Raw genomic sequence first — 136,851 nt, forward strand, 5'->3', positions numbered from 1 at the left:
GAAGGGGGCCTGGCAGCTGCAGTCAGCATGGGCCCCTCCCACTGTGGCTGAATGGGAGGGTCCCCCCCGGGCCTCAGTCTCCCTGCCTGTCAAATGGTGGCAATCCCACTGTAAGACTTAGTGGGTGCGAGGTCCGGGTCAAGGGTGGGAGTCGGGCGGGGGCCAGGCCTTCAGAGAGCCCACACAGTCTGATGAAATGTGATGGACAGGCACAGGCAGGTTGCTATGGAAACTCGCCAGGCTATTGGGGATGGGGGATGGGTCCCAGAGGGTCTCCAGGAGGGCGCTGGAAGATGAATGAGTTTTCCTGAGCAGAGCAGGGCGGGGTGAGGGCCTGGGGAAGCCTCCCATGAGGTCAGCTGTCCACGTCCACACAGAACTGCCAGTTTGCTGGGAACATCTGAGCAAAACCAACTGTCTGCACAAACCTTGCTGTCTCGGGGCTGCTCCCGGCGGTGGAGACAGCCAGGGCGACAGCTGCTGACTGAAGTGTGATCTGTGAATGCGGCTCCTGCTCCCAAGCCTGGGCCCCAGCCGAGGCCCAGGAGAAAGACCTGAGCCTTCCAGGGTTCCCAGGAATGAGCTGAAGGGAGGGGCCCCTCTGTCCCACCCTCCCCGGGGGGACCGTGTCCTGGCCTCCTGGGGATCCCCAGGCCCTAGTCCTGGCAGCCACCAGGGGGGCTCTCAGAGTTCCCCTGCTCTGCACTGCAGTCCAAGTGCCCTGGCTGGCTCACCCCAGGTAGAGGGAGGTCAGTGAGCCCTCCCTTGTGTGCCCTTGGCCCGAGGGCCAGGGCCACCAGGCATCCTGCTGGGCTGGGGATGCTGGGTGACCTGCAGGACAAGGCAACAACAGCTGGGCGGGGAGGAGGTCCTTCGAGAGGAGGCTCTCAGGGCACAGCCTCGGCCCCTGGCATCCCTGCAGAGACCTGGTGCCTGGGTCTTCCCCAGGCTGCTGGAGCCCTCGGCCTGCTACACCCTCTTCTCTCCCTTAGGCACCTGTGAGGTGGAGCCCTGATTTCAGGAGAGGGGCTCAGGACAGAGGCTCTGTGGGCACCTGCAGAGACCCCAGGGGGTGTACACAGCAGGGCGGGCCTCCTTGTCAGGACTCCAGTTTCTCCACCCCTCCTTTTCCTGGGGAAGCCCTCCTCCCTCCAGCTGGTCTCCAGCCACTGGGCAGAGCAGGCTCTCCTGAGGCAGGTCTGTCCTGAGCACAGCTCACCTCTGCTCCCTGGGACCCTGCAGTCCAGGGTGGAGCCGGGAGCCTGGCCAGGGTGGGGAGGGCTTGCTATCCTGCCTTCCCACTAGTCCCCCAGCCTTCTTGCATATTCTCACCTCTTCTGCCTGGAACCCTCTTTTAAATCTCAACAGTGTGGGCTGCAGGTGCACAGACCTTCAGAGGAGGCCAGAGCAGGCAAGGTCACCCAAGGTCACCTCCTTTGTAGTTCAGGGTAGTTGTAACAAGACCCTCCCAGTCCTGGCCTCTGTCCTTGGACTTCTGTCCATGGGCCTCTGCCCTGTGCCAGCAGCAGGTACTGGCTGTGGCTTGCACAGGTGTGGGCCCCTGAAGTTACCCTCAGTCCTGCATGCTGGGATGCTTGGGGTGATTACTGCGTGTTCTCTTGGCAAGGCATGGACAGGCCTGCTGCAAAAGTTGGCTGAGACAGACCTGGCACAGATCCCTCCAGGTGCCACCACCCTGACCACTCTGCCTGCTTCTCACTCCTGGCTGACCTTCTGGAGCACACAAGGAAGTTGGCTTGGGGTAACAGTTTCATGCTCTGAGGGAGGCCTTTAAGAGGGAAAAGGAGGGCACAGGAGTGGGTGGCCTGAGAGCCAAGTGGGGGAGCTGGATGGCTGGCCCATCAACCTTGCCTCCCTGTGGAAGGGTGGGAGTCCCACTACGGACTGAAAACCCTCGCTCTCTCCTGGGCTCCCGACCTCAGGGTATCCTGCAGCCCAGTCAGTGTGTGCAGGGCACCCTGCCCCCAGGGCACCCCCAGCACAACCTGCCCTTTAGAGCAGCTGATAGATCTCACTTTATCTACATTTGACCGTAGGCCACTTGTCCAGCGTGGCCCATGGACTGCCCAAGCATCCCTGGAACATGCTGTCCTGCACAGAAGCCGCGGTCTGAGCACCACGCTGGTCTGACTAGGGTGAACCAGCTCTGGGTGGGCTCCAAAGCTGCTCTGGACACTGGTGACGGGGAGAACTGTCTTGGAGACCCAGAGGTGCACAGTCCCCAGGTGGCAGAGGCTTATCTGCACTCTGTTGTAGTGCTGGGGTGTCACCTGGCGCAGTTGCAGGCCTTCAGTGTCATGCTGTTGCGTGGTGTTTGTGCTCAGTGCTACCGTGTCGTGCAGCTTGACAGTGTTACAGCACTGCAGAGTCACTCAGGTTTGCAGAGAGGCTGCACCCAGGACTGCATTGCAGGCACCAGCTCCAGGCTGGGCTGCAATCTGCTGGCGAAGAGAGGGGGGCTGGGCAGTGCCCTCTGCCCCCTGAGGGCTTCACTGTCCTCCAAGAAGCTTACTCCAGGCATTTGCTGGTATGAACGTCAAGGCAGCTGAACAGCCTCCCTGGGAGTCCTTGGGTATTTCCGTCTGTATTCTCAGGGCTCAGCCTCACTCCTGAATGGGGCCCTGCGGGGTAGGGCACAGCCTTTTCCTTCCTGAAGCTAGAGATTGGGTCATTGCTAGTTCATGGGCAGGGTCACCTAAGAGCTGCCACAGACTGCCACCTCCCACTGTAGCCATTCAGGGCAGGCCTGAGGTCACCAACAGAGGACAGCAACCAGAGGTCAGCAGCCATGGGGGAGGGGAGGGAGGCAGGGAGCTGGCAGGGATACAGATGTCCCAGTGCTGAGTCAATGGTGGCCAGTCCCCCTCCACAGGGCGACTGGGATGGCCTCACTCTGGTGGGGGGGTCCAGGAAGTTGGGGTGGGAGTGGCCTTGAGCTCAGGTGATCCTGCTCACTGGCTCCCCTCTGCAAGATGCTGTGGGGCCACTCCAGATGGTGAAGCGAGAGGTTTGACTGGTCAGTGTGGTGACCTGTACGTTGTCCTGGTCAGGACACTGAGGGCGTGTCTTCAGGTGTAGGTGTCACCCCTGGGATGAGCCACACTCACCTCTTCCTTTATAATCCCACCCCCTTGCCCTGTTTGGGATAGAATGTTCCATGGAAACACTCTTTGTGTGTCCCCTTCTCTTGCTCTGCCCTTGGGTGTGGCCTTCCTGGATGTCAGTCAACCTGCTGACAGCAGGCATCACGAAGCCGACCCAGCCCCCTGAAACCTGACCCCTAGCCTCATTTGAATGGCTTCTCCTCAATAAAAGGGGTCAGCACGTGCTCTCTCTCGCTCTCTCTCTTTCTGTGGACCCTTGAGGTCAGAGGAGCCGTCACAGCACCCCAAAGAAAAAGGTAGCTCTGTCTCTTGTGTGGTTATTTTGTGCAGCCCAGCTCCCCTGGAGTGACCCCAAGTGTTTTCGTCGTGAGGAACGGGACCAGATGCCCACTCTCCCTCACTCCTGCCCCGTGGGGAACGTGTTTCCTTGCCACTAGGGCAACGTGCTTCCCCTCAGCAATCTCAGGCAGGGACCTGGGGCCAGCCAGTCCCCTCCTCTCCACTTCAGACCCACTGGCCCTGCTCTGCCTTAGGGGGACACAGACCAGCTTCCTGGGAATGAGCTGGTTTCAGGGACACATGGTGCCCCTTTGGTAAGGGATGTCACAGCTGGTGGCAGTGGCCCCTCAGTGAACCTCCTCCTCTCCACCTCTTGGGCCAAGGCCATGCTACTCAGAGCCAAAGTCCTCCTGGGCACTCTGTGCCATGTGCCTGCAGGACACAGCTCCACTGGCCAGCACAGGACCTGAATTCTGAGACAGAATGTCCAGGGGAAGCCAGGTCTGCCACCCAAGCCCAGCTCTCAGCCACTCCCACCCCACATTGTCCCCCCCCCCACCAGAGACTGCAGTGCCACCTCTCCAGCACCATAGGGGGACAGGTCACCATCCAGTAAGCCCTTCCCAGATTCAGCCCTGGGACATCTGTATCCCTGCCAGCTCCCTGCCTCTCTTCTGTGTCCCTGAGTTGCAAGGGAGGTGACACAGGAAAGATCAGCGTGGGGACCTTGGCCATTTGTACTGCACTTGATCTTCCCTCCTCCTAGGCTCCTGCTTCAAAGAACATGACCAATCTCCGACACGGAGCGCGGGTCTGGAGGAGTTCTGGTTACAAGGAGAGGCTCCTGGAGAGGCTGGAATTGAAGTACACAGCAGCCTCACAGAGGGAAATGGGCATCGTGGGGCCTTGGCTGGGCCCAGAAGCTGGTCCTCCCCATGTCATCTCTGGTCTCCAACAACCCCTCTCTGCAGATCCCTTCTGATCACCCTCTACCAAGTCTCCCTGTTACTCAGCTCAAGTGTGGCTTGGGCTGCTCTGATGCCAGTTCTGCTCCACACTGAGTGGCCTTCCGTGGGTCGGCAGCCCGCAGCTGGGGGGACTTCTGGGCCTGGGACTTTGGCAGATCTGTAGCTGTGCAGCTCACCCGCTGCTTCCCCTCTGCCTGGCAGGCGGTCTTCCCTGATGCCTCAGCTAGGGCCTGGGTGTCCTCTGGGCGCCCTGAGGGCCTGGCACTGAGGGGCTTGCAGGTGTGCGTGCTGTGTCCTGGGGCAGGCTGTTTCTGGAGCTCTGCTTAGAATCCAGGGGCTCTGTGGGAGCTTTCGCCACAGCGTTTCCCCTCAGAGGTGAGAGATGGGGCCTGCTTGGTGCACTTCAGTCCTGGGGACCTCCTGGTAGGCCTTCGACATGGACCAGTGGGGCGTTTGCTGCCTGGTACCCAGTATAAGCACTGCCAGTGTAATCGTGTCAGCCAGCATCTGCCCAGTGCTTACTAAACACTAGGCGAGGTGCTGAGCACTTTAAGCCCGCTTATCCCTCCCGACACCATGAAGGGATATCCTACAAGAAGGAAGAGGAGGAGTGGGAGAGGGGGAAGAAGAGCTGTCCTTAACACTGGGAAGCAGTCACACAGCCTGGTAAGCAGTGGGTAGGACTCTGACTTAGAACCTGGATGGGGCACGCTTTGTCTCTGGTTCATTTGGGGTGCTGTAACAAAGGCCCTGAGACAGGGTAAGTTATAAACGCCACTTATTGCTCCAGTTCCAGGGGCTGGAAGTCCAAGATCAAGGCTTCCGTGGACTCCAAGACTGATGACGGCCTGTTCCTCAGGGTGCCTTCTGTGCACCCTCATGTGGCATGGGGGGACAAGCTCCTCAGGCCCCTTCCTAGGGCACGATTCCCAGGCGTGAAGCTGGCCTGTGCTGGCTCTAGTTGGGGGGTGGGGCATGCCCACCCCACCTCCCTGTTGACAAGCAAAACCCGGGAAAGACCAGAAGCAGCCATTGAGAACACTGAAGGTGAACAGAGGAGGTGAGCTGGGGACGAGGCTAAGAACCAGAAACAGCTCAGACGCAGCCGCGTCTTTCCTATCGTCTTTCCTCCTGCGTCCCACGGCTCTGCCTCAGGAACCTGGGCCTGGAGCCACTGGCCTGGACAGAAGAAGCTCTGGGACCATCTAGGCTCATTCAGGGTGGCTTGAAGGTAGTTTTTCCAGAAAAGCTCATGAAGGAGTTTGGTCCCCAGAGAACAGCATCAAGAGATGGTAGGGACTAGGGAAGGGGACAGGATTGCAGCCACTCAAAGGGTCAGGTGGCTCTTGTCACTGTGTGGTCCTAGCCAGTGGGGGTCTCCCACGAGCACAGCCCTGCACCTGGCTCTGCCCTTCTGCTTCTCCATGCTACAATGCAGGAGGAACGTTGCAGAGGACTTCCCAGCACTGAGTGGTGAGACAAATAGACCTTTTTCTGTAGACATCAGGCGGGCAAAGCCTGCTTTTCCTCTCCCAGGTGTGCCCCAAGGCAAGGCTCAGTCCCAAAGGGACATTTCTGTGGCAGTGGTGATGGGAGCAGCAGAGCTACATGGGACCTGACTGAGAAAGGGGCCTGCATGGCCAGAGGGCCTGGAAATCCCCAAGTGGACCCAACTGTGGAAAAGGTGAGACACTGGAAGGAGCCTAAAGCCCTGCATTTCCAGCCAGAAGATCAGGAAAAGGGACTCCAGGAACCAGGGCGCCTGGAGAAGACAGGAGATGGGGCCAAGGGAACCAGGCCCCATGCTGGGGACGAGCCCGGGACGCTGGAGCTGCACTGCTGTGCATGGACTGAACTGGGGCAGGTGCCGTACGGCCTGGGAAGCCCGCTGACCCTGGGACATGGGACATGCAGCCTGAACTACCTAAGCCAAATGTCTACTTAAAAAATCCTCCAGGAGATTTAAGAAAGACCCATGTTCATCACATGATTTCTGAAATGTCCAGAGCACCATCTGTAATAGTCACACAGAAAGAATCAGGAACTTCTCGGTAACCTGTGAGGAAAAGACCATCAAGACCACACCTGGAGGGAACTGGGTATTGGATCACCGAGGGCTTAGCAGCCTTCCCAGGCACAGGAGGCGAGCTCAGCACTCTGAAAATGAGTGGAAGCAGAGAACAGAAGCCCCAAACTGGAAAATACAGTGATCGAAATAAAAATCCAAAGGATGGACTCAAAGAAAGTGGATCACCGGAGAAAGAGTGGGCAGAACTGAGGGTGGACAACCAGAAATTACCCATCAAGAGTAAGGAAAAGACAAAGGAACAAAAAGAAGAGCCTCAGAGAGTGTGGGGAAATGTCAGAGGCCTGATGTCCCATCACTGGAGTCTCAAGGAAAGGAGAGAAAAAATGAAAGCAATGGTACCTGCAAACATTCCATGTTTGAAAGACATAAGTTTACAGATCCAGGAAGCTCAGCAGAGCTCATACAAGATAAGTGAAAAAGAAGACCACATTGATACACATCATAATCAGATTGCTAAAAATCAAAGATGAAGCAGCCACAGAAAAAGAGTCCGTGCTGCACTGATAAGTGACTCAAAGGTCTTCATTCCCATAGCAAGCCCGAGAGGCCCAAAGTCAGATCTTTTTTTTTTGAGGGGGGTACTGGATATTGAACTTAGGAGCATTTGGCCACTGAGTCACATCCCCAGCCCTATTTTGTATTTTATTTAGAGAAAGGGTCTCACTGAGTTGCTATTTCTGAGGTTGGCTTTGAACTCATGATCCTCCTGTCTCAGCCTCCCAAGCTACTGGGATTACAGGTGTGCACCACTGCACCTGGCTCAGATTGTCATTCTTAAACCAGGAAAGAAAACAACTTTCCACCCAGAAGTCTACATCCCGTGAAAATCAAGGCAAAACAACGATGTTCTTACATGGAGAACCTAGAAAACCCGTGGCCAGCTGACCTGCTCTAGAAGCAATGCCAAGCGGTCCTCCTCAGGGTGGCATGAGGTCCTGGCAGTGAAGGAGGAACAGAAACATGACCCTCTGGGCAGTGCAGTGGGCGTTTTTTGTCTTCTGAGTTACTTAAAATGTGTCACAGCTGGATGCAGAAGTCCACACTACCTAGTGACGCCCTTGCTGTATGCAAAGGGACGACACGTGACATTTTCAGCATGGAGGGTCCTGTGTCACAGCCAGTCTTACCTTCCACTCCAAGGGGCAGGACATTAATTCCGAGTAGAGAGAAGAACTAGGTTTGTGTGCCGTAACCACAGAGCAGTCACTTAAAAACCACACAAGGACATTCAGACCAGACAGATGAGCCATTGAAATGGAATCTCAGAAAGTTCTCCAAGAGCCAAGCAGGAAGGAGAACAGAGGCCGAGAACCCAAACAGAGGAGAAAAACAGGCAGCAAAGGGCTCTTTGCTCCGGCCGCTCACACACATATTAAGTGGAGTGCTCTGTGGATCCCAGCTGAAGACAGGAGCATCCAGTTCTATAAAGAACAAGGCCCGCTGTGGAGGTGGTGGTGTGGACAGGTCATTAATAGGACAGGAGACGCTACCGTGGACACACCCAGAAGGAAACCTGGGTGGCTGCAGCAGCAGGGGCCACTGACTTCAGAGTGAGAATTGCCCGTGATGGGGACCTGCCACAGGCAGCCAGGGATCTCAACACAGGGACATGGCTACTCTAGACATGGACACGCTGGACCTGCTGTGAGGTTTCACTCAGTAGGAAGCAGCCCACAGTCATCTGGTTCCAAGGCTGGGGCCCCAGTAGAGGCAGAACATCATGGCAGAAGGGTGTGGCGGAGGAGAGCTGCTGACCTCGTGGTGACCAGGAAGAAGAGTGCTGGAGTCAGGGTCAAGACCCCGAGGCACACCCCACTTGCCTCTCCCTCAGCCACTTCCCACCTGCCTGCAGTCACCACCAAGTTAGTCCATCCCGGTTGCTAATCCATCAAACGGACTCACCCTCTGATGAGTAGTGGCCCTCATGATCCAGTCATTTCCCTTCAGAATGTTCCTGAGCGTTTGGAGGACACCTCACATCTAGACCACCAGTACCCACATACACATAGACGCAAAGTCCTGAACCAAACGTTAGCACATGCAATCTACACAGGAGAGGCAAGACGGTTTCATATCTGAAAATAAGTCAACGTAACTCAACAGACCAGCAATGGAATGAGGAAGGGCACCGGACTGTGTGGGCAAGTGCAGAAACAGTGTCCGGCAAATCCAGCACCCGCGTGGGGTAAAAACCTCAGCAAGGTCAGGTGCAACTCAGTCACACAGTACCCACCCAGGCTGCCCTAGGCCCTGGGACCAGTCCCCAGTACTCCCAGACAGACAGACAAACAAGACAACCTCTCAGCCAGTTAGGAAAAAAGGGGCCTTCTTGACCTGACAAATTGTGTCTCCGTAAACCCTGGAGCCGACACCATGCTCTGGGTGAAGACTGACACTCCTGCCTTAAGAGAGGAGCAGCAGGGCACCCTCCTTCTCTTCCCATCAGATACTGCGACCCTTCATGACCCCTGGCCAGCATAACAGAGCAGGAGGAGAAAGGAAAGGCGCGCTGATGAGAGGGAGAAGTGAACTCACGCCTACTCCCATGGGAAAATCCCGGGCAACCCACAGAAAGCTCTTAGAACTAACAAGGGGATAGGAAGGTCGCAGGTCTTCAGGCCACAGTACCAAGGCCCCTTGCATTTCTACGTGCTACCAACAGACAACTGGAAACCAAAATGGGAGTCTGAAAAGCACAGTCCCAAGCTGTAGACCTTGGCTGGTGAGAGCCTGAGCCAGCCACTGGCTCTGAGGTCCTGGCTGGCTGTTCACTGGCCTTGGGTCAGGGACTCAGGCCCTGCCTTCCTCAGATGCAAAGTGAGGCTGCCAGAAGATCAGAAACCTGCCTTGGCACCGGGTCCCCCAAACCAGCAAGCAACCAGTAAGTGGTCACTGTTCTTATTAATAACCAAGTGGCAAAGCATAGAGCACAGTGGCATGTGACCCATCAGTGGCACCTACAAGTATTCTTACCAAGGTGCCACTGATGGGTCACATGCCACTGTCACATGTGATGGATCACATGGTGAGAGCAGGAGTCTGAGGCTCCTGAGCCAATCTCTTCCAGAACAAGAATTTGCAGCGACTGCCGGGGTCCATGAGGTGCTGGCTCCTATGATACCATAATGATCTGGGATTGGAGATGTGCTCTGACGTACCTATGCAGGGAGACAAGAAGAGAGAACCTGAGGCAGCTGGAGGTGGGGTCAGAGAGGAACTGGGATCATACATCCTGACCATCATCACATCCTCACCATCTCCATCACCATCATCACCACCATCACCATCCTCACTGTCACCACCACCATCTGCATCACCATCTGCATCATCATCCCCATCTCCACCACCATCTCCACCACCATCTCCATCACCATCATCACCACCATCACCATCCTCACTGTCACCACCACCATCATCATCACCATCTGCATCATCATCCCCATCTTCACCACCATCTCCACCACCATCTCCACCACCATCTCCATCTCCATCATCATCACCATCTTCACCATCTCCACCACCATCTCCATCTCCATCATCATCACCATCATCATCACCATCTTCACCATCTCCACCACCATCTCCACCACCATCTCCACCACCATCTCCACCACCATCACCATCACCATCACCACCACCTCCACCATCACCACCACCATCACCATCACCATCTCCACCACCATCACCACCACCATCACCACCACCACCACCACCATCTCCACCACCATCACCACCACCATCACCACCACCACCATCACCATCACCATCACCACCATCACCACCATCACCACCACCATCACCACCACCACCATCTTCACCACCATCTCCACCACCATCTCCACCACCATCTCCATCTCCATCATCATCACCATCTTCACCATCTCCACCACCATCTCCACCACCATCACCATCACCATCACCACCACCTCCACCATCACCACCACCACCATCTCCACCATCACCATCACCACCACCACCACCATCACCATCACCATCTCCACCACCATCACCACCACCATCACCATCACCATCACCACCATCACCACCAACACCACCACCATCACCACCACCACCATCTCTACCACCATCTCCATCTCCATCATCATCACCATCTTCACCATCTCCACCACCATCACCATCACTACCACCACCACCTCCACCATCACCACCACCACCATCACCATCACCACCATCACCACCATCACCACCATCACCATCACCATCACCACCATCACCACCACCACCACCACCACCTCCACCATCACCACCACCAACACCACCACCACCATCACCATCACCACCACCATCACCATCACCACCTCCACCATCACCACCACCACCATCATCACCATCACCATCACCACCACCATCTCCATCTCCATCATCATCACCATCTTCACCATCTCCACCACCATCTCCACCACCATCTCCACCACCATCTCCACCACCATCACCATCACCACCACCACCACCACCATCACCATCACCATCTCCACCATCATCCCCATCTTCACCATCTTCACCACCATCTCCACCACCATCTCCATCTCCATCATCATCACCATCTTCACCATCTCCACCACCATCTCCACCACCATCTCCACCACCACCACCATCACCTCCACCATCACCATCATCAGCAGCAGCATTTTCTCAGAACCTTGTGCCACACCATCAAAAGAAGGTCTGTATCTCCCAGGACTTGTTTCCAGGGTGGTGGCACTGGGGAACCAGGGCGGGCAAAAGCTGGTTATCTTTGTCACACACCTGTGCTTCCCTGGCAGAGGTTCTAGGCTCTGGAAATCCACCAGAGCTTGGAGCTCTCTCCAGAGCCAAGTGTTTCCAGGCAACCCATAAGACCTAGAGAAGCCCCCAATCCTCTGACTTGGGCTTTGTCCAGAGAGAATGGGCTCTGGCACTGTGTCCATCCCAGCCCTGGATGCACAGGCCAGAAGCATTCTGCCACCTGTGTGTGTCTTGGCTGATTAACAGCCACACAGGGCACTTCCCTTCATCGCTGCCTGTGGCCCCGGAGCCTGCTGTGCCCCAGGTTGACCCCTGGTGCTCTCGAGGAAAGGAGATGTGGCAGTCCCAGGATCAGCCTGCCATCCAGCTGCAGGGCTGGAACAGGACTGTGTCCTTTCCTAAGTCACACCGTTGTGGATGGCTGCACCTTTCCCAGGGGCTTTGGTCAGTACGGGGGTCAGGCCCCTGGGAAAGAGAACTGGGAGTGAGTCTCAGAGTACCTCATTCACGAAAGTGGTTGAATTCCCGTCACTCAGAAAATTAGCCAAAATCCTGAGTCCCCAGAAGCAGAGCCGGCAGTGTCTGACCTGCTTTCTGGAGCCTGTCATCTGGGGAACTGTGGAGCCCGCACAGGGGCTGTGTGCTGGGGGTGGGGGGATGGGGGATGGGGGGCCTGGTGGTGGTGGTGCTGGTGCAGGGCTGGTCGGGTGTGTGTGGGGGATGCAGGTGGAGCGGGGTCGGGCTGGTTGGCCTACTCAGAGCCCCCAGCGTCCTGTCGAGGCAGCTTTGCCTTTTCTGTTTTATAAATAGAAGCCCATCACGCCAGCTCTCCTTTGAAGACCAGTCCTGTGAGCAGAATAAAGTTGCCACCTCCACCTGGAGCCTGCAGTGCCATCATCATCTGTCCCAGAGCCTGGTGAGGGGACAGCCCCTGGGCTGGGGCAAGTCGGTGGGCTCCAGAGTGGACACCAGGTATGTCCTAAGCCCTGGAGAGGGGAGTCCTGCCAACTCTGGATGTACCCTGGGCCAGGGAAGCCATGCATTGCTGAAAGGTCACTTTGGTGAAACCCTGGGCACCCCAGGAGGCAGGGGTGGGGAAGAAGGCACCCAGCCCTCCCCTGGGGTCTCTTCCCACCTGCACACTTCCTCCCTGGGGACCGCCCTGGGCATAGAAATCCTATTAAAATCTCACGTCTGAGTGAAGCATCTCTGCTGCAGAGCCACGTAGGCCTGGCTGGCGCGCATCAGAGCTTCAGGAAACAAGAGCAGCTCTTGCCTGGCTCGGCCTCGGGAAGAGCCCGCTGGGGCAGAGGGGGCGTTGCAGCTAATTAAGCCAGCAAGTGAGATGTGGGAGGCCTAATGAGGAGTCCCTCTCTGCACCTCCCTCTGGGCAGCTTGGTTTGAATGCAACTGGCTGCAGGCTGCAGCTGCCTGGGAAGAACCTGCAGGCTGGGACCCTGCTCCCCCCCACCCCCACCCCTCCCCTGAGCAGGACTGGGACCCTGCTCCCCCCCACCCCCACCCCTTCCCTGAGCAGGACTGGGACCCTGCTCCCCCTCCCCCACCCCTCCCCTGAGCAGGACTGGGACCCTGCTCCCCCCCACCCCCACCCCTCCCCTGAGCAGGACTGGGACCCTGCTCCCCCCTCCCCCACCCCTCCCCTGAGCAGGACTGGGACCCTGCTCCCCCTCCCCCACCCCTCCCCTGAGCAGGACTGGGACCCTGCTCCCCCCTCCCCCACCCCTCCCCTGAGCAGGACTGGGACCCTGCTCCCCCCTCCCCCACCCCTCCCCTGAGCAGGACTGGGACCCTGCTCCCCCTCCCCCACCCCTCCCCTGAGCAGGACTGGGACCCTGCTCCCCCTCCCCCACCCCTCCCCTGAGCAGGACTGGGACCCTGCTCCCCCTCCCCCACCCCTCCCCTGAGCAGGACTGGGACCCTGCTCCCCCCCACCCCCACCCCTCCCCTGAGCTGGGCTGGGACCCTCCTTCCCCTCCTCCTCCCTCCCTCCCCTGAGCGGGGGTGGGGGGGTGGGGAGTGGGGGGTGGGGGGCGAAACCCCCCCCCAGTCCACTTGCTGTAGCAGGTGTGGCCTGAGGTTTATCGGCCCCTGGTGTTCAGGGCGGCTGTGTGAACACCCAAGGAAGACCGCCCTCCTGGCCAGGGTCAGCAGCGCTCTGCTTCTGACGCTCTCCATGTCTGCATGTTGGGTCCCGGTTTTCCTCAAAATGCAGTCACCTCAGAGTGACTGGCCATCACCTGGGCTACACCCTACTTGGGAGCTAGGACTAGCTACAGGAGGGCAGAGAGTGGGGGGGTCCCCATCTGAGCCCGGGCCTCGGAGTGGCCTCCACTCCAGCCCCCGTGTGCCGTCTTCTCTGGATGTCCCTGGGGCCTCCCCTCTTGACCCCAGGATTGAGTGCTCCACTCTCAGTGAGGAGCTGAGCCTGACAGAGCAGGCCTCTTCCAGCACTGGGGAGGGGAGTGTCGGGGCTGGACTTGCCATAGGCTGGAGGAGTCCAGGCCCTGGCTGCTGCCCATCAACTTCCCACCCGCCAGGTGGAGACTCAGTTTTCCCTAGGCCACACACATGTTCTGCAGCAGCAGGGGACAGGTGGCACTTACTTCCAATGGGCACTTCCCAAATGCTTGACTGACCCCAGGGACTCTTTCCTCCCCTCTTTGCAAGTGTACAAGTGACAGCCAGGGGTGGGGATGGCCAGGCAGGGAGGAGGAGGAGGCTGCTGCCCGCCGGGCTGCACCATGGGTGTGGGAGAGCTGTCTCCAAGTCCCTGCCACTGGCACAGTCCAGACCAGGGCCAAAACCCAGGGCGCAGCCAGTACTGACTGCAGAGCCTCTTGGAGCCACTTAACTGAGGGAGAAGATTGAGGTCAAGCACCTGTGGACATCTGGCCCATGCCCAGCTCCAGGGCTCCCTTCTGGGGTGCAGGATTGATTTCCTGGGGCAGATTTTCTACCTAAAATGTCAATTATCTGTTTCTCCTATTACACCTTCTGGGTTGTAGCCGGCTCTCCTGTCAGGCTGCCGGAGTGCGCTGACACAGGGCTGCTGCCCAGCAGGTACACCAGGTCACATGAAGCCTGTGCCCGCCCCACCAGGGTGACCGAGGCAGACGCAGGTGCAGCCCAGGGAGGAGAGCAGGGCCCTGTCCACTAAGGGGCGAGAGAGAACCCCTGGGGAGGCAGCTGCTGCATGCAGAGGAGCACCCAGGTGTCCAGGGCTGGGAGCAGGGGCAGGCATGTATCTTCCAGAACCAGCCATGCACCTTGGAGAGCAGAGAGCAGGGGAGCACAGGACTGCGCAGGCCCCTGGCTCCTCTGGGGCTGAAGACAGTGAAATCATTGCTCTAGTTGTCTCTCCCTTGGCCCCAAAGATCACCCTGGACCGAGCTCTGGAAGGTGGGGAGGTGTCCGCTTTGGTTTAGCCCCCTGCGGGGACGTCCAGGTGTTCGAGAGGCAGCGACTCTCCCCACGGCCAGGCTCGGAGCTCCAGTGTGTGATGCCCATGGCTGACTTGGTGCAGACTACCTACTGGGAGGGAGCTCCTTGGCCCTCAGAGTAGACATGGCCACCTGATGGGGCCCGGCCAGAGGGAAGGGGTGCGTGCCAGCCCATCAAACACACCATGGCCAAATCTGTGTTTCCAATGCTGAGAGATTGTATTTAAACTCTGCAGACGGATGTCAGGGTAATTATCTCCACCAGTACTGGACAAAGTCCAGGGTTCCCTGAGAACGGGCAGGGACCTGGCGCGTGCCTCACAGAGAGAAGCTGGGAAGCAGTGGGCCCTGGGACGGCAGGAAGATCTGGGGCGGAACAGAGTGTGATGGACTCCGTTCAGGGTGTAGGGAGACTCCAGGAGGGCCTCCAGGCCGTGAGTGCCCCGGAGCTGGAGCCTTGCTGGGAGTGGCCCTGGCACACCTGCGCTGGCTCCTGGGCTCTCTGGGTTGGAGACAGAGCCAGCTGAGAGCCGCCCAGAGCTCCTGACACAGCTCAGGTGAACCAGCTTTTCTGGGGGAGGTCGGGCAGCACAGGCTCAGAAGCTGCTGGACGCAGGTGCCCAGGTCTGGGGAGAGGACGCATCCAGGAGCTGTATGAGGAGGTGGGGAGAACCCTGGCCTCAGAGGGCCAGGGTTCCTCTCTCTGGTCAAGTGGCCTTCATTTCCATGATATGGGAGTAACAGAATAATAATGTCACCCCAGATGCTGTGACAACCCATCTGGCATGACGCCAGAAAGTGAGGAAAGCGCTCACGCAGCAGAGCGTGGCCCAAACCCAGGCAGGGGAGTCTGAGCCACCCGCCCTGGCAGCCTGCACTGCCCGCCCCATGAGGGCTGTGGAAATCACAGGCCAAGCCCCACACTCTGTTCACAGAGACGAGACCAACTGGGCCCTCACCAGTGAGTGCCAAACCTCCTCCAAGGGCACCTTCGCCAGAGCTGGCTCGGCTCCCGAGCAGGAGCTGAGTGTCCAGGTGCCCATCCTGTGGGGGAGGAGGCAGAGACCCCAGCGGGGCCTCCCTGCATCATGGACCTGGGCCTGGTCTGGGGCACCTTGGCCACTCGGAGCCCCCCTGGCTCTCTGAGGCTGCCCACCATTGGCTGCTTCGCTACCCAGGCCTCTGGGGATGTCACACTGGCCCCAGTGCTCTCCCAGAGAGGTCAGGGCATGGGGGTCAGCTCCCTTGCCATGGAGAGGCCGGGGATGCCATCCAGCTTCACCCCTCCTGCCCACCGGAGATCTCCACCTTCAAGCCGTGAAAGGTGTGCCCTCCCGGCGTGTCCTACTGAGGATGGGTCAGCTGCCTCCGCGGTGTCGGAAGCCCTCTGGAACAGTAGGACCCCCAGCACAGGCTCCTCAGGCCTGGGCAGCCTGGAAATGAGTCTGCCGGAGGGACACAGGGGGACACTCCTCCTCCAGTGCCATCCACTGTGCTGCAGTCTGGCCAGCACTTGAGGGCACTGGGAAGGAGGGCACACCAGTGAGGGGACAGCCCCCACGTGGGAGGAGCCTGGGGACTGGGGTGGATGGAGCGTGGCCAGGGTGGGTGCTGGGGAGGGCAGTCCTGGGGAGGGCGCCACGTGCAGGAAGACCAGGTGGGGTCTGGTGGTCGGGCGGCCTCACGGGCAGCCCAGCTGAGCTCATCCCAGCAGCACCTGCTTTGCTGGCAGCGCAGGTGTCTGAGCCGCAGGCCGTGGGCTCACCAGGATCTCTGGATCTCAGCCCCCAGTGCTGGGAGGAGGAGAAGGCCAAGATGCCTGGGGACACCCAAGGACAGTGGGGTGGTGAGGACAGAGCACTGCCCTTCCTGAGGAATGTGCTGATTTGAAAATCCAGCTGCCTGACAAAGGAAGCGTCTTCTTTCTGAAATGAGCCCCTGGGCCTGGAGACCTAAGATCCACAGTGACAGGCTGGAAAGGGCAGCTTGTGGGCCCCCACCCCACCCCAAGGAAACCAGGTGTGGAGGCTGAGGCTGGGGAGGAGAGCCGCCCAGAAGAGCTGGGCGTGGGGTGGAAGTGGGGTGCAGGGCCATCAGGACACAGCTCACCCACGGCCTGGGCACATAGTCCACCACACACACCCTGAATACATGTCCACACGGGCACACGTTCCTGCCACAGTCTGGCTGGGCACAAATCACCGAGCCGCCACGAAGCACTTGTGGGTTCAAAACAGCAACTCTTTACTGCCGAACTCCAACAGCACTCCACGCACACTCCCCGGGAACTCTCCTGAAGGCCCCTCTCAGGCACCCCACACCCACCGGAACTCCCTCCACCGGACTTCACCAACCAACGCGAACTCCCCAGGAATCCTAGAGAGAACTCCAAAGTAGCGGGCGACCCAGGCGGACAGCAGGGGTCTATATACAATTGAACCAATCCAGCATCATCTTAATGGCTCGCCTCTCAACCATTACTTCTGGCAAACTGCCAGGAGCCATTCCGACTCAACAAGTTCCCCGTGCACAGCCACAGGAAAGGGATCTGGGCTCCTGCTACCCTGTCAGCCCCCAGCCCTCAACCACCGGCTGGCTTTGGTAGAGAGGCTGAGGCCTGCCCAGGGCTTTCTCCCCTGTCGACTGGCAGGCCTCATCTGGCCCGAGCCCCAGAGAGACCCCCATCCCTGACACCTGCTGGAGCTAGCTGGCTGCCCAGCCTGTGCCATCTCTGTAGGGCAACAGAGAGCAGGCACAGCACCAGCCTGGACCCTGGCCACTGCCTTCTCTAAGCTGTTCGTGGGACTCGGGTCGCCAGGCAGTGACCTAGAAGGTCCAGCAGGGTTGCCCAGTGCTCCCCTGTGACTTCCAGGAGCTGTTCTGGTCCCAGAAAAGCTGTGGCAAGTTTTGAGTGGTCTCAGCAGGACCAGGGTAGGGAAGTGGTCAGGGGCCCCCATGCTGGCACCCTCCCGTAGGCCAAGTCCACCTGTGCCCAGACCCTCAACAGTGCCGGCACCCCAATTTTGCTGTAGTAAGGCTGAGCTGGGGGGTGGGGACTGGTCCAGGGGCCTATGGCTGGAGGAGGCAGAGTCGGGCCTGGGTCTCCTGACTTGGGGTCCCGTGGCTTGCACGTATGCCAGAAAGTCGGGGGTGGAGATGCTGGGCCCGGGGGTAAAAGGGATGGCTGGGAGGCTCAGCGGTGCCCCCTCCAGCAAACAGACTCCCCCCATATCCTGCAGCCAACAGGGGGCCTGACTCTCTCAAGGCCCTGAGGCAGGTGGGCAGTCTCTGAGGTTCCACCTCCAGGAGGGACCTCCTGAGAGGACCCTAGCCTGGGGACTTCCAGGCAACGGCTAAGCCCTGGTCTGGGTAGGACATGCTTGTGAGAGCCCATCCCTCCTCCCAGATGTCCTGTAGCTGTCAGGTGACCTCTGCATGTGGACTGTGTGGGGAGGGCATGGGTTCTGTGGGGTGAGGGGTCCCCACAAACCAGTGATTCAGGTCCCTGTGGACTGGCACACCCAGCTCTTGCCAGTGCTCACAGGAGGGTGGCTTGGGGACACAACTGTGAGCTGACATGTGACCTGATGAACCCAAGTGGAAGCCAGGTCTGCCCCCAGCACCAGCCCCAGGCCCGGATGGCCCTCTCTGGGCAGGTGGGAGCTCTGGGCTAAGCCCAGACATGGTGCCTCCACTGCCCAGAAAGGCCCAGGGTGTCCAGGCATCAGTTCCAAGTGAGTTAGAGTCTCTTCTCCACCCGGTGGCAGGCCCGGGCACAAGAGGACAAGGTGGCCACAAGGGTGGCTCACAAGGTGACTCAGAGGGGAAGGAGGAGGAAGAGAATTTAGCAGGAAGACAGCGCTCTCTCTGGAGGGTCACTCAATCCCTGGCCGGCCCAGGGACTGTCACATGCCGAGAGACTGGAACAGGCCCCGCCCCCTGCAGGGAAGTGCCCTCAACCCTCCCCTCCCCCCTCTGCTGCAGGAGGTGGCTGCTGAAGCCTTGGGCTGGACATCACTCACAGGCAGCAGCAGTCAAGACAAAGGGCCTTCCCATGCTGGTGGCCTGTCAGGACACAGTTCCTCACAAGGAGCCAGACACCCCCTCCTAGCCTCAGCCTCAGTGCCAGCCATAGGGGCCAGACTGGGGAGCGGGCAGGTGTCGGGAGGCCTGGGCTGGGGTCCTGGGGTAAGCTTCCTGGGGCTGAGCCCTGAGTGGGGTCCGTGCCCCTGAGGTCATGGTGGGTGCTCGGCAGCCCAGGTGGGGAGGCACAGGCTGGCTGCACCATGCCTGGCCTGGCCCACAGGTCGTGCACCTGGACTCCTAGGGCTCCTGAGTGTGACCCTTACAGAGACCCCCGCTTACACAGCCCGCATAGGACCTCCCCTGAGAGCACAGGGCTGCCCCGTGGTGCCAGCAACAGCCCAGGTCCCAGCGCGCCAGCACCTGACCCTAGTCCCTTCCTTCCTCATCCTTGTGAGGGTTGGTGACCAGTGTCACCTCAGGGAGGTGAGGGATGTGCCTGAGGTCACCAGGTGGCAGGGCAGAGCCCCAGGTTTGAACAGCAGCTCTGGTGGCCACGGAGCACTCCCTGAGCCAACAGCAAGACTGGGGCCGACCCAGGCTCCCATTCATCACTGTGAGAGCTCCTTGGAGTGTTTATAGATAATTAACCACTTAGGAGAGGCGGCAGGGGGTGGGGGAGGGCAGGCAGCTGGCCGTGCTGGAGCCCAGCAGAGACAGGTCCATGCACAGGAAGCCCAGTGAGGTGAGGAGCCCTGGGAGCCCCTGGGCTGGGGGAGTGAGGCTGCAGAGACTCCAGCTGCAGCAGGAAGGACACCAGGGCCAGCAGCTGGCCCTGGTGTCCTTCCCCTCTGCCCCCAGGCCAAGGCTGCAGGGATGCCAGGGACACAGGCTGGGAGGAGCTTCACCATGGCTCTCTTCAGGGCCCCAACCAGAACTTGGGAGGAGCCTGGGGTCAGAGGACCTGGGCTGTGCACCCTCTGGAGCTGCCCACTGCTCCACATGGGGGCTGCAGGATGTGGTGCTGACCTTGCAGTCCCTGCCATCAGTCCAGCATCTTTGCAGCCTCTGCGGGCCTCCGAGGCTACCCTGCACAGGCCTGGGATGGAAGGAGCTGCTGTGGGGGCAGCAGGACGGCCTCAGGAGAAAGTATTGCTGCTTTGGAGGCATTGGCCCCAATTATCATATTTCTTTTGCATTTAACAGTTTCTGAAATTTTTCTGGAAAAATGCGTGAAAGCAGAGGCTCCGTGGCCCCCTCTCCCATTGGCTGAAGGGAGGCACTTCCTGCACAGGGCATCGGCTGGGGCTGAGAGCAAGGAGCCAGCCCTGGAGAGAGAGGGCCTCTTTGACCCAGGGGTGCCTGAGTGAACCAGTCATGGGGGGCCAGACTGGGCATAGCTCTGTCCACTTGTGAAGCCTCTGGGCTTGTCTGCACACTCATGCCCCCCACAAGGGGGCTAGCCCAAGGGTCTGAGCCCAAGACCAGGCCTGGGCGCCCAGAGAGAGATCCCCAGAGAATGCCCAGGAGCTGGCATGGGCTGAGAGCAGCACTGGGGTGGGGACAGCCAGGCAGCAGGACAGCCCGTCCAGGGGAAGGTGGGAGGCCCTGCCAAGCCAGAGCTGCTACACCACAGAACTCATCACGGGGACACTGACAAGGGGCCAGGTACGCGTCCCCATCCTGCTTGGCCAGACTTGGTTTCAGCTCCTCTCTCCTGGGCTCTGTGACTCTCCTCTTCTCGCCTGCCCATAAGCTGAAGACCAGCCCAAGCGTGGACCCTCTTAGCCCAAGTGCAGTTAGGGTGTGCACAGGACAGAGCCCACTCTGGACCCAGCCCTCAAAGCAGGGATTCCCTTGTGCCCACCCCTCCCTCCCTCACTCTTACCCAGCCTTGCACTGGACACACGTACCCTGCCTCACTAAGAGCCCCTCCTGTGTCCTTGTGGGGCCTGAGTCGATGGAGTCCAGAGCTTGGGTGTGAAGAGGGCCAGGAAGGAGATCAAAACCTGCTCCTAGGGCAGAGCAGGCAAGAGAACATACCTGGGGAGACTCACTGGGGGAGCACTGGGCAGGCTCTGCCTACTGCCCAGGGCTGCTGGGGCTGTCCAGGGAGACTAGGAAGTTCCCAGGTGCAGCGTCCCCTGAAGGGCAGAGGTTTCCACAGGAGAGGAAATAGACTGTCCCCTTCTGTGAGTGGGGCCTGGTGAAAGGTTGGAGGGCAGAAGCCCTTGAGCCAAGGAGAGCAGTCCCAGCAAGCCCCTGCACTCGTGGGTCAGCGCCCCTCACCGCTAAGGTGCAGCCTGGCCAGAATTGCACCGGCTGATGCTCCCCAGTGCAGCCACCTTGACGTGAGTCCCTGTTCACACCAGCAGATGGTTACCATGGAAATGTCCTTGCACAGGGTGGAGGGTAGAGGGCAGAGAGAAGGAGGGGCCCTCGGAGACCAGCCTGCAGAAACTACTGTCCACTGTCAGTGGCAGCCTGGAGGGGCAACAGCACAGGGGTGGGGTGGGGGGAGGCATGTAAGGGCCTGCCCCACACCCCTCCACCAAGGGGTGCATAGCTCTGGACGCAGCCTTTCCCCGGAGCAGTCTCAGGACCTTGTGAATCTGGACTTTTCCTTTCTGGGGCCTGAAGTAAGAACTGTGTTCATCTGCTATGATGACTAGGTTCCTGCCACAAGGCTTTCAGGCCAGCAGGTGGGGAGGGAAGGGCCTGCAAATTAATGAGTTAGACTCAATTAATCCTTCTGCATTAGCAAATCCACAGGGAGAGCCAACCAGGCCGGACAGATGTGTGTGAGCGGGGGCACGCAGCCTGAGGGCGGAGCTGACCCTAGCCTGGCCTTGGAGAGGCGGGCCTGCTGGCCTCAACATGGGTGCAGGCACCTATGACTTAGCCTGAGGGCCACTGTCTGGGCCTGCAGGGCCTGCAGATGGGCTCACACCGAGCCTGGAGCTCGACCAGCCCACTCCAAGTCAGTCTTTGCAACACATGGCCTAAGGCCCCTGCTTCAGAGTTGCTGGAGTGGGCTGTGAGAGACCACAGATGGGGGCTGTATCCCAGAGCAGGGGTCTCTAAAAGTGGGTGTCAGACTCCCCACGTGGGTCCCAGTGCCCCGCTGGGAGTGGCAGCCGCGTCCTCCAGGCTGTGTCCTTGTGTGCTCCTCCTGCAGTGAGCCACCCAGGGCTCCTAGCACTCCCCACCCATTCCCTGACTCCAGCAGGACACTGAAGGAGCCCCAAGGTCAGCAAGTCCTGAGAGCCGAGGGCCTCCTCACCTGGAGAGGCCTTGGTTGATTTCAGATGAGGAACAGAGCAGCCCTTCCTTGGCCTTAGCGGGCAGACCTCACCTTATTGACAGCAAGGGACTCTGCCCACGCCCACCTTCCCACTGCCAGAGCAGTTGGCAGCCCTCTCATGGGGTGGCTGGAAGGGACTCCAGGAAGGACCAGAGCACGCTGGCCTCTCTGGTTAACAGGAGGGTGTGGTGTTCCTCTGCACTGTGCCCAAAAAGGCACTGTGGATGTGACCCCGGCAGTGGGGCAGGGCCCCTTCATGCAGGAGGCCTGGGCATACCAGCCGTGGCTCTCTCCAGGAGGGTGTCACCAGCCTCGCCACCCTCCCACGTTCCCTGAGGAGGAGGTGAGGAGGTGCCGGCTGCTGTTGGTCCACATTTGCAGACCACGTGAACTTCCTGGTCCCTAGAATGGAGTCGGCTCTTGGAGGGGCTTGATCAGCCCCGAGGAGCCAGGCAGGCAGGGGTCTGAGGGTGATGAGCCCGGTGCATGTGTGCGGTCCAGCATCTCCTGGCTCAAGGAGAGACTATAGGAGTACGGCCAGAACACTGAGGACGTGCTCACCTGAGGCTAGGAGACCAGGGTGTTGACCCTGAAGCAGGGTGGTCTGCTTTGGAAACCCACAACTGGATGTGTGACCTTGGACAAGTTGCTTAACCTCTCTGTGCTTGTTTCTTCTTGGGCAAAGCAGGGATAAGGAAAGAGCCCATCCTCAGAGTGCTGTGGGAGTCCCGTGGGCCAGCATCCACATCACTTGGGCCAACACCTGGGAAGGCACAAAAGCCATGTTGAGGGAAGGTCACTGTTGAGCTGCCCCTGAGCGTCTGAAACCTCTGACAGCCGGTCTTTCTCCTACAGACACAACCCTCTGGTGAACAGGAAGAACACTGGCGTCCCAGAGAAGGTGTGTGGGTGTAAAGTTACCTCGTCCCCAGAGGACATAAGGGCTGGGGCACCAGAGCAGGGACGGGCAGACAGGGTGGAGAGCTGCAGAGGGAGCTTGAGTAGGGGTAGGAGCAGCCTAGGGAGGTCCTGAGGGACATTGTGCCACAAGTAGCTGTGGCCTTGGAGGGAAGAACAGGGATCTCTCTAGCCCCTTCACCCCAACCCCTGAACCTGAGGTCTAGTCTGCTGGCTGTGGCAGGTGGCTGTGCTGCAGAGCCGGGGTGGAGGGGGTAGGCACAGGGTCCAAGGGCCGGAGGTTCTGGAGAGCCAGCCCTCTCCCTCTCCCTGCAACCAGGCTGTCACACAAAGGGCTCCCCCTCCCCACCTGTGCATGTGGGTATCACCTGACACCCCGTGGTGAAGGTGGAGACCCTCCCTGGCAGCCAGCTGGATCATCTCCATACAAGCCAACCTGCCAAGATCTGTTCTCCAAGCTCCTGGGACCCTCCCCTGTGGCCCCTCACCCACTGCCCACAGAGTGCTGGAGGGAAGCTTGCAGGCTCTGCTGGGGTGGGCAAGGAAGGGCTTCAGACCCTGTTTCCAGGCTGGATCCCGAGTTTCAGAGGCAGAGTTAAGTCGGTCTTTGCCCAGAAAGGTTGAGGCAAGGCCTGGGCTTCTCGGTGTGGAGGGGGTGGGGGTGGGAAGGGGGCTCTTTCCCCAGAGTCTGCTGGGGAAGAAGGCGAAAGATCTGTGCTTTCTGAACTGCCAACACTCGCGCTAAGGCAGCGTGGGGTGATGGTGGAGTTACCAGAACCGTGTGGGGCGCCCTCTTAGCGCCCAGAGGCCCTGGACGTGCGCCCTCCACCTCCAGGCAGGCTCGGGGACCCAAAGCTGGAGACGAGGGTGGAAGACCGCGGTCCAGACTGCCTGGGATCCCGGGGGTGCCCGCAGTGACCAAGGGTTCCCCACCCCGGGCTCGAGCAGGTCCCGAGCCTCGGTGGGACGAGTAACTTTACCCCGGCGCAGGGCCAGCCGCAGCTTCCACGTCCCCTCCGGTGCGCGATCCGCCCCCTCCTCCTCCGCTCCCTCCTCTTCCCCTCCCTCTCCTTCCTCCCCTCCCTCCCCCTCCTCCCCTCTCCCCGCGGCTGGAGGCGGCAGGTCCGGGCGGGGCTGCGCCGCGGATCTTACAGCCTCGCGCACCCGCCCCGCAGCCGCCGCGCCCCGCGGGACGAGCAGTCGAGTCGGGCTGGGGGACACTCGCCCGCGGCGCGGGGCATGAAGTTGGGTGCGCGCGGGCCTTGGAGCCGGGGCGCGGCGGAACCCGGAGCCGCCGGCGTCTAGCGCCTGATCGGTGCGCCATGGAGCTCCGGGGCCCCAGGGCGCCGCTGTCGCTGCTGCTGCTCCTGCTGCTGGAGACCGGCCTCCTGCCTGGTAAGTTTCGGGGCGCTGAACTGGCCCCATTCGCCTCGGTCCGGCGCCCGGGACCCCGGAGCCAGAGGAGGGAAGGCTCCTGGGTGCTGTGCCAAGCCGCGGGCAAGCGCAACGGCGAGGCCACTGAGACCCCCCCTCCCATTACCAGGGAGAGGCATGGGCTGTCCTGCGGCGCAGGCTGAGCCCTGGCGCGGAAGGAGTCAACCTCCCGCAAATGCCGAGAGGGGCTTGGGGTGTGGGTATGTGGGGGTTCCCGCAGCATTTCCGGAGCTGGACCTAGAACCTCCAACTTGGACTGAGACGGAGCGCAGGGGTGCATCCATCCGGCCAAAATTCCCTGCAGACCCCGCACCCACGCATGTCTTCTTCTTGCTTAGTGGGTCAGCGGTGGCCTCTGCACTTGGGGCCCCCACACCACCTTTTCTGCTCCTGCAGGTTCTCTCCACCTCTCTCCCTTACCATCCTCTGGGCAGCCATGCACCCCACCCCATTCAGGAGGGAATATAGGGAATTTAACCCCCTGGCCTCTTGGTGAAAAGCGGTCTGCACTTTACTGGTCAAAGAGACCAGGAAGAACAAGATTAGGGAATGATGCTCTGAGCCAGAGGCAAGGGTCCCAAGGGGTCTAGAAGTGGGAGATCCCTAGGATCTAAGCCTCCTAGGAACCTGCTGCTGAGTCTCAGGTAAGCAAGATCCAACTGGAAGCAAGGGTCTCTCCTCCCTCTCCCCAACCCCCTCCAAAACGCAGCCACCCAGGGGAGGCAGGGAGGCCCCCAGACCACCTGGGGAGAGGAGAAGGGGAAAGGAGGACTGAATGAGGGACCCCTCCCCAGGATGCAGAGTTGGGACTCACCCAGGGCATCCCTGTGCGAGAACACCGGTTGCCTACAGCCCCCAGGGGCCAGGCTCGTTGTCAGGGTGGGCACCGACTCTACCCCCCCCAGACCTCAGAACACAGCTCCTTCTGAGCCAGAACTGTGTTCCCTGCAGCCTTTGGAAGCAAGCTCTGGGGGGTGGGGGGGCGCAGATCCTGGCCTTGCTTCCTGCCTCTCCCTGCCCCTTCTGGCCCCCATCTCCTATGCTGCTTTCTGCCCCTGCCCTTTGTCTCTGCTGGTCACTGGAGATACAGCCTTTCCCTCTGAAGTCACAGTCAGCTAGGGAGAATACCCAAATCAGTGAGATGCAGGGTCAGGAAGACCTGACCCAGACTGAGTGGCCTGGAAGAGGCTTCCTCGAGGAAGGAATATTTACATCCAGGGGCAGGGGCAGCCCAGGCCAGAGGGCAGCATGTGCAAGGGTGCTGAGGTGGGAGGTGACTGTGAGGGATGGAAGGCAGAGGACATGGGGGGAGGGGCTGGCCTGAGGATGGAGGACAGCCTGGATGGCTGCCGCCTGCTCCTGCCCCCGGCCACTCGCCTGCCTCTCCCTGCAGCCAGCAGGCCTGCAGAGACCCGGGCCCATGCGGAGGAGCGGCTCCTGAAGGCACTCTTCTCTGGCTACAACAAGTGGTCCCGCCCGGTGGCCAACATCTCAGATGTGGTCCTGGTCCGCTTTGGCCTATCCATTGCCCAGCTCATTGATGTGGTAGGTATGGGGGCCTGGCCATCACACATGGATGACCGTGTCTGGCCACGGCTGGTGGAACAGCTCCACATGGTCCAAAGCCCAAGGACTCTGTGTGGGAGGAGCAGTTGGAGAGAGTGTCCTAGCCAGACAGGTGTGCAGCAGGAGGCCCAGGGCCTCTGCCAGGCAGAGGTGCCCAGCTGCATGCCCAGTATTTCCCAGCCAGGCCTAGCTAGTTGGGGTGGGACCCATCTTGAGGCAAACTGGCCTGGTGGCTTTGAACAGCCTGGATGGAGCCTGAATCTGGGGAGGGGGAGACTCTGCGGCAGGGGTGCAGCATCCCACAAGCCTGGTCCAAGCCTGCCAGGATCGGCCTTGTGTCTGCTGGTGAGGGAGGGGCTGTCTTCTGCCACCCCGGTGTGCTGTCCTGACTCACTGAGGGCAGCTGTGGCATACCAGGCCGAGTGGGGAGCATGACAGGGTCTGGACGTGTGAGGGAGCCCAGGCTGCATGGGACATGCACAGTACCTGGAGACCCTTGTCCCTGTTCAGAGCCAGCACTGAGACCTCCACCCTCAAGTGTCCTGGCACTGGCCCTCAAATGGCTCCTGCAGTGTCCCTGGCTGGGGCTCAGCCAGGGCCGGGGCAGGATGCACAAGACTCCTGGTCTATAACCACTGCCTTATCTCCTGCCAGGCTTGTTGGGGTCATGCCATTGTCCCTTGCAGCCCAGTACCTCCAGTTTGCCCAGGAGACATTGAGGCCCAGAGTCCACCCAGGCCAAGTCTCCAGCAGGGGACATGGCCCAGCCCTGCTGTCTGCCCTGGAGCTGAGATGCTCATGAACTGCGCACACATGTGCTGACCCGAGGGTACTGGCTGAGGCCACGGCCCTCCATGGGTGGAGGGGTGCCTGTGTCTGCCTGCTGTGCATGCCCCCCAGGTGCTGGGGTATGGTGCCCCACCTGGCCCCAGCCCACCTGTGTCCCTTCATGCATGATTGCTGGGGGTGTCTTGTCTGGGGTCTTAGTCTGGGTAGGGTGGGCTTGTGTGTGAGCTTGCCTGACACAGTGCAGAGTAGGCTGCAGAGTCCCCAGAGGTTTGTGCTGAGTTCTCGTGAAATGTGCCAGCGAGTGCAGGGATACATCTCTGGGTCCCAGGGGAACCTGGGGACTGACACTGTGTGACAGGAGGGTCCTGCCCAGCCACTGGGGAGTTCTTCCCAGGACTGTGGAGGAGCACCCAGTGCCATGGGGCAAGCTGCCTGCCCACTCCCAGGCTCCTGGGACACTGCCAGGATGTGTGGGATGAGGTTGGCGGGCAACGCAGGGTGGCAGGTGCACTGAGGCCAGGCCTGGGGATATGCGCTCTGCTCCACATCCCACCCACTCCTCAGTGTCCTGCCAGGGAAGGGACTGGCTTGGGCAGCTGAGTGACCTGTCCAGTGAGTGACAGGGAGTGACATGGGTGGCAGGGCTCACCTACGAGCAGCCTGGAGCCCATCAAAACACTGGGGGGCCATGAGGTCAGACAAGCTTGTGCCCAGTTTCCTTCAGAAAAGCTTAGGGGCCTGTCCCCCATCCTAAGTCCCCTCCGGCCACCATCCTGAGGTCTAGCCCTGGCCAGTGTGTGCTGTGGCTGGGACTAGAGAAAGGTGTCCTGTCCCTGAGGGGCCTCAAACTCCTTCCTGCTTGTGCCTTAGGATGAGAAGAACCAGATGATGACCACGAACGTGTGGGTGAAGCAGGTAAGTGGGGAGGGCCGCCCACCCCACCCTGTCCTCGGAGCCCCCCTCACCCTGCTCCCTCTGTCCTTGCAGGAGTGGAATGACTACAAGCTGCGCTGGGACCCCAGGGACTACGAGAACGTCACCTCCATCCGCATCCCCTCCGAGCTCATCTGGAGGCCAGACATTGTCCTGTACAACAAGTGAGCCCAGGGCCTGGCAGGTCAGGTTGGGCTGGCAGCACAGGGAAGCTTAGAGCCAAGGGGTCAGGGCTGGGGCCTGGGGGCGGTGAGGGGAGCCAGCAGTGCCTGGGTGTGCCTGACTGAACCGGGGCCACCGTCCACCCACACGGCCCTGGGATTTGGTGGCCTCTTCCTGCTTCCAGTCAGTGTCTCCCGCAAGGGCAGGGAGGTTGGACTCCCTGCCTCAGCGATGGCCCCAGACTCCAGGGTGCTCGGCTTCAGGCTGCTGTGGCCCTGCCCTGCACCCGTCCCCCATGCACTCTGCCTCTGGAGGAAGGTGAGACGGCAGGGTGCTCCGGAAGGGGTGGGGAGGCTAGCACAGCCTCTACCCTTCCCCACCCCCAGCCCCTAGCCTGTGCTCAGGCCCAGGGAAGCTGAGCCAAAGTCTCACGTGGACAGTTTGCTGTGCTTGGAAGCCAGGGTGGCTTTCCAGGGACGGTCGTGGCAGGGAGTGGCCTCCAGAGCACTTCTGTGGGCCTCTCTGGGGACCCCGGTCCCTGAACTGGGGCAACCCTGCTGTGTTTGATCAATTTGATCTGAATCCACCCGGGGATGGTTCCCCAGCCTGGGGCTCTGGCCAGGCAGGGTGGCAGTTCCTGCAACACTTACAAATAAAGCCAATGGAAGCCCCTCCACCCCCTGGTCCCGACCATCTGCCCACAGCCCCATCCAGGCCCCAGGGTGTCTGTCTGACCTACAAACGTTCCTATTTGATTAAGAATGATTGGGCTCCTCTTCCTGCTAATGGAGTCCAGTAATGGCTGCAGTGTTGGTGTGTGAAGGGGCTCCGGGTGGTCTTCCAGATGCATCATGGGAGGCAGTGAGGGGAGGGTGGTGGTCATTACTCTTCCCTCGGGATGGACTCTCTGTCCTTAGCATTGCCCAGTTTGAACTTCGGGCCTGGAAGTCACCCCCGTCACTGGGCCTTTCTGGGGGCCACATCCAGCCTCAATTGGTGTCCTTGTCTACTTGGGGCTTCCTTAAGAAGGGTCCTGATGTGGTACTGGGCAGAAAGGCAGAGGGTCTTGCTTGGCCTCTCAAGTGCAGTCTCAAGGCATGGCCGCTACCCCTGGAGCTGACCCAGGACCCCCTTCTCCGGCCTCTGGCCTGTGGCAAGTCCAGAACAGGCCATGGTTGGATGGTCCAGCCCAAATACCGGTACCCCTCAGGCTTCCTGGGACATCTGAGGTGCCGGGTGGGGTGTGGGCCTGGGACCTGCAGGGTGCACAGCTGACCTAGGCAAGGCCTCTGAGGGTGCTGACAGCTTACTCTGAGAGCCTGCTCTGTCCTGCCCACAGCTGGCCTCTGCTCCTGAGGGGGTCTGCCCTCGGCCTCTGTGGCCAGTGCTCTGCACTTGTGGCTGGAAGGAAGCAGCTCACCCTCAGCTGAGGGCTTCAGGGGGGTTGTGTCCCAGAGCCAGGACTGGAGGAGACGGGCGCCCCTGCGCCCCTGCACACCCTCTCCTTCCTCAGGGAGCCACGCAGTAAAGGCCTGCGGATGCCATCGCGATAGCAAGGCCAGGGTGGCCACAGCAGGCTGTTTCTCCTCACAAGCTCCCCCGTGTGAGCTGGGCTGGGCAGGGTGGGCAGAGCAGCGGGGTGCAGCTGGGGGCGAATGAGCCAGGCTGTGGCTGCCAGTCCTGTCCTGCTGCAAGGCCAAGGGCAGCTGCCGTCCCCGAGTGTGGGAAAGCCCAGAGCTGGCGCCGCAGCCTTCTACTCACACCCTCCTGCAGAACGTCTGCTGAAAAGGATCATGGTGGGAGAATATTCTAATTTGTGCCTCAAAAGGGTGAGGCTCTGATTTGGGGTGAGATGGGGACAGAAGGAAGCAGACCCAAGCCTGATTCCACATGGGCTGGGATGTGCAGCAAGATCCACCCTGTGCCGCCGGGGGTGTGGGGGTGTTCACGCAGACGCCAGGCCATTCCTGGCTGGGAGGCCTCATTGGGATGCGAGTGGAGCTGCTGTGGTGTCTCCTCCTGCAGCACAGGAACGTGGTGAGAGGAGCCCAGGTGAGTCTGCGGGTTCAGAGGTGGGCTCTAGTCATGCCACTTTGAGGACCTTGCACCAGCAAGGGTGGCACACGAAGGGAAGGGGCCTACGGGTCCCAGGTGGCTTCCAGAGCCTCAAACTGGTCAGAACCTGATGGTGCTAGCTAGGGGTGCAGGGCCAGCTGCCAGATGAGGCTCAGAGAAGCAGAGCCCTTGCTGCCCGTGGACCTTGGGGAGCCCTGTCCTTCAAGCTGGGCCCTGGGGACAAAGCAGGTGAAAGAACCACACAGGGCCTGAGGCTCAGGGCTGTGCCTCCTTTCGCCTCCTTAGGTGCCCTCAGTGGGGGTTACTCAGGGCCAGAGGGCTCGCCAAGAGTAGAAGGAGGTCTCCATTAGCATTTCTGAGCCAAGGCTGGCAGGGACTGCCCAGAGGGGCTCAGGCATTGCTTTCCCTCTGCAGGAGACTGGGCCCTGGGGGAAATAGAGGTCTGGCAGACAGGTTACCCAAGACAAGAGACATGTGGGCTGGGGCCTTTGCTCCAGGACCACATCTGGCTTCAGGGAGAAACTTGGAGTCAAGTGGGGCCACCCCAGGAGCAGGGAGGGGCTTTGTGGGGGCTGCTTGCCTGGGTGCCCTGGTTGCCCAAACAGGCATCACTGCCCCTGAAGCCAGGGGCCAGGACTGGGAGCTCTGCCAGCCACAGAAAGGGGCTGGAGGGGAGGACAGCATCCCCTTCCTCCTCCACCAACCCCGGCCTATGGACAAGACACCAATGTCCCCCGAAGCATCAGAGGCAGAGGCTGGCTATCAGACACTGACCCCCAAGTCAGCAGCTTGAGTTTGTGTTCAGCTCCTGTGTTGTCCCCCGCAGTTTGAGGCACCATCCTTGCCTCTGGGGCCACAGTGTCATCCTCACCTTCAGGGAGGTGGCAGCTAAGTCCCTCGGCTGACAGGAGAAAGAGCAGCCCTGCTTGGCCATCTGTGGCAGAGGTGAAACCAGGCACCACCCTGAGCGTGGTGCCAGCCCAGAGCAGGGGCCAGCAGGGGGACAAGGCCTTGGCCCCAGGAGGTGCTTATACACTCTCCCAAGGGTGCTTCAGAAGCTGTTCCCGTGTCCATGGTCCTCAGCACAGACACAGTGGGCAGAGGCAAAACTGTCCATCCCCAGAGGGCCCTGTTGAGCAGCTGCGCGGCCACACGTCCTCACAGGCTCTTCAGCCAGGCAGCCAGTGTGCACTGGGTGGGACCAGCCTTCAGTCCAGTGGCTGCCTGTCCTCCTGGGACAGGCCCAGGGGACCGCTCGCTCTTTCCTGGAGACACGCAAGCTCCCATGCATAGTGGACAGCCGGGTCCTGCGGGGCCTTCAGGCTACCTGCTAGTGCACTGCAGGACTGTGCCTGCTCCAGGACCCAGGAGGTTAGGAGTCTGCTCCTCCTCTTGGTGCTCACGAGGCCTAGGGGAGGGGAGGGGAAGGCAGGGCAAGAAACTCCCCCCATGCTTTGAACAGTGAGGCCCTGGGGCATCCTGGCCCCCTCAGAGGTTCAGGAGCCCCCAGAGAGGAAGCTGAGGGATGGGCCCCAGCCCCCGGGACTGTAGTGATCACCAGCAGCAGCAATGCTCTGCCCCTGGGCCAGGCCCAGTTCATCCCTCTGAGTTCTCAGAACCCTGTGCTATCTCTGCTCAGGTGGTCAGCTGAGGCACACAGGTGGGTGAGGGCCCAGGGCCATGTGCTCGGCTGGCTGGCTCTGCAGGAGTGCCCCTGAGTGCAGCAGGTGTGACGGTGGGTGTGTACAGGCCTCATTCTTCTCTCTTCCTGCCCAGTGCGGATGGGGACTTTGCGGTCACCCACCTTACCAAGGCCCACCTGTTTCACGACGGACGGGTGCAGTGGACACCCCCCGCCATCTACAAGAGCTCCTGCAGCATCGACGTCACCTTCTTCCCCTTCGACCAGCAGAACTGCACCATGAAGTTCGGGTCCTGGACGTACGACAAGGCCAAGATCGACCTGGTGAGCATGCACAGCCGCGTGGACCAGCTGGACTTCTGGGAGAGCGGGGAGTGGGTCATCGTGGACGCCGTGGGCACCTACAACACCAGGAAGTACGAGTGCTGCGCCGAGGTGTACCCCGACATCACCTACGCCTTCGTCATCCGCCGGCTGCCGCTCTTCTACACCATCAACCTCATCATCCCCTGCCTGCTCATCTCCTGCCTGACCGTGCTGGTCTTCTACCTGCCCTCCGACTGCGGCGAGAAGGTCACGCTGTGCATCTCCGTGCTGCTCTCGCTGACCGTCTTCCTGCTGCTCATCACCGAGATCATCCCGTCCACCTCGCTGGTCATCCCGCTCATCGGCGAGTACCTGCTCTTCACCATGATCTTCGTCACACTGTCCATCGTCATCACCGTCTTCGTGCTCAACGTGCACCACCGCTCACCACGCACACACAGCATGCCCGCCTGGGTGCGCAGGGTCTTCCTGGACATGGTGCCCCGCCTTCTCTTCATGAAGCGGCCATCTGTGGTCAAGGATAACTGCCGGCGGCTCATTGAGTCCATGCACAAGATAGCCAATGCCCCACAATTCTGGCCGGAGCCCGAAGGGGAGCCCAGCATCCTAAGTGGTGTGCATAGCCAGGGACCGTCACCTGCCCTGTCCTTCTGTGTCCCCCTGGACACACCTGAACCCCAGCCTGCCTGCAAGGCACCCTCCAGCCAGGTTCCTGCTCCACAGCCCTTGGAGACCGAGAAGGCCAGCCCACGCCCCTCGCCAGGTCCCTGTCGCCCACTCAACAGCCCTGGAGCCCCAAGGCTCACCAAAGCCAGGTCCTTGAGTGTCCAGCACATGTCCAGCCCCCACGAAGCAGAAGAGGGTGGCATCCGGTGCCGGTCTCGGAGCATCCAATACTGTGTTCCCCGAGATGGTGTGGCCTCCCAGGCTGATGGCCAGATGGCTGGCTCCCTGTCCTCCTTGAAGGCCCACTCAGCCGAGCTCCCACCTCCAGACCAGCTCTCTCCATGCAAATGCACATGCAAGAAGGATCCCTCCGTGGTGTCCCCAGTCACTGTGCTCAAGGCCCGCAGCACTGCAGTGCCACCCCGGCACCTGCCTCTGTCACCAGCCCTGACTCGGGCAGTGGAGGGCGTCCAGTACATTGCTGACCACCTGAAGGCAGAAGACACAGATTTCTCGGTAAGCCTTTGCCCCAACCTGGCTGTTGTGAGGTCCCCTGGCCCTTGTGTGTGAGGTCCCCTGACCCATGTGTGTGAGGGTGTCTGAGGTCCCCTGGCCCATGTGGGATGGGTAGTCTCCCTCTGTTTCTGGCAGATGGTGCAGATTGTGGCTGCTCTGTTTGGGGCACACAGCATGGATTTTGTCCAGAGTCCTGGAGGACCCTGAGATGAGCCAGGGCCCACCAGGGCAGGTGGCCCAAAGCAGCTGGTGCACAGTGGCCCAGGCTGCACTTGGGTGCTGGGACTCATGAGCCTGGCGGGTGGATGAGGGCAGCCACCAGCAGGCCGCTCCAGCACACGCACGTTGGGATGTCTGAGGGCCTCCAGGGCATCCTCTCTTTCCCCATGGCATGGCCTGCCTGCCACCCAGGAGGGTCTCCAGGGCCTGGGTCAAGTCAGAGACGGGGTCGTGTGGGACCCAGCGGACTGCTCCTGCATCTCAAACTGCCTGCCAGCGGGGCTCAGGCAGTGGTGCAGGCAGAGCCCAGGTCAGGGGCAGGCCACAGGGAATTCTGGGGCCTCCACTGTCAGCACCTGTCCTTTGCATTGACCTGCACCCGGACAGGCACCTGCCACTGTCCCTGCCACTGCTGTCCCTCCTGGGGACTCTGATCTTGTCGGCCGCTCATCCTCCTTCCTCAGTGGAGGGCCTGCCTGGCCAGGCGTCATCTGAACTGTCTCCCTGGAGCCGAGTGGCCTGGAAGGACACATGTCCTGCTGCCCTCAGAGCCACCTCCTGGCCCTAAGGAGCCGTGACATCCTTCCAGGGTCTCTGACGAGTTCCAGGTCGCAAAGACTTGCCTGGGCAGAGGCCGGGACTGGGGCCATATTTGGCTGAAGCTATGGAAACAAGAGATTGGGGGGTGGGTTCTGAGGAGTGGCTAATGGGGGTGGGTTCTGAGGAGTGGCTAATGGGGGTGGGTTCTGAGGAGTGGCTAATGGGGGTGGGTTCTGAGGAGTGGCTAATGGGGGTGGGTTCTGAGGAGTGGCTAATTGGGTCGGTTCTGAGGAGTGGCTAATGGGGGTGGGTTCTGAGGAGTGGCTAATGGGGGTGGGTTCTGAGGAGTGGCTAATGGGGGGTCGGTTCTGAGGAGTGGCTAATGGGGGTGGGTTCTGAGGAGTGGCTAATGGGGGGTCGGTTCTGAGGAGTGGCTAATGGGGGGTCGGTTCTGAGGAGTGGCTAATGGGTGTGGGTTCTGAGGAGTGGCTAATGGGGGTGGGTTCTGAGGAGTGGCTAATGGGGGGTCGGTTCTGAGGAGTGGCTAATGGGGGTGGGTTCTGAGGAGTGGCTAATGGGGGGTCGGTTCTGAGGAGTGGCTAATGGGGGGTCGGTTCTGAGGAGTGGCTAATGGGTGTGGGTTCTGAGGAGTGGCTAATGGGGGTGGGTTCTGAGGAGTGGCTAATGGGGGGTCGGTTCTGAGGAGTGGCTAATGGGGGTGGGTTCTGAGGAGTGGCTAATGGGGGTGGGTTCTGAGGAGTGGCTAATGGGGGGTCGGTTCTGAGGAGTGGCTAATGGGGGTGGGTTCTGAGGAGTGGCTAATGGGGGTGGGTTCTGAGGAGTGGCTAATGGGGGTGGGTTCTGAGGAGTGGCTAATGGGGGGTGGGTTCTGAGGCGTGGCTAATGGGGGTGGGTTCTGAGGAGTGGCTAATGGGGGGTCGGTTCTGAGGAGTGGCTAATGGGGGTGAGTTCTGAGGAGTGGCTAATGGGGGTGGGTTCTGAGGAGTGGCTAATGGGGGTGGGTTCTGAGGAGTGGCTAATGGGGGTGGGTTCTGAGGAGTGGCTAATTGGGTCGGTTCTGAGGAGTGGCTAATGGGGGTGGGTTCTGAGGAGTGGCTAATGGGGGGTGGGTTCTGAGGAGTGGCTAATGGGGGTGGGTTCTGAGGAGTGGCTAATGGGGGGTGGGTTCTGAGGCGTGGCTAATGGGGGTGGGTTCTGAGGAGTGGCTAATGGGGGTGGGTTCTGAGGAGTGGCTAATGGGGGTGGGTTCTGAGGAGTGGCTAATGGGGGTGGGCTACTGAGGAGTGGCTAATGGGGGTGGGTTCTGAGGAGTGGCTAATGGGGGTGGGTTCTGAGGAGTGGCTAATGGGGGGTGGGTTCTGAGGAGTGGCTAATGGGGGGTGGGTTCTGAGGCGTGGCTAATGGGGGTGGGTTCTGAGGAGTGGCTAATGGGGGGTGGGTTCTGAGGAGTGGCTAATGGGGGTGGGCTCTGAGGAGTGGCTAATGGGGGTGGGTTCTGAGGCGTGGCTAATGGGGGTGGGTTCTGAGGAGTGGCTAATGGGGGGTGGGTTCTGAGGAGTGGCTAATGGGGGGTGGGTTCTGAGGCGTGGCTAATGGGGGTGGGTTCTGAGGAGTGGCTAATGGGGGGTGGGTTCTGAGGAGTGGCTAATGGGGGGTGGGTTCTGAGGAGTGGCTAATGGGGGTGGGTTCTGAGGAGTGGCTAATGGGGGTGGGTTCTGAGGAGTGGCTAATGGGGGTGGGTTCTGAGGAGTGGCTAATGGGGGTGGGTTCTGAGGAGTGGCTAATGGGGGTGGGTTCTGAGGAGTGGCTAATGGGGGTGGGTTCTGAGGAGTGGCTAATGGGGGTGGGTTCTGAGGAGTGGCTAATGGGGGTGGGTTCTGAGGAGTGGCTAATGGGGGGTCGGTTCTGAGGAGTGGCTAATGGGGGGTCGGTTCTGAGGAGTGGCTAATGGGGGTGGGTTCTGAGGAGTGGCTAATGGGGGTGGGTTCTGAGGAGTGGCTAATGGGGGTGGGTTCTGAGGAGTGGCTAATGGGGGTGGGTTCTGAGGAGTGGCTAATGGGGGTGGGTTCTGAGGAGTGGCTAATGGGGGGTCGGTTCTGAGGAGTGGCTAATGGGGGTGGGTTCTGAGGAGTGGCTAATGGGGGTGGGTTCTGAGGAGTGGCTAATGGGGGGTGGGCTACTGAGGAGTGGCTAATGGGGGTGGGCTACTGAGGAGTGGCTAATGGGGGTGGGTTCTGAGGAGTGGCTAATGGGGGTGGGTTCTGAGGAGTGGCTAATGGGGGTGGGTTCTGAGGAGTGGCTAATGGGGGGTGGGTTCTGAGGAGTGGCTAATGGGGGTGGGTTCTGAGGAGTGGCTAATGGGGGGTGGGTTCTGAGGCGTGGCTAATGGGGGTGGGTTCTGAGGAGTGGCTAATGGGGGTGGGTTCTGAGGAGTGGCTAATGGGGGTGGGTTCTGAGGAGTGGCTAATGGGGGTGGGTTCTGAGGAGTGGCTAATGGGGGGTGGGCTCTGAGGAGTGGCTAATGGGGGTGGGTTCTGAGGAGTGGCTAATGGGGGTGGGTTCTGAGGAGTGGCTAATGGGGGTGGGTTCTGAGGAGTGGCTAATGGGGGTGGGTTCTGAGGAGTGGCTAATGGGGGTGGGTTCTGAGGAGTGGCTAATGGGGGGTGGGTTCTGAGGCGTGGCTAATGGGGGTGGGTTCTGAGGAGTGGCTAATGGGGGTGGGTTCTGAGGAGTGGCTAATGGGGGTGGGTTCTGAGGAGTGGCTAATGGGGGTGGGCTCTGAGGAGTGGCTAATGGGGGTGGGTTCTGAGGAGTGGCTAATGGGGGTGGGTTCTGAGGAGTGGCTAATGGGGGTGGGTTCTGAGGAGTGGCTAATGGGGGTGGGTTCTGAGGAGTGGCTAATGGGGGGTGGGCTCTGAGGAGTGGCTAATGGGGGTGGGTTCTGAGGAGTGGCTAATGGGGGTGGGTTCTGAGGAGTGGCTAATGGGGGGTGGGTTCTGAGGCGTGGCTAATGGGGGTGGGTTCTGAGGAGTGGCTAATGGGGGGTCGGTTCTGAGGAGTGGCTAATGGGGGTGGGTTCTGAGGAGTGGCTAATGGGGGTGGGTTCTGAGGAGTGGCTAATGGGGGTGGGTTCTGAGGAGTGGCTAATGGGGGTGGGTTCTGAGGAGTGGCTAATGGGGGTGGGTTCTGAGGAGTGGCTAATGGGGGTGGGTTCTGAGGAGTGGCTAATGGGGGTGGGTTCTGAGGAGTGGCTAATGGGGGGTCGGTTCTGAGGAGTGGCTAATGGGGGTGGGTTCTGAGGAGTGGCTAATGGGGGTGAGTTCTGAGGAGTGGCTAATGGGGGGTGGGCTCTGAGGAGTGGCTAATGGGGGGTGGGTTCTGAGGAGTGGCTAATGGGGGTGGGTTCTGAGGAGTGGCTAATGGGGGTGGGTTCTGAGGAGTGGCTAATGGGGGTGGGTTCTGAGGAGTGGCTAATGGGGGTGGGTTCTGAGGAGTGGCTAATGGGGGTGGGTTCTGAGGAGTGGCTAATGGGGGTGGGTTCTGAGGAGTGGCTAATGGGGGTGGGTTCTGAGGAGTGGCTAATGGGGGTGGGTTCTGAGGAGTGGCTAATGGGGGTGGGTTCTGAGGAGTGGCTAATGGGGGTGGGTTCTGAGGAGTGGCTAATGGGGGTGGGTTCTGAGGAGTGGCTAATTGGGTCGGTTCTGAGGAGTGGCTAATGGGGGTGGGTTCTGAGGAGTGGCTAATGGGGGTGGGTTCTGAGGAGTGGCTAATGGGGGTGGGTTCTGAGGAGTGGCTAATGGGGGGTGGGCTACTGAGGAGTGGCTAATGGGGGTGGGTTCTGAGGAGTGGCTAATGGGGGTGGGTTCTGAGGAGTGGCTAATGGGGGTGGGTTCTGAGGAGTGGCTAATGGGGGTGGGTTCTGAGGAGTGGCTAATGGGGGTGGGTTCTGAGGAGTGGCTAATGGGGGGTGGGTTCTGAGGCGTGGCTAATGGGGGTGGGTTCTGAGGAGTGGCTAATGGGGGTGGGTTCTGAGGAGTGGCTAATGGGGGGTCGGTTCTGAGGAGTGGCTAATGGGGGTGGGTTCTGAGGAGTGGCTAATGGGGGTCGGTTCTGAGGAGTGGCTAATGGGGGGTCGGTTCTGAGGAGTGGCTAATGGGGGTGGGTTCTGAGGAGTGGCTAATGGGGGTGGGTTCTGAGGAGTGGCTAATGGGGGTGGGTTCTGAGGAGTGGCTAATGGGGGTCGGTTCTGAGGAGTGGCTAATGGGGGTGGGTTCTGAGGAGTGGCTAATGGGGGGTGGGTTCTGAGGAGTGGCTAATGGGGGTGGGTTCTGAGGAGTGGCTAATGGGGGTGGGTTCTGAGGAGTGGCTAATGGGGGTGGGTTCTGAGGAGTGGCTAATGGGGGTGGGTTCTGAGGAGTGGCTAATGGGGGTGGGTTCTGAGGAGTGGCTAATGGGGGTGGGTTCTGAGGAGTGGCTAATGGGGGTGGGTTCTGAGGAGTGGCTAATGGGGGTGGGTTCTGAGGAGTGGCTAATGGGGGGTCGGTTCTGAGGAGTGGCTAATGGGGGTGGGTTCTGAGGAGTGGCTAATGGGGGGTCGGTTCTGAGGAGTGGCTAATGCCAGCAGAACTTCAGAGGAGCGCTTTCCACAGTCCCAGGACTGGAGCGCCAGGCCTCCCCTCCGCCACTGCCCAGGTACCGGCTGTTCTGGCTGCCTGACCTGGTTCTGGGTCTGGGAGAGCACAGCTGACCTCACAGGATGGCCTGGCCAGCAGGGGAGCTGTGGTCTGCTTCGTCCTCAGGCTGGCTGGGCACAGGCACAGAGAGGGGCAGTTCAGGCCTGTTGGGAAGGCAGCGCTGCGGGGCTGCGGCCCAGCTTCCTGGAACAGGCGTCCTGTGGGGCTTATTTAACAGTGACTCTGCTCCTTCTGAGGTTTTCCACAAGCGAACATGGCTATCGGGCCTTTGAACCATGAGGATACCTGTAATTGCTTTGATAAATCAGGACAGATGCCCCAAAATGAGGAAACGAAACTCCACCCAGGCCCACTCATCCCTCAGCTGGCTGAGCCTGGACCAGGTCCTCTTCTGGCCACTCAGGCACAGACAGGCCTGCTGGCCCAGGTCACCTACTCATGGCCCAAAGGCAGCTCCTATCAAGCCTGGGGCTACCAGGAACTCCCAGGTACCTGACTGTCCACACAGGGAGACAGTGAAGCCAGGGACAGGGCAGCAGCATGGGCAGCAGCTGCCTGGGTGCCTCAGGGCTGCTTGAGGCTGTCTCAAGAGTGACCACTTAACTCCAGATCTGGCCAGGCCAGTGCAGCACTCTCCCCTGAGCTTTCGGTCCCAGTGGCCTGCTGGTGTGTGTGTGGGGGGTGTGCTGCATCAGTCCTGGCAGAGGCAGGGCCTGGGGTCCACTCTCACAAAGGTGTTAACGTGGCTCTCCCTTGGTTGCTCACATCTTAGTGTCCTTGTTATGGGGCAGTCTGGGTGAGGCCGAGTAGCTGCAGGTGGACATACCTGGTATGGTTTATGATGCTTGCTGTTTTCAGCCACCTTGCTTCAGATCCCTTCCACCACCTCCATGAACTGTCGCCCAGCAACACTGCCCAGCCCAGTTGTGCCAGGATGTGAGCACTGGCCTAGAGTAGGAGGGCAGGTGTGGATGGTCAGGCTTCGGTCCTTGTTTTTAGGCCCTCCTCCACCGTGCGGCTCAGTGTGGGGGTTCTTAGTGATCAGACCTATTGCCCAGCCTGCTCCTGGCCCTTGCCCTGCGCAGCCGGCCTTGTGGGTGGCCCCTCTCGGGCCCTGCTTTCACCGTCTGCACATGGGGATAGACTAAGCCTCCATGGCTCCCCCGGATGTAGGACAGAGTCCCTCAGGAAGCTGGACCCTGCTTTCCTCCACAGTGCTCTCCACTTGGTCTCCTGGGATCAGGTCAGGTCAGCCGGGGACTTCAGGTGGACCTGCCTCCTGTGCAGCACAGGACACCCTCTGCTTCCACATGAGCGCCTGTGATGCACTCTGCAGATATCCAGCCTGCCCTCGGGGCCTCTCCCCGCCTGACCCCTGCAGCAGCCACTGTGGGTGGAATGGAGTCCTGGAGTTCCCTGGCTATCAGGGGCGTGGCTAAGGTGTGCTCCTTCCCCGTGTCACCTCAGTGCGCGTGTGCACCTGAGGGGAGACAGGATTGCCACTTGGGGCACATGGTTCTGCAGCTTCTCTTGTTGCCTGTGAGGCCGAGGGCAGGGGCTAGAGTGACCCTGTGTCTGTGTTTGCAGGTGAGGGAGGACTGGAAGTACGTGGCCATGGTCATCGATCGCATCTTCCTTTGGATGTTCATCATCGTCTGTCTGCTGGGCACCGTGGGCCTCTTCCTGCCACCCTGGCTGGCTGGCATGATCTAGGGACAGAGCCAGCAAGACCCGGGCTCCTGCAGGACGTGTAGGGCTGGGCCTGCTCCTCCTTGGTCCTTCCACTCTATGGGGCTATGCTGATGGTCACTTGTCCCCCATCTCCTGTCCCTTCTGTCAGATGGCTTGGAGACATGGCCCCTGGGGAGTCAGAAGCCTGGGTGCTGGTTTTGGTCAGCTGGTCCTGGGGCAGGGGCTGGAAAGTGGTTGTTCCGTCCACAGAGTGGTGTCACGGGCAGAGCCCTATGAATGCATCCCCAGCACAGGTGACCTGGAAGCCTCCTGCTCTGCAGATGGCCAGGTGTGTCTGTGTCTCAGCAGTGGCAGCCATCCCACCTGTCCCACAGGGCCATGAGGCTTTGTCCCCTTTCAGCCCCAAGTGGCCCCAGGCCTGTGAGGCCTGGCATTCAGGCATCTCCCCCCTGCACCTTCCCTGGCCACTCCCTGTCCCCCAGGACCCAGGCCTGCTCACCTGCCAGTCCAGGCAGAGCAGATGCTCTGGTCTCGTGCCCACAGAGGCCCCAGCTGGCTGCACTGTGCTGGTCTGTGAGTTAGGGAGAACCCAGCACCCTGCTGAGAGGCCTCGCAGAGGCACCGTGTGCACAGTTCCACTGGAGGGGTATCAGGTGCGTCCCCCACAGTGAGGCCCCTGGCCAGGAATCCAGCCATCCCCCTGCCAGGTCATAGGGTCTAGTGAGTGTGCCAAGGACCCAGCAAGCCCCAACTCTAGAGGGCACTTGTGTCGGGGGATTTTCCAGAACCATGAGGAGACCTCACAGCGTCCAGGCCCCTGGTCCCGGCCCAGGGTTCTTCCCCAGCACCCTGAGGTTTCTGCCTCTGCACAGCCCAGGAGGCCCTCTGAGACCTACAGACTCCAGGAGGGGCTTCCTGTCATAGTTGCTGTGGCAAGGCTACACCAAGCACAGCTCACCCTGAAACTGGACCCTTGGCTGGTGGGTCCAGGAGAAAGGCCCTGAGCCATGCAGTGGGGATGGCCTCTCTGGGCTCCCTGACAGGCTGGGGCCTTCTAGCTGGTCCTCTGAGGTCATAGGCCAAGTAGGACCTAACCAGCTGTCCACCTTGCCCCAGAGGTGGTGGGGGAGCTGAGGCTTGCTCCCCTCAGATAGCACCAGGTGGCCCGGGGTTCACCTCTTGGTGAGAGGAAGAGGCACTCATGGCGACCACATGTATCCCCTACAGCTGAGCCATCCTGGTCCCCACTCCAAGGCATGGCCTTGCCAGTGGGCAGCCCTGTGCCCACTAGTGCCCTCAGCCATCTTGTCTCTGGGTCTCAGAGCTGTGTCCCTGGAGTGTCCTGGGGAAGGTGCCTGAGGACTGAGGGAGCAACTGGGGGCCCCTAGAGCCACACAGCAGGCCTAGCAGACACAGCTGCTGCCACATGGCGTTTTCTGGTCGTAGCTGAAAGCTGGGAGAGTGACATCAGGATGAGGGACGTGGCATCACCCACCCCCACCCACAGGCAAACCTGCAGGGCTGAGCACAGGGCTGCCAGTCACCCCTGCCAGTGCCTGTGGAGGGGACCTCAGAGGAAGATCCAAGGTTGTGGGCCCAGGAGTGGATGCAGAGGCCTGAGTGCCACCTTCAGCATCCCAGGCCACCCAGTGTCCCAGGCATGAGGACCCCACCTGGCAACCTGGGTCTGCACTGGTTCCGTGGGCTGTCTTATTCTCTTATGCCTTCACATCCTCAGCTGGAACCCCCGGATGTTGGGAGAGACCCAGGTCGCTGAGCTCGCACAGGGACTGGGGGCCCCGCCTTGGAGGAGGGTGGCGGGTGCAGAGCTCAGGGCCTCAGGACATAGTTACATAAGCAGATCCAGCTGCCAGATGTGAGGGCAGCTGCAGAGCTCCTGGGCAGGGCAGCTGTGGATGCTCTTTTCTGGGACAGGAGAGGGGAGCATCTGGGACACTCCTGCCAGGACAACCCTTCTGCCACCAAGGAATCTGGGAGAGAAAAGAGCAGTCCTGTCCCCACAGAGCCGACCGTGACACTGTGCGTGCATTTGACTGGTGACTGACGTGAAGTCTGCCCGTGGCAAGTGCATGGTCCCAGGCCTTCGAGTCACTCAGCTTTAAGGAACAGGACAGCGCCACCCCAGACCCTCGATGGGCACCACCACCAGGTCCTGCCCTCCCTGGGCAGCGGGCTCCTGCTGCCTGCCAGAGTCTGTGCTCCCAGATGCTGTGGCGGAGGTCACGCCCTGACTGGCTTCTCTGTGGGGCATGGGATGAGGGGGTCGTGGGGTGTCCTTGCCCACTGCTGTGGTGTGTGTGGGTTCTTAGTTGCGGAGCCTCTTCTGTCTGAATAAACGGAGCCTTTTCTGGCCTTTGTCTTCAGCTGCGGCTGCTGTGAGTGTGAGCTTGTCCAGGTGGTGTATTCACATGTCTCTGTGTCCATCCTCTTACCCTCTGGTGCCCTTGCATCCTGGGGGCCTTCCACACCCAGGCTGCCCCCTGGGGCCGGCTGACTCCAGGGTCCGCAGACGGCGCTGTGGAGCCTGCCCTGCCTCCTCATCAGATTCCACACCAGGCCCAGGCTCCCTGCCCTGCGTTGCTCAGAGCCCAAGTCCTGCCCGAAGCAGTCGGACTGGTCCACCACCCACTGTTCGTCTGCCCAGCCTGGTCTTCTTCGGAGACCCCAGAGCAGCCTCAGCCTTCCCTCGGCCTTCCCTCGGCTTTCCAGCCTCCTAACAGGCCTGGTGCTCCCCGTGTCCCTGCCAGACACGGGGACCCCTCCTCTCAGGGAAAGCAGCAGCTGATGTCCTTGAGTGACGCTGGCCTCCACGCTGGGCAGAGCAGTGGCCCACCCAGCCACAGCTCCTGGGTCTGGCCAGAGTGTGTCATTAGCATGGAGACACACAGCGACTGAGGACACTGCCTGGCTTTGGTGCCACCTCTGTTTTAATCTGTAGAGAACGGCTGGTTGCAACCAGTGACATCACCGTGGCGACATCTCGACCCACAGTGGGACACACACTGCCATGGCGTGCGCCTGGCAGCTGCGGTTTGACCTGGGTCTGTGCTTGTTTTGGAGATATGCAGAGCGCTCTCCACAGACGTGCCATTTACACTCCACCGTCCCCAGGTGGAAGCTTCAGACCCTAATCCTGGCTGGCATTTCTTGGCATTTGCCTGCCATTCAGACAGAGCGTGGCCCGTGGTTGCACGGCTGAAGGACCTGCATGCGTGACAGACAGCACCCGGGATCCCGCCCACCAGCCCTCCCCAGGCCAGCCTGCCTCGGCCAGCTTACCTGGGGTCCCGCGCAGTGTGCTCTTGAACCCGGCCTCCCTTCCTCGACCTCCTGGGCTTCTGTGGTCTGCGGGGGCTCCAGTGGGCGGCTCCGTGTTATCTGCCCACTCTGCCAACACACATGGAGGTGGTTCCTTTGGGCACCTGCACAGTGCGACTGTGAACAGGTTGGGGTGTGCACAGGGCAGATGGCTCAGCTGTAGGGGTGCATGTGGCCAGGGCAGCAGTGGCTACCCACTTCCAGGGTTTGTGCAAGAGCCTCCTTTGACCAGGATGCCAGGGGTCCCGTCTACACCAAGGCATCTTGACTTGGCCGGTGTGTTAGATGCTGCTCTCCTCTCTGTGGCCCAGACCACACTTCTCCAGCTGCTCATGAGGTCGGGCATCTCCCGTGAGGGTGTCAGGTGCTCATTCCCATCATCTGCAGTTTCCCACTTCTCCCTTGATTCCAGGTTGAAGGCCTTGAGTCGAGGGCAGCAGTTTGACTGACCCTTCTGCACTTGTCTCCCTTGCTTTCACTTCCTGCACGTGCATGCTCTGATGGTCAACAGGTCTTGTGTTGTGTGGGGAATGTTCTAGAAGTGCTGACCAGGTCAGCCAGCTGACAGTGTGCTCAGGTCCTCTCCGTCCTTGTGGATTTTATGTCTGCTTTCTCTATGGATCCTGGAGGGGAGGGTTGACGTCCCCAAGGTGACTGTGGAGCTGTGTGCCGGGATAGCCTTGAAACGCTACTTCTCTTTCCAGTGTGTCTGCTTCACACTTGGAAGCCCAGCAGTGTCCAGATAGGGCTCTCATGTCCATCTAGGGCCATAGTGTCCCCGCCATGTCATCATGTCACTGTAGGGCTCTTGTGTCCACTCAGGCCTGGTCCTCCCTTGGTGGCTTGCCCCTTGATGCCTCCCTTGCTGCCACAGTGTGCCATGTCTCGAGGCCTGGTGTATCTGACAAGAGTGGCCCTTCCCGCTCCCCTCTGGTCTGATGGTAAGATCTGTCTTCCCTGCTGTCCCCTCTTCCCCAGCTCTGCGTGGTGTGCAGGGAGGGCTGGGGACATAACTGCCGGCCTGCCAGGGTGTCCTTCCCCTGCGAGCGCCTCCTGCCTCTTCGCAGCCAGACCAGGTGTGTGCCCTGATCTCTGTCACACACTCTGCCTTAGAACTCCCCCCAACTAGCATGCTGCTCTGTGTGGCTCCTGCTGGCTGAGCCTTGGTTCATCCCCAGGTGCATTTGATCCACTCACCCTGGTGGCACTGGATCACATCCAGCTCTGTCGAGGACAGCCCTTATAGACGCTCATGCAAGAGTTTCTGGGTGGATGTCTGCGTTTGTCCTTTGGGTAAATGCCTCATGTTGCTGGGTCTCTGGGACAGCCATGCTTTTATCTTTATGAAATCCCACCAAAGCCGCACGCGGTGATGCACGGCTGTGGGCATCGTGACCTGGGAGCTGAGGCAGGAGGATCTCAGAATCCAGGCCGGCCTCAGCAACTCAGCAAGACCCTATCTCAAAACAAAAAGCAAAAGGGATTGGGGTGTGGCTAAGTGGTAGAGCGCCTGGGTTCAGTCCCCAGTGCAAACACAACAAGAATAAGTCGAACTTTCTTTTTTATTCTCCATGGGCTGCTAACTTAACACATGCTTGTTTTTCAGGAGCTCACTAAGTTGGCCTGCAGCATAACTGCCCCCACCCCCTCCAGACATGGCCCTGGTGCGCCAGGCAGCAGGACAGCCGAGCTCCTCTACCTGCGTGGTCCAGGGTGGCAGCTCGGTCACTCCACCACCTGGAACTTGGCGTGCCTTTGTTCTACCAGGGGATTCTGCCGCACATTTGATGGTTTCTCTTTTGACAGAATCCTTCCTCCAGAGGGCTTGCAAAGGGGACTTGGGGTGTCACAGCTGGCAGCTCCGGAGCCTCAGGGTGTCTCCTGCCCGTTCTCTGGGGTGTGATTTGGGTACAACTCTGTGTGCTCGGCACGTGAGGTTGTTGCCCTTTCTGCTCCCTGCCCTGCTTCTGCCCTGCTGGGGCTCCCCGTATGGTCCTCTGGGCTCTGCGCAAAAGAAATGAAGGGCACGTTGGAAGTCCATCCCCTGTGGCCCTTGGGGCCTGTGTTGGTCAGCTTTTCCTCAATGTGACCATAAGTCCCAACAAAAACCACTTAGGGGAGGAAAAGCTTATTTGGGGTTTCAGCTCATGGTTTCAGAGGCCTCAGTCCACAGATGGCCGAGTCCAGGGCTCTGGGCCCAGGGTGCACGCCAAGGGGGAGGGGCCCAGCAGAGGGGAGCTGCCCCCTCCATGCAGCCAGGAAGCAGAGAGAGGGGGAAGGGGCCGCAGGGAAGAGGCGCCTTCCAGGGAAGCCCCATGACCACCTCCCACCACGCCCACCTGCAGTCACCACCCATCAGTCCACTCCAGCCAGGTGGGCTGTGAGGTCGCACACATGGACACACACATACAGGTGCACACGTGAACACACACACAGTGTGTGCTTGCAGAGTCTGTGCCCCATGGTTCTTGCTGCTTCAAGGTGGTCTCCAGGCTGGGCTCTCTGGTGTGCCAGCCCTGCTCCGGCATCTCTGAGGCTGCTTGTGAGGGCCAGGACATCTTAAGTGGCCACTTGCTGTGGGGAGTCCGGAGTTTTTCTAGGGACTTGTGTATTTAACATCCGTGCAATCGAGGCCGGCAGGTTTGCTGGCAGACTGCTGCGGGCCCCTGGTTGTCCACATTCCCCTTCTGCTCCTAAGGCCAGGGCCCCTCTTCTGGGCCTTCCTCCTGGGGCCAGCACTGCTGGTGGACCCAGTGCCCCATTCCTCTCCTGCCTCAGGGAACAGCCCCTGGATCTCTCCCAGGAGGCCCTCTGTCCTGCAACCAGGAAAGACCCTATCCCAGTTCCCTTGAGCCGGGTCTAGCATGCGGTCCTTCTGGGGTCTGTCCTTCCAGGACCAAGGCCAGCCCCTCTCCACCCCTTCCTCCCTCTTGCCATCGGAATGTGACTAGGCAGCTGGAACTAGGGCAGGTGTCCCCAGTCAAGGAAGAGCTGGGCAGAGGGAGCAGAACGGCAGGACGGGAGTGGCACAGCTGCCCTAAGCACCTCCCTGTGCCTACGTCTGGCTGAAGCCATTGTGGTTCTGTGGTTACTGTATGTAAAGCCACGTCTAGTCCCAAACAATGCACTTGATTATTTTGTTGGTGATAACCTGTCTTCTGGGCAGGGAGAGTGGCAATCTTATTTCCCAGGTGGAACCCATGCTAACTCTATTATTTTTCTGAATATAGATCAGGCAGCTTGGCAGGCATGACCCCTGCCCCTTTCCCCAAGGGGGATATAACTTCTGGAGCAGCAGCAACCATTGTGTGATAAAGAAGAGCAGCTGAATGCTGAGGATGGCCAAATGCCTGGGTTCCTGAAATTTCCATTCTAGCTCTTAGGACAGGGCCAAGCCACTTAGATTTCATTAAAGGCAGCTAAACACAGTCCTAACAAATACATGCTTCTTGAGGGTTTATTTTCTACAATTAATAATGTTTGTATTGTTGGGCACAGTGGCACACATCTGTAATACCAGTGGCTCAGGAGACTGAGGCAGGAGGATCATGAGTTTAAAGCCAGCCTCAGCAATTTAGCGAGGTGCTAAGCAGCTCAGTGAGGTCCTGTCTCAAAATAAACAAATAAAAAGGGCTGGGATGTGGCTCAGTGGTTAAGTGCCCCTGGGTTCAATCCCCATTACCAAAAAAAAAAAAAAAAAAAGCAGACCGGGCAGCTGTGGCTTGTATGTCAGGGGTGCAGAGAGGGGCTGGCTGCTTGGGCTCACTGCTCACGAACAGCTATGCGGTCCAGCTGAAGAGGCAGGCCTCAGGGACTGACCCCAAGCTGCCTTTGCTATTTTAGTTGATTTCCTGGTTGTGGGGTGGCTGTGGCTCACATTTGAGACTGGGGCAGCAGGAACAGCAGTAAGAAGCAGGCAGAGGCTTGAGATCCCTGAGCTGACCCGGCCCTGAGGGGCTCTTCAGGGGCCCTGGGTGCCCTTGACCCTGGGCTTGATTCCTTATGACAAAGGTCTGTCCTTGCTCTGCCTTTCAAGAGCCTTCTTGGTCCTCTGGGGCTGTTTAATATTTGGTACTGAAGAAAAAGAGTGGCCTGGCCCAGCTGTGTCTCTGGCCCCCAAGCAGAAGCCCTGGACGTGTCAGCTCAGACAGTAGCCAGACAGCCTGGTGACCTTCCTGAGGGACAGGGACCCCACCCTTGCTCTTGGCGACTATCTCTGCTCCCTGGCCTACAGCTATGACTCCCCCAGGATGCCGCCTTCGCTGCTCCTCTACTCGGGACCAGATCCGTCCTCGTGCTGCCTCAGCGTCCTTGCCCTGTGACTGGTCTGTCCACAGATCTGAGAAATCTCCGTGTGGTGGGAGCTGGCACTTCTGGCGGGTAGCCACATGTCTCCCGTGGGGTGCAGGGTGCTCTCCTCCGTCTCACTGGGCCCTCTGTCGTTCCCAGTGTGTCCCCAGGGTTGGCCAGGTACTGGAGCAGCGGAGAGTCCTCCCTGTGATGGTGGACTGAGTGTCGGCCCCGGGGCTTGTCCTGCCTTCAGCTCTTTGGGCCCGTGTTGGTGGCTGCGTGCAGATCTATGCCTGGAGTCTTGGCAGATGATTCCTTTTATCAGGTCTCTATTTGCTCCTTTTAAAAATTTTTTATTCTGATTTCCCCCCAGTGAGGTAGATTCCCCCTGTGGTTTTGGTACCTTTCCCGTTTACCTACACAAATGGGAAGAGTAGATTTCACTATTGAATATTGGTTTGGAAAAGAGGGAGTCTCCTCTCTGGGCCACAGGATGGAGCACAGGGTGCTGTGAGCTCATCCCACACTTTCTCAGACCCCTGCCTGGGCACAGGTAGTGAAGCCAGGGCAGAATGCAATGCAGGGCCAGGCGCCCCTGCTGAAGGGTGGCCTTACTCAGAGATCCTGAGGCCAGGAACACAGTGCAGGGGCTGGTGAGTGAGGGTGGCCACTCACGCAAGGGTCTGGACTCCTTGAGCTGAGGACAGAAGGGGGACCAGGCAGACAGGGCCTTGGCATCATATCTGGATGCAACGGGGGCTGGGGTGGGGTGCTGTGAGGAGGGCACTGCAGTGGGGCGACCACCTGGGGAGCAGCCCAGCAAAGGCAGAGTGCAGGTGAAGACCATGGGTGGGCACAGCAGGAAACCTGCCACGTTCTGGAGCTGCAGGCAGAGGGTTTGGATTTCACTCCCAGCGGGACTGGAGTTCTAGGCAAGTGGAGGGTGTGACTGGAGTTCTAGGCAACCTTCCGGCCACTGTGTTGGTGAGCATCTGCTGTCTTGGGTGAGGGGTGGCCGCAGGATGAGCTTTGAGGAGGCCTGAGAAGCGGGGTGGGAATCCTGGCCCGGTTTTGTGTGAGCCAGAAAGTGGGGTGGGAAGACCCAGCCTCAGCAATGAGCAGGCACCTCAAGCTGATAGATAAACAATTGGCCTTTATCTGAACTTGGAAATGCTACAGAGAGAGGCCCTGGATGTGCCGCAGCTTCTGGCTCCCTCTGCTTCTGCCCCAGGTTCTTCTTGAGGTTCTCCTGGGCTTCTTCAGGACAGGTTCTGCTTAATGTCGCCACCGGGGTGGGAGGTGTAGGGTTACTTGGGGCAGCACCAGGAATGTCCTGGCAGGAGACAGGAGCAGACCCGTTGGGAGGGGCCCTGGATAGCCGAGCACCAGCTTAGGACTCAGCAGCCCAGTCTGCCTGGGTCTGGTCTCCCCGAGAATCCCAGCGTCCTGGCTCTCCACACACCAGATGCTGCTGGGCCTTGGGCAGAGCAGAGCTCCGAGTCACTCTCTGGTTGGTCTGCTGAGAGGGAACAAGGCCTTGGGGCCCACAGGAGTGTCCCTCCCCTGCCCAGCACCTGCACTACTCAAAGTCCTGCTCCTCAGCTGCCTTGTGCCTGCAGCCTGAGGGAAGGCAGAGGTCATCTGTGCCACAACCTACATCCCCATCCCACCACTCTCACCCACCTCCCCAGCACTCCTCTTCGTGTCCGTGTCCAGAAGCCCTCCCATGGGCCTCCATGGAGCTGTTCCACACAGGAGCCAGGTGTCCTGGGTGCACACCCTCCCAGCTGGGCTCACCCTGGTCAGGACTCCACTCCCACTGCTGGCTCCTCCCAGGCTCACAGCTCCACCCACTCCCACTGCTGCCTCCTCCCAGACCCACAGCTCCACCCACTCCCACTGCTGGCTCCTCCCAGGCCCACAGCTCCACCCACCCCCACTGCTGGCTCCTCCCAGGCCCACAGCTCCACCCACTCCCACTGCTGGCTCCTCCCAGGCCCACAGCTCCACCCACCCCTACTGCTGGCTCCTCCCAGGCCCAGGGCTCCACCCACTCCCACTGCTGGCTCCTCCCAGGCCCACAGCTCCACCCACTCCCACTGCTGGCTCCTCCCAGGCCCACAGCTCCACCCACCCCCACTGCTGGCTCCTCCCAGGCCCAGGGCTCCACCCACTCCCACTGCTGGCTCCTCCCAGGCCAGGGCTCCACCCACCCCCACTGCTGGCTCCTCCCAGGCCCACAGCTCCACCCACCCCCACTGCTGGCTCCTCCCAGGCCAGGGCTCCACCCACTCCCACTGCTGGCTCCTCCCAGGCTCACAGCTCCACCCACTCCCACTGCTGGCTCCTCCCAGGCCCACAGCTCCACCCACCCCCACTGCTGGCTCCTCCCAGGCCAGGGCTCCACCCACCCCCACTGCTGGCTCCTCCCAGGCCCACAGCTCCACCCACCCCCACTGCTGGCTCCTCCCAGGCTCACAGCTCCACCCACTCCCACTGCTGGCTCCTCCCAGGCCAGGGCTCCACCCACTCCCACTGCTGGCTCCTCCCAGGCCCACAGCTCCACCCACCCCCACTGCTGCTCCTCCCAGGCCAGGGCTCCACCCACCCCCACTGCTGGCTCCTCCCAGGCCCAGGGCTCCACCCACTCCCACTGCTGGCTCCTCCCAGGCCCACAGCTCCACCCACCCCCACTGCTGGCTCCTCCCAGGCCAGGGCTCCACCCACTCCCACTGCTGGCTCCTCCCAGGCCCACAGCTCCACCCACCCCCACTGCTGGCTCCTCCCAGGCCCAGGGCTCCACCCACTCCCACTGCTGGCTCCTCCCAGGCTCACAGCTCCACCCACTCCCACTGCTGGCTGGTCCTAAGTCCACAGCTCCACCCATTCCCACTGCTGGCTCCTCCCAGGCCAATGGCTCCACCCACTCCCACTGCGGGCTCCTCCCAGGTCCAGGGCTCCACTCATTCCTGCTACTCCAGTTAGCACTCTGTGGCTCCCCCACCCCTGCTGCCCCAACTCTGGGGTCAAGGTTGGCCCTGCCTCCCCTCCTGAGGCCCACCCCTGCCTGCGCTGTGGCCTGTGCTCAGCTCCCACTCCAGGAGCATCACCATCAACCTTGGTGGTAGGGCCCAGTGCTCCTGCCCCACCTTCCAAGGGCCCCTCACCCCACTGCCCGCCTTCCTGATGTGTCCCTGGCCAGTGCTATGACCCAGGCTCACCTGTGCCTTCCAGGGGACCTGGAGGATGGTTCCCCTGCAGCCCAGGGCTGCCCATCTGACCATGGGCTGAGGGCTCACCTGAGAGGAAGGGATGGGCCAGGAGCATCCTGAACATGGGGAGGAGTGCTAGGGAGGTGGGTGAGAGTGGTGGGAGGGGGTGTAGGTCATAGCACGGTTCTGTGTGGAAGGGAAGATGGGTGCCTCCCTGGGCAGGGCAGCAGGTCCAGGCTAGTGCTGAAAGCTCAGGCGAGCAGTACCATGGGTCCCTGAGCCCTAAAGGGGGCTATCTTGTGGCCAGAGCAGAGGGACCTCAGAGCTCCTGGGAAAGATGGGACCTGTGGCTCCCCCCGTTCCCTGAGACACCATCAGGTTCAAGGGCAGAATTCAGCCAACTCCTCACAAAGGGAAGACCCCCAGAGGCACAAACCCCCAGAACCAGGGACCAGCCCTGACTTTACCTCAGGGCTGGGAACCTAGTACCTCGGCCCTCAGTGTGGTGTCCCCCACGCCCCTGTTCTCCAGGAAGCAGGGCTTTGCTGAGCGTGTTGGGTGACCCTGGGGGGCCATGCCCTCCTGGCTTCACGGCCTCCACCAAGATGGGCATCGGGGGCCTGGTGCTTCCGTGGAAGGAGGACTGCAGTCTCAGCACATGTGCTGGGGAGGGGGGGCAGACCATGAGGGGGAGCTGGGGAGGAGGGGTGGGGCAGGCCATGAGTAGGGGGTGAGGACGGGTGGTAGGGCTCACTCACCCTGGATGGCCGACTCACAGGCCTGGCTCACCAGCTGGAAGATGGTGGCCAGGGACTGAGGCTCACCCTGGAAGGAAGACATGGCTTTGGGACCCCAACTAGTGCCGCCCAGGAAGGCCCAATAGCAGGAGCTGAGCTGAAGACCCCAGGCTTTCAGCCTCACCCACCTTCTCTCCTTGCTCCCCTTTGGGCCCGGGCAACCCCTGCAGCAGGAGGCACAGAGGGAACAGGCAGTCAGGAGAGGAAAGCAGCTTGGTGCCACACGTGCAGACAGTGCCTGGGCACTGTGGCCCCGAGCTGAATCCCCAGACCCTGGGAGCAGCTACACAGGGAAGGCAACTGGGCTTTTTGTCCTGCAGCGGGACGGTCCTCAAGTGGGCTGGAACTGTGCTGCAAAGGACCTGCCCTGGCTGTGGCCTTAGTGCTGGGGATGGGGCCCTAACAACCGGAAGCTGCTGGAGCAGGCCTGAGCTGGAGCTCCTGCCCACCACCCTCTTCCCCCAGCTCACCAGGCCCTGGAGCCCTCCCAGGGGGCCTGTGGGGCTGCCTCAGCCTCCAGATAAGGTGGGCCTCAGCAGCTCCCCAGGGGTGAGGGCCCCCTGAGAGAGGGCTGCTGCTCTGTTCTCTTCTCCCCGAGTGTGGCCCCAAGGCCAGGGAAGGGCAGAACCAGCCCAGCTCCACTGGCTCCACACAGGCTCCAAGTGAGGAGCAGGCCAGCCTCCCACAGGAAGTCCTGAGCTGGGACACCTGGACAGGCTGTGCTTGAGCCCCCTCAGCTGACTGGCGGGTGGTGGGAACTTACTGTAGGCCCCACGGCTCCTGGAGGCCCTCGTTGCCCGGTGGTGCCCCTGGCCCCTACCAAGCCCTGGAAGCCCTGCAGAGATGCAGAAGACAGGGTTTGGCAGGCACCCCCAGTGAATCTGCCCACCTCTGTCCTGGCTCCCAAACAATGGTGCCCCCAGCCCCACTGCCTGGTAGAGGCCATAGCCCTTAGCTCCACCCCCCTGCCCTCAAGTTTCCACACTTCCCCTAACTGGCCCAGTTCTGCCCCCAACCTGGCACTCAGGAAAACCTCACCTCATGCCCAGGCAGACCCCCGTGCCCCTCACCCAGCTGTCTATCAGTTCCCTGATGCACTCCAGAAACTGGGGGACAACCACTCCACAGAGGGGGTCCTGGTGGGAGAGCCCAGCAGTGTTTCAGCAGCTAGCCGAGACTGCCCCTCAGGGGTCTCCCAGGCCCTGAGTTCCCTGGGAGGTCCGACCCAGGAGAGAAGTCCTTTCCAGGCGAGGGAGCCCCAGGTTGCCTTTGCTGATCTGGCTGCTGGAGAAGTCTGCCCAGAGGACAGGGGGCCTGGGGCCGGTCCCTACAGCCAGTCTAGCCTACCCATCCCTAGCAGGCCCAACCAGGAGCCCTGGCGACCCCTGTCCTGTGGTGTTGGGTCTGCATCTCTGCCACAGGTAAGGAAGGCCCCTGTGGTGGCTGCTCCAGTGCAGGAGTTGGCCTGGTCAGGAGCCAGAAGTGTTCAATCCCTTCTTCCCAAACTGGCCCTGCCCAGCTCCCAGGACCTCAGCATTCTGGGTGAGGGCTTGTGGAGGAGGTGACGCCTACCCTGGGGCCAGGGGGGCCAGGCTGGCCAGCAGGTCCCTCTAGTCCTCTCATTCCCTGAAGGGCAAAGGCAGGGTGAGCTGGGGTGTGGCTTGTGCCCACACCTCCTCCCATGGGAACAGCCCCACAGCAGCAGCAGCAGCCTGCACACCAGGTGAGCCTCACCAAGGCAGCGGGACTCGCACCTGCCCCAGAAAAAGCGCAAGCTGCTGCCCCCACCTGACCCTGGTATGGGCTAGGGCCCCTCCCTCCCGTCCCCGCACCCCAGCCTCCATCTCCAAGACCTTCCCAGGCTCTCTTCTCTCCCAGTGCACACACCTTCTGGCCCAGAACAAGTACCTTTGGTCCCTGGAGGCCAACTCTCCCAGGGGTGCCTTGCTGGCCAGGGTAGCCCTGGAAGGGAACAGAGGTGGCCGGCCAAGCAGGGGCAAAGGTTATACCCAGAGGAGGAGGTCAGCCCAAGGCCCTGCCCAGCCACAGCCCAGCCCATACTACCTGTAAGCCTGGGAGTCCCTGGTCTCCCTTCTCTCCTTTTGACCCTGGTGGACCCTGGAGGGGAAGGTGAACTGGGTAGCAGAGAGGAAGGGTGGAGGGGAGGTGGGTAGGGGTGGGATACACCTACCACAGGTCCCTGGACTGTGCGGCCCTGGGTCCCTGGTGACCCCTGCTGACCTCCAGGGCCCTCAGGTCCTGTCTGTCCGGGTGGCCCTGGCTCTCCCTGGAAACACAGGCAGGGGGCTTGGGCTGAGAAGGCATGCTCCCTGACCAGCCTAGACCCAGGCCACACAGGCCCCTCCTAGAGCGTCAGAAGCACCCTGATGCCCTCATGCTCCCCTGGGTGGGTCCCCATACAGCCCTGACTACAAGTGCAAACCGCGGAGGTCGCTTCTCCAGGACCGCAGACACACAGAGGGGAGCCAAGCCAGTTCTGTGCACCCGCTCCCTGGCCGCTGGAGCCTGAAGCCAATCACAACAGCCCACCACATCACCAGGGCGAAGCCAGAGAGTGCAACAGCCAACTGCAAAGGAGAGGTGGGAGACCGGCCCAGGCTCTGAACCCCTCAGGGGCCCTCTGGTCCCGGAGTCCCATCTTGTACAAGCGGCCCCAATGGGCAGGGGCACCCTTTCAGATTACTTTTTGAATTAGCATATGAATGTTCCACATTCTACTAAGCAGCCTGCATGGTCTTGTCATGAGTATCAATGCACAAAAGTGAACACAGGGTCAGAGAGAGAACATAAGCTGGTGGTGAGGACCCAGAGCCCAGCTGGCTTCATCTAGCGACATCACAAAACAAACAGCACACATCTCCCGGAGAAAAGTATCTGACAGTGCCCATGACTACTGCGCAAGCACCACATAGCATCTCATGTCCACTCTTGATTTTCAAATCTCACAATAAATTTGAGTAAATGGACTTTACTATCACATGAAAAAATACATGAGGGCTTTCACATGCACCCTGCACTGGACTATGCAGCCCTGGGTCCCCCAGCACCAGGAGGAAGCTGAGACACCTGCACACCACTGGGTGGGCTTCTGCAGCGCTCACCAATACCACTAGGCAAGAACAGAAGTGAGAGTCAAGAAAAAACACCTGGAAACCAAGATTCACACAGACAATCCATTGAGGAAGCTGGATAGGAAAATGTTGCTCAGAGATGACGGCCCTGCAGAAACCACCAGGCAGACACTGCGAGAGGGAAGGGCCTGGTGACAGCTGTGATGAAAAGATGCAAGATTTGGGGTGAGCTAGAGCCCAGGCCAGATAATCCACTTCTCGAAAGTCTCGTGGAGAGTCATAAAAGAAACCTGGACAACAGAAGGATGCCAAGTTCCTGGGCAAGAGTCAAATGACAAAAATGCTACTTGTTCCAGGCACGATGGTGCACACCTATAATCCCAGCAGCTCGGGAGGCTGAGGCAGGAAGATCACGAGTTCAAAGCCAGCCTCAACAATTTAGGAGGCCCTAAGCAACTTAGAGAGACTCTGTCTTAAAATAAAATATAAAAAGGGCTAGGGTGTGGCTCAGTGGTAAAAGTGGGCTCAATCCCTAGTATCAAAAAAAAAAGGAGAAAAAAAAGTAACATCTGTGTGAAAACACTTGTCACAAACAAGGCCAAAGGACACACTGCAAATGACAAACACAGTTGTGACTCCTTCGCAGAGTGAGGCTGGTGCACAGTATGTGAAGCACCCATGAAGAAACAAGCCAGTGGCACCCTGGAGCCAGGGCAGGCTTCCCACAGGAAAGGCTGCCTGCTGCAGACATGAGGGACAGGGACGCAAGGTGGCAGCTGCTGTGTCAGCCAGGCACCCAGGGTGCATCCCTGCTCTACAGAGGCTGCTCCGCTTCGCCTGGCCTCCAGGGGGCAGCGTGGCTTTCTATACCCAAGCTCTGTGCTCTTGCCCTTGGCCCTGGCAACTCCAGCACCAGGCCTGCGTGGTTGGTGGTACACAGGGTGAGGTGTGGGCCGTGGAGGTTCACGACCTCCCCCTTCTGGTGCAAGCTGGCTACCATCTGCGGCACATGCTCATTGTGAGGACCGGGCCAGCCTGCCAGGACACTCAGCCAAGGCAGGTGCAGGGTGGGACGCAGGGTGTGGGGCTGGGGGAGGCAGCCTCTCAGCCCCTGTGCACTGAACATACTGGACATCTCAGAGCCCAGCTGGGAGCGCCTCCCAGGACACACGGGTGTGGTGCTGTCACTGGGGCACCATCTTCGGCCTCCTCTGCAGAGCCAGACCCTGCCAGACACCCAAAGAGCCTGCGACAGCACCAGTGTGTGGGGCCAAACAAGTCTATACTTGTGGCACCTACACCCCCTTGGTCCAGAGGCCTTTGGCAAGTGTCTGTGGAAGGAAATAGAAGGCGGCCTTCAGAGCCAGACAGGCCTGGGCCCACCGACTGGGCAGGGGCCTCACCTCCCAAGTCTGCTTCCTCGTCTGTGCCATGAGCTGACCCTACCCGTGGGGACAGTGAAGAGGGAATGCTCACTAAGTAGCAAGATCAGCTCCAGGTGGCCCATAGGTGACAGGAGAGGCCAGGCCAACCCCCTAATTGGGGACCGGGCCTGTCTGCAGCTCAGGAAACCCTCTCTCTACAGGAGAGGGTGACATGAACTGCTGCTGAGTTAAGATCCAGACAGCCCCTGGGCCTCACAGACTTACCCTGGGCCCGGGGAGGCCCTGTCCTCCTGGGGTGCCATTCCTCCCAGGGAGGCCCTGCAACAGCACAAGTAGGGCTGAGTCCGCAGTCCTACCCCAACCCCGAGCCCCACCCAGCCCTGCACCCCTGTCCACATCATTGGGCATAGGCTGGATCAGGAGTCTCTGGATCCACCCCTAGCCCCGTATGCAACTAGATCCGCCCAAGCCCGTCCTGAAGAAGTGCTCCTGACAGAGGTCCAGAGCCTCTCATGCCATGCCCCACAGGAGCGCCTGCCTCCTGAGGGGAGCTGAACACCAACCCTGGGGCAGCAGCCAGAACAGAGCCACCTGGAGGCTGACCCTCACAGCTAGCCACGTCATACCCCACCAGCCACCACCAGCAGGTCCCCGTAGACAGGGGACATTCAGGAAATGCCTGAAGAGGGGTTTGTGCCTGACATGGCAGGAGGATCAGGGCTTGGGGAGGGAGGCTCAGCCAGTGGGAGAAAGGGCTTGGCCATGGCTGGGCTCATGTCCTGGAGTGACACAGCAGAGGCGACAGATGAAGGGCGTCCCTCTGGGGCAAGCCTGAGTCCTGCTGGTTAATGGTGCCACACCCCAGGGCTATGCCTGGCCTGGAGTTTCAGTCACCCCCAGGGTAGAGGCTACTGGACTCACTGGAGGGCCTTGAGGCCCTGGGGGCCCAGGAGTCTCTGAAGAGCAGGTGCAGGCAGAAGGGAAGGCAGGGCATGTCGCTCCGTCCCTCTGGAAGAAAGGAGACTGCTTATTCATGGACCCTCTCCTGGCTCTCATCAGACCCTGGGGCTGAGCACAGAAAAGACGCCTGACTCCAGGGAAACACTCTGTGTGGGGCGTGGCGGGGACAGAAATGCAACAAGGTGGGTCTGGACTCAGGCCACGGAGTCCCTCTAAGAGCAGCTGGGTCCTGGGTGCCTCCTCCCAGGTGCCCATACAGACCCCAGGCAGGTGGGTAGCTTCCTCCCACTCCCCTCCGAGGCCCCCAGAATAGACAAGGCCAGTACCGGGCACTGAGGGGACCAGCAAAGGCCCTGCATGTGGCTTTGGGTGTAGGGTCCCTGCAGGCCTGGGAGACCTCCACCTTGCTAGATGAGGACTCCTGGCCCGCCTGCACCTTGCTGGGCCTACCGAGAAGGGGAGCAGGCTCCTACAGAACCACTGCAGTAGGGGCTTCCTGGCCTGCCCCCAGCATCTGTCCTACCCAACCACCCTGGTCCCCAAAGGCCACCTCCTCCAGGAAGCTTTCCCTGATCTCCCACAGCACAGGCTTAGGCCTGTCTACCTGAGCCTCTGTGACGTGTGGGGTGGACACACTCAAGGCTGGGATGGAACCTAAAGCCTCATGGCCACCTACCAATGCAGGAAGCTCACAGCACCTGTCCTCATCTGCCCAGGTGTCACTACACACAATCTGCAGCATCTGAAGCTGGAACTATGGAGCAGGGGCATCAGCCAGATGCAGGTCCCTGGAGATAGCCCTCACCAGACCAGCAGGACAAAGACCAGGCTCACCGTAGCTGAGCTGCTCCGGGGACCCCTGGCCTTGGCCAGCCTCCCCAGCATGACAAAGCCAGAGGTGGGTGAGCTAGCCTCTCCAATGGGCCTCTCAGCCACCTTCTGGCAGTCCACATACAGTCTGACCTTGGAGTGTCCCACGGCCACATGCACCTGTAGATGTTGCAGGGTCAGCACCTGCCTAGCTGCCAGGCCAAGGTGTCAGGATAGGTGGAACAAGAGTCGCCCACCTGGGACCTGGGCAGGGTCCTGATGGTACCCACATCCCATGTGACTTCCAGGGCAATTCCCCAAGCAGGTGCCTCCCAAAGAGAAGGGCTAGAGTGCGCTTTGACCCAAATTAAAATAGGGCCACTGAAACAAAGGGACGTCAGGGTCAGAGGCCCCAGGTGGGTTACCGCCTGACTTTCAGGGACTTGTGCTGGTGCTCCAGGGCAGGCAGCTGCACATGGGGACAGCTGGCAAGTGGGACGGGGCCCATAGAGCTGAGTAGAGTTCCCAGGACCTTGTGGTAGCTCCCGAAGAAGACCTTCTTCACCTCCTGCAGGTCGAAAGTGGCCACCTGCAAGGCAGCTCTGGGGTCATGGTTGAAGTAGGTCAGCGACTTTCTGCCAGCTGCCAGGGTGAGGTGAGCAGCAGGTAAGCATCTGTCCTACCCAACCACCCTGGTCCCAAATGATGGGAAAGGACAGACTGTGACAGCTGCAGGACCCAAGGCCATGCCCAGGACCCTGGCAGGTCTCCCCCGTGAAGGGCAGGGGGGCAGCTCTGAGGAAACTCAGGACACCTGGCTCTTGCTTAGGGTGGGCACTAAAGAGAGGGTCAAGCCAGGGCTCCCATTCCTTCCAACCGCCGAGGGTGACCCGGGGCCCCAGTCACCATCCAGAAGAACCCCGAGGATGGGCTGGAAGTCCTCAGCCGTCATCTGCCACAGCGCAAAGGCTTCACGGGGCGTCTCAGGGAGCAGGCGCACAAGGAAGACAATGGTGTGCTCAGGCGGCAGGGCCACTGGGTGGATGTCGCTGGGGGCATGGGAGGAGGCGTGAGCAGAATGGAGGGTGGCTGGGCTTGGACCAGGCCTCCCAGGCACAGGCCCCCTGCAGCCCCAGCCTCACCCTGGCGCTGCTCTGCTGACCATGGTGGAGCCTGCACACACAGCCTTCCCAGCTGTGGACGGAGAGTGGCAGCCGTCTGTACCCCAGAACACAGACTGGGGGTACATACGGCCATGGTCTAGAGGCCAGGCTGGGGTCTCCCCTGCCTCAGTGTCCCCGGGAGTAACATGGGGTATGTAAAGGACAGAATTCCCTCCAAGAAGCTTCAAGGCACCTGGCCTGACACAGCCCTCTACCTCCCCTGAGGCCTGGCCAGTGAAGGTCACCTAGAAGGGGCTCACCCAGGCCCTGTGCTTCAGGGTCCCTGTGTGGCAGAAGACCCACCAGGAGAATCCCAGGTTACTCCTGAGGGCCGGGAGCCCCCGGGCACACAGGCAGTGCTGCCCTCAGGAGTTGGCCCACTGACCACAGCTGTCCTAGTGCTCAGACTGGGGGCTCCTGGCCAGGACCTGTGCAGACCCAGGTGCACTGAGGGGCAGGGGAGGGGTCTCTGGTCACACAGTAGAAGTGCTCCCCAGAGCCTGCAGCCTCCTTCCTGGCCTTCAGGTGCTCTTGGGATAAAAACCAGGGGCTGGGAAGACCCAGCCCACCACTTCCTGCAAGGCTTTAAGCACCCTGACCCCAAGGCCGTGGCACTGCTGCTCCTTCCTCCTGAGCCCTCCCCCACTCTCTGCCCGTGGCTCTTGTCTGCTGCCTCCTTGGGGACCTTCCTGACCGCACCATGGGAAGGACCCCACCAGCTGGGCAGCCTGAGACCCCTCAGTGCAGCTGCCATGGTGCAGATGCATCTGTGCTGGGTAAGCCCACCTGGGAAACCTCTGTCCCCTTCTGGAGCTGAAAAAGGAGAGCAGGCAGCACTGAAGCACCGTGTGCCCTGCAGGCTGGTGGCCGGCACCTGAGACGGTGACTGAGGAATGGTGGCTGGGATGCCGAACACCTTGGTGCAAGGTGGGGCCAGAGGCAGGGTGGAGACCAGGGCTCCAGGCAGTGGGAGCATCCCACCCGCCCACCCAGCAGAACAGCGGTGAAAGCCCAGACGGGAGGAATGGGGCCACCGCTTCTGCAGCAGCACTTCCACACCACCCTACGAAGAAAATGGGGGCAAAAGGGGGCAGGTGTCAGCCACCATGCTCGAGAGAAGACATACAGATGGCCAGCAGGCAGAGGAACAAGTGCCTGGCATCGTCTGAGAAGTGCAGGTCAAAGCCAGCCCTGAGGCAAAACAGCTGTTACCCAGACAGCGAGGTCAGTGCTGCGGGGGAGGGGCTGCACAGGGTGGGACGGTGCTGAGCACAGCCACAGGGCAGCAGGGGGAGCTGCTGTCCCCACAGGTCCAGAGCAGGTGAAGTCAGGGTACAGAGGATCCTGCCCTCCATGGTCACTGTAGCACCACCCACAACAGGGGAGCCACCCAAGTGTCCACCTGCTGAGGACGGAGAAGGACACATGGGATTAGACCCAGAGAAAGGCTGATGGCCGCAGGGAAGAAGGGGCCTGCCATTCGTTCTCAGCAACCTGGGGAAGTGAGGTGGTCTCTCTCCTGCGGCAGCTAGAGCAGTGGCTCTAGAGGCAGAAGGGCGAGTGCTGGCTACCACACCCACGCCGCAGGAGAGCCACACGATCACGGGAGAAGCGAGGTTTGTCTCCTCCGCAAGGCGGTGAGAGCGTTGGAATGCGTGAGGGGGCAGGAGTGCTTACCGGACCCAAAGACCTCACGACTGTACACGTGCCCCGATAACAGGCACCATGTTTATGTGTCCATGCATCCATTTAAAAGCATATTTAAATTTAAAATAAAATGTGGTTATTTAAAAAAACAGTGGGTGCAGTGGCATGTGCCTACAATCTTGGGAAGCTGATGGCAGCCTAGTGAGACTCTGTCCCAAATAAAAACAAAAAGGGGCTGGGGATGTGGCTCAGTGGTAGAGCACCCCTGGGTTCCACTCCTAGAATCACAAAAATAAAAATAAAAGGATAAAAGAACAGACCACCCCTGAAGGAGACGCCTCTAGCGCGAGCACAGCAACAGGAGGCTGCGCTGCCCGTGGTGGACAGCTGTGCCACGAGGCCCAGGGACCTGGCAGCTCCAGACAGTGCTACCCTGATGCAGCCTCTCTACCCTCTTCCTTGGGCCCCCAGGCTGGCTGCACCACCTGTGTGGCCCAGAAAGCAGGGACCTGGAGAAGCCTCCCGGCCCTTCTGGCCACCTGCTCAGGGCCACGGGCCCCAGTGCCCCTGCATGCCTCAGTTAGACCCTACTGGTAATTTCTGGCACATGGCCCTGTCAGTCTTTTGGGGATCTGGGAAGTCAGCGCCTGCTCTTGCTGTTACCGTGCCACGTCCACTGCAGTGCAGGTCTGTGACTCAAGGTGTTGGGGTAAAGGGGGACCACACGCCCTCTACAGCTGCTAACTTGGCAGGCAAAGGCAATCAGCATCGTGGACCATGTTCAGGATGCAGCTAGGGGACCAGTCCCCAGGCCATGTGGGGAAAGACACATGCATGGCTGCAGATCATGCTGAGGGGCAGGCCCCATTCCACGCGAGATCTGCTGACTGTGAGATGGGAATTTCTAGCACACAGGTGAAACCAGTCGGCAGTGTGATGAAGAGATGCCAGGGCCAATAGGCTCTGGGAGCCAGGGATGTGGTCAGTCTCCGTCTTGTGCCCACCTCTGCCCACCTGACTTCCCACAGCCCCACTTGCAGTTCCAGCCCTAATGGCCTCTCATACCTAGTCCGCCGTGTCAGCTGGGCATCCTTGAAGAGTGTGAAGGTCGGGGTCAGGCCCAAGGCTGAGGGTTCCATGGCCACACCTCGAATAGAGGCGTGCTCCTTCTCCACCAGGCCGAAGGCTGCCATCAAGTCAAATCCTGGTGGACAGGGAAGGATGACAGGCTGGAGCAGAGGTCCAGACTGGAAGGTGAGGCAGGAGAAGGGGCTGTGCTGAGAAGGGGTGGCCTGGCTGCGGGAGCTGGAGAGCCAGGGTCTGGGGCAGCCTCTGGGTCAGCACCACCTTGGCCCCTTGGGAGAATGCAGCCCCTTGCTCTCCATGCCCACCCCTACCCCAGACCATGACTCCTCTTTCTCTGGCTAACTGTTTCAGAGTGGGAGGCCCAGAGATGGAAGAGGTGGGACCACCGGCACACAGCCGCACCATGACCCTAACTCCCATCTCCCCCAACAAGCAGAGCCCTAGCACCCGCACCACCCCACCCAGCCTCCAAGTTTGTTTTCCTCTCCAAGAAGGGCCTTGCTGAGTTCCCCTGTCCAGCACCACAGCCATACATGGTCCCTTCTGTTGCACATGGCCTGAGGACCCTCCAGGCCCCTGATCCCTGAGTCAGCAGAGTCATGGGAACCTGGGCAGGTCCTCAATGCAGCTGGTCCTTCTTGGGCACGAAGTATGGGGTGAATCTCACCTATGCTGGGCGCTGATCAGTGCCTGGCTGACTAGCAGCCCCAAGCAGGAGGCCAGCAGAGGCTCCAGCCCTTTCCAGGTTGCAGTCTCTCCTGCCTGTCATCCACTGGCCCTGCAGGCCCAACAGTAGGCCCAGGGCAGCCACAGCCTGCCCCCCAGGTGGACGCACAGCCTTCACATGGCTTAGCACATCTGCCTGCCACCGTCTCCCTGCTGGCCACGTTCCTGAAGCCAAGCATCTACTCTCTGAGGAGGACCTCAGCCCTCGTGAAACATGAATGAGGACCTCTCAGGCTTGGCACCTGGAAACCCAGCTTCCATGCAGCATCAAGCTCCACAGAGGCCAGAAAAGCCTAGACTCAGCTTTGCTTCTGCCCTGCACAAGCTGACACTGACCTGGGCCAGCCTCTGCTCCCTTGTGAAGCAGGAATGGAACTGCCTTGCCAACCTCAGGGGGCCATCCGAGAAGGTGCAGTCTGCACTCGAAATCCTATGGTGGGTCTCCAGTGGGTCTCCCTCAATCCCCACTCCTCAGGAAGAGCCTGAGAGAAGCAGGGTAGAGTGCACTGGCCACAGGTGTGCAGGACCTACCTGGGAGGGAGCTGTCCGGGTGGAGGGTGGGGCAGGCTGCTGCAAGGAGACAGAGGGTCATGAGCCACTTCAGCCTGACCAAGTCACCAGGGAGCAGCTGCTGCATGGTGACACCCTGATCTCTCTTGTGGACACAGGTGGTCTGTGCTGTATCTCCACCTGCCTGTCCCCTTACTGCACTGAAGGCCTGTGGTACCCGTCCCTCTAGGAAAGGGACAGGGTAGTCCTGCCACCTCTGGATCTCACTGAGCAAGCAAGCGCTCCACTCTCCCTGCAGGGCCCAGGGCCAAAGCTAAGGGCTTCTGTGGGTGCAGCACCCTGAGAGGGTGCTGGCTCTAGCTGCAGGCCCAGGAGATGTTGGGTGTGAGGCAATCAGACTCAGGAACACAGGTCACTCTGTGGCTAGTTCCAGGGCAGGTGTGGGTGAAGGAAGCATGTCCACTAAGTAATGAGGATTCTGCCCCTTGGGCATTCAAGCCACAACTAGATGACCCTGCAGGGATGCCAGGGGGGATTTGAGGTGAGGGACTGCATGGCCATTGAGGGCCATCTGCTCCAAGCAGCTGTAGCTGACCAAGAAAACCAGTGTAAAATAACAGCAAGAAAGGACTCTTCTTGGCTAGGTCCTGGCCATGCTGGTGGGGGGTTCCAGGCCTGGTGGAGACATGTCCATGTCCTAAATGCTTCAAGGCAAGGTCAGCCCTGACTCCTGGGCTGCTCCTTCATGTAACTGGCCTCCTTCATGTTTGTGCTCAGCATCCCGCTCACTCTGCCCCTTCACATCCCAGACACCCCAGAACCAGCCAGTCCTGGCGGCACAAGCAGGTGAGGCCAGAGTGGGAGCACTGACTGCAAGACCTGCAGAGTTCTGTTCTGATTGTTGTGCTCTAACCTGAATTAGGTCATCACTTTAGAATGAGATGGCTTCTCAAGGTCACCTCCATCTCCCTTCTGGGGTCTGGCTAGATCTGGGTCTGTCTGGGTCTGGGGTCTTGGTGCCCACTTACCTGTCCAGCCCATGGCAGACACTGCCACACTCTCCCCTGCTCTGTAGACAGCTGAGACCAGGACCTTGTACTTGGTGGCAGCTAGCAAGTCAGAGAGCACCGTGTGGCTCCTGGACCCTGGCACAGAGATCTGAGGGGCAGGAGTCACCTAAGTGGGCTCCTCCTGGAGGAGCTCACTATGAGGCTTTTTTTCTGTCTGAGGCCACCCTCAGCACACAGGGTGGGCCACATTTCACCCTCTGACCTCCCCCACCCTAGAAGGTCCCTCATTGGGTGGCTGCTGCTCTCTGCAGACTTACTGATTGCTCAGGTCCGGAGCCTGTGGCAGGCGTGTAGGTGAGCCGGTAATGGAGAACATGGCCACTTGGGGGTGTCCAGCTGACCTGAAGGCTGTTGGGAGTCTCCGAGGACAGAGCCAGGCTGGAGGGGGGACTTCTGCTTGCTGCAGCTAGCAACAGCAGAGGCAGTGTGGGGCTCAGGGCCCTCCACAAGGGGTCACTCTGCAGGCAGGGGACCTAACCTGCGCTGAACTGGGCACTCTGCTTCCCAACCTGCACCACGCCCCCATCGTCCCCATCGCTGCACCATGTCCCCAGTGCCGCACCACGCCCCCAGTGCCGCACCACGCCCCCAGTGCCGCACCACGCCCCCAGTGCCGCACCACGCCCCCAGTGCCGCACCACGCCCCCAGTGCCGCACCACGCCCCCAGTGCCGCACCACGCCCCCAGTGCCGCACCACGCCCCCAGTGCCGCACCACGCCCCCAGTGCCGCACCACGCCCCCAGTGCCGCACCACGCCCCCAGTGCCGCCCTAGGCTTCCCAGTGCAGCACTCAGACATCAGCCCCCACAGCAGGTCCTGCTGTCCCAGCACAGAGCTATCACCCATGCCTGGTGATTTGGACCCTGGGTCAACTCTGGAAAACCTGTCCTCCACAGGAGCTCACTGAAGCCCCACAACTGCCAGCAGTCAGGCCCAGGGGTCAGGGACTTGTGGACTCTGCCTGCCCGTGGTTTGGGGTCTGAAGTCTCAGGGGAGTCTGGGTTCTCCTTTGGGTTGGTCCTGCCCCAATCTAGAAAAATGGAGAGAGGACTACGTACAGGGGGAGTAGCGGAGGGACACAGGGTCACTGCGGGCCCCGTCCCGGTAGTAGGCCAGGATGGTGATCTCGTACTCTGTGTGCTTCCCCAGGTCAGGCAGGACAGCTGTGCTCAGGGTTCCTGGGACAGAGACCTGGAGAGATGAGAGTCTAGGTGTTCACCGGCTCATGGGGAACCTCACCCTGGGGGCCTGGATCCCAGGCCCCGGGCAGAGAGGTGTCCCCAGGATGCAGAACTCAGGTGGGCACACGGGGCCCAAGACCCGGCTGGGCCTCAGCACCTGGGGTGGGAGGGTCTCCTCTGAACAGCCAGCCTGCCCTCCCTACCGCACCTCATGGGCCTGCCCCTCTCCCAGGGGTGTCCACTTGATCTGGTAGACCAGTACGCCCGATGAGGCTGCCGCGGCCCACACCAGCCTGACTGCATCCCCTGGCAGCTCTGTCACCGACAGCTGGCTTGGGCTGGGGGCTTTCCCTGGAAGGTGAGGCAGCAGCTGGGCTTAGCGTGCTGGCCAGGAGCCAAGAGGGACACACAGAGGGGTATCCCTGAGTCCCAGGCCACTGTACCCTCCCCTCACACCTCTCCAGCCACTTGCCCCACCTGGCTCAGCTCTGGCCCAGAAGAGATGCTCAGTGGACGTGTGTTGATTTAAACGGTCCAGTAGAGCAGGATCAGCCCATCCATCTCTCGGCCCCAGACCTGACCTCCTGATACTCACTTGTGGTCACACGGCCAGTCAGCGTGGAGGAGCCTCCCCCAAGGTAGAGGCAGGTGATACGAACAGTGTAGGTGGTGGAGGAGAAGAGGGGTCCCAGAGCAGCCCATGTAGCATTCCCAGGAGCCTCTGTCTGTAGGGGGCATGGGCAGACCCAGTGGGCACCCAGAGCCCCTCTCAGGGCAGAGATCCAGGCCTGGGACCTGCAGCCACCACTACTCTGTGGCCCCAAAAATGCAGAAAATGGGGTGTACCAGAGACCCAGGAAGCCCCCCATAGACCCTGAAGTGGGGGCACCTACAGCTGCTCCATGGTGTCACTGCATGTACCTGTATTGATTCTCTACCTTATATCCCTCCAGATCCCACTGGAGTCCCTCAGTGGCCAAGGTGGGGCTAAAGACATGAGCCCCCAGGTCAGGTGTGGGGGACTGGGCAGTCGTGGGTGCGACACGCCAAGCAGGGAGAGGCCTGGGAGACTACATGGTGGGGCTGAGGGTTCTGGGCCCCCCCCCCCACGGTCTGCATGTGCACCCTGGTCCCTCAGCAGCTCTCACCACACTTGAGCCCCAGGCAGGTCCTCTCACCTGCCCTGAGTGACCACCATCACTGGAGACGTAGCTGACCCTGACCAGGCGCATGGGCCTCTGGGTGCCCTCCCAGGACACACGGGCTGAGTCGTGGCTCACGTCTGAGAAGCCCAGGTGCCTTGGTGGGGCCAGAGCAGCTGCAGAGCACAGCCAGGTTTCAGGGGATGGCATGCCACCCTTGCCCCGTGCCTGAGGTGAGGATGGGAGGGGACAGAGAGGTCTGGGGCTCCTATCATGGAAGCCTCTGGAACCAGAGGGGACACTCACGGGTCCTGATGTGGATGCTCCGGGCCTCACTGGCCTCTGGCCCTCGCAGGCTCTGCACCAAGATCTGGTAGTTCCTGCCTGGTTCCAGGCCGTCCAACAGCACCTCAGGCCGCCCTACCTGCACCTGGGGAAGGGAACATGCTGTCCCTGTGCCCAGCCCCGCCCCCGATGCCCCCCCACCTCTCTCCTCCCCTGCCCCCAGGCGCACCTCCTTCTCTTCCTCCTTGCCCCCTGGGGAGGCTGATAAGCATCGAACCAGGTACTGGGTGGCCCCGGCAGAGGACTGCCAGGCCAGGCGGAGCGTCCTGGGTGTTGCTGTCACCAGGGTCAGTGCCCGCGGTGGAGGCAAGGGTGCTGGGGAAAGGCGACTGTCAGGGGCACTTTGGGAACATGGCATGTGCATAAATCATGCCCACTGTCAAGGGGGCCCTCCTCTAACCACAAAATGACTTCTCTAAGTCCAATTTTAGGTGTTCCTCGTAGGCAACATCGTGGGGCCCAGGAGTCTAAGCACTTTTCCAAACTTCACTGAGGCCAAGTTTGGGGGCTCGTGGCTGTTGGGGAGCTGGACCTCCCCGAAGGTCTAAGGCCATCTGCCCCAAGGTGGGGGGGGTGCAGCCTCCAGAGTGCTTCAGGGGCCTCCCAAAGGCCACGGGGTATGTAGTGTGGTGCTGTTTCTCTGAATGACAGGACACAGAGCAGAGAGAGGGTGCAGGGCTGGGCAAGGGGCTGAGCAGGTGGAGAGGGAAGCTGTGGTGACAGCTGCCCATCTCTGGATCACTGACAGCCCCTGCACCATCCGCTTTAACTGGGTACGTTGGTGGCATGTGGCTCCTCTGTCAGTAGAACTGTTAAAGGGGCACTCCTGGCAATCCTTTGGAGGGGGCTGGAGCTGCTAATTAGTGACCTTAGCCATGTGCTGTGGCCAGGCAGGGTGGGGGCTCTGAGGACAATGTGAGCAGGGTAGCAATGGCTGAGGTGTGGCAACAGAATGAATGACTCTCCTGGTGTTCAGAAGAGGACACCAGGGTAGAGGGGCCCAGGGACTGAGACTTGTAGGGATGGTTCTGACCCAGGTTTGCCGACCGCACCTCCCTGCTGGTGCCAAGCCCCAAAGGGAGAGAAGGGGCCACATGCACCCCACCTACCTGTAGTCACCAGACCCTGCAGGCCCTTGCCAACCCTGTCCTTGTAGACAGGGAGCACAGAGACCAGGTACTCGGAGCTGGAGGTCAGGTTGCAAAGCTGCACAGATGAGGCAGGCCCTCCAATCACCAGCTGAAATAGTACAGAACTGGGTGGCATGGAGCACAGAGGGACAGGGCACAGGGCAGGAAAACTGCTGGCAGGGGTGTGGATGTCTGCCTTCCTGCAAATCAGGGTTCCCAGCCTGGACCAGAGCAGCAGCTTCTCTGAGGGAGCATGGGCAGAAGACAATCACTTAACCCATCCCCTGCCAATCAAAGCCACACCCCTGGGTCCTCAGCCACCCCCGATGGCCCTGCTCGCAGCTTCCGCTGTGGTGCACATGAGCAGGGCCAGCCTGTCTCAGCTCCCAAGCCCAGGGAGGCCATGGCCGCTCCTGCCTTGACTCCAGCTCAGCCTTATCAGATTCCTGCCTGAGCCGAGGCTCGTGAACCCCGTCAGCTGCCCTGCTCTGTGTGGCTGGGGGAGGCCAGGATCCCTCTCACCTCTTGGGGGGTGCCACCCCTGGACGACTGCCACACGATCAGATACTCAAGGGGCAGCTGGGGGGCTGGAGTCCAGGACACGTGGACGCTGGAGGAGGTGATCTGGGTCAGGACCAGGCTGCTGGGCCCCGGGAGGGGTTCCAGGGCCGGAGCATCTTCTGGAGTGACTGTGGATGGGCAGGGTGGTGGTCAGGGCCCAAGTGGCCAGCTCTGTCTGCTTCCCTGGTGGCTACTGAAGAGACAGGAGGATCACTCCCCCAGGCCCTCCACAACAGATGCCCCAAGTGGGGGCTCAGGCCCCTCAAGGCTGTGGTGCACCACGTGGGAGCCATGGCCCCCTGGCCCTCTGCCCATAGCAGCTGGCAGGGCCTGCAAGGGCCCCACCCCCTCACCTGGGGCCCTGCTCAGGCTCCTGCCTTGCACCTTCTGGCAAATGAGGCGGCTGAGCAGGCCAGCTAGGGTGGCCAGCTGGGGGAAGTCCAGCACATTGTGCACAGTGATGTCTAGGGGCTGGGATGCCAGGACCTTCAGTTCTGCCTCATCAGCATTCTTCACACCTGCTCGGGGGCAAAGGAAGCAGGTTGCCACCTGGCTGGCTCCTCGTCCAGCTTGATGGAACTACAGAGGGGCCACATGCCTAGGACCCCATGGGGCCCAGTGAGAGACAGGACCAAGGCCAGGCTAAACCTCACCCTGAGCCCATGACAGGTGGGCCCTGGAGCTGGGCAGAGGGTCAGACCATATAGGTGCTGGGTGGAGTGCATATGAGTGAGAGACTAGGGGTTCCCAGGAGGACCCCCAAGTCTACAGTTTCTTCCCCATAGGACAGGGTTGAGTATCAGGGAGTGCAGAGGCATGACCCTCCTGGTGGCAGCCAGGTCAGGAGGTGTGTGGGTCGCCAGGCACAGAGGTGCTGGCCAGGTGAAGGATGGGCTTGCAGGCTGCTCAGTGAACACGGCACAAAACCTAGTAGGATGCTGGCAGTGCCCAAGTGTGCAGGTGCTGGCTCCAGTGCACACCCCAGAGCAGGGATTTACTGCCTGGGCACCACAGCAGTGGAAGCTGAGGCCCCGAGGCCAGGCCCACCCGGTTCCACAGCCACGAGGGTGAAGCCAGGGTGCAGACTCATCTGCTCTCCAGAGCCTTCTAGCTACGAGAGAACTCTAGCCCAGGCTGCACAGGGCTCACCCACAGCGAAGACGTCAACGTCCAGGTCCTTGAGGACGCGGGCAGCGGTGTGCACATCATCCTGGGACTTGCCATCCGTCACGAGAATCACCACTTTGGCTGCCTCTGGACGGAGACCAGCTGAAGGTTTCAGGTTCTGCCCCAGCACATGGGTCAGGGCAAGGCCTTGGGAGCAGTAGGAATAAACGGCAGGTGCTGCCGGCTGTCAGTGGCTCTCGGGTGCCTCTTGGCCTTGGCTGTTCCTAGGCTCTCAGTTCATGCCCCGCCCCAGCAGTCTAACCCCACCAGGCTGAGGCACCCAGGAGCAGGAGGCTCCTCTTCTTCAGGAGGGCATTCACGGTCAGCACGGCAGCGCCCAAGTCCAGCTAGACACATGCAGGGGTGCCGCAGTGACTGTGAGGTCAGAGGGGCCACTCACTCTCAGCAAGATGTGGGAGAGAGGCCCACGTTTTTGCCAAAGACAAACAAGAGTGCTTCTGCCCTTCATGAAGGTGTTTCCCCAGCTTCTCACAAGTTTTCAGGGTGTGAGGTGGACCAACAGGGCAAGCAAGGGTTCAGGGTCCACCCAGCAGACGTGGGGCCAGGTGGTACCTGTGAACGTGTTCCCTCCCTTGTAGCGGAGGCCATGCACGGCTGCCAGCACCTCCCCACTGCTGCGGAAGGAGTTCAGGTCCCACTCGGTCTGGGGGTCTCCACTGTATTGAGTCAGGCCTGCAGGGAGGGGACTGTTGGGCTGTTTGGGGTCAGACCATGCAGGCCAGGACCCATCCTGAGGTTGCCGGCTCTGCACACAGCCTCCTGGGGTCCCCCGGGGATACAGTTTTGCAGGGCCCAGATTGGCCTGCTGGGGGCAGCCTATCCCGCAGACGAGGTTAGCAGCCCCAGTTGGAGCAGGGGGCTTGGCACAGGGAGTGGGCGGCGTGACCCGCACAGACCTCGGACTTCAGCCAGCAGGGAGCCTCTGCCTGGCTGTGGGCAAACCTGGAAGGCTAGGGCTTCCCTCAACTGGAAAGGCCTTGTGAGGGCTGACCCCGGGGCAGGCTGAAGGCTAGTACCCACCTACTTGGACTTTATCGGGCCCAATCTCAAAGGGTGAGATGACACTGGCCAGGAAGTTCTTGACGTGCTGGAAGTGGCCACGGCCAATACTCCAGGACCCGTCCACCAGGAAGACCATGTCAGTGGGTGTGGGGGGAGTGCAGCGGAACTCAGGGCCAGCTGGGGCAGGAGGGGGTGAGATGCTGGGTGAGGGCCCTGAGCTGCTCTTGGTCTGGCTGCAGACCCCAGAACCACCTTCCCTGAGGTTGGCTGGGTCTTGAGGGGACAAGGGCTTGGAGGACTGCTGAACAGAAAATCCCATGGACACGCTGGTCAGTGCTCTCAGCCCCTCTGAACCCTCCAGAAGGAGAGCTGACTGTCGCCTTAGCTCTGGGGGCTGCGTCTGCCCTCCACTAGTGTCCACGCAGCCTCCTCCCTGCAGCCGAGATGTCTGCATCTGCCCAGGCCCAGATGCCCATGGGTTGCTGAGGGGTGAGGGGGTCAGTCCACAGTCAGCTCAGGCACAGCCACCTGAGAATGAGGCAGTGCTGCTGCTGCCCAGAGGAGGCCAGCTGGGGCTTGTCCGGAGGCCCCACAGCTCCATGGAGACAAGGAACCCCTGTGTGGTTTCCCTGACAGTTGTGCAGGGACCATGCCAGGCAGGCTGGGCCCCCGAGTCAGGCAGACTCCAGGGACGAGGCCCCCAGCGTAGTTGATGTGCTCCACCCCTGGGGATCAGACCTCAGTCTGAAGCGGGAGGCCCAACCCCGCCCTTAGGGCCCTGGTGGGTGGGGTGTAGTCCGACAGGCCCCAAGTCACTGGAACACACAGTGGAGGCACAGGGCCCTGGACACAAGAACTCCCTTGAGAGGGGTGGTGCCAAGGGTGACAGAGCCCTTCCCTCAGCTCCAAGCCCAGGGGCAGGGGCAGCCCCTCCCTCTGAGGAACCCATCCACAGGTCAAGCCTGGAGGCAACCCTACCATCCGGCCCTGCACCATGCCACAGAGCACCCACTTACCTAGCTTCTCTCTCCTTCTGGCCGGGGCCACAGAGAGGCTCTGCCTCTCCAGGTCTGGGGGCTGTTGAGCAGGATCCTGCGCCATAGGGCCCCAGGACCAGTGTTGCTCAAGCTGCTGCTGACCTACACTGGGTCTTCCTGGGGGTGGAGAGTCAGCTGCCACCTTCACCTCCCAGACCAGGGGGCTCCCAAGGGATCCGCTACCTCTGCCCCCAGTGCCTGGGTTTGAGAGAAGCTAGGAGCACGACAGACAAGCTAAAGTTAAAGCTGGAGAGTGCTCTGTCAGACATAGGGAAGAACTTCCTGGCTACATGGTGAGAAACAGGAGATGCCCCAGGTTGCTCCCTTCCTCTCCAGCAGCTCACTCTCACTCCACTTTGACACACCGAGAATGGGAGGGTCTTGGCTTGGGGTGAAGGTGACTCTGGAGTCAGAGGCCTGCTCAGGATCTGGGGCTCCCCTGTGGGAAGGGGTGGGCTCCAGAGCTGCCCCTGGTGGCCTCTGGCTGCTCTTGCCCAGGGAGTTACTCTTCAGGTCTTCAACTGCAGAGAGATGAGGGGCTGTCAGGACACCACCCTTGAGGCTGAGAGCTGAGGGCCTGCACACACACTCTTCCCAGGAGAGCACACTGTGGGCTCCACAAACCACCCTCTGACCCCGGGGCTGGGCAGAGACATCAGGAGCAGGAATCAAGACCCAGAGGCACCTCATGGAGTGAGCCAGGGTACCAACCCAGGTCTCACCTCTCAGCCCAGAACCCTGGCATCCATGTCCACCCCAGACTGGGATCCAGGGCAGGACAGTGGACTTACTCACAAACTCCCTCCGTACCAGCAGGACAGGCCCAGAGCCAGTGAGCTTGAAGATCTGCAAGGTGTAGCCCTTGGAGGGGCTCAGGCCCCCCACAGTGGCCTTGGGGATCCTGGTAGTCAACATCACTTCCTGCTCTGAGTCCCCTGCAGTGGGAGTAGGAGAGCCGTTGAGACCACCAAGGTGGGTGTGCATGTGTGTGCTTATATGCATGTGCAAATGCACACCTGTGTGCACGTGGGACAAGAAGCCTCGAGGCCGCCCCCCAGTTCCTCCCTGGAGGCCAGGGGAGAGAGGAAGGTGTGGGTGTGACAGGAGGGACTTCCTCTGGTGTGAAGCCCTCTGTGGCAGTGGAGAGAACCTGAGGAAGCCGTCCTGGGACGAATGTCATATGCCCTGCTCTGAGGCCCCTCTTCTGAGGACAGCTGCAATCAAACATGGAAAACAAAGGCGGGACCCAAGAGGACCCTGTCCCCCCTCAGAGGGCAGAGCCAGAACTCATGGCCAGGGCAGGCTGGGAGATGGCATCCAGCCTGCAGAAGCGCACAGAGCCTCTGGCCCCAGTGCCAGGACGGGAGGAGGAGAAGGGGGCCACACACACCTGGGGAGGGACGCAGTGAGGACATGAGGACACCAGGCTCACTCTTGGCTGAGTGTCACGGTGGCATGAGGTGTGGGGGTATGCAGAAACAAAGGGGGCAGGTTCCCGCTGTCAGCCACTAGCCTTTATTGAGCACTTGCTGTGTTCCTGGCCCCAGCCCAAGCACTTCAGGGGGATCAAATCGTGGGGGCCTCACAACCTCACCACGCCCATCTTGCAGAGGGGGATCTAAGGCAACAGGGACTGCCACAGTTACTCAGTGCAGAAAATGACTTAAACCCAGGAATGCACACCCTTGACCTGTGATGGTCCAGTGTCCTTAACCTCATGTGACATTTGATTGCCATGGTAAGTGTCACAGGGCACTGCCTATTTTGTGGAAGTGGTTTCCTGATAAGTGGGAAGATTTAACCAGTAATGTTTCCTTTCATTCTTGTCCCCTCCACCATGTCATGGTAGCGCCAGGCCCTCCAGATGACCACACCATGTTCTTGGGCTCCCAACCTCCAGGGCCATGAGCCACATAAGCTCCCATTGCCTACATAGGCTGTCACAGCAGAAAGGGACTGGACACAAGCCCACCAGCAGCAGTGTGCAACAGCCTACAACTGGGATGCCTGAGATTTGACATAGGTACAGAGCTACGGGGTGTGGAGGGTGCATGGGAGTGCTGCTCTGAGCCTCTCACACCCCTGGAGAAAGGCCACAGCTGCAGTGGACATAATGGCTGGGGTTTCCCAGGTGGCCACCAGCAGGGTAAATTAACAGGTGACTTCTAGGCTGAGGGGACACCTGTCCACGTCCCACCCCTATTGACTAATCTTAACTTCACACACACACAGTCAGCAGCCATTGTTGGTGGCCCAGCACTACCGCCAAAGACTCTTGTCAGCAAATGTTCTCAGACTGTAATCTAGGGACCAACTTCCAGGCCACAGGAGACAGCATCACAGGGACGCCTCTGCAGAACAAGAACCCCGCATCTTGTTTCTTCTACAAATAAGTGTCAAGGAAAGAGCAAGAGGTGAACTGTGCAGATGAGAAGTTACTTGAGATGTAGGAGCCCAACAAGATGTGTGGATTCTTAGGGGTCCCAATTTAGACAAGTCAACTGTAAAGGTTAGAAAATTTAAACAAACTAAATGTTTAACAGTTCTGAAGCAGTAATACAGTGGGGTCATTTGAAGGGCAGTGGGCTGTTTTCAAGCCTGTTCTTTTACAGGACATACTGAAATTTTGAGAGACAAAATTACATGACATCTAGGATTTACTTTAAGATACCAGTGTATGGAGGGAGTTGAGGGCCGAAGTGAAGTGACAGTGGCTGCATGTTGCTAACTGGAAGCTGAGTCTCAGAATAGGGGCTTCATTGTGCTACACTTGCTTATGAGTGTGTTCAGATTTTTCCATGAAAATATCAGCTCAGAAGTCAAGAAAGGAGAGTAAAATCAACAATGAGAATAACCAAAAGGAAACAAATAGGAAGATGGTAGATTTAAACTCAAATCAATAATTTCACTAAACATTTATGGTTAAATGTTACCAATTAAGAGGCAAAAATTGTTGCACTGGATGAAGATACCGCCCTGCATAGGCCACTTGGATGAGAGGTCAAGAGTGAAAGAACTAGAAAGGGTCCTTAATGTGAACGCTACCTGCTGCAGCAGACTGACAGACAAAAGCAGGAAGAGGGTGGAACACAGCTCCATAAGGGCCCTCCACAGTGGACAGGTCCTGTCTGCCAGGAGACGTGTGGGTCCTGGTCATGTTGCACCAGACCAGGCCTCTGCATGTGAAACAAGACCTGTGGGGGACATGTCCACAGCCACAGTGGAGACGCAGAACGCTTCTCACTGACAAACCAGATAAATGGACACAGAATCAGTAATGACACAAGGAGCTTGAAACATGAAATAAATAGATGGGCTTAATGTGAGCACTGGAAAGTGTTACCCAGCAACTGCAAACTGCATGTACTTTCAAAGTCAAATGGGACATTAACCAAAATTGACCATACGGGGGCCATAGAACATGGTACCTTCCAACACATTAAAATCACATCAAGCATGTCTAACCACACACAATTAAGAAATAAATTCAGAACAAAATGTAGGTAGAAAAATCCCTCCTGTTTTAAAACCAAGAAATTTACTTGTAAGTACCTTATGGGTCAAATAAAATCGTCACAATAAAAATTAGTAGATATCTTAAATTGAATAATGACAATTTTACATATCAAAATGTAGCTGCAAGCTGGGCACGGTGGTACACTCATCCCAGCAGCTGAAGCCGGTGGATCCAAGTTCCAGGCTAGCCTCAGTAACTTAGTAAGACCTTGTTTCAAAATAAAAAATTAAAAGGGATAGGGTTGCAGCTCAGTGGTAGAACACCCCTAAATTCAATCCCTAATACTGAAAAAAAAAACCCTTAAGCAAGATATCTGCAAATCAACTCAGCAATATAGAATGAGGATGAAGAACACTGACCTAAGGGTTGTTGGGCTGGGTATCCTGTGGTCTGAGCCTGCACTGGCCCTTTAGGCATCATCGTGGTCCCAGCTCTATCACTAGAGTGGACACTTGGGCCAGGCACTCTGCCCTTATTCAGCCCACATACTTGTTGGCACGCAGAGTCCAGGCCATTCTGAAAGCCCCTAAAGGCCCCGAGGCTCATTTTGAGGAAATAGTCCTTGCTCAGTATGTGTATTCTGAGCACCTTCTGTGTGCTGTGTGCCAAGGATGCAGATGGGACAGAGACGTGTACGTGTCCTCAAGGGAGAGAGGAAAAGAACACAGAAACCATAGGGACTGCATTGGGGGTCATGGCCCACCATACAGGGGTGAGGCTCAGGAATGGAGGGGAGCTGCTGGCCTGCACGAGACAGTGACCACCATGCTGACACCCCAACACAGGGAAGGAATCAAGGAGGAGAGAGGTACAGACCCCTTACCTGCCATGGGCTTCACCTGCACCAGGTAGCCCAGGCCACTCCCCACTGACTCTCTCCACTTCATTTGCAGCCGGTCCTCAGGCAGCACAGTTAGCCTTAGGTGGCCGCTCACTGCGGAGACAGGAGGGGGAGGTCAGGACTGACACCGGTGCCCAGCCAACCTCCTCCTCCACTGCGCCCAGCTGTGAGGAGAGTGAGGAGGACCTGCCTTGAGATCTGAGGGGCACTGTCCCATCTTGGGGGCTCTGGAGGGACACGGTGTACCCTGGGCATCTGAGGCCTTGTCCCCTGGGGAGCTCACAGGGACTTGCCTGCCTGGGGGCTGAGAACCAGCCCTCCTGTGGTCCTCAGCAACAGGGCTGCACTGGCAGCTTCTGTGAGAGGAAATAAAATCCTGCCCTGGGGTGCCTCTGACCCCTGAGGTTGTGCCAAGGAGGGCAGTAACCGCTTGGTGACAGAGGTGCCAGCCCCCAGAGCATTGTGGCAGCCTGGGGTTTCCCAGTTGCCAATCAGTCTCAGGAGACGCAGCTGTGCCTGCAGACTCCCTAGAGTTGTCAAGGTCACTACCAGGTTGACTCATTCCTTGGGGGCACTCTGGGTGCCGAGTCCCCACCCAGATGTGTGTGTACATGATGGCTGCGTGTGTGCACAGTGGTGTGTGTCTGTGCATGCACACGCACGTGCAGCCTCAGCCCCATGCTAGAGAATGACTCCTGCTGGGCAAGAGGGGTGCCCATGACTGGTGGGAACAAGAGGGGCAGTGTGGGCCGGAGCTGACCTCCCAGGGAACTTCTGGGCTCTAGGGAGTGAACAGCTATTTTTGGAAACTGGGGACAGAGATGGGCCTCTTCTGGCTGCCACACTGGGAACTGGAGTGCATGGGCCAGGCAGGGGACACCCAGCAGACACAATAACCCATTCAGAACAGGAAGCAGCTGAGCTGGTCTCTAGATGGGTCCAAAGGGTCCTGGATGCCCGGGAAGCCTCCTGCTGAAAGGCAGGATGTGTGGGGATGAGGAGGGGGCTCTGAAGCACCAGCTGTGGGCAGAGCCCCACTCTTGCCCATGAAGAGCCTTTTGTTCCTCCACTTTGCCTCTGACATGTTGGGGTCTGCCCAAGCTTCCACCCTGGGAGAACCTGCCCTAGACAGGGTGACGTCCCTGCCTTCACCTGAGCACATTGTCTTGGTAGAACTGCTTTGTGACTTGGCTCAAACTGACAAACTTGGCTCCTTTCTAACTGAAATCACGGTCCCTGTCCAAGATTTATCTCTTTGGGTTATTCTGAGCAGGAGGAGCTAAGGTCAGTCCAGGTGCCTCCCCATCAGAGAGTACTGGCTGGGAAACCAGAAACCGGCAGGGCCCCAGACCAGACCTGGGTTTGAGTTGCCCCATGGCTCCATGGTGGGCAGGTGGGAAGTGGGGCCAGATGTTGAGGTTGACCCAGAACCTGCAGATGCAGACAGGGACAAGGGGCCACCAAGAATGAGAACAGCAGTTCGTAGAGCCTGGACTGCCACAGAGGGTCACTTCCACCCCGCCAGGGAAGCAAGGTCCCCACATGAACTGAGTTACAGTGGTTCTGTTGACAGAAACTCGCCTCCCAAAACCCACTGGGCCAGGACTTTCCCCAGGGAGGCACCTCCAGCACACACCTTCCCCAGGCCCATATGCTGTTCCCCAGGGGGTCAACACTGAGAAGCTGACAGCAGACAGGTGGCAAGGGCCAAGTGGAGGTGTCCCTGCCCCACCCAGAGACCTCAGAGGACAGTGCAGGAGAGGCAGGGGCCCCTTATCAAGATGTGTGCTGTCTGGAAACCATGCTGAAAGGCAGTCATGACATAGCTAAGCAAAACAGGAATGTGACAGAGAATGAACAACTACAGAGAGGAGGGGATGAAAAGAGAAACAGAAAACACAAAAGCACCCCAAGGCCAGGGGAGACTGCAGGCCATCGTGACGCTGAGGTGAGACGCTGAGTGAGTCCCCTCCGCCTGCCTGCTCTGCCGTCACTGCCTCTTAACTGAGAACACTCGCTGGAAGGAAGCCAAGAGCCCGCCACAGGGGACTTGTCCTGCAGGGGTGGGGACTGTCCCCAGGACCCCCTTACCTTGTCCCAGCCCATGTGCCAAGGTGGTACCCAGCCACAGCCAGAGGCAGATGTGGAGGTGGGCTCGGGGGCTCATGGTGCACAGCCTGTGGGAGGAGAAGCTTTGACTCTTCACCTCCACCCACCCGTCAGTCCCCACTGACCACACAGCCAGAATTTGTCCTCCGTGCCTCTGTGAACCACGCGGACAGGTCCCACAAACCCTTCTGGGGGCCCAGAGGCCAGTGACCTTTGGATGCTGTTCCCTGCTGCCACCCAAAGCTGAGGCTGCACTCGGGGCCTTCCCATCTTGCTCCTGGTGTTCACACCCACAGTGGATGCACACAGCTAGAGGACTGAGTGACAACAGGACCTTGAACCCCCCAGCTGCCCCTCACCCCAAACTTATGGTGGCTATGGACTGCTGCTTGTGGGGGTCCTCAGGCTGGGGATATTGTCTGATCACTGGACACATGGAGGGTCTCTGCCAGGCCTAGCCTCAAAGCAGAAAGGGTATCTGAGACATTAGGAGGTGAACGAGAACAGCAGCAGGTGCTTCTGGGACAGCACCTGTCAGGCCTGTGTGAATGTGGAGGGCCTGGGAACCAAAGTCAGACAGGGTACCCAGAGGGCTGACAGTTGAGAAGGCCAGGGCACAAAAACAACCTGGTCTGGGACATACGAGCTGAGGCGACCTGTCCCCAGGGCTGGTTGACAGACCCATGCTGGCTGGCTGGGATGAAGGCCCTGACCAGCACACTGACTCCAGCCTTAGGGAAGAGGAAAGCACTGCTCACAGATGAGGCCCCGGATCCTTTGTGCTGAGCAGAGGGCAGGTGACAGCACAGCCCACAGCTTCCATGGTGGGGCCAGGGTCCTCCTCCAAGCCCTGACTGACCCAGACCCTCCAACCCCATCCAGCTGAGCAGCAGACCACCCACTGCACACCTCTCCCAGCTTGTGTTCAGGGGTATCCCCACCAAGCAACATCCCTCCACCCCCAAGGGAAGACCCTGCCTGTGGAAAGGCTGCTAGCCACACAGCCCCATCCCGGACCTTATCCCCTTCTGGGGTGCCAAGCCAGTACTGAGCAAGCAACATAAGGAGACCCTGGCACCAGTAGCCTGGAGGAGAGGCAGCTATGGGCTGGGTCCTATCTGGCCACAAAGGATCCAGCAGGACGGCCCCCAGCACTCCTAAGCCCCTGAACTCAGCACCTAAGTCTGAAACCTCCCCACCCTTTCTGCTGGGTATCACCTTCCCTGTGAGAAGGGTCAGTGAGAGCTCAGGATAGCCCCAGTCTTCAGGCTGCACCCTGGCCCTGCTGCGCACCTAAGAGCTCATCTCCGGGCTGGGGATGTGGCTCAAGCGGTAGCGCGCTCGCCTGGCATGCGTGCGGCCCGGGTTCGATCCTCAGCACCACATACAAACAAAGATGTTGTGTCTGCCGATAACTAAAGAATATTAAAATTCTCTCTCTCTCTTTAAAAAAAATATTTAAAAAAAAAAAAAAGAGCTCATCTCCTATCCCAATCTTCCTGAAAGGTCAAGGGCACCCTCACAGACCTGAGTGGTTCCCCTGTCCACTCAGCTGAGGACTGCAGGTAAGTCACCAACCTCCTCCTGCTCCAAGCACGGCGTCCCTCACTCCCCAGGGCCTTCTGATCCATTCTGGTCCTGCTGTGGCCACAGTTAGGACAGGGCTTATGAAAGGCCCCGCCCCCAATATTCAAGCCCTGCCACCACCAGTCCCCACCCTCCTCTGTGCTGATGCCTGGGGCATATCCAAGGAGAGACAGTGGTCCCAGCACAAAGGACCCCAGTGTACATTCAGGGAAACTACCAGGGATAGCAAGTGCTAAGCACCTTACTCCTCATTCCCTGAGGGCTTATCCCCTGGAGGAGCTCACAGGTGAAGCCACTTAGACAAAGGCCACCACATGCAGCCCTGGGCACTGAACTAGTGGGTGCTGGATGTTAGGGTTCTCTGGCAGCTTTCTGAAGGGCAGAGACCACCCAGCCTCGACTCCCTTCCCTCCTCCTGTGTGCCCCAGGACCCTCCACTCTGCACAGGTCTGGTGAACACGCCCCCCAGTACCTCTCAATGGCTCACAGTTCCCCTACAGGCCAGCCTGTGACCAGCACGTAAGTGGACCCCCATCCCCCACCAGACCCAACAAGAACTCAGTCATCTGTCCTGGGCCATGTCCCTGAAGACACTCTGTGGAGTCAGGGGGAGGTTAATATCTGTAGTCACAGCCATTGTGGGGTCCCCAAGATCTTGGGGGCTGGGGTAGGCTGCTCAACCATAGTTGTCCTCCCCCAGGAGAGGTTTGGGAGTCACACCCAGCCCCCAGCTGCCTGGCCAGTGACTGGCCCACTTAGAGAAGGACAACCTGCTTCCCTGATGCCTCACTGATACCACCCATGTCTCCATGACAGCCCAATAGCCCCAGGCCCTCAGCAGGGACTGCAGAGATGGCCCAACAACCTCAGGCACTTCTGGCTCACAGCAATGTGACTTCATGTGGGAGTCCTGTGCCTTTTCATCCCCAGACCTGCCCAGGGATCCCTCAAAGCTCCCACAGTGCCCTTCAGACCTTACTGGTCAGGTGAGCTCTGGGGTCACATGCCAGGGACCCCTCTTCCTCTATCCCACCAATGGGGGTAGGGTAACCCCAAGGGCCTGCAGGAAAAGCTCCCATGGACCCTCAACCCTCCCGCCAGCTGGCTGGAACAGGGCAGGACCAGTCCTCCTTCCAGCTGCCCCTCTTCATTCATCACGCCAATCCTACCAGGCCATCTTCAGCTTGGTTTTTCTTCCTGCTGGGCAGCACCTGGACCCTGCCAGCATGGGTTAGTGGGGGCTGGGGGTGACAACACAGTTGAATGGGTGTAATGAAGGGCTGTCCAGTGGCTGCTCAGAATGCTAATCTATTATTAGGAACTCAAGAAATGGCCTTGAGGTATCTACTAGTCATGCTGGTGCCTAGTGTGAGAGTAGGCATCTGGGATAAACAGCACAGGCCCACGACATGGACATCTGCTGCCTGGGAGGTCTGCGGCAACCTCACTGCCCGCTCTAGGACTACACTCCATCAGGTTCCCATCCACCCATAGCCATGTAGGAAGCGACCCTTTAGGGCTCACCAGGGTCCTGCTCCCATGTGCTTTATGGAACTCCCTTTGGTGAGGGATCAGACTCAGCAAAACAGTCTGTCCTCTCCTGTGAGGGGTCTTGGTAGTGGCCTCAGTGCTTCCTAGAAGCAAGCTTAAATGGGGACCAGCCAGCAGGTGCCATCTTCCACTCCCAACAACCCCAGGGCAGATAGCCCATTTCCTAAGGAGTGCTGGTATACACTGCAGGACCCAAACCAGGGCACTCCACCCTTCCCACCTGGGGATAGGCCTTGGGACAGGGATGCAAGCTGTGCCCAGAGCTCAGGCAGCTGAGGCAGGCTGCTCCCCCAGTGACGAGTGGTGGACGGACGGACACACACACACACACACACACACACACACACACACACACGGCTCAGGAAGTCCTGAGACTGGCCCTCTACAGAGCCACATACCTACCTAGTAGGGCTCTCCAAATTGAAGGCCCATCTCAGACCCAGATAGCTACAAACCCTCAAGGCGGACACACCCAGGACCTGGTGGCCTTGCCAGCATTGTGACAAGCACAGCTGTGGTAGGACACGGCAGAGCGCACACAAACCACACAAGAAGCACCAGGTGCATGCACTGCTGGTAAAACTGATGGTCAGTAGGGGTGGGGGGGCTGCGAGGAGAGACCCAGTGGCCCTCCCACCAGGCATGCAGCAGCAACCCACGGTGGGTCTTGTCTGCAGGGCACTAGTGCCTCCAGTCCCCAAGCTTGCACTGCACTTGCTTCACAGTCCAACAGGCTCAGGGCCTGGGTGGGCTCCACTGCATTCAGTGAGACCCCAGTACTACTGTGCAAGGCAGGGCACACAGGAGGGAGAGCCATGGGTGCAGCCACCAGTGTAGTGACCCTCCAGGTGCCTGGGACAGGGAAGAGCTGACCATGGTGGACACATCAAACAACAAAACACTGGCCAGAGTTGTTCCTGGGAGTAGGATCTCCAGGGAGGCCCTGGAGCCCCACCTGCCCTCTTGCCAGCCCCCAGCAGGATCCTCACAGCAGGACAGGCAGGGGCCAACCTGCAGAGCCTGCTACCCCAGCCTACTCTGCTCATTTCTGAGGTGTCCAGGGTATTCCAGGATGGGAAAGTTCAAGGGCTGAGGCCAGAGCCCACTGAGCCTCAAGCAGCGGTCTGTGGAGGGCTTTTCTGGCAAATCGGGCTGGAAAGGGCTGACGGGATGGCCAGAGGTCCCAACAATAAGCTTCAGAGCAAAGGCCACAGGAGATGTGGACCAGGCCAGGGGCTGGGCAGTAGTACAAGCTCCAGTACTGCCTTTGGCATGTCCATCTCTGAAACTCCAGGCATTTTCTTCAAGGAAAAAAAAAAGAACCAGCTCAATTCTTTAAAGGTAAAGAGCACTTCCACACAGACTGGACAGCCTGATGGTGCTGGGCAAGGCTGTGGCCCCCCCAGCAGCAGCAGCAGCGAGCCTGGCTCTCAAAGACACCTGGTCCCCAGGTCTGATGAGCCTGAGAAGCTGCCCCGTCCTGGAGTCCCAAGGGGCGTGTGCACAGCAGGCATGTGGCCTTGGAGAGCGCGATCCCACATGTACACCCCCCTGCAGCACCAACAAGTCTGGCCTGAGACACTACCTTTGTGCTGTGGCTGCTGTTTCTTGGGTCAAGAGGAAGGAGGAACTAGGATGAGGGCAAAGTGCAAATACAGCAGTTGCCCTGGTGGGGGCTGGGAACTGGGCTGAGGGCCCTACCAGTTCTGGTTGTCCCAGCCATCATCTGCTGCCACAGACGGCACTGCCCTCTTGGTGGCCTTGGCCCTGCCCTCACCACCAGCACCCTCCCAGCTCTCCCATCCGTCGCTGTTGCTGTTCTTGTTCGAGGCGGAGCCCGAGCCCCACACATCCCAGCTGTCCGAGCTCCTCCGCCCTGTGGAGGCATCTGCGCAGGTCCAGCTATCGCTGCTCGGGGACTTGGCCTTGGGGGGCTCGGTGTTCCCAAAACTCTCCCAGAAGCTCTGGTCTATGGTGCCACTTGCGAAGGTGTCCCCACGGCTGTTTTGGTAGCTGTGGCCCTCCAGGGGTCTTTATAGAGAGAAGGAGAAACTCAACAGAGATGGCAACAACACACTCGAGCCGTTGGTGGCCCCAGGCTGCCCAGCTGGGGTGACTGCTCTGTGGGCCCAGCCCAGTGCTCTGCCTAGACGGGGCTGCCGGCCCCACCAAGCACTTCTTAGCCATGCTTGCTGCAGCAGCACCCACCAGGGGGAGTGTTGCTCTCACTGCAGAGCAGAGGGAAGTGGGCTGGGGGAGGGCCACTCTGGGGATGGGCACAGAACCCACCAGAGGACTCAGGCTCTTGCTGCCAGAACCCACACGCTGTCAGTTACTAGAACTGGAGGCTATTTACCAAACAGTGAATCAGGGAAGGGAGAGAAGTGGCTTCTGCCCATGAGCAGGGGCACTGGGAATCAGGATGCACTGAGAGCAGAGCCCTGTGGACACAGCGCCTAGCAGAGGCAGGTCCCTAGGCTCAGGATGCTAATTGCCTCTCAGAGTGGAGCCAGGGCAGTGCTGTGAGACACAGGATCCTGGGTGGGGTCATGGCATACCTACCTGTCAGAGGGGTCTTCTGCCTTCCCAGAAAAGAAGGTGGTGACGTCTCGCCACCCCTTACTGCCAACTCCCTGGACCTGGAAGACAAGAGAGGAAGGCTAGCCAGGGCCCTTCTCTTCACAGCACAGTGGCCCCAGGGTCCTCCGACACACATGCAAACGTGCGCTACTGGGAAGACCTGACAGAGTTCAGAAATAAGGGCGCCACGCACCCACACTACGCACACAGCAACACACAGTGCCCAGGCCCCACGCGGAAACTGCTGCTGGCTGGCTGACTTTCTGCAGAACTGGGGACTGAACCCAGAGGCGCGTTTCCACTTCACTGCATCCCTAGCTCTTTTTATTTATTTTCTAGATAGGGTCTTTCTAATTGCCAGCTGGCCTTGAACTTGCCATCCTCCTGCCTCAGCCTCCTGAATCACTGGGAAGACAGGCATGCACTACGTGTCACCATCCCCTACCTTCCTCACGGTTCATCCTAAGCAAGCTATTTGCTGTTGGAGATGGGACCTTGTGTGGACAGTGAAAAGCCATGGCCTTCACGAGCTCACAGTCCACACTTGGGAGGAGAAAGGAGACATGAGTGAAAGCTGCTGGCTAGCTCAGCCTTAATCATGGTGGACGGAAGGTCCCCAGTGGCTTCCCCAGACCAGGGCCCCCAGGCTGGGCACCAAGACCGCACATACACCCCACACAGCCTCTATAGAAGTTATGGGGCTGGCAATAGCTCGAGACAGGCATTGGCACTTACCAAGGGAAAGGCCAGAGGCAGCAATAGGAAGGGAAAAAGCAATAGGTCAGTGGCTGCCAAATCCCCATCAGTCAAGCTGTTTCCATATTCCGCAAGCCCTTGGGCACCAGAAAATAATGGCCAGTGCTTCATGGTTTCGTGAGGCACAATGCACCAGACCTCCTCCCCCACTGTGGGGCCCATGCTAGGGCCTGGAATATGGAGACTGGCTTCACCATGCCCACACACCAGGTGGGACTACCCTACCTTGGATGCCAACTGAGAGACCCCACTGGACACATCATCAAAAATCCTTCCCTCTTTCACCTGCACAGATCAAAAGGCATCATAGGGGGGGACAGAAACTTAGCGGGGGTGCGGGTTGCCAGTGTGAGACCCCTGGATCTGTCACGGGTATGACTATCATGTACAGTCCCACAAAGGAGACAACCCCAACACCTTGGTTTCCTGGGACCATATCAGTACAAGGACTCCTCAGAGGGGTGTCTCCTGCCCCAGCTGCTCTGTGGGCTGTGGGCCAACCCTTACACTCAAGCCTGAAGACAGGCTCGTCCATGCCTATGGCTGGGCTACTGGGGTGTGAGGCAGACAGGAGGTGGGCTCAGGACTGACTGAGCTGAGGGGGGTCCCAGGGAGGGATGGAGGAGGCTGCTGGGCCAGAGGAACAGGTGGAAGCGGGGCCTCACGGGTTCAGGAACAGGTGGTCTGCAGCCCCCAGCACATGCCCACATCCCCTAGCAACAGAGGGTCTGGTGGGACAATAAGCACTTGGCCTTTGGTGCTGCTCTACCTTCTCCTGCGCAGGCTTGAGGACGTTCTCGTTCAGGCTGTGGCCTAGCTCCGAAGCCTGTGGAAAAGGACATAACGTGAGCCCAGCAGCACATGCCATGGCACATGGCTAACACACAGCCCAACACAAGTTCTGCTAACAGAGAGGAAGGCAGCCAGATGAGGGTACCATGGGGCAGGGTCACAGCAGACAGGAGACACTGCTGAGGAAGGGAGTTCCCTAGGCCCCAGCCTGCTTGCCCATGGGAGCAACCTCCTTGAGCCCATGCTCTCGTCATGAGGACAGTGGGCTGGCAGTGGCAGGCTGCCTGCGGGGCCCTGCCTCCTCTCCTAGGAGCAGACTTGGAGGCACACTAGGAGGGGAGGTTCAGGCAGAAGCAGAGGAGAGCCACTGAGGAAGGACAGGCCTCTAGGAGACAGAGCTGCCTGGGGTGTGGCATGAATTCCCCCTTCTGGCAAGGCCAGAAAAAGCAGAGACAAAAGACATTAGGGGGAATGACTACACACACAGAAGGGTCCTCCCCAGCAGAGTGAGATTTCTGGGACGGTTTGGGTGGAGCTAATTGAACCTAATGAGAACCACAACAAGCCTCATTTCCTGGGACTCCCCCAGGTCCATCCAGCGCACAGGATCTGGCCCTGGAGGGGAAGCTGTGGACTGACTCCAGCCCAGGGAGGTAGAAACGCAGCATACAGGGGGACCGTGCAGGGGACAAATGCGGGCAGAGTGAAGCAGGTTCCCAGCAGATGTGGGTGGCATGCACCAGCAGATATGGGGCTTTACCGGCTCAGGCTGCTGCTTGTAGCCCCAAAACTTGACCCAGACGGCACGGAGACAGGAGAGCAGGAAGAGAGCGGATGGGAGGAGCAGTGTTTAGCACACCAGGCAGCAGAGGGCACATCCTCGGCTGAACTGTTCTGATGGTGGCCCTGGGAGGGTGTCCCCAGGCCTCGAACCAGCCTGTGCCAGGGTCTTGATGGACACTTTTCTGCTCCAAACTCATCACATTCCAGAATTCAGGAGTGAGACTCAGAAGCCTGACACAGGCTCTGGGACAAAGTGAGGACACGATCCTGGTGGGCACAGCTAAGGGTGTGCAGCAAGAACCCCTCTGAGTAGGAAGTGCCCACAGGCAGCGAGTGCTGCAGGCCAGAGGGGCCTCCTGGGAACTGGACTCCTGGTGATAGCCAAAGGGCAGACCCTAAAATCCTGCCCAAAGCACAGTGGAGGACAGCCCTGAGCACCTTGTGGCTTGCTGGGGCCATGCCAGGCGATGAAGATAAAAGAAATGAGGGGTAAGCCCCCCATGGGCTGCATTACTAAGGCCTGGGCCAGCAACCTGAGGGACAGCCACACACTGGGCAGTCCCTGGCAGAGGCAGCCTCTGGTCCCCAGCTGAACTGTGCAGACACTGAGGTGACCCCACTGATGACGTGAGGCCCTCTGAGCCACGATCCCTGGGACCCAGGCACAGGGCCAGAAAGCTTCCAGACAGTACATGTGATGGCATAGTCTCCCATCAGAGTGTTTTAAACCTCAAAACTCTTTACCTTTTGACTTGCTTGGGATCCAATTTTTGTAGCCTGAAAGGAAAAACAAAGAGAGGTGTTCTGAGTCAACAGTCTGAACCCTAACCATCATGCCTCAGCTCCTGTTGGCTACCTAGACTGCCAGCACTGACCCAGCAGCAGCTCCGAGGTACCCAAAAGAGCTGCAGAGAGGCCAGCCCCTCATGTTCCTGGGCCACGCCAGGCTGGGCCCATCCTCCCAACACAGAAGCCAGGTAGCAGCCAACCAAACTGTCTTCTATGGGCCTTCCCACTACCTTAGCCCCATGCGCCCTGATGGAGGGGCAGCTCGGGACCCAGCATGTATAGGCCAGCACCCCAACTGCTGACACTTAAAGAAAGCAGAAAAAGCCTGGCCACAGATACCCAGGCTGGAAGTCACCTGGACCTGCCTGGCTTCATCCCTTCTTTAGAAATAAGAAGTGGAGACCCCAGCAGGAGCCAGCAACTGCCTCGTGGCAAAGCAACAGTGAGCCAATCCAGAGGCTCCAGTTGTGAATGCTGCTGGCCTGTCTGCTCTGGATCAGTGGGCAAAGCCACCTTTGTCCCTGTTCCTCTCAGAGCCATGGCTATCTGGGCAGCCCCATGCCCAGAGCCCCTGTACCTGTCCAGTTCAGGCTGCTCCTTCCTTAGCACTGACCAGGGCATTGTGGGGCCCGGCATGCTTCCCACACAGCACTGTTGTCTTGCCCAAGTCCCCAGCTTTTCCCCTGATTTCAAGCAGAGGCAAGAGGGAGACCCTAACCTATCCAGTATGACTCTGAAGACTGGGAGGCAGAATCTGGGGTACAGGCACCCATGACCTACTCGCTGGGACAGAGTGGAGCCTGGGGACCACAAGGGCAAGTTCACTTCTGCAGGCAGCTGGTCCCTGCCAAGGAGACACCTGCCACTACAGTAAGGACTCCCAGGCAATCTGCAGTTGCCAGGGCCCAGGCTCTCAACTGAGGCCCAGTGCATGGTTAGAGGTCCCAGGAGCCTGTCTCCCGGGCCTCCAGGCCAGTGGTGGCCAGCATGCATCCTGAGGTGACTTACACCCTCTTTAGCCGCAGAAGCAAACCTGCTGGCTCCCGTGGTAAAACTGCTCCAGCCCTGAGAAAAACAAACAACAAAAAAACACGTCAGGTTCAGAGCCTGTGCACAGCACACTGACCATCCAGCAAGGGTTTCTGCACAGAAGGACTCATGGAGGGCACCTCAAACACCTCTGCAATCCCTACTCTGGGGAGAAAATGAGGTGCCTGCTTCCATGGCACCACTGCCCCAGCTGCAGTGCTCAGCACCCAGCACATATCACAAGTGGTCACCATGAAAGGACTCAGGAACTAGCCTGCCACAGGGCAGGGCCGCCAAGCCCCATGTGCTCAGTTCATGCCGGTTACTCTGCTTGCTCCCTCTGCCTCCTGTAGAGGAGCAGACAGGGGTGGGCAGAGGTCACAGGCCTCCATGTAAGTCAAGGCTATTTTCTCCTAAGCCTTCCAAGCTAAATCAAAGCTCTTTACAAAAAAACATGTCATCGAATCACAGCTATAGGCTGGGGACGTAGCTCAGTAGCTGAGCATGAGGACCCTGATTCAACCCCCAGAACTATGAAAAAAAACAAAAACACCAGCTTACCCTGCTCCAGGTGGAAAGCAGGCAAAGACCTCCACACCTGAGACAGCTGCATTCGGCTGTCTTCCCAGGGAGACATCAGCAGAGGGGAAACCAATGACAAAGTGACATACTAGAGGGGTATGTCTTTGTAAACACCCACAACGGGCTTCAGGCTAAAATCTACTATTCCTCCCCAGAAAGCACTAGTAGCCACTGCAGGGGAGAAGGACCTCAGTGCCAGTGCCCAGACAGGCCACCTGCCAGGTCTGACTCAGAGCTCTGAAGCTGGGCTCTGGAGACCCAGCAGTGGTGCTCCTTGGAGGGGAAGATACAGCTTGCAAGAACTTCTGAGTGAGAAATCCATTTGTTTTTTAAATAAACGCACGTGATTCAAAAGCAGACAGCACAGAGCACAGCCTGCCACCTGTGCCCGTCAGTGGTGACCCCGGCAGACACCAGACAACAGATTCTTGGTTTTAACCCTTCTCACACAGGGCACCGCCCTCCCGGCACCTTGCTTATTTACTTAATGTGCTGTAACGATGTGGTCTGTCATCTTTTCCCAGGCAGTGCCCAGGAATGGATGCACCACCTGCCACAGAACAGCCCTCTCTGGCTAGACCCCTGAGGCATTAGTATTAAAATCGCAGACCAGTGTGTAATGAAAAAAATGATTTTTTTAAAACTAGCTTCCTTGGAAAATGAATGGTGACAAAGTACACTTCCAAAACTAGCAGTAAGCCCAGGATGTCGTGCACTGAATATCTGGCCTGGAACTCCTGGGCCATGAAAGCAGGACCACACACTAGGAGGCTGAGCACTGCCACCCAGGTTGCCAACACCCACGCAGCCTCGAGACTGTCAGCCCAGGAACTTCACCTCCTGGCCAACCCACACAGCACAGGTGGCCAGCACAGGGCTCAGGGTATTCCCTGGAGCGAGGACAGCTATGGAGGTTCTTCAAAGGAATGTACCTTGAAATAGATGTTTTGTTGTATTTGGGATCTGCATAATTTAAGTCATGTTTTTATAAAAGAATACTTTGCTGAAGGTGAAGAAGAAGGGTCTCCAATCAGATGAAACAAAGAGCAGGTCATCCCAGGCCCGCCCACCCTGCCTGTGGCAGGTGCTCTGCAGGGCTGGGACCCTCACCGAGTACAAGGATGACATGGCATTGTTGAGGAAATCATCTTCCTTCTTCTGAGGCGGCACTGTGTTCCCGAACCCCACGTAGCGATTCTCCTGAGCCCTGAGGGTGAAGCACAGACAGGCAGCAGCTGCTGGCAGGGCTCTCGCTGCTCCTGGATTGCAGAGACCTCAGGCCCCTGTAGGGTGTGCCACTCCCATACAGGACAGGCTGTGCCTCGCAGCAACAGGCACATCAGCCACACCCTTCAAAAGCCCTCCTGCCACATCAGCTGAGGGTCCCCAGCAAGACCCCAAACCCAATACCAGGGTTATAGGAAGAAGAATCAAAACAACAATCTGATAGCTCAGGGATTAAAAATTCATTCATATATCAGGCAGATTCCAAGGAAAAAAAGAGATCTTTTTCTTCTAAATATTAGGTTTTCTCTATCCTCATGATCCCTGATTCAAACCTGGGCTGACCAGGGCTTGCCACAATAAGACCCTGCAGCACAGATGCTCCAACCCTACACAGGCCTAGCCCACCCCAAAGGAAGCAGCCCTAACCCTTCAGACTCAGCCCTCAAGAGGTGGCCTACTAAGAAGCCCTAGCCTAAGAGGTCTTACCCTGGACAGGAGCTGAGGTCATCATTCAGCCAATCTTCAAAAGCCTTATCTGCAGAGGCTGTCACGTTCTGTGGCTGGCCAGAGGGTCTGAAATAGAGTGAAAAGTCGGTGAGGGCTGGGTGCAGTGGCACACGCCTATAATCCCAGTGGCTTGGGAGGCTGAGGCAGGAGGATCACAAGTTCAAAGCCAGCTTCAGCAAAAGCGAGGCACTACGCAACTCAGTGAGACCTTGTCTCTAAATAAAATACAAAATAGGGCTGGGGATGTGGCTCAGTGGCCGAGTGCCCCTGAGTTCAATCCCAGGTACTGCACCCCCTGCAAGAGTCAGTATGGCCAGCGCTGAATGAAGTGGCATGCAGAGGCCTGCAGTGTCGGAGTTGCTCCAGCAACACCAGCTGGAACCACCTAGTCATGTGAGAGGGGCCTTCACACCTGGAGTCAGGCCAAAAGTGGCCTGTGCTGGCTGGCAAGGGCAGGGAGGGTCCAGGGCCAGGCAACAAACTGCAGCTGTCGGGGTGCTAGGACCTCTGCCTAGGTTCTGCAGGGAGAAGCCTCCGTGGCCCAGCCACCCACATCCTCCTCCTCCACACAGGACGCTCCTGTAGTGGGATGTGCCATCCTGTAATGGCCTGTGCTATCAGGACCCCTCCTCAAGCGGACAGAACTGTCCACACCCCCAGGAGGCCACTGCTCATGTGGCCACACAAGACCCCCATGGGAGAGAATGCAGCCTACTGGAGGCAGGGGAGATGCTCTTTTATCTGCAGGCTTATCTTTACCAGATTAATTTCTTCTAGAAGCTTGTGCTACTTTGGCAGTTTTAAAAAGATGCATTTCACACTGACTTTTAGGAAGAGCTGGCAGTTGGAGCCATTTCCATGACAGAGGTAAGCAAGGTTCTATGGGGATCCTGCATAATGGCTAAGATCACAATGGAGCTAAGAACAGCGCTGAGGCCTGACTGGCAGGCCAGAGGAGTTCCTACCGGTGGGCAGTGGATGATAGCATCTTGGGCTGAGGCGGGGTCCAGTTCTGGGCAGGTGATGACTCCAGAGACCACTCTCTGCCTTCAGCCAGCGTGGCCACCTAATGAGGGGACATGAGATGTCAGAGTATGTATGTGCCCACTCAAGCATGTCCAACCTCACAGGCCTGTGCTACTGCAGACACTCTACAGACCCTCCAAGGTTTGTTTCAGCAGCTGTGGCTCAGGCTGGTAGGCTACATGTGAGCACCAAGGCCAGGCCTCATGCTGTGATGAGCTACAGTGCTGCAGAGCCCTGATCTCATGGCTCCCACTTTTGGCCCCAAAAGACAAGTTCTATGGCTTCTCTCGGAGGCACTGTGGCCAACACACACTTGAGGAATTACGCTCATGGTTCCCTTTCTCCTGTTAATTACCGTCTGCTTCCCTTGGGACAGCAGAGCCTGCTCTGGATGGGGTGAGGGCCACAAGTCCTCACCTACACCTGGACTGTGCTTGGCCTCAACAGGTACGTCTCTACTGATGGGAGAAGCCCAACTCCGGAGTCAATGGAGCCACACTCCAGCTGCCACGAACGGAGGCACGGCCCAGACAGCAGGGCGCATGCAAGCCGGGCCTGCGGGTACCTGATCCCTGAAGAGCGCAGCAGCTCTGCTGCTGTACTTGTCCTGCAGGGACCAGCAGGGGTCGTAATCCTCCTGCGACTCCAGGAACTCCCGGAACTTGGCATTCCCACCAGCCTTCATCTTCTCCAGCTCGATGTCCTTCCACTTGTCCATAGTAACAGAGCGCACAAAGCTAAAAACCAGATGCCGGTCTGAGCACCAACTACCCAAGGATATGGGATCCTCCCCACCCAAGGTCAGGCTGTGAACTGGACAAGGGTGCTTCCTGAAGCAAGACAGAAACCAGAAGAAGCTACACAGAGGCCAGGCGGCCAGCACTGGACAAGCTGGCATACCTGGTAGGGTGGGGAGAAGCTCCCAAGCTTCCTAGGCAGGCAGCACTCTGGATGACAGGCACCCACCCCAACATGAACACTAAATTAGGTGCAGGATCTGTGGAGGCTGAGTGGAACTGACCTGAGGTGCACCCCAAGCCCACGGTGTCTCCCCGAGCACTCCAAGCAGATCCAGATGCCATAGGTCACGCTGACCCACTGAGGGTTAAATGCGCCGCACTCAAAACAAACCTGAAAGGGGGCCATGTGCAACTCACCAGGCAGCTTAGGCCAGGGCTGGGGACCCCCAAAGACCCAACAGGAGCTCCCAAGGAGGCACAAAGGAGGGCAGGTAAATGTGCAAGGCCTGCATGAGACAGCTAGTCACTGCAAAGCCCAACAGCGCTGCTCCAGGTGGCCAGAGGGTACAGGGTCAGAACGAAGCTGAAGGCAGCTGAAAACTGAGGAAGATCCTCCCACACGATAAAGATTCAGATGGAGGCAAAGCAGAATGTCCTGAGCACAACCTGGGCAATGTGGCAGGAGCCCCGAGCCCTGCTGACGGTGAGCACCAGGACTAGCCAGCGGCTCCTCATGGTGCCGGTCAGCTTCGCCGACAGCCAGCTGTTTCAAGAAGGGCACGACCACAGCCACAAGTGACCCAGGAGGGCCACTAGCCACCCAAAGTGCTGCCAACAGCATATACTCACGTTGTTCTCATCTTGTGCCCTGACTTCTTTAAGAACTTTCCTGGTCCTTGGGCTGGCCATGATGCTGCAGAGGAGGGAAACAAACCTCAGACTTACACATGGGTCGCTGTTACTTCACAGACAAGAAATGACTGCTCAAATACTACGGTTCAGGCTAACTGCACAAGAACTCTTGCTGAGCGGCTGTGAAGGGGGCGTAACACTGCCTCTGCTGGCCATGCAGGGCCATCCACTGAAGGATACTCTTTACACTCTGTGATGCCTCCAGGCCACCACCGCAGTGGTTAGGGACACTGAGATCACTGGTGCTGTCCACTCTGCTTAACTACTGTGTGACACTCAGACTTCACAGTCTATTAAAAACAGTCCTCGGAAACTGGGGATATAGCTCAGTTGGTAGAGTGATTGCCTCAGATGCCCAAGGCCCTGGGTTCAATACCCAGCACCTCAAAAAAAAAAAAAAAAGGAGTCCTCTTTTAATGATGAACTCATAGCCAAGGGTGGCCTTCAAAAACACACAGAATGTGTGACAATGGGTAAAGGGGTGTCCCTGACTGATACTGTGAAAAGGCCAGCCTGCTGGAAGGTATGTGGGTAGGTCCTCTGTGGAACCATCCTGAGAGATGGAGGTGACAGATGGTATAGCCTCTGCAGGACAAAGACAATGGCCCATGGAGTATCAAACCTATCACATGACTCACAGGGACACTGATGGGGTCAGTAGTAAGGTTCAGGCTGAAGAGAAAAGCTACTTCTTTCTTTACAAATCTACTAGCTTTAGCAAAGTTCAACTTCAATTGGTGGCCCATTTAACTCATGACCAGGAATACCAAAGCTGGAGGAAGGCAGTGGTGCCAACCACAGCACGAGGCGCAAATTACCCCACTGGTCCTGCACACGCCAGAAATAGGAGGCCTGGAGGCAAGACCTGGGCCTCAGGCCTTCCCTCCCTGCCAGCCTCAACTGAGAGTGCCATCACTCTCACCCACCTCTCAAACGAACCTGTGCTGCTCCCTCTAACTCACAGGACACCACATGTGGAAAACACAGGGCACGCTGTATATGACAGAGGCCACACACAGGCTCACAGCTGACATTTTCAGTGCCATCTACTTCCCACTCTGCCGCTGCACTGAAAGTGTCAGCTTGGACTGGTATTCCTATTAACGGTTTAATGTGAGATACAGCTTAAAAAAAGCAGCAACTGGTATGACCCCTGTTCCATACTTCATTTTAATCTCAAGTTTGCAGAAGTAAGGCCTTCATGGAGGGGATTCTGCCTCAAAACACCACCCTCTGAGTGGATCGGCTCCTGCTTCCGAATACTCATGAGGACCACTTTTAAGCAATTTGAAGTTAGAAAATACTGTTTTCTATAATTGATAGAAGTGAAACCAAAAGTTCACCCTAGGCTCCCTCCCACTCAGAATTCTGTGCCAGGGTGGTGTCTGATTGTGAAGTGAGTGCCTGAATGCATTCATCATGCTAAGCACGGACTCATCCGCAGCACTGAGGCAGAGACAGGGAAACCCACATCTGGAGAGACCCCCTGGTGGGTTTCAGCTGTAAAGCCCTTTGGACACAATCTTCTAATGACCACATGCAGGCTCCACATGGGGCTGGTGTACAGGGGCAACAGATGTGCAGACCCACACAGATGTGCTCTCAACCTGCCTCTTTCCACTGCACTGTGGGCCCTCATGGGCTCTTGACTTGCTCAACAGAGGAAAACCAAAGTCAGGACTGGTGAGGCTGCTTCAAATTTCTAACTTAGGAAGAAGGGCATTCGTAGGACTATCAGAGAGAGAAGGTAGAGACATGACCAGTTTTGGGTATGAAGGCCTTATTTCTCTAACTGAAACGCTTATTTTAATAACATGGAAACAAATACCTCCTACTTTCAAAAGCATGCTCATGGTTTATGTTGCAAAACAGTCCAAGTCTTAACACACGAAACTAAAATGATAAAAATGTCCCTCTGTCTCTAAGTGGACTAACTTCAGTAAATGCTCAGGTAAATAAGGACACTTTCTGAGTCCTCTAAGCCACTTGCCAGGACATTCAAGCCTTGAATTGAGGCACCCTTATCCTCTGAGTCCAAAAGAGACACACATGTAAAGACACTGCTTAGTCTCAAGGCTGTGGAATGGGTGACAAGGAGACAGGCATCTTTCTCAGTGGAGCCATCCTGAGATGGAGGAGACAGATGGTACAGCCTAGGTCAGAGGCACCCTAAGAATACAGGTTAAGAGTAACAGCCCTTCTTGGTAAAGCGCATGTACTGCTGCCCTGACCTCGGCAGGGATACGTCCCAGAAACACCCCCGCCCCAGTTCTGTCAGGGTCCCGTTTGGCGCTGTCAAAGGCCCTGCAGGCATATCGGGCCCGCAGACGCAGTTATTTCCCAGAATCGGTGGCCTGTGGTTAAGCCACGCAGTTCCTCCAGACCCAGGGAGACCCAGCCAGGCTTCAGGGCCAGTCCTTGCGTCTTTCCCTCCAGCCCCCACGCAGTGTGCACGTCAGAAACAGAGAAAAATGGTAAAGCAGGCGGAGGCTGGGAGGCTGGCCTTCCTGAGGCCGATGCTGGAGGGCGCGCGAAAGGGCTCGCGGAGCCCCGGGGTCTGCGCCGGGCCCGGCGGCAGGGCGGAGCTGGGGAAGAGGGCGCTCCGGGGGCGCGGGTCCGGGTCCGGATGCGGGAAGCACGGCGGGGCGGGCCCCGGGCGCACAGCCGCGCGCTTACCTGGTGAGGCGGGCAGGACCGGGATCGGGCCGGGGTCCGGCGGGGTCGCGCCCGACCGCTGTGCCGCACAGCCGCGCTGGTCGCCCACCGGCCGCCAGCAGCTTCCGGCTACGTCGTGCTTCGCTAGGCCTCGCGGGAGACCGACGGGGCGGGACTTCCGTCTCCGAGCCGGAGCCCGGAAGCGCGGCCGCGCAGTCGCCATGGGGACGACCTTTCTTCCGGTGCGCGTGGGCGTGGCTTTTGGGTGCGCGTGGGCGTGGCTTTCGGCCCCGCGCGGCGCGGTCTCGGTGCTTGGGTCTGTGTCCTAGCTGGTGTTAGAACCAGGAGGCCAGGCCGGACGCAGACGGATCGTTTCGGCCATTATTCAGGACAGGGTTCCACCTACGGGAACGGACCCACTTTCCTGGTGGAAAATGAGCCTCTGAACGAAGGAAGGGCCTGGGCTTGTATGGGTCATCCTGGGCGGTGGCCAAGGGGGCATGTCAGTTTTCTTGGGCACCCAGGAATTTGGGCTTCCTTCTATCAATCATGGAGGAGTCAGTTGGCGTGCTTAGGAGTTTGAGCTCTGAGGTCAAGGGTCTGTGCTCCGCATCTGGAAAGGATTCGCTCCGAGGGCGGTCAGTGTCCCTCAGAGGCTGTCGCCTGGTGTGATGAGACCCCTCCTTCCTGCCTGCAGTTAGCGCCAGGAAAACATTTGCTTTCTGAAAGCTGTCAGTGCATGGCCTTCCTTTTTACTCCCCTTTTCTCAGGCCATTATTTTGGTCATTTTCCATTTTCCCTAACAGTTGGGCGGCCTGGGGAGCCGGCAGGTGGGCGCAGGCTGGGCGCAGGCGCAGCTAGAGGCTGGACAACCCAGCAGGGAGGCTGCCTGGAGATAGAGGCTCCCTATCTGCAGGCGGTAAGAACATCAGACCCCTATGTGAACATAGCTCCTGCAAGCAGTCACAGTGGTGGTCTCTGGAGGTCGATTCCAAAGGATTGGGGGTTTCATCTTTACTCCATGCCCTTCTATATATTCTACATATCCTTCATTGCTCTTTGTAGCGGTCAAAGTGACCAAGAGTGAACATCGTTATTGAGGTCTAATCTGCAAGTAGTGCTGTGTACAGTACGGAGAAATAGAAAGTCTGGTGGTTCACGTTCAGAAAATAGTGTTCAGCCTTAATTGGATCCAACTGTAGCCTTTCCCCTTTGCTTGCCCAATTCTAAAACTAGCAAATTGGGTAGATTGTACCACTGAGCACCTCCAATCAGGGCACAGGGCCTGGCTGTGTTAGGTATATTAGTGGGTGGACTGCTAGTGGGGTGCGCTTGCAGTATGGGTGTGCTGAGGGCAGGTGTCTACCCAGGGTTATCCTGCAGTGTCCACATTGCACAACTGCCAAGGCCGTAACAAGGCGCTGGAGAGCTACTGCAGTCCTGTGGCTGGTGGCAGAATTGCATGGGTAAGGTGCCAGGCTGCTCCCACTTCAGGGCCCCAGGTTAGCCTTGCCACTGTAGTGAACTTCCAGGAAAGCTGCAGTCTGGAAGCTTCTGAAGGTCCCCAGCCACACTCCTTCCTGGTTAGAGCATCTTCCTGCTGCAGGAATGTACCTGCTCTCCAGAAGTGCCACTGCCTGTATCAGCCAAGCTCTCGGCCCCGGTTTGGACCTGCATTCATGCAGGCCGGCCTCCCTCCAGCCTTCCTTCCTTCCTTCTTCCTTTCAGCGTGCTGGAATTGTGTGAGTGCTTCTATGATACAAACCTCTAGGTGTGGAAATTCTGGGTAAATTATGGAATTGTGGTAGATTCCAACAAATTGTTCCCACAGCATTGTACCAAATGTCCTGGTGTGGGAAAGCCTGTGTCTTACAGCCTCTTCTACTGCATGCTGCCAGGATGAGTCACCACCGTGGGTGGATTTTCACTCCCTCGAGGTGCCTTGGTCATTTTATACCCCATCCCCGTAGAAGGCTGTTTTTCTCTGCCTGATTTTTTCTTTGTTGATCATCTTCCACCACCAGGTCTTCCCTGAACAGTTTCACCTGCCTGTGGAGAGAAGTGCCTCCAGAGGCTGCCACATTCCAGCCCCTGACCTGAGTGGAGAGGGGCCTGGCTGACTCCAGCCCATATGACCCCTGCCACTGCCTGCATGTTGTGCAGGGAGGACCAGGGCCCAGGACAGAAGGAAATGGAAGACGTGGGAGGGTGCAGCCCCGCTGACCGGAGGCCATGCTTCACTATTCAAGCACAGCTTGACAAGTCCCTGGACAATCCTGCACTACCCTTCCATCCAAGCCCCCAGGGAGCCTGCAGCTGTGCTGAATTACACTTGGTCACAGTGGCTAAGAATGTGTTGAGGCTAGGCCAACTCCTCAGATGGCAGGCCTGGTGGCTTAGGTCCCAGCCATGTCAGCAAGGACTCGCGAACTCCCCTGCCTTAGCCCCTCCATGCCTATCTGAGATGGGAATTTTTCTTGAGTCCAGTTGTTAGGACAGAAACCCAACCCCAAACTGCTTAAACAACCAAGGGAATTTATGACCTAAGTGATGAAAAGTTGAGAGGAAAGTTGGATCTCAGGTGAGACTTGATCCAGTAGCTCAACAATATTTCTGAGAATAAATCATCTCTCTGTGTCTGTGGTCTGTAGTCTCATCTTCATCCTAAGGTCCTAAAATGCTTCCAGCAGCTCCTGAGGCTGCAAGCGCTGTCATTCACATTCAGCAGAAAGTGGCCGAGTACAAGCATCCACACTAGGCCCCAGTGTCACACTGAGTGGACCAGCTAGGGCCACATGTTCACTTCTAAACAACGGAATGGAAGGTGACATCTAGGCTCTAAGTTCCAGGACTGGAGCCTGGTTGGAGTGACATTCCTCAGACCAGAGGATCCCAAAAGAAGTCTGAGTTGTGGGGAGCCGCAGGGCAAGACATGGGGAAGCAAGCACTCACAGACATGCACTGAGAGGCTGCCTCTGTTCCTGGGGATCAGGCAGGCCTTCCCTGGCTGGCAAGGGTGGTGTTGGCTCTCTGTGTCCCCAGGGCTAGCAAGGCCAGTAGCTGGCATGGGGCAACTGCTGGTGACTGGTGGGTAGTGCTCTGTCCAACTCTGCTGTGCTCTGCAGGTGCCTAGGGTTCCAACACCCATCCCCTGGTACTGCCACCTGGGGAAGGATGGGGGCAGGCAACAGGTGAGGCAGCCACAGTGTGGCCCAGAGCTGGGGAGGGAAAGGGTTAGATTCTGGCTATGGACTCCCAGGAGGCTGGGAGGACTGAGGACAAGCTGGGGGCAGAGTTCAGCTTTGAACACACCCAAATTGAGGCACCCAAGGACATGTGAGAGGACAACAGGCCATTGATTCCTGGGGCTGGATTGCAGAAGAGGGACAGGGCTGAGCGAGATCTGTGTGGGAGTAGAGGCCCTGCAGGGCAAGACCCTGGAAGGGATCCTGAGACTAGTGCCCCCAGGGAGATGGAGAGGGGCGGCTCTGCTGCCTCCACAACATAAATGGCTTTCTGTTCTTTATAAATAACCCAGTCTCAGACATTCTGTCATAGCAGCACAGATGGACCAAGACACTCCCGAACGCTAGCTTCATGTGGCGTGGGAATCATGTTAGAGCCTCCATCAGAAGACATGGAGAGAAAGGGAATGAGCAGAGAGGAATAGCTGCTTCCCGTGGAGAAGGCACACAGTGGCCTCCAGCCTGGCTTTCCATCTCTGAATTTTTCTGGCTTGTTTGATGAATTGAATGCTTAAGAAACTTCAGCCTCGCCTGCCCCTGCCTTGCTTTTCTCTTTGCTGGTTGCTGAGATTAAAGATGTGGTCCTAAACAGGAGCTTCCAGGACATCCTGGTGGCTCTGCCCCCGGGCTCTGGTGGGTCTCCGGAACTCTGGTGGACCTGCCTGGACCTCAGGAGGTCTCCTCCCTCCGGCTGTCTGCCCACTCTGCTGCGGCTTTCTTCAGGGAGTCTGGGCTCCTTGAGGGCCACAGAGCTCTGGGATTTCAAGACTGGTCCATACCACGCTAGCGAGGCAAGGGAAGTGCCTGTCACTGTCTGCATTCGTGGCTTGGCCACTGGTGGGGGCTCCACTACGCACATCAGGATGGACTCGGCCCTGGCCCCCTCCCCAGGCACTCTGTGGTCAGCAGCATCTGCTTAATAATTTCCCCTTTTAAAAAATACAATAAGAAGACTCCAAAGAAAATGGGGAGAGTGCAAGAAGCCACCTCCCAGGCTCCTTGGCAGCCACCTGCACTGCTTTCCTGGGAGCCCCTCCTCAAGTGCCCTGCCCTGGTGCAGCTGTACCACTGGCTGAACCCTGCTGCCAGGCCAGGGACTCACAAGGAGGGCAGCCTCACCAGGAAATCCCTGTGAGCCACTTGACCCCCTCGAGCTGCCAGGGCCCCAGTATACCCTGCTTACTGCCCGGGCCACATACTCTCACCCAGGCAAAGCCCTGCCCCAGGCTTGAGGCTGATGGAGGTGCCTCAGCCTGGGGCCACTGCAGAGGATGACACTCTTCCTTGTGACAAGTGGGTAGCACCACAAAGAGGGGTCTGGACAAGAAGTCCTGGAGAATGCCTTAGGTGCACACTGTAGGTAAAGTGGATGGACACACCATCTGGCCCAACCTTCCCTCAGACACTGGGCTGATAACTGCAGCAGGGTGGCGAGCTGCTAGAGGCCAGACCACTCTGAAAGCCCATGGAAAGGACCAGACAGGGGAGGGGAGGGAGTCAGTGCCCTCAGGTGGGGAAGAGCTGGGAAGTGGATTGGGTGGGCTGAACCCTGGGCAAGTGCTGCCCTGCTGGCAAGAAGAGGCAGAGGCCTGGAGAGGGGCAGAGTGTGGGGGGAGGCAGTGGCCAGGGTCCAGGAGCAATTCTGGGCTGAACACCATGCATGGGAAATCCTTGCTTTATTTATCCGCAGAAATACCCTCACGGTAACAGTGAAGCCGCCGAGCCCACGCAGGCTCCTCCATCCTGGCTGGTCAGTGGTAGTCACAGCATCCTCAGCAGACCTGTTGCATGGCCTGCAACAGGTGAGGTGGGTGGGTGCTCACTGGGCAGCCCCTCTGGCCCACCACAGCATCTGGAGGGAGAGACAGAGGCTTGGATGAATCCAAGTCCTGTTGGGCTTGTCCCCGGAGCCAGGGGCCTCAGAACCCGGCAGTGCCCTGACTTGCCACTTTGTTCCATCAGAAAGTTGGGGCCTGAGGGTCCCTCAGCACAGGCAGCAAGGATCAGAAGCCCCCATATGCTCCACTTAAGTGAGGCTCGTGTACATCCCCCCTGTGTTTCTACTCGGCCCGGCCGGTCAGGGCCTTGAGCTCTAGCAGGCCCGTCCAGCCCTCCTGCTTCCCCCACACGCCTCCAAAGCTGCCCCCCTTCGTCTGTCTGGTGAGCCCTGTGTGCCATCACCCCTGCCCCAGCCCTACTGCTTTGTTAGGAAGGATTCAGAACAAGAGTTGAGGAACCAAAATAAGGTTGGTGTCAAGGGAGGGAGAGGGCGAGAAAAGCTGCATGAGGCTGTCCCCGGGCTGCTGCTGCTTGGCTGCAGGAGGGCAGGAGGGAACTTGGCTGCTTGGACTCACCTGCTCAAGATAGGAAGGTGCGCACACAGCTATGGATGGCTGCCCTGCAGATGGGACACAGCTGCAGGCTGGGGGCGCACTCTGCACAGACGAGGTGGCCGCAGGGCACGAAGACCACGGACACGGCTCTGTCCAGGCACACCTTGCACCTCCTCTCCTCCCGCAGCCGCTGCAGCTGCTCCTGCATGTCGCTGGTTCCTGGAGGCTCAGAACCCACCCCCAGCACCTTCAGGACTGGCTCCCTGGGGGACAGACCTGTGACAGGAGCCCCACCCTCAATGGCTGATTGTAGTCTGGCTGTCTGGGCCTGAGACCAGGAGGCCTGGGATGGACCAGCCCCACAGGAATCCTCTGTCCCCCCCCCACGCCCAGCCCCCATCCCAGAGGACCCGGGTTGCACCTGGCTCCCTGGCACCTTCAGGCTGGGCCTCTCTTCTGGGCATGATCAGCTCAGGGCCCTCATGGACAGGAGCTGTGGGCAGTTCGGAATGGGCTTGAGGCCTAGCCCCCAAGGGGTCCAGTAGCCAAAGAGGTCCAGTTCTGATCAGGAGAACAGAAAGCCTGACTTTGGAGTGACCTTGCTACTCTCAAGAGTGATGAGTCTGAGGCCAGAGACTTTCTGAAGGGGCCACCAAGAATTTGGACGCTTTGCCTGTCCAGCCCCTTAGTGAGGTGGAGGCAGGCAGTGTCCAGAGGGATAAGCAAGGACAGAGACAGGAGGGGAAGATAGTGTCCAGAGGGCTGGAGGTACCTCTGGCCCTCGCCACTTGGTCCCCATTTTCTTCCTGGAGCAGGTTGGCCACTAGCTGTGATGAGGACATGCTGGTAGACACATCTGGGCACTGGCTCCTCTCTGACCACTCCTGGCCACCCCTGGCATCTGCAAGGCAGAGAGCAGGTGGGGCTAGGGCCTCAGGACCCTGGAGAAAGGCCAGTGGTCTCCTACTGCGCTTGGCCAATGCCTAGGTGGGGTCTGGGTTTGGATGAGGCGCAGTGAAGGGTCACTCTTAGGCTGGGGAGTTCCCAGAGGGCACTCCTGTCAGAGGGGAGGACCGGGAATTCATCACCATGATCGCCATGGACAGAGCACTCTGGTGCACCATGCAGTGCACCATGCAGTGCACCAGAGCATCCCATGGACCCAAAGAAGCTAAGGCTGTCCTCATGTCACAGCTCAGAGCACTGAGGCTCAGACAAAACTACTTGCCTGTGACCAGAGTTGGCCAGTAGAAGGGACAGGGTCTGGAGACCCTCACACCCCTGCCCCATGGGCACCTGGGCTTGGCCAATGCCTTCTGCTCCATGGTAGCAAGGGGAAGCCATGGCCTCATGCAGAGCCCTGGACACACCTGTCCGGCAGGGTAGGGTCACCTTTAGCCTTGCCACACCACAGGCTGTGGGTGCTGGGAGCAGCTTGGGCCACAGGTCAGCTCTCACCTGAGGGGGCTGCGTCCTCTGGTTCCTCCCACTGGTCCTGTAGGAGAACACCCGTGCCCTGAGGGAGCAGGGCAGAGGATCCCCACCCACCCAGCCCCAGGGAGAGACTGAATTTACCCAGGAGCCGAGCAGCGGGGAGTAGGCCTCCTGGACACTGCGGACAAAGCCCCTTCCTTTTGACTGGAGCAGGAATTGGCACCTGAAGTAAGTTTGAGCCAGGTCAGGGACAGACTGTTGGAGCGCCACTGTCAAGCCCAACCCGAGGAGCCTCTTGGGGCCAGGGTTGTGCTTTCTGTTCCTGACAATCCCACCGTGCTCTGCAGCAGGCAGTCGGCATTCTTGCCAGTCGGGCACTTGCTGGGACGTCAGCCTGGGAGACAGGCTGGGAGGAGCACAAGGGGGAGAATTTCTGCCCCAGTAGCCCTTCCAGAGAGGCTCTACTGTGAAAAATTGGATGTTGGCCACCCTTCCAGGGTACCCATGCCCTGGGACTGGAGGAGATGAGGAGCTGGGGCCAGTCCTTGTCTTGGCTGGACAGAGTTCGTTGAGGTCCTTCCCACCCTGACCCTGTCATCAGACCTGGACTCCCCATAGGTTGTTACCTGGGGAACCACTTGGCGTGCTCGGTCCAGGGATCGTCCCCGCACTCCCAGCTCTGCAGACCCCCGTAGCAGAAGAAGCACCTTACTTTGTCCTGCTGGCCTGGGTGTTGGAGAAATGCTGGCCCCAGCCCCAGCACTTGGCCAGGATCCCTCCTACCTTGTAACCCTGGGGGTCCCCTCGGGGCTGTGAAACTTAGGTGGGGCTTGGGGCCCCCAGTGGTCTTTTCTGCCAGGAAGTTAACAAGAAGGGGCAGGGTGCTCCAGGGCTCTACTGTTATTTCATGGGTACCTCTAGAGGACAATGCCTGGGGCGACTGTCAGGAGGCCAGAGCATTCAGGAAAGAGTTGAGCTGGCATCCACATTGTTCACAGAGGGACTGGCTGGGGGACGGCCCACAATAGCTGTGGCCTGGGAGAGTCAGGGAACCCTAGCAGCCAGGAAAGATTCCCAGTGGCAGGAGGAAGGGGGCCAGCCCCTTAAATGCCAGTCTGGTGCCAGTCTTGGTTTCAGGGGCCCATGTGTATTTCGCCTACCCCTGCTGGCCACTCCCCTCACTATGAGCAGATGAGCCTTGTGGCATCCACCGCAGAGACCACATGGGGCTTCTGCAGGTATATCCAACAAATGTCGCCCCAGGGCCTCCCCCACCTCTACCTGCTGACCTCAGGAGGCCCCTTCTCAGGTGATTGTCCCCACACTGATCCTCCCTGCCCAGGGTCCAAGTCCCTTAAGTCAGTATGGCCTCTTACTGGACAGCACCCAGGTAAGGAAGGACCCAGGTCCTGCAACCCCACCTGTGACAATGACCCTGGCTGGGCCCCCGCTAACCAGCCCCCGTGGAGCCTGCTGGCTGTCCTCATCTGGGGAGGGGAAGACCTGAGGCTGAACCTGAGCTGAGCACTCAGCTCCGGTTTCAGGCGAGGTGCAGCTGGAGCCATAGAGGTGGCCCATGCCTAGAGGAAAACTGGCACTTCGGGAAACTCGTGGAGTTGGGCCCTGGTGCCGGCCTGCGGAAATTTCCCACAAGCTGAGAGGCAGCCAGGATGACCACTACCTGCATGGGCCACTTCCCGATTTTGTCCTCTGAGCCTCTATTGCCCTGAAATAAAGGGTACGGGTCACTCTTATTTCCAAGGGTGCTGGAGCTCTGGAGAAGTGGGGACCTCTGAGGAGCCTGGGTGCCTGCAGGCCTACCTGGCCAGGTGTGGCCACAGCCAGGCGCCTCACACTCTTTGATGCTGCAGGGCAGAGCAAGCCCTCCCCCAGGACCTCAGGTTCTGACGGACTCCTGGGAGGGGCAGGTGTGAGGAGGGAGCCATGGAAGGGGTGCAGTCACCCCCTTGGTGGGCCAGCACTCCCTGTGGGGGTGGGCAGAGACCCACGGCAGGAAGACCCCCAGGACTCACCTGTGTGGAAGAAGCCAGCAGCAGCCAGTGCCTCAGGGTGAACCCCAGCAGTCGGTGGCCAGTCGTAGAAAGAGGCCAGCCGCAGTTCCTCAGAGCCCATCCCGGGGAAGACAGGCCCTGTGGGCAAGCTGGCCCCAACCTCCTCTGCCTCTTCCTCCTCTGTCAGGGTGCGCAACTGGCCCAGGATCTGCCCATCCACGTGGTCCTGGCCCGGGACACTACCACAGAGACAGCGGGGTCTGTGACTCTCCCACCTGGGGCCGCAGCCAGCTGCCCAGGGTCCTGGCTCTGGGCCACAGCAAGGGCACTTGGCCCTGCCCTTGGGCCCCATGGAGAGAACTCCAGATTTGCCCAGGTCTGCAGCACGCAGCCACTCCTGAAATGTATCCAGTAACCGCCTTGCCTCCTAACCCTGGGCCCTCCCTACCCCACACTGATGGCAGAGGGGACCAACACAGTCCTGCCACCAGTTCCCCGGAGCTGCTGCTTTCTAGAGGGGCCAGGGCGGCAGCCTGGTCACATGCTCTTTGCAGCTGGGTATGTCACGGGGCCTTGGCAGGGGATATGACGGGGCGGCAGAGTGCCACAGATCCCACTCCACTCACAGGGGTAGTGGCCTCTCTTGTAACAAGGGGGAGGGGACAGCACAGGGAACCTCTTCCCTGGCTTCCTCCAGAAGGCTGGCACTGTCCCCCAAGATTGGGGGCTGGGGACGGGGGACATCGGGCAGTGGGTACTGCTGTCAGGTCCAGGGCCTGGGTGCCAAGTGCAGCCTTGGGAAGCAGATCCTGGGCCCAGGTGAGGACACGGGAACTTTGCTGTGGAACAGGGTTTCCATCCTGGCTGCAGTCAGGGCTCTGTGCTCTGTCCCCAGACCCAACAGTGAAGGGAGTTGGGTTTGAGCTCTGCTGCTCACGTAGGCCCCAGACCTGTGTCTTTCCACAACGTCAGAACTTACTGAGTAACAGTAAATCCACAGGCTACACCACTTTGATGGGGGCAGTTCCCTGAATACTCATGAGAAAACTGATGTGACTCCATTTTTGAAAAAATAAATAAATAAACCAGCCTCTACCTCAAGGCCTGTCCAAAGGGAAGAGGGTAACCCTTGTCCTTGGAAAACCCACAGAGCGTTCCTAGGCACTAGCCACCCTGCTGAGTTGTTTGTCTGTAAATAACAGGAGAGATCTGTGGTGCCAGGTGTCCCTGACTCATTTAAGCTAGTTCCTGGAAACACCAAAGAATGTGTGAGGTCTAATGCTGACTGTGAGGACCCATGGCAACCCCCTAGCAACCACCGATCAGCATGAGACAGGCAGAATACCTGGGATGCCAGGTGACCCCCCCCAGTAGTCTCAGTGATTGATAACACGTTAGGAAACCATGTAGTGTAGCACGCACACCCCTCACAGATTAAAACAATCACTTCAAATGAATCCACCTCCTGTACTGACCAATCACCCCTACCCAACTTGTTCCTGCCAATGAATGTACTCATCAATGCTACAATGCTAAGAGCTGTTGTTTGATTTTCCCCGCGGTATGGAATGATTTGCTGTGTGATGCTCAGAGTATCCCCCAAAACCTATAAAATCTCACTGAACAAAGGACGGGGACTCACTCCTCCGAACCGCTGCGTTGAAAACGGTTGTGAGTCCAGGCTCGAGCTTGCAATAAACACTCTTGTGTGCCTGCTTCGGATTCAGCCCCTGGTGGTCTTTTGGGGTCCCCCAAATCCGAATTACACTCACAGGTCACCTGGTTGTCAATCTGGGCAAACACAAGTTCTTGTATTCTAATCTCACCTTCCAACATCTGTAACACTCATAATTTCTTCCTATTTTTTTTTCTTTTTTGGTATCAGATATTGAACCAAAGGGTACCTAACCACTGAAACACATCCCTAGCCCTTTTTATTTTATTTTTTTATCTTGAGACAGGATTTTCCTAAGTTGCTTAGGGCCTCACTAAGTTTCTGAGGCTGGCCTTGAACTTGGGATCCTCCTGCCTCAGCCTCCTGAGGCGCACAATTACAGGTATGGCCACTGCACCTGACTTACTTTCTAATGCCTGTAACATGTAACAATCACACACACACACAATTATAGAAAGACAAAGAAAGGGTTTTAAGGCAGCCACAGGGGTCAGGAGGCTGAACTAACAGCAAAGGCAGATAAATTACCAGCACAAGAACTTGTTCAGGGCACAGAAGTGACAAAGCACAGGAACTTAAGCTAGGCCAAGGTTCAGATGTCAGTCAGCATTCCAGAGTGTCAGCCTGAGAGGCAAGCTTGGAGTTGGCCCTGCATGGTTGTCACAGGAAGGAGAAACCACATTCTGCTGAAGCCTGAGGACAGAAATTCAGAGGGTTGTTGCTGTGGCAATTTTCCTGGGCAAGGCTAGGGATGAGTGACCAGGTGACAGAATTGGGGTAGCGCTGTGTTCTGTCACGGCAATGCTCCTCCTGTAAGAGCCCTGAATGAGGGTATTGCTGGGGATCGATATCAATTGGCGGTCTCGTGTGTTATAGGCTGGTGAGCCTGGGTTTTCAAACATCAGTTTGATGTGTCCATGCATCTGTTGACTTTGATTAATCTGGCAAGTTCACAGGTGGTCATTCGTACTATCCAAGTAATTTATCTTTTGTGCCTTGTGGTTATGCCAGGCAGATGGCAGTAGTATACTTATACAATCAAGGTGTGGATTTATTCCACCGTGATGCACAAATCAAAATGGGGTATCTATGGCAAATTAGTGCTTTACAAATTAGGAACAAAGGGTTAGAACCAGCCTAGAATCACTGTTGAATACACTGGAGTCACTCAGGGCAGGCACAGCCTGAGAGCTGCTGTTCCACACACCATGGAGACATTAGGGATGGTGCAGCCTGAGGACTGCTGTTCTACACACCATGGAGTCACTAGGGCAGGCACAGCCTGAGGACTGCTGTTCTACACACCATGGAGTCACTAGGGCACGCACAGCCTGAGGACTGCTGTTCTACATACCATGGAGTCACTAGGGCAGGCACAGCCTGAGGACTGCTGTTGTACACACCATGGAGTCACTCAGGACAGGCACAGCCTGAGGACTGCTGTTCTATACACCATGGAGTCACTAGGGGAGGCACAGCCTGAGGACTGCTGTCCTACACACCATGGGGTCACCAGGGCAGGCACAGCCTGAGAGCTGCTGTTCTACACACCATGGAGTCACCCAGGGCAGGCACAGCCTGAGGACTGCTGTTCTACACACCATGGGGTCACTAGGGCAGGCACAGCCTGAGGACTGCTGTTCCACACACCATGGATTCACTAGGACAGGTACAGCCTGAGAGCTGCTGTTCTACACACCATGGAGTCACTCAGGGCAGGCACAGCCTGAGGACTGCTGTCCTACACACCATGGGGTCACCAGGGCAGGCACAGCCTGAGAGCTGCTGTTCTACACACCATGGAGTCACCCAGGGCAGGCACAGCCTGAGGACTGCTGTTCTACACACCATGGGGTCACTAGGGCAGGCACAGCCTGAGGACTGCTGTCCTACACACCATGGAGTCACTCAGGGCAGGCACAGCCTGAGGACTGCTGTCCTACACACCATGGAGTCACTCAGGGCAGGCACAGCCTGAGAGCTGCTGTTCTACACACCATGGAGTCTCTCAGGAGAGGCACAGCCTGAGGACTGCTGTCCCACACACCATGGAGTCACTCAGGGCAGGTGCAGCCTGAGGACTGCTGTTCTACACACCATGGAGTCACTAGGGCAGGGACAGCCTGAGGACTGCTGTTCTACACACCATGGAGTCACTCAGGGCAGGCGCAGCCTGAGGACTGCTGTTCCACACACCATGGAGTCACTAGGGCAGGGACAGCCTGAGGACTGCTGTTCTACACACCATGGAGTCACTAGGGCAGGTGCAGCCTGAGGACTGTTGTTCTACACACCATGGAGTCACCAGGGCAGGCACAGCCTGAGGACTGCTGTCCTGTACACCAAGGAGTCACCCAGGGCAGTCGCAGCCTGAGGACTGCTGTTCTACACACCATGGAGTCACCAGGGCAGGCACAGCCTGAGGACTGCTGTCCTGCACACCATGGAGTCACCCAGGGCAGTCGCAGCCTGAGGACTGCTGTTCTACACACCATGGAGTCACTAGGACAGGCACAGACTGAGGACTGCTGTTCTGCACACCATGGAGTCACTAGGGCAGGCACAGCCTGAGGACTACTGTTCTACACACCATGGAGTCACTAGGACAGGCACAGACTGAGGACTGCTGTTCTGCACACCATGGAGTCACTAGGACAGGCACAGCCTGAGGACTGCTGTTCTACACACCATGGAGTCACTCAGGGCAGGCACAGCCTGAGGACTGCTATTCCGCACATCATGGAGTCACTAGGACAGGTGCAGCCTGAGGACTGCTGTTCTACACACCATGGAGTCACTAGGACAGGCACAGACTGAGGACTGCTGTTCTGCACACCATGGAGTCACTAGGGCAGGCACAGCCTGAGGACTGCTGTTCCACACACCATGGAGTCACTAGGACAGGCACAGACTGAGGACTGCTGTTCTGCACACCATGGAGTCACTAGGACAGGCACAGACTGAGGACTGCTGTTCTACACACCATGGAGTCACTAGGCCAGGCACAGACTGAGGACTGCTGTTCTGCACACCATGGAGTCACTAGGGCAGGCACAGCCTGAGGACTACTGTTCTACACACCATGGAGTCACTAGGACAGGCACAGACTGAGGACTGCTGTTCTGCACACCATGGAGTCACTAGGACAGGCACAGCCTGAGGACTGCTGTTCTACACACCATGGAGTCACTCAGGGCAGGCACAGCCTGAGGACTGCTATTCCGCACATCATGGAGTCACTAGGACAGGTGCAGCCTGAGGACTGCTGTTCTACACACCATGGAGTCACTAGGACAGGCACAGACTGAGGACTGCTGTTCTGCACACCATGGAGTCACTAGGGCAGGCACAGCCTGAGGACTGCTGTTCCACACACCATGGAGTCACTAGGACAGGCACAGACTGAGGACTGCTGTTCTGCACACCATGGAGTCACTAGGACAGGCACAGACTGAGGACTGCTGTTCTACACACCATGGAGTCACTAGGACAGGCACAGACTGAGGACTGCTGTTCTGCACACCATGGAGTCACTAGGACAGGCACAGCCTGAGGACTCCTGATCTGCACACCATGGAGTCACTAGGGCAGGCACAGCCTGAGGACTGCTGTTCTACACACCATGGAGTCACCAGGGCAGGCACAGCCTGAGGACTGCTATTCCGCACATCATGGAGTCACTAGGACAGGTGCAGCCTGAGGACTGCTGTTCTGCACACCATGGAGTCACTATAACAGGCACAGCCTGAGGACTGCTGTTCTGCACACCATGGAGTCACTAGGGCAGGCACAGCCTGAGGACTGCTGTTCTACACACCATGGAGTCACTAGGACAGGCACAGACTGAGGACTGCTGTCCTACACACCATGGAGTCACCAGGGCAGGCACAGCCTGAGGACTGCTGTTCCACACACCATGGAGTCACTAGGGCAGGCACAGCCTGAGGACTGCTGTTCTACACACCATGGAGTCACTAGGGCAGGAGCAGCCTGAGGACTGCTGTTCTACACACCATGGAGTCACTCAGGGCAGGCGCAGACTGAGGACTGCTGTTCTACACACCATGGAGTCATTCAGGGCAGGCACAGCCTGAGGACTGCTGTTCTATACACCATGGAGTCACCAGGACAGGCACAGCCTGAGGACTGCTGTTCTATACACCATGGAGTCACCAGGGCAGGCACAGCCTGAGGACTGCTGTTCTACACACCATGGAGTCACTCAGGGCAGGCGCAGACTGAGAGCTGCTGTTCTACACACCATGGAGTCACTAGGGCAGGCACAGCCTGAGGACTGCTGTTCTACACACCATGGAGTCACTAGGCCAGGCACAGACTGAGGACTGCTGTTCTACACACCATGGAGTCACCAGGGCAGGTACAGCCTGAGGACTGCTGTTCTACACACCATGGAGTCATTCAGGGCAGGCACAGCCTGAGGAGTGCTGTTCTACACACCATGGAGTCATTCAGGGCAGGCACAGCCTGAGGACTGCTGTTCTATACACCATGGAGTCACCAGGACAGGCACAGCCTGAGGACTGCTGTCCTACACACCATGGAGTCACTCAGGGCAGGCACAGCCTGAGGACTGCTGTTCTACACACCATGGAGTCACTAGGGCAGGCACAGCCTGAGGACTGCTGTTCTACACACCATGGAGTCACTAGGGCAGGCACAGCCTGAGGACTGCTGTTCTACACACCATGGAGTCACCAGGGCAGGTACAGCCTGAGGACTGCTGTTCTACACACCATGGAGTCATTCAGGGCAGGCACAGCCTGAGGAGTGCTGTTCTACACACCATGGAGTCATTCAGGGCAGGCACAGCCTGAGGACTGCTGTTCTATACACCATGGAGTCACCAGGACAGGCACAGCCTGAGGACTGCTGTCCTACACACCATGGAGTCACTCAGGGCAGGCACAGCCTGAGGACTGCTGTTCTACACACCATGGAGTCACTAGGGCAGGTGCAGCCTGAGGACTGCTGTTCTACACACCATGGGGTCACCAGGGCAGGCACAGCCTGAGGACTGCTGTTCTACACACCATGGAGTCACCCAGGGCAGACACAGCCTGAGGACTGCTGTCCTACACACCATGGAGTCACTAGGGCAGGCACAGCCTGAGGACTGCTGTTCTACACACCATGGAGTCACCCAGGGCAGGCACAGCCTGAGGACTGCTGTTCTATACACCATGGAGTCACTAGGGCAGGCACAGCCTGAGGACTGGTGTCCTACACACCATGGAGTCACTCAGGGCAGGCACAGCCTGAGGACTGCTGTTCTACACACCATGGAGTCACCAGGGCAGGCACAGCCTGAGGACTGCTGTTCTACACACCATGGAGTCACCAGGGCAGGCACAGCCTGAGGACTGCTGTCCTACACACCATGGAGTCACTCAGGGCAGGCACAGCCTGAGGACTGCTGTTCTACACACAATGGAGTCACTAGGGCAGGCACAGCCTGAGGACTGCTGTTCTACACACCATGGAGTCACTAGGGCAGGCGCAGCCTGAGGACTGCTGTCCTACACACCATGGAGTCACCAGGGCAGGCGCAGCCTGAGGACTGCTGTCCTACACACCATGGAGTCACTCAGGGCAGGCGCAGCCTGAGGACTGCTGTTCTACACACCATGGAGTCACCCAGGGCAGGCACAGCCTGAGGACTGCTGTTCTACACACCATGGAGTCACTAGGGCAGGCACAGCCTGAGGACTGCTGTCCTACACACCATGGAGTCACTCAGGGCAGGCACAGCCTGAGGACTGCTGTTCTACACACCATGGAGTCACTCAGGGCAGGCACAGCCTGAGGACTGCTGTTCTACACACCATGGAGTCACTAGGGCAGGCGCAGCCTGAGGACTGCTGTTCTACACACCATGGAGTCACTAGGGCAGGCACAGCCTGAGGACTGCTGTTCTACACACCATGGAGTCACTAGGACAGGCACAGCCTGAGGACTGCTGTTCTACAGACCATGGAGTCACTAGGGCAGACACAGCCTTCGGACTGCTGCTCTACACATCATGGAGTCAGTAGGGCAGGCACAGCCTGAGGACTGCTGTCCTACACACCATGGAGTCACTAGGGCAGGCACAGCCTGAGGACTGCTGTCCTACACACCTTGGAGTCACTAGGGCAGGCACAGCCTGAGGACTGCTGTTCTACACACCATGGAGTCACTCAGGGCAGGCACAGCTTGAGGACTGCTGTCCTACACACCATGGAGTCACTAGGGCAGGCACAGCCTGAGGACTGCTGTTCCACACACCATGGAGTCACTAGGGCAGGCACAGCCTGAGGACTGCTGTTCTGTACACCTTGGAGTCACTATGGCAGGCGCAGCCTGAGAACTGCTGTTCTGTACACCATGGAGTCACTAGGGCAGGCGCAGCCTGAGAACTGCTGTTCTGTACACCATGGAGTCACTAGGGCAGGCACAGCCTGAGGACTGCTGTTCCACACACCATGGAGTCACTAGGGCAGGCACAGCCTGAGGACTGCTGTTCCACACACCATGGAGTCACTCAGGGCAGGCACAGCCTGAGGACTGCTGTTCCACACACCATGGAGTCACTCAGGGCAGGCACAGCCTGAGGACTGCTGTTCCACACACCATGGAGTCACTAGGGCAGGCACAGCCTGAGGACTCCTATTCTACACACCATGGAGTCACTAGGGCAGGCACAGCCTGAGGACTGCTGTTCTACACACCATGGAGTCACTAGGGCAGGCACAGCCTGAGGACTGCTGTTCCACACACCATGGAGTCACTCAGGGCAGGCACAGCCTGAGGACTGCTGTTCCACACACCATGGAGTCACTCAGGGCAGGCACAGCCTGAGGACTGCTGTCCTACACACCATGGAGTCACTAGGGCAGGCACAGCCTGAGGACTGCTGTCCTACACACCTTGGAGTCACTAGGGCAGGCACAGCCTGAGGACTGCTGTTCTGTACACCTTGGAGTCACTATGGCAGGCGCAGCCTGAGGACTGCTGTCCTGCACACCATGGAGTCACTAGGGCAGGCACAGCCTGAGGACTCCTATTCTACACACCATGGAGTCACTAGGGCAGGCACAGCCTGAGGACTCCTATTCTACACACCATGGAGTCACTAGGGCAGGCACAGCCTGAGGACTGCTGTCCTACACACCATGGAGTCACTAGGGCAGGCACAGCCTGAGGACTGCTGTCCTACACACCTTGGAGTCACTAGGGCAGGCACAGCCTGAGGACTGCTGTTCTGTACACCTTGGAGTCACTATGGCAGGCGCAGCCTGAGAACTGCTGTTCTGTACACCATGGAGTCACTAGGGCAGGCGCAGCCTGAGGACTGCTGTTCTACACACCATGGAGTCACTAGGGCAGGCACAGCCTGAGGACTGCTGTTCCACACACCATGGAGTCACTCAGGGCAGGCACAGCCTGAGGACTGCTGTTCCACACACCATGGAGTCACTCAGGGCAGGCACAGCCTGAGGACTCCTATTCTACACACCATGGAGTCACTAGGGCAGGCACAGCCTGAGGACTCCTATTCTACACACCATGGAGTCACTAGGGCAGGCACAGCCTGAGGACTCCTATTCTACACACCATGGAGTCACTAGGGCAGGCACAGCCTGAGGACTGCTGTTCTACACACAATGGAGTCACTAGGGCAGGCACAGCCTGAGGACTGCTGTTCTACACACCATGGAGTCACTAGGGCAGGCGCAGCCTGAGGACTGCTGTCCTACACACCATGGAGTCACCAGGGCAGGCGCAGCCTGAGGACTGCTGTCCTACACACCATGGAGTCACTCAGGGCAGGCGCAGCCTGAGGACTGCTGTTCTACACACCATGGAGTCACCCAGGGCAGGCACAGCCTGAGGACTGCTGTTCTACACACCATGGAGTCACTAGGGCAGGCACAGCCTGAGGACTGCTGTCCTACACACCATGGAGTCACTCAGGGCAGGCACAGCCTGAGGACTGCTGTTCTACACACCATGGAGTCACTCAGGGCAGGCACAGCCTGAGGACTGCTGTTCTACACACCATGGAGTCACTAGGGCAGGCGCAGCCTGAGGACTGCTGTTCTACACACCATGGAGTCACTAGGGCAGGCACAGCCTGAGGACTGCTGTTCTACACACCATGGAGTCACTAGGACAGGCACAGCCTGAGGACTGCTGTTCTACAGACCATGGAGTCACTAGGGCAGACACAGCCTTCGGACTGCTGCTCTACACATCATGGAGTCAGTAGGGCAGGCACAGCCTGAGGACTGCTGTCCTACACACCATGGAGTCACTAGGGCAGGCACAGCCTGAGGACTGCTGTCCTACACACCTTGGAGTCACTAGGGCAGGCACAGCCTGAGGACTGCTGTTCTGTACACCTTGGAGTCACTATGGCAGGCGCAGCCTGAGAACTGCTGTTCTGTACACCATGGAGTCACTAGGGCAGGCACAGCCTGAGGACTGCTGTTCTACACACCATGGAGTCACTAGGGCAGGCACAGCCTGAGGACTGCTGTTCCACACACCATGGAGTCACTCAGGGCAGGCACAGCCTGAGGACTGCTGTTCCACACACCATGGAGTCACTCAGGGCAGGCACAGCCTGAGGACTGCTGTTCCACACACCATGGAGTCACTAGGGCAGGCGCAGCCTGAGGACTGCTGTTCTACACACCATGGAGTCACTAGGACAGGCACAGCCTGAGGACTGCTGTTCTACAGACCATGGAGTCACTAGGGCAGACACAGCCTTCGGACTGCTGCTCTACACATCATGGAGTCAGTAGGGCAGGCACAGCCTGAGGACTGCTGTCCTACACACCATGGAGTCACTAGGGCAGGCACAGCCTGAGGACTGCTGTCCTACACACCTTGGAGTCACTAGGGCAGGCACAGCCTGAGGACTGCTGTTCTACACACCATGGAGTCACTCAGGGCAGGCACAGCTTGAGGACTGCTGTCCTACACACCATGGAGTCACTAGGGCAGGCACAGCCTGAGGACTGCTGTTCCACACACCATGGAGTCACTAGGGCAGGCACAGCCTGAGGACTGCTGTTCTGTACACCTTGGAGTCACTATGGCAGGCGCAGCCTGAGAACTGCTGTTCTGTACACCATGGAGTCACTAGGGCAGGCGCAGCCTGAGAACTGCTGTTCTGTACACCATGGAGTCACTAGGGCAGGCACAGCCTGAGGACTGCTGTTCTACACACCATGGAGTCACTAGGGCAGGCACAGCCTGAGGACTGCTGTTCCACACACCATGGAGTCACTCAGGGCAGGCACAGCCTGAGGACTGCTGTTCCACACACCATGGAGTCACTCAGGGCAGGCACAGCCTGAGGACTGCTGTTCCACACACCATGGAGTCACTAGGGCAGGCACAGCCTGAGGACTCCTATTCTACACACCATGGAGTCACTAGGGCAGGCACAGCCTGAGGACTCCTATTCTACACACCATGGAGTCACTAGGGCAGGCACAGCCTGAGGACTGCTGTTCTACACACCATGGAGTCACTAGGGCAGGCACAGCCTGAGGACTGCTGTTCCACACACCATGGAGTCACTCAGGGCAGGCACAGCCTGAGGACTGCTGTTCCACACACCATGGAGTCACTCAGGGCAGGCACAGCCTGAGGACTGCTGTCCTACACACCATGGAGTCACTAGGGCAGGCACAGCCTGAGGACTGCTGTCCTACACACCTTGGAGTCACTAGGGCAGGCACAGCCTGAGGACTGCTGTTCTGTACACCTTGGAGTCACTATGGCAGGCGCAGCCTGAGGACTGCTGTCCTGCACACCATGGAGTCACTAGGGCAGGCACAGCCTGAGGACTCCTATTCTACACACCATGGAGTCACTAGGGCAGGCACAGCCTGAGGACTCCTATTCTACACACCATGGAGTCACTAGGGCAGGCACAGCCTGAGGACTGCTGTCCTACACACCATGGAGTCACTAGGGCAGGCACAGCCTGAGGACTGCTGTCCTACACACCTTGGAGTCACTAGGGCAGGCACAGCCTGAGGACTGCTGTTCTGTACACCTTGGAGTCACTATGGCAGGCGCAGCCTGAGAACTGCTGTTCTGTACACCATGGAGTCACTAGGGCAGGCACAGCCTGAGGACTGCTGTTCTACACACCATGGAGTCACTAGGGCAGGCACAGCCTGAGGACTGCTGTTCCACACACCATGGAGTCACTCAGGGCAGGCACAGCCTGAGGACTGCTGTTCCACACACCATGGAGTCACTCAGGGCAGGCACAGCCTGAGGACTCCTATTCTACACACCATGGAGTCACTAGGGCAGGCACAGCCTGAGGACTCCTATTCTACACACCATGGAGTCACTAGGGCAGGCACAGCCTGAGGACTCCTATTCTACACACCATGGAGTCACTAGGGCAGGCACAGCCTGAGGACTGCTGTTCTACACACAATGGAGTCACTAGGGCAGGCACAGCCTGAGGACTGCTGTTCTACACACCATGGAGTCACTAGGGCAGGCGCAGCCTGAGGACTGCTGTCCTACACACCATGGAGTCACCAGGGCAGGCGCAGCCTGAGGACTGCTGTCCTACACACCATGGAGTCACTCAGGGCAGGCGCAGCCTGAGGACTGCTGTTCTACACACCATGGAGTCACCCAGGGCAGGCACAGCCTGAGGACTGCTGTTCTACACACCATGGAGTCACTAGGGCAGGCACAGCCTGAGGACTGCTGTCCTACACACCATGGAGTCACTCAGGGCAGGCACAGCCTGAGGACTGCTGTTCTACACACCATGGAGTCACTCAGGGCAGGCACAGCCTGAGGACTGCTGTTCTACACACCATGGAGTCACTAGGGCAGGCGCAGCCTGAGGACTGCTGTTCTACACACCATGGAGTCACTAGGGCAGGCACAGCCTGAGGACTGCTGTTCTACACACCATGGAGTCACTAGGACAGGCACAGCCTGAGGACTGCTGTTCTACAGACCATGGAGTCACTAGGGCAGACACAGCCTTCGGACTGCTGCTCTACACATCATGGAGTCAGTAGGGCAGGCACAGCCTGAGGACTGCTGTCCTACACACCATGGAGTCACTAGGGCAGGCACAGCCTGAGGACTGCTGTCCTACACACCTTGGAGTCACTAGGGCAGGCACAGCCTGAGGACTGCTGTTCTGTACACCTTGGAGTCACTATGGCAGGCGCAGCCTGAGAACTGCTGTTCTGTACACCATGGAGTCACTAGGGCAGGCACAGCCTGAGGACTGCTGTTCTACACACCATGGAGTCACTAGGGCAGGCACAGCCTGAGGACTGCTGTTCCACACACCATGGAGTCACTCAGGGCAGGCACAGCCTGAGGACTGCTGTTCCACACACCATGGAGTCACTCAGGGCAGGCACAGCCTGAGGACTGCTGTTCCACACACCATGGAGTCACTCAGGGCAGGCACAGCCTGAGGACTCCTATTCTACACACCATGGAGTCACTAGGGCAGGCACAGCCTGAGGACTCCTATTCTACACACCATGGAGTCACTAGGGCAGGCACAGCCTGAGGACTGCTGTTCTACACACCATGGAGTCACCAGGGCAGGTACAGCCTGAGGACTGCTGTTGCACACACCATGGGGTCACTCTGGTGAGGCTCCGCCTGAGGACTGCTGTTCCACTCACCATGGAGTCACTGGGGCTGTTGCAGCCTGAGGTCTCCTGTTCCACTCACCATGGAGTTTCTAGGTCAGGCGCAGCCTGAGGACCGCCGTCGTATACATCATAAAGACAGGGTGGGCTGAGTCCACTCTTCACAGTCTGTTAGGCAGCCAGAGTGCGTAGGTGGCGGGTCAGCAATGCTTAGGACTCCTGGAAGAGGCAGGTTTGAGGCCTGGAGGGTGCAGGGCCTGCACTCCACCCAGCCTGCACCAAGCCCCAGGCAAGCCTGCCCTCACCCCTGAGTACCCTCTTCCTGCTTTCATGGTTCTGGTTGCTGGCACCACAGGGTGTAGGCTTTTTACAACAGTTTGCAAAGTGTGAAAGAGGAGGCCAGCAGGGCAGGAGACTGACCCTTCCCGCCCGGCAAGAAAGACACTCCAGTGGCTCAGCCCAGAGCACGAGGTGAGCCTGGTGCACACAGCCAGGTTGCAAAGACAGGCTTGTGGGCTGGGCCGGTGGCGTCGTGGTGGACGCTTGCCTAGCATGTGTGAAGCAGTGGATTCGATACTCAGTACCACATAGAAATAAGTAAATGAAGGTATGTGTCCACCTACAGCACCCTGGTGAGTCTGGGTACTCCACCTCCCTCACCTGGCCCTTCCCTGTGCACCTGCCTCGTGGAGCCAGGCACTAGACAAGGATATGCCCTCTTGGGGCCCCTGATCACCATCTGCTTGAACCAGCCACTCGGCCTTGAATCCCTGTGAGACCCTGAGACCCTCTGCTCTTAGATGCCCTGGACATCTGTCCCTGCAGGGAGTCAAGACAAAGTGTACCTGGAGACCAGGTAGCTCCCATGGGAGACGGACATCTCCCATGCCCAGGTGCTGGCTGGCAGGCCTGGCTGGGGCAGTTGAACCCAGGGGAAGGGCATGGATAGCAGACTGTCCAGGTAGCTCCAGAGTCATAAGAGGGCCTGGCTGCACATTCCAGGGATGGTCCTGAGGGCAGGGGAGGAGACAGGCCACACACCAGGTAGAACTTCCCAACCCACTGGTCTGGAGTGGGCTCGGATAGCTGGGCGTTTACCCCTCTGTCCTAAATGAGCTCTCAGTGAAGTGCCTGGCTCCCTGGGTCATTCAGAACTGCTGACCTTTGGTCTCATCAGCAAAGTCTTCACACAAGGACACCCTCTGTCCAGCTGTACCCCACCTTCAGGAAGTTGGCCCTGTCTGTCCCCTTGGGGCTAATGCAAAGGGAAGGGACTTCCTGGGCCCAGCAGTGTGGCTGGGCCCTGAGCTGAGCCCCGTGCTCATCAGTGGCCTCCAGACATAGAAGGACTTCTTCAAGCCCAGAGCATCCTGCACAGAGGAGGCAGAGAGTCCAAGAGGACACCACAGCCTCTGCTGAGTGTGGCCTTGTGTGCAGTTCCTGAAACTGGAACTGTCCGAGTGTGGCCGATACAATTACATTTTAAAAGGCTGGACGCAGCAACACCCGTCACATGCTTGTTCCAGAAGTTTCCGCTGCTGGCAGTTTCTGGACACTGTGGTGCTTTGCAGCTTTCCAAGGAGGCAGACCTGGGGACTGGGGCCCTCTGTCTTTGCAACTCTCAGTTTGTAGCAAATACCGCGGCCTCCTGACTCAGGAGCTGCCACTTCTCCCTCCCTTCTTCAGATGACCTGAGCCTTTCTCCCTTCCCACCGTGTGTCCCTTTGGGCTCAGCTGAGGACTGCCCTGTGCGTCTTGGCATTCGGCTCTCCTGAGCTCCATGAGGCTGGCACGCTGCCTTCCCCAGTCTGCAGTGCTTCCAGTGTGCCGGGCTGGGCTGGGCTGGGCGACTCCAGAGAAGAGACACCTCCCCAAGGCCAGCGCCTGACCGTTCACTCTCAGAGCCGCCTCCTGCTGGCTCTGGGAATGCTTGGTGAGTCTTTTAATATTTTAGTATAAAACAAGTCTAGACTTTTTCCAGAGGGAGGGTATTGGGTTTCTTAGACAGGGCTGGTGTTCATCCGGGGTAAGAGACGGGGCTGAGCCAGGGCCTGGGGAGGTCACTATGCTCTGGGAGGCCTGCAGGGGCCGCATTCCCTTGCAGAAGCCACGGTAGTCCTCTGGAATGAGCACAGCTCATCACCATCTCAGAGTTGAGGGGACTGAGGCCCAGAGCCGGATGGCGGGTTTGCTGAGAGCCGAGATGGGCACGTCAGTCAGGGAGGCAGAGGCCACTGTCTGCCTGCTCGTCCCCATACCTGCTCAAGCTCCATGGGGGCCAGGTCCCAGGGGTCTCCATCACTATCAGCTCAGCAGGCACACCCCACGTGGCACCATGGGGACAAGGCTCCCTTCTGGCTCCCCCTGCCCGTGCCCATGTCCTGCGTGGGTCTCCCCACCTGGGCCCCACAGCCTGACCTTTGTCTCTACCTGCAAGCAGAAGCCCAGAGCAGCCCACAGCCCTCCCTGGACTGACCCCCCATGAGCCTCAGGGCCCAGACATTGGGAAGGAGGGGGAGGGGAGGCGCAGGGAGGGGCCAGTCACAGCCCCTCCCCTGTCGCCTGACCAGGAAGCCCGCTGCCCTGGTGTTTTGTGACAAGGGGCAATGGAGGGCCCTCCCCAGGTCCCACCCCTCCTCTTGAGGCTGACACTCCAGGGAGCCCTGTCATTCCCAGGGGAATGTCCCCTCCTGTGGCCTCGCAGCAGGTGCACCAGGGTGCTGGGGCTCCAGGCCAGTGCACGAGGCTGCCAGGAGCATGGCGTGGGCAGGAGGGCTGGGGAGGGGCCAGAGCCCTGGGGCACGTGGCACCAGCCTCCCCCCATCCTGCCTGGCCATCTGTTCTCCACCTGGTAGCGGGGGAGGGGGGGCAGGGCTCCCACCCTGGGGTGTGGGTTCACTACCGTGCTCAGGCCAGAGGCTGCTGGACCAGAGGGGTGTGGAACCCAGGAGGAGGAGGCAGGAGGAGGCAGGAGGAGGTAGGAAGAGTGCTCCCCGGTCTGCCCTGCAGAGCACGGTGGTGCCTTTCTTCAACCCTTCCCACCCTGAGCTCACCAGCACAGAGCCCACCCCAGTAGCCTCCATGAGCCGGTCACCCCAGGCAGCGTGGCGGGAGTGGGCTGGTGCTCCTGAGGGGCCACTGCCCTGGGCACCCCTGTCAGAGTCTTGCAGGGCCTGGGAGCCCCAGGCGTCTTGCCAAGGGGAGCATCTGAGTGTCTCTTGGCTGAGGCTGCCCTGGTGCTGGCTCCTGGACGGGGTTGGGGCACAGTGGGCAGAGCTGGGAAAGGCCAAGACAGGGCTGGCCCACCGTGCGCTTCTCCCCACTGGCTAGACTGGACTTGGCTGGGCCAGACATGGACCCAACGGAGGGATGTGCTTGTGGTCAGCCTCTGTTCTTCAAGTGCAGCTGTCTGGTGTACATCTCTGAGGTGTCTGTGGTGGCCACTCCCTGACATGGGCCTGTTGAATCAGATGTATCTCCACAGCTTGCAGTGTACTGACCAGCCCTGCTGTGATCTTGTGGTCCCAAACTCCAGGCTAGGAGTTCAGGTGATTGTGAGGTTCCCTTTCAGGAATGGCTGTATCAGGGAGCTCTTGAAACCCAGCAGGGGTTCTGGGGAAGGAAGTAAAAGGCTGCAGAGTGGGAGTATGACGGTGTTCATCCCCTCGCCAGGGAAGCAGAGTTTCAGGGTGAGCAGATGACAGGGGCGCTCAAGTCTCACTGAGTATCAGGCTCTCGAGTCTCCACTGAGTGGAGGCCTTGTGTTTTTGTATGGGGATTGATTCCAGGGGTGCTTAACCACTCAGCCACACCCCCAGCCCTTTTTAGTTTTTATTTTGAGATGGGGTCTTGTTAAGTTTCTTGGGGCTTTGCTAGGGCTGCTTGAGGCTGGCCTTGAATTTTCGATCCTCCTGCCTCAGCCTCAGTCGCTAGGATTACTGGCATGGCCTCAGTGCTCAGCACAAAGAGGACTTTGAACACCCAACTCCACCCCCAGGGAATTTAGGTTCTTCTGGTCTGGGGTTGGGATGCCTGTTTCCTCGACCAGCCTCAAAGGACAGGGTCTGGGGGCTGGGCTGGGTCATCCAAGACATAAGCTATTAGCCCTGTGTGGGTGGCCACTTAGATTTCTTTTAAATAAAATGAAATCGGGGCTGGGGTTCTGGCTCAGTGGTAGAGCACTAGCATAGCATGTGTGAGGCACTGGGTTCAATCCTCAGCACCACTCATAAATAAATAAATAAATAAATAAATAAAAGGTATTATATCCATCTACAACTAAAAATATTGAAAAAATTAAATGAAATGGAGAACAGAGTTCCTCAATTTCAAGTGCCCAGCAACTGCATGTGGCTAGTGGCTACTATGCTGGACAGTGAAGCTCAGTGAGCTGCCCAGAAGGTGACTGCTACTCACACACTAGTGGGATGAGCCCCTCCTGGCACTCCCTTCCAGGGTCTGTCCCCCCTCCACTCCCAGTCTGTGGCAGAGCCTGGAGGTGAGAGACCCATTGCTAACTGCTGGTTCACAGCTCCCTCTGCTGGGCACAATGGAGATGACAGCAAAGAGGTGGCACCCAGGGGCTTGGGAGACTAATAGGAGGATCAGGCCCATATGACCAAGTGGGTCCCCCGTTCCCCAAGCTGGTAGGAGATGACAGGGGGACCCAGGCAGCTCCCAAGAGGAGGGGACTTAGGAGTTGAGAGTGCCAGGCTAAGGACACAGCATGGCCCCAGGACGACGGGCTGGGACTGCTGGGCATGTATGTGTCTGGAGTCTGTCACAGGTGAAAGAGACTCAAAGTTTCAGCAAAAATGACCTGTGTGGTTCATGTGGCCACAGCACAGAGGTGACAGGCTGCAGGCTCAGTTGGACCTTGATGTTAAAATGACAATGTCATTCACCTGTCTCCCCAAGCAAGTGTGGGCACCAAGAGCCCCTTGGCTCACTGCTTAGTAGCACCAGGGAGAAAGCACCTTAGTCCCCAAATACCCAGCCACTGTCCTGAGCTGGTGCCTGCAGGCGCAGGTCAGGCCCAGGCCAGGAATCCACCCCACACGCCAGGACTGAGGGGAGCTTGGAGGGCCACACACGAAGGGAGGGGCCCAGGTTGCCTTTCCCTCCAGGGACAGCCTGCTCTAGGCCCAGAGCACTCCTGGGGAGAGGCTGGTCTGTATGGGCCAGGCAGGTGCTCAACAGTGCCCACACCCCTCCAGCTGAAGTTGCCTCCCCACACTGCCCCCCAGGCCCCTCTCTAGGGCCTAGCTCTGTTCACTTATTTGTGCTCCACCAGCCAGTCCTCCCAGGGCACCTGGCCCAGGTAGGTCCAGTCATAGTGTGGTGGGATTGGGGGGGGGGGGTCTGGACATTTTACTCCAAGTATGAAGGTGTTTTAAACCATGTATCTGTGTGAACTTGAAATAACCTGGGTGCAGCAAGAGGGGCACGTCTGTGGTGCCCCCACTTAGAAGCCTGCCTGAAGGAGGGGGTGGGCTCTGCTGTGCCAGTCTCAAGACCACTGGCCATGGGAGAAGCCCTGTTTTCATCCATGATATGAGGGGCTGCCTGTATCCTGCAAGGGAGAAGCAGTTGGTCCAACGCTTGGTGGGTGTCCTTGGTGCTGGGTGACCGCCCTGTCTCTAGCCAGGAGCACCAGCCTCAGCGAGGCTCCAAGGACGCTGAATGTAGAGCAAGTGCCAGCTGTTCTTTGATGTCTCAGAGACTAAGGGTCCTGCCCAACGACAGGAGCATTCAGTTCCAGGTGACTGAGGGTCTCACTTGTGAGTTGGTGACAAGCCCAACTGACCACATTCAGACAGCCAGAGGCTCTGAGGCCTGGAGAGCCTTGTACCACAACTACCTGGCCTGAGACAGAAGCACAAGCAGGGGTCAGACTGGAGGGCAGGACTCGAGTGTCCTGGGAGTGGGAAGGCCTGTGGGTCCCAGCACAGACTATGGGGCCGGTTCTAAAGCACTGAGCTTGTGTCATTTGGGGATCCCATGGCTCCAGCCTGCTTGTCCTGGGAGGATGAGCCTGGAGTTTCCCCTTTTGGTCTTATAGTGGCTGTGGCCCTCTGTGGTTAAAGATATTGTCCAGCGACCACAGGTCTGGCCAAGGTAAAGGCCTCCCCCTGAAGCTGGTCAAGGGGTCTTAGAAGACTCTACAGCTGTGCACCCCTGAACCTGTATACACCATCCCTGTGCTCAAGTTGCTTTGGGGAATCCCTGTTTCCTGCTAGTCGAGACCCCAAATGCCCTTGCTCCAGCAGTGCTGACAGCTTGTAGGGCTGGTGGGCACAGCCTGGGGTGGGTTAGAGAGTGTCTATCCCACTGGCCCCTTCTCTGGATGGTGGGGACTGGGGCTCCAGGTTGAAGGGGCTGATCCTCCTGTCCACATGCATGGGTGAAGCTCACTCAGCCCCAGGAGCTCCACTCCAGAATCTTCCTGTCAGCATTGCTCACCTATGATCCCTGGAGTGGGCTGCAGAGTGCCCCACCCATTCATGTCCACCTGGAACCTGTGAATGTGGCTTTATTCAGAACAGGCTCTCTGCAGATATAAACACATTAAGATGAGGCTATCCTGGATGGCAGTGAGCTCAGATCCAATGTGTCCTCATGGGAGGCACACAGAGAGAGGAAGGTCATTCATTCATACTGGGACAGGCAGGGTTGGAAGCCACCGCAGGCAGGGTGCTGGACACCAGCAGAGGCTGGAAAGGCAGCAAAGGTACTCCCTAGAGTCCCTGAAGGAGGAACACCCTGTCCATACCTTGATTTTAGTTCAATTATACTGATCTCAGACTCTAGCCTCCAGAACTGGGAGAAACTAAATCTCTATTCTCTTAAGCCATCCAGTCTCTGGCACTTTGTTATGTTTGTCCCCAGAAACTAATTCAGCCCCAATGTCCTGCAGCCCCAGGGCTTGCCTATCAAAGAAGTCATCTAAACTCTGAATGGTGTTCCCTCGGGACCAGCATGGCTTCCTGAGGCTGCTTGGGTATTGGCGGGTGAAGAAAAGGAGCCCCCACAAGGTTGGAGGACCTGTAATTGGCTACTTGGCCCCCAACCCCTGGCACCACTGCATGATTCTGCCTGAGGCATGTGATTTGGGGGGAGGAAGAGGGCAGAGGTTTCTAGAAGGCTGAGTAACCAGGCTCCCTGGAAGCATGTTTGTGGCCCCTCTCCAAGGGTCCCAGCTTCACTACACAGGGGTGGAAGGCAGGGCTTCTGGTCCTCAAAGACTGCTGTGTCCCCACATCTGTGCCAGTGCAGATCCCTGTGTCTGCTGCACTCTGGACAAGCACTGCATATTTTCAGACCCAGTGAAGCACGGACTCCATATTGGCAGGAACTGCCCACTGCCTGAACACATGAGCATCCAGATCCCTCCTCAGGGCATCGGGTGACCCTGCTAGCTTTGTGCTAGGCCTGTGTTTTCCAGGTGGAGGCCAGGCAGGGGCCCAGGGAGACCCAGAAATGGCAAAACTGGGAGCAGCGGTCTTCCCCAGGGGCAGACCAGTTGGGGGCTGATCTCCACCTCCTCCTGCAGTGATAAGAGACGCTGGGAGCCTCTCTTTGATCCTCTCTAGTGCTCTTTATTCTGCTCAGTGCATGGCCTTGGTTTGCTTTGTGAGCACTCCCAGGACCCCTGACTGGCATGACACCTCAGCCTGAACCACATCAGTCCTTCAGCAGGATAAGAACAGGACTCATCTGGATCATCTGAAGATGCACCACCTGCCAGAGAAAAGAAACCTACTTGGAAACCTGGGAGGGCTCTGGACTGTAACGCCTGACCAGAAGGGTCGCCCATGTTGGAGACCCTGTTAGGTCAGGGAAAGAGGCACCAGGTTTCTCCGTGAACTTGGAACCAGGTAGGTCCTGTCCATCCTTCAACAGAAAACAAAAGGCCTCTGCAGAGGGCAAGGCTAAATTTTCTTTTCCTCTGTGTGATGAAATAGGGGTCCAGAACCTAACACAGGCCTTGGTAGTAAAGGGCAAGCCCCTCGCAGGCCCCAGAGCCCACTCACAGAGCAGCCAGGGAAGCCGACTGGGGCTCCGAAGCTGCTGAGGAGGGCTAGAAAGCGAGGTAGGTACAAGCCGGGGCCACAGCTTCCGCCGCCACCGCCGTTGGCTTCCTGCTCCGCCGGCTCAGCCGCAGGGGCCCCACGTGACTTTCTACCCCTCCTTCTCCGAGTGGCTCCACCCCGCAGCGCAAAACTGGGACTTAGGCGCGAAATCGGGCTCGTGATAAGGCCGCACGCATGCGCCGCTGCGGCGACCCGACGGCATTCCCGGCCTGCCCCGCGCGCTGACGTCGCGCAGCCTCATCCCCGCCGCCGCCGCCATAGGAGTCGGCGTCCCCTCAGCTTGTCCGCTCCGGCCCTTCGCCCGCCCGCCGCTCCCGGCCCGCGCGCCCAGTGCCGCCGCCGCGCTCGGCCGCGCCCGCGGAGTTGGCGGCGGGGCCCGGGGCCGCGTGCGCGGGCCGACAGGCCCGGCCTCGCGGGAGGCCCAAGCCCTCGGCGCCCGCCCCGCGCCGCGCTGTTCATGAAGCATGTCGGCCACCAGCGTGGACCCCCAGGTAGCGGGGCGGGCGCGGGGCGGGACCCGGCGGCGGGCCTGGGTCTCGGGGCTGGGGTCGCGAGCCGCGGGCCGGGACAGAGGGCTGGGGTCGCGGGGGCTAGGCGGGGACCTGGAGGCCAGGCAGGGTCTCGGGGCTGGGGGCCTGGAGGCCAGGCCGCGATAGGGGACGCGGGGCCAGGCCGAGGACCTGGATGCCGGGGTCGGGGATGCGGGGGTGGGGCCGAGGACCTGGGTGCAGGGTCCCGGGTTGCGAGGGTGGGCCGAGTTCTGGAGGTCTAGCCGTGGTCGGGAATGCGTGGCCGGGACCGAGAGCCTGGAGGCCTGATCGGCGTCGGGGAGGTGTGACTGGGGCTGAGGACCTGGACAGGCCAGGGTCTGGGATGCAGGACGGGAGCCGAGGACCTGGAGAGCAGGGTTGGGAATGAGGGGCCGGAGCCGAGGACCTAGGGGCCTGACTCGGTTTGCGAGGCCAGGGCCGTAGGGTCCGACATGGGGTCCCGGGTTCTGGGGTTCGGGGAGCGGGGCCGCAGGAGGCCGGGCCGTGTCATCCGCCTGGCCCCTGCTCCGGAGAGTTCGCTGGAGAGTAACTTTGTCTTTCCTTTTCCGGGCTGGGCTGTGTCTGTTCGCACCTCCCGGCCTGCGGCGATGCAGAGAACAAAAGGACAAGATAATAAAGGTGAGGAGAGTTCCAGGATGGCCATGCGGGCATTGGAGGCTGCCCTGCCTGGGCAAGAGAAGGTCCACAAGCCACGTCTGGAACCGGAAACTTGCTTTCCTCCTGGCAGCTAATGGGAGATGAAACTTTCCGTTTCCTGGAGATTTGACTGGTCAAAGACAGGCTTTTCAAGGAGAAGTAAATAAATGGGTGCTCAGAATAGTGCAGCCCTTCCCTCTCACTGGAAGATTGTTGATTTGATGGGGGAAAGGGAAGGAGATAAGGCACTGTTCAAAGGGCAAGCACAGGGGCCAGGGGCTGAGTAACCAGTCCTCTGCCGCCCTTAGCTGGCTCTCCCAGAGAGGCAGTTAAGACCATTGCCTGTAGACCATCTGCTCCCTTGTTTCCTAAGTCTACTCTCATCTCCTGTGTTCTTGCTTGGAATAAAGCCCCAGAGTGCACTCCTGTGAGAGCCTGTAGGTGACTCTTGACGCTTACTTGCAAGACTGCTTTAACCAGCGTGTTACTCCGGTGCAACCAAATAGGGTTCATCGTGTTTTAAGTTTGGAAAAGGCCCAGTGCTTTATTCACCTTTCTTTTTCTGGCTGAGCATTGTAACAGTGGAAAGTAAGGGGAGAGCCAGATAATGGTGAGCTTCTGTTACAGCCCCTTCCCAGCTGAACATCCACAAGCTGGACATATGGAGGCTACATTCTCTGTTGGCACCACTTAGATCTTCTTAGACTTTGTCAGTTTCAACAAAATCTGGTTGTGAACTCCTTGTATTTTGTTTGCACCTACATTTTGTCACATCTACCAAATTATATCATTATCAAAAATGTAGCCTAAATTGATGAAAGTCTGCATCACCATTTTATTTAGATGTGAAAACAGATTTATATTGATTGTGCTCATTTTAAATAAAATCAATTTCTCATAGAAATTGATGAAAATAGACGTTACTTTGATTTCCATGCTTAAAAGTAATCTTAAAACTTGATAATGGTTTGCAACTTCTTGTTCTAGTACAAAATGGTTCTTTGCATCAGAAGGATACAGTTCATGACAATGACTTTGAGCCCTACCTTTCTGGACAGTCCAATCCGGTGAGTTCATTTTGTTAGCATATGCTTACTTTTAAATTAATTATAATTAGTTGTAACACATTTTTTGTCATATTTTTTACTTTATTATCCTAAATTAGAAACTATTAGAAGTGGTTAATATTAGTATTAATCTTGAAGATTTCCTTTGAAGTCTTTCTCTTATTCCACCTGGGGCACAAGTATGACACAGGTAGTTTTCCCTGGAGGAAGTAGCACTCTACTGGGCTTGGGTGCTGGTAGAATCCTTTTGTGAGGTGTAGTGCCTTTTGTGGAGTGCGGTCGTGCATAGTTTGCTGAAGCTTTTTGGCATGTTGTCTTCAGTTTTGTAGGATTGAATTGTGGCTTAGGAGAGTAGCTAAGCATTGGATGGTGGAGCTGGACTCCTCCCTGGGCTTGAACCTCCCTGTGCTTTAATTTCCTTTTGTTTGAAATAGCAAGTCACATTTGCCTTGTTTCCTTAGGTATTTCAGGATTTCTTGGCCATGGCACTGGAATTTTGGGCCAGACCATTGCTTTGAAGACTGTTCTGTGCATTGTAGGATGTTCCCCAGCCTCCCTGGCTTTTACCCATTAGGTTCCATGAGCACTCCCACTTGAGTAGTGACAGTTGCAAATGTCTCCTGGGGACAGAATTGTCCTGGTTAAAAACCACTGAACAAGTTGAAATTTAGGATTAGCCTTAATATCTGCCACTTTGAAAAGGTACAGTGCCTGTTTCAGAATGAAACCAAGCTTTGCCTCTTCCCTGTGGTGGGGTGAAACTATCCCGCCAGTGTTGTTCTTATCTGCCCTTTTCTAAAGTATCCTAGAGCTTTTCTCCATCTTCTTTCCCAATGCATTTAACAAGTCTGCAGTTTATGAGTCTGGGAATTGTTTCGGCCATGAGTCATTTGGGATTGTTACTGCCGCTAGACTTGCTGAATTCTTCTGATGTAGGTTGCTGAGATAGAAAAGTTCTCTCTTGCTTTCTCACATGAGAGCTGTGCAGTGGTGACCATCTAGCCAGAAGAGAGGTCTTTTGTGGCTGAAGAAATGAGCTCAGAATCCTTGTTGGTATGCTCAGTGCTCACGGACTTGGGCGAGCATTGTGTGTGTGGCAGCTTTGTCAAGGAGTTCCTAATGTGTGAGAGCTCGTGGCTGTGGCGTAGTTTGCACAGGCCTGTTGGCAGAGCCATGACAACATTGAAGGTCGTGGGTCTACCTTCACCCTTGCTTTGCATCCATCGTATGGTTTGTGTGATGCACTGTGCTGCTTCATTTTGTGAATCTCATGCTGGAGTGATTTGGGAAGTTCAAAGAGCATGTGTTTGGATAGGTCAGTGCGGCTCTATGGGCTGCAGTGGGGCTGTTGCCTTAGAGAGGCCTTCGCTGTGTTGCCCTGTGGTTCCACCCTGGTCTATAACAGAAGATGTGTGTCCATAACCTTTTTGGAAATGAGGGGAGCAAAAGGGCTCAGTGAGGGGCTTCAGGCTGTCCTCTGTTGAAGCAGATGTGCTCAGGCTTTCTAGTTTGCTGTTTTGTTTGTTTTTGAAAGATAAGGACTGAGAGGACCCAGAGCAGGTCCCTTCAGAGTGTAAGACACTGCCTGAGTGATGTCCCGGTTCGGGAGACACTGTGTCCTCCAGGCCTGTACCAGCCACTGAAGCGTGTGTGCTTTGACCTCTGACTGGCATTGACAAATGAGCAAGGGCACCTGGGCACAGGGGAGGTGGCACCTGCACCTGCATTTAAAGTGCTTGGTTGTCAACACAATCATTTGCCTGGTCACACCTGACAGGAACAGAAAGTAAGGACATTGAGAGGTTTTGTTTCTTCATAGAACACTCATTTTATAAAAAAGTTTTATAAATTTTCCTGTTTGAGTCCCAGGACTGATAATTGGTGGTTTGTCTTTTCTGAACTTCTTTAGGAAGACTATGCTTTTAATCAAGTTGATATATGTAATGTTATTTTTTTTACACTTCTGTTTTAGTTATTTTATGTGGTGCTGAGGATTGAACCCAGTGCTTCATATGTGATAGGCAAATGCTCTTAACTCTGAGCCTCAACCCTAGCCCTAATCAAGTCTTCTTTTAAAAGGGCTGAATGTTATTGTGATCACTTGCTTGAAGGCTGGTGGGGTGATTTCATGAGTTCAGGAAGACCTGGAGTGTTTCATATGGTGTCACTTAAGAGTCCCTGAGTATGCTGTTGCTCAGGTGTTGTCCTGTGTGGTTATGTTGAAGTTTGTACCTCTGTACTTGACCTTGGAGAAGCTTTTGGCATGGAGTTGTTATCTTGAGAGTCACACTCACCCCATCACCCAAGGTTTGGTTAATTTTTTCATCTGGTGCTGGACCTTTCGTGGTGTCCATGGCTTCTGTTCAGTGCATAAAGCTGGCAGAAATTTGGCTTTTGTCTTAATGCTAAGTCCAGGTGATTCTGGTGGGACCAGGATGACCTGAAGGGTCAGTGGACACATGCTTAATCACCCAGGTCTGCATAGGTTTCTATGGCTGCAACTGAACAATATGGGCTTTCTTAGAAGGTCTAGTGGTGGTGCTCACTAGGTGGATAGGGATTTGCCATCTGACTGCTTCCCAGCAGTTCATCTGAAAAGAGGGGAAGTCTTCATGTGCTGCTTATTGGTGAGTTGCTGAAACAGATGCAGAAATTCTGTGTTGGAAACTGCTGTCTCTGCAGGTTGACCAACCATCTGAAGGGCTGAAACAGAGCCTCAGAAGCACCTGCCTTCAGGACAGACAGGAAGAATGACAGAGTAAAGTGCTCAGGGCTTGAGTTTTTTTCTGTAACATCTTCTCTATCCTCAAGACTCATCTAAGACTGCTGAAGCAGTGAGGCTACCCTGGCTGGCTCTGTTGGCTCTGGTCAGCAGTTCCAGGATCCTGTCACTGGGTTGGTTTTCAGCATTGCCCACACATAATTAATGTGATTTGATTAAGTACCTGCTTCATCTTGAGCAGACAGGTGTTCTGTTCATCTTGGGCTTAGGAGGGACCTTTCTGCTTCTTGAGTTCCTATGATGCTGAGTCACTTTATGTTTGTGAAATTAAAGTGTTTCAACTGTCTTAGAATTTCCTTCTCCGGAAAATGAATAGTGGAAACAAGTGTTTCAGCTCCAGGTTAAGTGGCCTTGGGCATTTTTACATTCTGTTTTGTCTTTTTTGGGGGCGGGGGTATTGGGAATTGAACTCTAGGGCACTCGGCCACTGAGCCACATCCCCAGCCCAGGGTCTCACTGAGTTGCTTAGTGTTTCAGCCTCCCAAGCCACTGGGATTACAGGCGTGTGCCACCATGCCCAGCTCGTTTTGTCTTTTTTAATTAAACCTGAGGAAGCTGGAAAATTGCTCTTTGTTCTAGAGTAGGTTTATGGTTTCTCTGTTTACTCAGTGTTTCTAATGATCTAGGGATAATGGTCACTGGTTATTTAAAATTTGTTTCTTTGAGGTGTTTATCACTTCTTAGTTCATCTGGAGGGAGGACCCTTAAGAGTGAAGAGCTAAGTTTTTCTGTCAGTGGCTCTGATTTGACTGAAGATGTGCTAGTCTGTCTGTGCAGTCCTGTCATACCCAGGGCTGTGGTTAGAAGTCTTGGATGTGGCAGCACCCACTGTATCCTGAGGAGGGCGCTGGAGGCCCACATGTGCTTGCTCAGAGGTGTGTGTGTGAGGAGCAAGCATTGAGTTTGCTTTCATAGCATCAGCTTATTCAGCTGTGTCTCTGCTGAAGAAACTGGCATATTCCTAGCTTAGACTCCCCTGTGGTGCCACCAAGCTGGGGAGGGTCTGGGTCACAACCAGTCTTACCTGCAGCACTTGCCAACATGAATGCTAATCTGTGCCTGGCTGTGTACAGGACAGAGGGAGGCAGAGGACTCAAGATAGGCTCTGGGTGCTTTATCAATCGCCCAGGCACAGCTCGAGGGCATATTTGAAGCCAGTGTCTGAGGTTGAGACCAGAATAGTCAGCCTGTGCCCCTCAGACAGTGACTGAGAACCACTCTTTTCCCAGGGGAGGTTTGCGGCATGGACTGCAGTGTTCAGCACATAGAGTGCAAGAGCATCACCTTTAGGTGTTTTTCTGTACTTGGCCTGTTTTAGATAGCTTTGCAGAATAACTAGCTGCTTTATTTTCAGAGATTGGAAGGAGGCATGGCAGAGGTCATAGAAAATGGGCTGTCAGTAGGCTTGAGATAAAAATTGAAATTGAACCCATAGCACCTCAGGTCCCTGTGCTAGTGGGAAGGGTTGGAAGATGGCCTGCTGGCAGAGCTTATCTAGAGGTGGAGGGAGGGCATGGTTCAGGGTTTTGACAGCCACCAGTGGGCCTTATAGCACTGTTAGGGAGCTCTAGGAAACTACAGCCTCTTACCTAGAAATTAGAAATCAGAAATCTTTTTCTTTTGTTGTATGAATTAAATGTTTAAGAAAGAGCTGTTGAACTTGGCATGGTGGTGCACACCTGTAATCCTAACAACTTGGGAGGCTAAAGCAAGATTACAAGTTTGAGGCTAGTCTGGGCAACTGAGATCCTGTTTCAAGTTAAAAAATGGAAAGGCTGGGGATGTGGCTCAGTGGTCGCCCCTGGATTCGATCCCCAGCACCTCTTAAAAAAGGAGCAGAAGAAAGGGCTTCCTCTGAAGAGTTTCACAGTCTTTAGGAGAGCTGCAGCTTGGTTTTTGCTTATTCCCTACCCCACAGCTGACAGCTCAGGAGAGAGGAGAGGCAAGGCCCTCCTTGCTTGCCTCATTGCCTCACTCCTGCCTTTTCTGTGTGTTTGTGGTTCTTCTTGAACTCCTGCCTTTCCTTCTCCTGGGGTGTGATGGTTTTTGTAGGGGAACAGTAGCTAGGACCTTTGTTTTCAAATCCTAAAGGAGCAGGAATTCTAGGATTTGGGGGCTCAGTGGTGAGGTGCTTGAACCATGTTACCAAGGTGAGTTGGACAGTACTGGCAGGGAGCAGCCAAGGGCTTCCTGCTCTATAGTGGGCAGGACGGGTTGTTGGAGGGGCTTTTCCTGCGTTTGTGTTTGTGGTACCTCAAGTGGACTTTCAGGAGTGTCCTATTGCATGTATGTCACCTCAAATCATTACACATTTCTCATCTCAGTTGAATATCCTGGGTGTGCTTGGCCTCACTGCGTGACTCTCTTGGTCTGTGTCCTGTGGGTCAGTTCCACAGCCCCTGGGGCTTCTCCTCCCTCTGCCCTTCTGCCTGTGGAGGTGATCGTAGCTGCTCAGGGTAGAGAGGAGCACTGGCTTCCCTTTGGAAGAACTGCCCCGTTTGTCCTGTGTCCATGCAGGCATCCCTCGTGAAGCAGGTCCCCATTTAGGCTTTCCACCTGCCTGGCCTGGCTGTATAGGCTGTTCTGAGGACTGGCTGGGTGGGGGTATAGGAGGGGAGGTCGCAGTACAGGGGCCAGAACCATTGAAATCCTCTCAAGGGAGGATAAGCTTGAGTTTTTTTTGTCTTACACAACATCGATAGTGTCTCATTTGTAGAATCTCAAAAGATTTTCATTATAGGGAAACAATTGTTATTTCATTGTAAGAGATGATTCTGAAATGCTGATAATAAGTGGTGCTTTCTGGCCTCAACACTGGGCACCTCCCCTTCAGCACCTCTACACAGGTGTTTTGCTCCACAGCGAAGTGTCTTCCAGTACTGCTCTGAAGCAGCACTTGAGGGTGGTGAGGAGTGCTGAGGTCAACTGTGGAAAGTAGGTATGAAGGCCTAGAGGAGGGACACCTGGGGCGTGTTAACTGCTCAGTGAACTGGAACCTCCATAAATATCCCAGTGCCCTGTGAAAGCTGCTGTCTGTTGATATTGCCAGCATCATCACGCAGGATGGGTTAATTCCCCACTCTGGGTTCCTCTAAATAGGTCAGGCTTGATGGTAGGAGGAGAGAGCTGTCCAGCTAGCTCTGGTGGGCTCAGCTCAGTCATTGAACTTGAGCTTAGATCACTGTGAGTGAGGCTTGGTGTTTGAGATGGTGACCTGGGTGATATTTGTTACTAATTTCTCTGGATCCTGACTTTGTCCTTGAGTTGATGGTCTTTATTGCTCCATTAAGAATGAGTCACTTGTGCAGTGTCAGGCTGGATTATGTGCAGCCTGTGTGAGAAGTGGTCAGCAGGTTCAGTCCTCATGTAGTAGCAGTCTAACTAGTCACCCTGTTTGTTTTCACAGAGTAACAGTTACCCCTCGATGAGCGATCCCTACCTGTCCAGCTACTATCCACCATCCATCGGATTTCCTTACTCCCTCAATGAGGCGCCGTGGTCCACCGCAGGGGACCCTCCAATTCCATACCTCACCACTTATGGGCAGCTCAGTAACGGAGACCATCATTTCATGCACGATGCTGTTTTTGGGCAGCCGGGAGGCCTGGGGAACAGCATGTATCAGCATAGGTTTAGCTTCTTCCCTGAAAACCCTGCATTCTCAGCGTGGGGGGCAAGTGGTTCTCAGGGGCAGCAGACCCAGAGCTCTGCATATGGAAGCAGCTATACCTACCCTCCAAGCTCCCTGGGTGGCACGGTTGTTGATGGGCAGACAGGTTTTCACAGTGATACCCTTAATAAGGCACCTGGGATGAACAGCCTGGAGCAGGGCATGGTTGGCCTAAAGATCGGGGATGTTACCACCTCTGCGGTCAAGACGGTGGGCTCTGTTGTCAGCAGTGTGGCACTGACAGGTGTCCTCTCTGGCAATGGTGGGACAAATGTAAATATGCCAGTCTCAAAACCAACCTCTTGGGCTGCTATTGCTAGTAAGCCTGCAAAACCACAGCCTAAAATGAAAACAAAGAGTGGGCCTGTAGTCGGGGGTGCCCTGCCTCCTCCACCTATAAAACATAACATGGACATCGGCACCTGGGATAACAAGGGGCCTGTGCCGAAGGCCCCAGCCCCCCAGCAGGCACCAGCCCCCCAGTCTGCCCCACAGCCCCTGCAGGTGGCCCAGCCTCTCCCAGCTCAGCCTCCCCCATTGGCCCCTCCACAGTATCAGAGTCCTCAGCAGCCACCCCAAACCCGCTGGGTCGCCCCTCGAAACAGAAATGCTGCCTTTGGGCAGAGTGGAGGGGCTAGCAGTGATAGTAACTCTCCTGGAAATTCCCAGTCTAATTCTGCCCCTGGTGTAGACTCCCACCCCGTCCTTGAGAAACTGAAAGCCGCCCACAGCTACAACCCTAAAGAATTTGATTGGAACCTTAAAAGCGGGCGGGTATTCATCATAAAGAGCTATTCTGAGGACGACATCCATCGCTCCATCAAGTACTCCATCTGGTGCAGCACGGAACATGGCAACAAGCGCCTGGACAGCGCCTTCCGTGCTGTGAGCAGCCAGGGGCCTGTCTACCTGCTCTTCAGTGTCAACGGCAGTGGGCATTTCTGCGGGGTGGCGGAGATGAAGTCTCCTGTGGACTATGGCACCAGTGCTGGGGTCTGGTCTCAGGACAAGTGGAAGGGCAAGTTTGATGTGAAGTGGATTTTTGTCAAGGACGTGCCCAATAACCAGCTCCGGCACATCAGACTAGAGAACAACGACAACAAACCGGTCACAAACTCCCGAGACACACAGGAGGTGCCCCTAGAAAAAGCCAAACAAGTGCTGAGAATTATTGCTTCCTACAAGCACACCACCTCCATCTTTGATGACTTTTCTCACTATGAGAAGCGGCAGGAGGAGGAGGAGGTGGTGCGCAAGGTGAGTGGTGTCTCAGGCACCTGCTGCACCCTTGGTGTCTCATTTCTATGCATGTGGATGGTGGCTTGAGCAGCAGCCAGGCAGGAAGCAGATGGGATCTGTGACAGACTGCCTGGCTGGCCTTGGGCAGGCCAGGCATCCAGAGGGGGCCGGCAGCATCGACGAACTTTCCCTACAGTGGCTACTGGGAGAATCCAGTGATTATGGTTGAGTGGATGTCACCAAATAACTTTTGATGGCCTCAGTTTTTAAGAAGCATGGTAGCAGGGAATATTTTGTACACATAAGGTAACAGGGAACCTGAGGGAAGTTACTCTTTTTGTCCTGTTTTCTTTCTGAATGGTGATCTCAGTGGAGAACACTTGGAAGGCAGTGTTCACGTGGTACTGGAGAAGCCAGCAAGGCTGCTGTAGGCACTGGCTGGCACTTTGGTTTCCCACCTGCCTGAGGGCTCTTCCCCTCAGCAGTTGAAAGGTCTGGTCCAGTCTGATCATTTATTTTTCTTTTAGAAACTCAGTATCCTGCAGTTTTAAGAGCTTTGGCCCACTCCATCGAAATAGTTAAGAGGGTGGTGGGGAGG

General features: G+C 58.2%; 5 protein-coding genes and 2 long non-coding RNA genes across 21 annotated transcripts in view; 4 read left to right on the plus strand and 3 right to left on the minus strand.

Moving 5' to 3' along the window:
* Window positions 1–24,133: 24,133 nt before the first annotated feature.
* On the plus strand, window positions 24,134–42,464 carry CHRNA4 (cholinergic receptor nicotinic alpha 4 subunit). 3 transcript variants are annotated; one of them, XM_081291411.1, is made up of 6 exons: window positions 24,134–24,308; window positions 25,741–25,892; window positions 27,573–27,617; window positions 27,690–27,799; window positions 31,650–33,024; window positions 40,086–42,464. In XM_081291411.1, the coding sequence occupies exons 1-6, from the start codon at window positions 24,236–24,238 to the stop codon at window positions 40,209–40,211; spliced, it is 1,881 nt and encodes a 626-aa protein (XP_081147537.1). In that variant the 5' UTR covers window positions 24,134–24,235; the 3' UTR covers window positions 40,212–42,464. The 3 variants fall into 3 exon arrangements, with proteins under 3 accessions (XP_081147537.1, XP_081147539.1, XP_081147538.1); XM_081291413.1 differs by lacking the exons at window positions 24,134–24,308; window positions 25,741–25,892; window positions 27,573–27,617 and having other exon boundaries at window positions 27,694–27,799; window positions 31,786–33,024; XM_081291412.1 differs by lacking the exons at window positions 24,134–24,308; window positions 25,741–25,892; window positions 27,573–27,617; window positions 27,690–27,799 and adding an exon at window positions 29,809–29,849.
* A 6,466-nt stretch (window positions 42,465–48,930) lies between these two features.
* Window positions 48,931–79,975, minus strand: COL20A1 (collagen type XX alpha 1 chain). Of its 2 annotated transcripts, XM_081289827.1 has the most exons (38): window positions 79,859–79,975; window positions 78,314–78,399; window positions 76,205–76,315; window positions 72,656–72,799; window positions 72,230–72,385; window positions 71,844–71,981; window positions 70,846–71,004; window positions 70,378–70,497; window positions 69,787–69,951; window positions 68,991–69,155; window positions 68,599–68,765; window positions 68,056–68,185; window positions 67,116–67,261; window positions 66,908–67,031; window positions 66,638–66,777; window positions 66,055–66,184; window positions 65,668–65,810; window positions 65,337–65,469; window positions 64,535–64,683; window positions 64,236–64,365; window positions 63,229–63,267; window positions 61,951–62,089; window positions 58,982–59,124; window positions 58,608–58,717; window positions 58,100–58,255; window positions 57,942–58,019; window positions 57,227–57,313; window positions 56,570–56,623; window positions 54,020–54,115; window positions 53,893–53,946; window positions 53,737–53,790; window positions 53,401–53,454; window positions 52,592–52,663; window positions 51,957–51,992; window positions 51,790–51,856; window positions 51,521–51,694; window positions 51,041–51,118; window positions 48,931–49,338 (listed from the first exon to the last, which is right to left on the minus strand). In XM_081289827.1, the coding sequence occupies exons 1-38, from the start codon at window positions 79,960–79,962 to the stop codon at window positions 49,217–49,219; spliced, it is 4,353 nt and encodes a 1,450-aa protein (XP_081145953.1). In that variant the 5' UTR covers window positions 79,963–79,975; the 3' UTR covers window positions 48,931–49,216. The 2 variants fall into 2 exon arrangements, 1 of the variants encoding a protein (XP_081145953.1); XR_014021437.1 differs by lacking the exons at window positions 48,931–49,338; window positions 51,041–51,118; window positions 51,521–51,694 and having other exon boundaries at window positions 51,957–52,179; window positions 57,227–57,373; window positions 69,787–69,981.
* Window positions 55,483–61,935, plus strand: LOC308646626. Its single transcript, XR_014021438.1, has 4 exons — window positions 55,483–55,976; window positions 57,982–58,163; window positions 58,650–58,741; window positions 60,098–61,935. It is a non-coding gene; the product is annotated as an uncharacterized lncRNA (long non-coding RNA).
* A 3,080-nt stretch (window positions 79,976–83,055) lies between the features above and the next one.
* Window positions 83,056–95,995, minus strand: ARFGAP1 (ARF GTPase activating protein 1). 8 transcript variants are annotated; one of them, XM_081289829.1, is made up of 14 exons: window positions 95,869–95,995; window positions 93,130–93,193; window positions 92,562–92,671; window positions 92,106–92,277; window positions 91,480–91,580; window positions 90,494–90,580; window positions 89,891–89,987; window positions 88,178–88,234; window positions 87,125–87,157; window positions 86,358–86,387; window positions 85,575–85,631; window positions 85,031–85,090; window positions 84,032–84,102; window positions 83,056–83,500 (listed from the first exon to the last, which is right to left on the minus strand). In XM_081289829.1, exons 2-14 carry the CDS (start codon window positions 93,187–93,189, stop codon window positions 83,167–83,169), a joined length of 1,269 nt encoding a protein of 422 aa, XP_081145955.1. In that variant the 5' UTR covers window positions 93,190–93,193; window positions 95,869–95,995; the 3' UTR covers window positions 83,056–83,166. The 8 variants fall into 8 exon arrangements, with proteins under 8 accessions (XP_081145955.1, XP_081145954.1, XP_081145957.1 ...); XM_081289828.1 differs by having other exon boundaries at window positions 84,032–84,108; XM_081289831.1 differs by lacking the exon at window positions 86,358–86,387.
* A 172-nt stretch (window positions 95,996–96,167) lies between these two features.
* On the plus strand, window positions 96,168–98,372 carry LOC308647808. Of its 2 annotated transcripts, none has more exons than XR_014021706.1 (3): window positions 96,168–96,766; window positions 97,454–97,589; window positions 97,872–98,372. It is a non-coding gene; the product is annotated as an uncharacterized lncRNA (long non-coding RNA). The 2 variants fall into 2 exon arrangements; XR_014021707.1 differs by lacking the exon at window positions 97,872–98,372 and adding an exon at window positions 97,679–97,839.
* A 2,379-nt stretch (window positions 98,373–100,751) lies between these two features.
* Window positions 100,752–105,373, minus strand: BIRC7 (baculoviral IAP repeat containing 7). 3 transcript variants are annotated; one of them, XM_081291480.1, is made up of 8 exons: window positions 104,893–105,373; window positions 103,486–103,585; window positions 103,001–103,082; window positions 102,884–102,920; window positions 102,198–102,326; window positions 101,862–101,918; window positions 101,447–101,644; window positions 100,752–100,944 (listed from the first exon to the last, which is right to left on the minus strand). In XM_081291480.1, exons 1-7 carry the CDS (start codon window positions 105,221–105,223, stop codon window positions 101,451–101,453), a joined length of 930 nt encoding a protein of 309 aa, XP_081147606.1. In that variant the 5' UTR covers window positions 105,224–105,373; the 3' UTR covers window positions 100,752–100,944; window positions 101,447–101,450. The 3 variants fall into 3 exon arrangements, with proteins under 3 accessions (XP_081147606.1, XP_081147605.1, XP_081147604.1); XM_081291479.1 differs by having other exon boundaries at window positions 101,847–101,918; XM_081291478.1 differs by having other exon boundaries at window positions 101,447–101,701; window positions 101,847–101,918.
* Window positions 105,374–126,523: 21,150 nt separating this feature from the next.
* YTHDF1 (YTH N6-methyladenosine RNA binding protein F1) overlaps window positions 126,524–136,851 on the plus strand; it is a 14,759-nt gene continuing 4,431 nt past the window's right edge. Inside the window, exons 1-4 of one of the 2 annotated variants that reach the window (XM_081289362.1) lie at window positions 126,524–126,798; window positions 127,407–127,477; window positions 128,483–128,562; window positions 134,751–136,271. In XM_081289362.1, the coding sequence (XP_081145488.1) occupies window positions 126,773–126,798; window positions 127,407–127,477; window positions 128,483–128,562; window positions 134,751–136,271 (1,698 nt within the window). In that variant the 5' untranslated portion in view covers window positions 126,524–126,772. Of the gene's footprint in view, window positions 126,800–127,406; window positions 127,478–128,482; window positions 128,563–134,750; window positions 136,272–136,851 lie in introns of both variants that reach the window. The other variant, XM_081289363.1, reaches the window with a different exon arrangement.

Source organism: Spermophilus citellus, assembly GCF_964194105.1.
Source record: "Spermophilus citellus genome assembly, chromosome: 4".
In the NCBI taxonomy this organism is placed as follows: Eukaryota; Metazoa; Chordata; class Mammalia; order Rodentia; family Sciuridae; genus Spermophilus; species Spermophilus citellus.

Coding starts and splice junctions, on each gene's coding strand:
- CHRNA4 (XM_081291411.1), top strand. CDS start 24,236: ATGGAGCTCCGGGGCCCCAGGGCGCCGCTGTCGCTGCTGCTGCTCCTG. Junction 25,893..27,572: donor TTGCCCAGCTCATTGATGTG/GTAGGTATGGGG, acceptor CTTGTGCCTTAG/GATGAGAAGAACCAGATGAT. Junction 27,800..31,649: donor GACATTGTCCTGTACAACAA/GTGAGCCCAGGG, acceptor CTTCCTGCCCAG/TGCGGATGGGGACTTTGCGG.
- COL20A1 (XM_081289827.1), bottom strand. CDS start 79,962: ATGGATCAGAAGGCCCTGGGGAGTGAGGGACGCCGTGCTTGGAGCAGG. Junction 66,185..66,637: donor ATGGTGGTCACTCAGGGCAG/GTGAGAGGACCT, acceptor TGCCCCCTACAG/ACAGAGGCTCCTGGGAATGC. Junction 51,695..51,789: donor CTGTGAGTCGGCCATCCAGG/GTGAGTGAGCCC, acceptor CCCCCTCCCCAG/CACATGTGCTGAGACTGCAG.
- ARFGAP1 (XM_081289828.1), bottom strand. CDS start 93,189: ATGGCCAGCCCAAGGACCAGGAAAGTTCTTAAAGAAGTCAGGGCACAA. Junction 86,388..87,124: donor GATCCCAAGCAAGTCAAAAG/GTAAAGAGTTTT, acceptor GTCTGGGTCAAG/TTTTGGGGCTACAAGCAGCA. Junction 83,501..84,031: donor GCAGAAGACCCCTCTGACAG/GTAGGTATGCCA, acceptor CTCTCTATAAAG/ACCCCTGGAGGGCCACAGCT.
- BIRC7 (XM_081291478.1), bottom strand. CDS start 105,223: ATGGGGCCCAAGGGCAGGGCCAAGTGCCCTTGCTGTGGCCCAGAGCCA. Junction 102,327..102,883: donor AGAGGACGCAGCCCCCTCAG/GTGAGAGCTGAC, acceptor TCTGCCTTGCAG/ATGCCAGGGGTGGCCAGGAG. Junction 101,919..102,197: donor CCAAGTGGCGAGGGCCAGAG/GTACCTCCAGCC, acceptor AACTGCCCACAG/CTCCTGTCCATGAGGGCCCT.